Source organism: Pinus tabuliformis, chromosome 7 (assembly GCF_031772625.1).
Source record: "Pinus tabuliformis cultivar Carrire ecotype Pingquan chromosome 7, CPIR1, whole genome shotgun sequence".
Taxonomy (NCBI): domain Eukaryota; kingdom Viridiplantae; phylum Streptophyta; class Pinopsida; order Pinales; family Pinaceae; genus Pinus; species Pinus tabuliformis.
In genome coordinates, this window is record NC_142293.1 from 943,193,679 (window position 1) to 943,337,857 (window position 144,179).

A 144,179-nucleotide genomic window follows, 5' to 3' on the forward strand; every position below is an offset into this window, starting at 1 on the left:
GCAAGATATTTTGGGTGTTCATGGAGATGAACATCAGAATGGGGATTAACCACAAGCGCAGCTATCACCCACTATCTACAACAGCCTACAAAGTTTTGCATAGTTTAAAGCGGACTTCCACAACATATATATTAGAGCACACAAGGACCCGGCCAAGAAATGGAGTGAGCTACCCTTCATCACCATAGATGATGTAATTTTCGATGTACTGGAGACATGGCCGCCAGAGTGGCGTGCCCCAGACATTGCGACGGTGGAGAAGTCTGTTACGCAGAAGAAGAAAGAGGAGGCCAAGCTACGCATGGCACAGTTGGAAGAGAAGAGAAGGCAAGAAGCAGTGGTAGCAAAAGCGCAGGAGGCGCTAGATGCTGCGAAGATAGTAGCAACACAGAAAAAGGCCGCAACAGTAGCAACACAAGAGGCAGTCGAGAAAGCACGCAAGGGCTAGAAGTCGCCTTCGCATGGGCAGTAGAAAGAAATGGAAATAGAGGAAGAAGAGGGAGTTGTGGACCCACAAACAATGTCAACACTGCTGAAGCACCAACACCCAAGCGAGAAGACATGGCCGTGAAAAAAGGTGAAAGCATCCAAGATGGCGATCAACCAAATCACCCTTTTTGAGGGTGATCTACACGACATAGGTGAAACAGTGCGTGACGTCACCACAGAGGCCCTCTAGAACTTCATGAAGGAGAACCATATTGTGTTGGGGGCCCTCAAAGCACAGATTCAAGAGTTGCAGGTGCGCACTCCTCAGGCTGGTACCCTTTTGACTAGCCTCGCAGCAGGGACAGCTACAGCTAAGCAAATGATACGTGCTCGGACAACCAACACTGTAGTGCTGCTAGAGGGGGCACTGGTTGCAAAAAATGAGGCCGATGGACCTACAATTACTACACTAAAAGGGATATGGATCAACATGGTTGTGCTCTCGTGGGAGACGCTCTATGTGCTGCAGGATGGGATTACTGTAGAACTGTGGGCTAGGGAGAGTCACGTGTTGCAAGTGCTGAGCGAGCAAAAGATCAACATGGAGTAGTTGGGCTTGCAACGCGACGAAGTGGTGTTACAAAACAGGTAGATGGTACAGGTACTAGAAGAATCCTGTTAGATGGTCCATGAGCAGGCCATCCTAGTAGATGCACTAGCAGAGGCACACATCCACAGACTAGCAGCAGGGGTGCGCGAGGCTCGAGAATAAATGACTAAGGTTCAGCTGGATATGAACCTTCAGATAGCAGAGCTGCAGTTGAAGGCACAATTGTCCACCCCTCTAGAAGTAAGATCTAGAGATCAGTAGTGCAGTAAGGGACTGCACCAAAATGTTGGAGGAGTCATTCGAGGTCCTCACTAATCTGTAGGAGGACCCTAACATCCAATGCTTAGAGACAAAGGTGTGTGAGATCCAACAGCAGTACGACAACATCAAAGGGACCGGGCAGATAGTGGCCTTCACTCAGAGTCTTGCTTGAATGCAACAGGCCAAAGCGCTGAAAGACGTAGCACAACACAGAGAAGCAATCTTGAAGGCGCACTTTCATCCTTGGATCGATGAGGCCTTTTTCATTACAACAAGAATTGAAGGCAAGCTCATGCAAATGCAGGGGAAGCAGGAACAGATGCACGGAAGTAGTTTCGATACCCCAGTCTCGAAAAAATGGGTACGGGAGATTTAGTAGGTAGCTACTCAGTGCACTATCGACCTTGTAGTAGTTTGAGCAGAGTTGGAGGGACTCTGCACAAATATCTCCGCACCGATAGAGTGACTCGAGGGCGAGTCACAATGTTTGTGTTGGGGGCCTATTGGGTGTGGAATCCCCCAAGGCATTTTTTGGGGCTTAAAGCCCAAGTTTTTACCAAGTCTATTGTAAAGACTCCGTGATTTGTGGGCACGGATTATGAAGTCATAATAGAGTCACATGGTTGTTCGCCGTTGTTCTTGTAATGTAATTTCAGCTTGAAAGATCTACCCATGGTCCACGGACCATGGGATTGTATAAATGGAGTGAGGCTCTAAGTGTAGAAAGAAGATAGATCTAAGAATTATGAGTCTAAGTGATTGAGTCAAAGTGTAAGTTGTGTCTTTGGGTTGTAGAGTAGGAGAAGGCTCTGCAGCTGAGTGCGCAGAGGCCTAGTAGTTCGCAGCTGAGTGCACGGACCCCTGCAGCTGAGTGCGCAGGGCTGGTCGAGTCTGTAACTTTGGAAGCATCAATAAAGAGAAGTTTTATCATAATTTTGTGTATCTTTTCCTGTTTTATGTATTATTGGGTATGAATTGCAAGTTTATTGTTTATTTGTTGCACAAACTCATATGAATGTGTTGTATAAATAAATATAACATAAGGCATCCATTTACATGAAGATAACTAACTGGTGTAAGAAGATAAGTAAGATCTCGGGTGTGACTTAGGGAATTAGTACAGATCGCTGCTTCAGCAGCACGCAAGCCCCACAGTTCTGGTTAGGGCTGCGCGAAGGCGAATATGTCAGGGTGTGAAAGCCAGGGAAGTGTGCGAAGGGACTAACAGTTGGACCCAATCAAACCATCATACATCTCAAGGGTGTGGAAACTGGTTCTAGCACCCTCTCATACTAATTCCAGTGAGACCTCAGTCCGCGCTCCATGGAATATTGCTGAAAGGGCCAGTAGTACAGGGATTTGTTTAGCTAATTAACTCTGAACCTGGGTCAGGCCCCAACAAGCCAACAACAGTCTCTGTGTATCCTATATGAATTCCTATGCATGCTCCTATAGGAATTCTTGTGTAGTCCTGTAGGAATTCTTGTGCAGTGAGCCAATGGATCTTTGCTTTTGGTGGGTTGCTTGGGTATGAGAGAAACTTGAGTGAAGAAGTTTCAAGGAGGTGAAATGCATGAATGCATGGGAACGATGTTTTATTTCCTCTTATGGTGATTCGGGGTGAGGTGGTGTACTGGCAGCAAAGGTACGTTGCCATTTTTGGACCGTTGGTCCCCACTACCACCTCATCATTTCCCACTCCTCGTAATCAGCTCCTACCTTGTAGATTCGTAGTTTAAACACTTTTTGTCCTACTCCTTCTATGCCTTTGATTTGATTGCAACCACGTGTAAGAGGACACTCGGTTGTGCATGTGATGATTGAACGAATGTGGCCAAGTTAACTAGCCACCTTTTCACTTATAAACCAACTATCTCGTAACCCTTACAATTTTTTTTGACTACATGATGCATATGAGAGAGAAAGCAATATACTTACCTATGGTTTCAATGCTATGTTGCAATTGTCAAAGACCAAAGGTGTTGTTGTGTATATTTGCTTCATGCCATTCTTCTTCCTCCTCTTACTATCTGTTAATGGCTTCTATGTTTTTGCAGGTACATGTGGTTGAAGATATGATGTTGCTACTTTGGAGCTCCTGGATCATCATGGTGAAGACTTGTTGTTGGTGTGATTGGTATTCTGTGGGATAGGCTACTACAGGATGTCCTGTAGCTGCTTCTCCCTCAGAACTCTTTAATCATTTTGATTGTTGGGGCTGTGAGGATGGTGACATGGATGGAAAGAAGGAGCGGGAGTGTGGAGAGAAAAGAACACTCAGGTGATGTTATTTATTCCTCTTTGTTTTTTTTTTGTTTTTGTTTTTTGAAGGCTAAAGAAAAACTCTTCAAACTGATTTTTTTTTTTTTTGAATGGTGAGTGCAGGGATGATGATGGTGGACAAGGTGAGGTGCAAGATCATGAAGATGGTGAATTTTAGGACCTAAAAAGTCCATAATTTTCCTTTGGATTGCTTCCTGTAGGATTTTAGGGTCACTGTAATTCCTACAGGATCATCCTGTAGGTTTTCAGGGGATCCTGTAGGAATACAGGGGATCCTGTAGAAAACTCAATCTTTGTATGAACTGAAGCAATGGAGTGGAAAAATGACAAAAATGATGGAGGGATGCATGGGAATGAGTGAAAAAAAATAAATATGTGAGTGGCAGGGGTCTCCTTGGGATCTTCTTTTTCTCCTTGACTGTTCTTCTTGCCCACCTGCAAATGGAAATTTCATGATTAATTTTTTATTTTTTTGAAAAACAACTAGGCTACCTCAGAGAGGTTTTCACCCTAGCTATTTTCCCTGGATGCCTCAAGAAAGGTTTTCACCTAGGGAGCTTCTTATTCTCTTTTTGTTTTTGTTTTTCTTTCTCTTTTTTTTGTCATCACTGAGCCGCCTCAAGAGGTTTTCAACCCAATGATGGGATTCAAGCGCCTCATGGAGGTTTTCACCTGAGTCCTTATTATTTTTTCCTTTTCTCAGTGATTTGATGAGGGAGGAGCTGGAACTTGCTCCACTATAATCACTATTTTATTCATATCATCAACGAACTCTTGTTTTGATAAAGGTCTCTTGTAAATTTTCAATTGGTGTCCATTAACAAGTAAAGGAATGGCTTCTTCATCTATTGTTCTAATTTGCATTGAACCATTATCAAGGCAACTTTCCACAACATAAGGTCCAAGCCATCTTGTCCTTAACATTCCTTTGAAGTCTTTATGGCTAGAATCATATAACAATGCCCAATCGCCTTCCTAAAATTGCTTCTCCTTGATATTTTTATCATGCCAGATCTTCCTCTGAAGTTGAACTACCTCTGTATGTAGGAGGGCCTGCATTCTAAATTCATCCAAACCATTCAATTGGAACAATCTCTCTTTTTGTGCACTGCTGAGATCCAGATCTAGCTAGGTTGCCATCCTTAATGTGTTATATTCAAATTCAATGGATAGCAAGGCCTTTTTCCCATAGACTAGCTCATAGGGTGTGAATCCAGTGGTAGTCTTCCATGTGGTATTATAGGCCTAGGTGACCTCAACTAGTCATTTTTCCCAATCCTTCCTGATGTTGCTCACCAGCTTGGTTAGGATGCCCTCCAATGCTCTATTGGTCACCTCCACTTGCCCATTAGCTTGTGGATGATAGGGAGTAGAGGTCCTATGCTTGATCTTGTGATAGATGAGAAAATATTCAATCATGTTGGAGGTAAACTAGCTGCCTTGGTCTGTGACCAACTCTCTAGGGTATACGAATTTGTAGAATACATTCTCCCTTAGGAACTTAGCCACCTTCTCTTCTGTTTCTGCCTTAATTTCCTTGTTTTCAGCCCACTTAGTCAAATAATCAATGCACACAATAATGTACTATTTTTTCTTTGAAGGAGGGTCAATAGGCCCAATGACGTCTATGCCCCACTTGCCAAATGGCTCGAAAGTCACTTGAGGCTGTAGAGGCATTTCATCTTTTGGAGTAGGCCTTCCCATCCTCTGGCACCGAGCACACTGACCAGTGTATTTTTTCACATCATGATGAAGAGTGGGCCAATAATAGCCTGCTTGTAACACTTTGAATGTTGTCCTCTTTTCTGCAAAGTGACCTCCACAAGACCCACCATGATAGGTTAGAAGGATGTCAAAGACTTCCTCCTCCCTGACATACTTTCTCAAGATTTGATCTGGGCCAAGTTTGAAAATATTGCCCCCAATCCCAGTGAAGTGGGTGCTTTTCCTGACTATCTTGCTCTTTTCTTTGGAGGACAAGTTTGGTGGGAACTGTGCTGATACAAAATAGTTTTTTATATCAGCAAACCATGGAGAGAGAACTAAAATGGAAAATAAGTGCTCATCCGATAACTAGTCATCCACCATTCCTTCTTCACCTGTAGGAAAATTTACCCTAGACAAAAAGTCTGCAACAAAATTTTCCTTACTAGGCTTATCAACAATGGTTAGATCAAACTGCTGTAATAAAAGTAACCATCTTATAGTTCGAGCATTCACATGTAGTTTGTTCATTAAATATTTGATTACAGCATGGTTACTATGCACAAATGTTTGATAGCTTGTAATATAATGCCTGAATTTGTTTAATGAATTCACAACAACCAGGAGTTCCTTTTCGGTCACTGTATAATTTAGTTCAGCCTTTGATAAGTTCTTACTGATAAAATAGATAACATAAGGCAGTTTTTCATCTATCTGACCTAAGGTTGTTCCTATGGCATTGTGTGAGGCATCAACATGAATATGAAAGGGGAGGATGTTAATTTTTGGTATGTTCTATGTGAGAGCAATTTATTTAATTTCTTTTCCATATTAGCAATCACATCAGCATAAAGTAAACTGTATATAGAACATAAATATAAATCGCAGAAGGCAAGCCAAGACAGGAGGACACAAGATGTGGCGCTAGCGAGGGACAAACCCAATAATGTGTGGGAAACCCTTGATCAATACTTCTTTTATGTTCTTCAAAGTTCAGCAGAGAAAGAGAGAGAGAGATGGTACATTTACAATAGAAGTCAACACTTTGACTTGTCTAGATCTAAGTATAGATCATCTCCTATAACGATGAGATCAGTTGAAGACATTCTGCCTCAACTGATACCTATCATCGTGTTGCATCTGGTCCTCTAGTTGCACCACTACATACTTCACCATGCTGCACTAATCATGATTATCATCATGATGCCCATGTCCATGATCTTGTCCATCATAATGCTGATCAAACTAATGTGCATCATCATCATGCTACTGCCCATGCACATGATCTCATAGTGTTGCCCACCATGCTGCTGCCTCTGCCTTCTCGTTGCTTCATCATGCTGCTCATGATCTCATACATCACGCTGCTCATACATTATGATGTCCATGATCTACATCATACTGCCCATACATCATTGCGTCATCTAATTCAGGTATGCCGAGATATGTATTTAGTCTATGTCACATCTCCTTGAACCTTGTTGTTCCATCAATCTGGGATACCTTAATTCAATGCGAATCCATACGAATGCAAGTCCCCGTACCCGAGTTACACCTTACGTTTAGACTGCGGCTACTATATCTGAAATTTTAGAGAGTGAAGTTCTTCTGTGTTAACAGGTCTCCATTAACTGCGTTAACTGGTCTCCATTACAGCATTAACAGGTCTTCATTATAGTGTATAGGGTTTCACTATGAATAGCATATCAAGTTTCCTTGATTTCACCATGAAACAGCATATCATGTTGAACTACATGTATGACTCTTCATAACTGCGTATAAACCCTTTATTAATTGTGTGCTAATAAGTCTTTATCAAGACTGCAGCTCACCTTGGTTATGTGGCACCCTTGCACTTAACTACGGTCTTCCCTTAGCATCACTACGACTTTTTGTGGCTTGATTGTGGCTCTCTCCATATCACAGCAGCTACAGTTACCCTTTATGATAGCGGCTTCTTATATCACTGTGGCTACCATGTGGATAGTGGCTAAGTGCTCCAGTTGTGCATGTATAGACTACCTTCCATATGTGGCTGTTTCTTTTGACATGTGTTCTTCTACGTATACATGACATCGTTGAGTTTCCATGACCGTTATACTACATATACATAACAACGTTGACCATGGCTGCGCTATTCTTCGTATACATGACATCATATGAATGTTTCCGTGACTACACATAGGGTCTTACTGTGGCTTCATAAACTGTGTATAAAAGTTTCCATGGACAGCATATAAGGTCCAACGTATAAGATTTGTTTTCATCCTCATAAGCCTGTGGCTGGCTAGGGCATTACAGCAATTAGGGCATCATAGCAGTTAGGGCACCATAGGCCAGCGTAATCCATAGTGTATCTCCTTCTCCAAAAACCCAAGACGTGGAGAGGAGATCACTTGAAGTGAGTTGCCAAATGACTTAAAATCCTCTTCTATTTATATTAAAATGTGGATGATGAATAGACAAGTCTATTGGGCTTCTAGAGCCTACGTAAGAGTTGGGCGGCTTGAAATAATTACATAAACAAAATAAATTCATATCTCCATAAATACTTATCGGAATCAGATGATCTTTGGATCAATCCTACACCTCTCGACAAGAGGGATCCAATGAAAATATCAGTTGCCATAAATAAGCCGACCAACATGGAGTTTGGCCCTAATTGCCAATAAAAGAGGGCCCAATTTGGGCCTCACATAATTGGTGCAGTTGTTAACTTATCCTTTAGGATGTTTAAGCCTCTTTATAGCTTTTTGACCATATTAACTCAAAATCTTTGGCCAGCAAAACAAATAAAGGAGAGGCCAACTTGTTGAAGTCCTTTATGAACCTTTGGTAGTATCCAGCTAACCCTAGGAAACTTCTGACATCTCTTTGCTTTTAAGGAGGTAGGACCCTTTGGATGATAGTTATTTTGCTTGGGTCCACCTGCAGTGCTTGCTGAGATATTGAATGACCTAGCATGGTCCCTGCAGTCATTAAGAATTCACATTTGTCAGGACTGAGAGATAGGTTCATTTCAATGCATTTGTATAGTACTTTGCCTAGGTTAGATAGGGCTTCTTGAAAATCACAACCATAAGGTGTAAAATCATCCATATAAATCTCCACCGCATCATGTACCAATTCAGTGAAAATACTCAAGACTGCTCTCTGGAAAGTGGCAGGAGAAGTGCATAGGCCAAAAGGAAGGACCCTATAGTAAAAATTGCCCCAAGAACAAGTGAATGTGGTCTTATCCGGGTCTTCTGGGGAAATATGGATTTGCTTGTACCCACTGAGTCCATCTAGGAAAGAGAAAAACCTTTTCCCTACCAGGCCATCTAGCACTTGGTCAATGGAGGGTAGAGGAAAATGATCCTTCTTTGTGGCTTTGTTCAAATCCCTGTAATCAACACAAATTCTCGACTTACCATTTTTCTTGGGAACTAACACCAAAGGAGAGACCCACTCAATGTCAAAGATAGGGTAAATGAATCTTACGTCTAGCAGTTTTTGCAGTTCTTCTTTGACTATATCTTTAAGAGCTAGATTCATCCTCCTTTGTGTTTGTCGGACCGGCTTGCAACCTTCTTTGATGTATATGTGGTGAGTACACACTGAGGGGTGTACTCCCTTCATTTCCTTGTAACTCCAAGCAAAGGCTTCTAGATTTTCCTTTAACATGTTGCATAGCTTCTCCTCTTCGAGAGCATAAATATATGGATTGATTTTCAAGGTTCTCTCTGGGCTGAATTCTATGGTTTTGAAATGGAGTGAGTTGGAATTAGCCAAGCATAAGCCAATTGGATGATTGTCCTGGGTTTCCTTTACTGCTTCTTCTAAGGGTAATGAACCAAGAGTTGGACTTTGGAGTAGGTGTTCAATCAAGTCATCATCATCTTGTTGTCCTCCTCCCATGGTTTCTTCCAAAGCATACAGTTGGGCAGAATAAACTTCGTCTTCTTCCTACTCCTCCAGCCATAGAGGTAAGTCATGATCTAGAGAAGGTTGAGCAGAAGGGTATAGGACTAACTTCTTGGACACATGCCCATTCTTGATGGTCATATTCCCAGCTCTGCAGTTAATGTAAGCATCATTAGTGGCCAACCATGGCCTCCCAAGGATGAGAGGGTACCAGTAAGCTTAGACTTAGGCTGGATAACTAGGAAATCTACAGGGTACTCCCAGGAGTCAATGGAGACCATCACATCCTCCACAATTCCCTCAGGGGTTACTGTGGAGCTATCAAGTTGCAAAACTATTGTGGTCTTCCTCAATGAACCTTGGAGGTTGAGCTTCAGCATGGTGTCCTTGGTCATCACATTAATGGAAGCCCCAAGATTGATCAGAGTGTGTGGGACAATGGTGCAATTGATGTGCACATCTACTACAGGGATTCCAGGGTCCAAATATTTTGGACATATTAGCTACCCCAACATTAAGTCGGACAGCTTCCCAATAACATTAAGGGTAGGGGCATCCCTTTTTCGCCTCCCTGGATGCTTGAACCACTTCTCCTTAATCAACTTATTATAAATGGGAACATCTTTTATTTCCTGGAGAAGTGGGATCTTTACACATAGATATTTCAATTATCCAAGAAGTTCGGTCTCTTCTGGGGTAGGCTGGAGTGGTTGGGCTAATCTCTTAGGAAAGGGTGGATTTACTTTAAGGTTGCTTTCCTCTCTTTCTTCATCAACCTCCGTAAGTGGAGGTGGAGGTTGGTTATCCTTGAGAACTCTCCCATATCTCAAGTTAATCTCTTGGATTTCCATAACATAAGTTGGATATGATGTCTCTCCACTGTATACTTTCTACGCCTACTGTTGTTCGGGTTTGGATTTGGCTATGTAGGCATATGGGGTTGCTTGGGTGGAGCAAAGTGTAGGAGATGTGGTTGGTCAAGTGGTAGAGGCAATAGAGCTAGAGAATTGTTGTATTAGGGCCTCCACCCCTGGAGTGGTGTATTCCACTGAGGTTGTGGCAAAGAATAAGGTTGAAATGACTGGCTGGCTAGCTGGGAGTAATATTGAGATGCATAGGACCAAGGAGGGGGTGTAGACAAGGAAGGATGAGTAGGGGGTCCCCAAGAAGGTATAGTTGTGGTTTGGAAGGGGTTGTAATATGCATGGGATGACCCTTACATGCCCTGCTGGTATGGTCTAGGGCCAGGAGGTCTCCTTTAGTTAATGTAGCAAAGCTGCTCAGTGACCCCCTTAGCTCCTTGATATACAGCTTTGAGTTTGGGTAAAGAAGGGCACTTGTCTGTGTAGTGGTTTTCTTCATAGACAGAGAAAATTTCAATAGAGTTAAATGGATATTAATTCTTAGGATGCCTCATGGTGCATCTAGGGCAAAAGATGGCCACGGCTCTATCTGCTTCCTCCTGCTTCCTCTTAATGTTCATGGTGTCCAGTTGCAAGGCAAGGGTTTGCAGCATCTCACTTTTGAAATCTTCCAGCATGTTTTCAATTTCACCCTTGATGGATGAGTTGGAAGATGATGTAATGGCCATAGGTTGACTACCCCTACCCTTTTTCCTGGTTGCCCTAGAATGGTTTCTAAAGACAGTATTGATATCCTCATAAGGTAATTGGTAGATATCTCCTACTAACAAATGTAAGGTATCTAGAAGATCTTCTCTTACTCCCTTAAGCAGGACTAGCTTTAGTGACTCAGGGTCAAGTGTGCACCTCACCCTTTTGTAATTAAGTTGGAATCTTTCTTCGTAGTCTTCTAAGGATTCATCATTGCCTATGGTCATCCTAAAAATTTCTTCTTTAGTATCCTTTGATTGAGAGTAGTCCCAATACTTGTTGTTAAAGGCCTGCTGCATTTGAGCGCATGTTGTGATGCTATCTCCAGGTAAACCCATGAACCAGTGCAATGTTGCATCCTTGAGGGTAGATGGAAATGGTTTTAACTTTTTCTCAACATTTGTATAGTCATAGGTTTGGCATATAACAACAAACTAAAACAATAAAGTGTTGGGGTCTCTGTGGTCAGGCCATGGAAATGAGGTAGGGCAGAGGGTCTTATATGTTTCATCTTAGTGTCCCCATTGGTTTCCTTGATGGGGAAGGCACCCTCAACTCTCTCTCTATTCCCTCTGTCATTTCGGTTTTCAGCCATTGGTTCAGTAGGAATGGGTTCCTCTTCTTCTTCTTCCCCTGTAGGTTCTTCAAATATGTCAGGTTGCTCACATAAGGGTTCCTCCAGTTCATAGCCACCGAAGAAGAGAGAAGGTTGGCTATTGGATGCAGTGGGGGTATTTGGAAAAAATTTCCCTAAGTTGTCCCTATTCCTATGAGGCATGAAAGGAAATATTTTTGGGTTGGTTTTGTATATTTATTTTTTTTAAACTTGGAAAGTACTTGCAAAATTGAAATTGTTGATTGAATGAGAATTATTGACAGAATAAAAAACTACTTGGAGAATTGAAATTGTTGATTGAATGAGAATTACTTACACAATAAAAAAATACTTGCCGAATTGAAATCCTACTTGCAAAATGGGCAGGAAAGCAGACGATGCAAAATGAAAGAAAGGAAACAACTAGATTACTTTTGCAGAAATAAACTAATGGCAGAATATTGAAGACAAGAAATAGAAGAAAAGAAAGTAGTAATCACATTCTACTCAGACACCTCCCAGGCAATGGTGCCAAAAAGTGATGAGGGCCAGTATTGCATCAATGATGTTGCAACTCCTAGGCTACCATCTTTACTTATCAAGCCGGGGTTTGTACAAACTTGGAGGTGACAGTGTTGTATGCACAAGTAAAAGTGATGGTTATGCTTGTTGTCATTGTTCAGCTAGCACAAGACCATTGGGGTTCCAAGCCAGACTTCTATAGAGTTAGAAGAAGCTTGATTCTTTGATGGAAGGAAGGTAAATCTAATCTAAGATAGTTACTCTACTGCATTAATGGAGAAAGCAAACATGTAATGCTAAACCACACCATACCCTAATTAACCATTTAAAAAGCTATGATAAGAAAAAATGCTAAATAAACAATAAAAAATTGCTACTATCTAAGTTGCAAAAGTAAAAAGCATAAAAAAATACTAATGTGCAAGTATAGAAACTAAACTAAATATGTTTCACTTTTCTAGTCTTTTTGGGCAAAATCAAGTATGCAAACTAATTGTTCTTGTCGATGTGACAGGTGGATTGAAGGTGTTTGAGGATGGCTATAAGGTTTATGAAGTGGTTCGATGGTGTGGAGGGGTCCTATGAGGCTTTTTGTGATTTCCTAGAGGTTTCCCATCAATTCGGCCTCAAGACAGGCCGTTTCAGGAAAACCTACAGGATGTTCTAGAAACCTATAGGATGATTATGTAGGAATTACAGGAAACCTATAGGATACAACTAAGAGATAAATGTGAGGTGTTGGAGGTGATGGGAGGCTTAAGAAAGGCATGTGATGGGTGGAATTGGTTGTTATAAGGTCTAGGAGCACTCAGGAGTCAATATCTAAGGTAATAGATGGCTAGATCCACTAAATGTGTTTGGGAGAATTTTAATGAAAAATGATGAAAAACTAGTGAGGGTGATGGTGAAAGCAAGGGATGTCTAAGGTGGATGAAGTGGAAGGTGGCTACTGGCTATGAAGTCTTGGTCTCCTCCTGAAGCACCTACTCTACATAAAACATGTGTGTCTTACAAAAAGTTATGCAACAAGATACATTTTTATAAACTAGAAAAGCAGAACTAATGAATCAACTGCCTATATTATGCATGAAGAAAGTTGCTGAAGGGAATGAAAGCATGAGTGAGATCTATTGTGTAAATGGAGATGGAAAATATGATAATGAAATCTACCTTGCAACATTAACCAAATACTGAATTAAAGACAACAAACTCCAAAGCTCATAAAAGAACTAGAAATCTGTGTTTTTGGGGCTGCTTTAGGGTCCCTTCCTCAAGTCATGGTTCTAGAGGGAGGAAGTGAGGCCGAGACACCTGCTAATAACCTTGTGGTGATCCTTTTTCTCCTTGCTAACTTGTTACTTGAAATAAAGGTACAAATGGAAGCAAACTATCACACAACCAATCTAATCTACACTACTTGTAATGGAAATGCATCTATTAAGAAAATTAAAAATTAAGCTATGAATCTACACTAAACATACATGTACAATCAAGAGGAGGCTTGGCTACTAGGTTTGGGCCCTAACACAAGAGATTAAGCCCTTTGAGTTAACTCAACGCTGGCTCAAAACAAAACTCATTCTTATTACCAACAACAAATTACATCAAAAGAACTGTCACAAGTCTTGTAGCTTGAAAATAGAGTAGAGTTTTACAATAAAAAATCTGAATCATGTTGAGTTCCAAGGCCTCTCTACTTATACATCTGAAGTCCACAATGAGTTCCTTAAAATTAGGGAGACTTGGCTCCCAAACTCGAGATAAACTGGTGCTTTGTCTCTCACTTGCTCTGCTGCCTTCTAGTCCTCATGATTTGGTTGTTTTCACTCCGAGTTGATGGAGGCTTATTTGAATGGGGGGGTAGTAAATGGAGAGGATTTACCTCTTATAATCCCTCTCCCTTGTCCCATTCAATTTTTGACCCTCGTCTTTGCCAAAATTCCTTGATTTTTTCCTTTAATCCTCCATTAAATGCACATTAGACCACAAAGCATAATATCCAACTCTAACTCACCTCATAAACAAAATATAATCAAAAGCATGCAATAAGTTATGAGAATATTCGGTTTGACTAAGCTAGGAAGTGAATTAAGGCCCATATAATTAACCAATGATGAGGCTCATCACTAAGCCAACATGTAAAAATGTTTACAAACTTTCTTACATTACATCTACACATTACCCTTATATTGGGTTGTAGAGCGCCTCTTAGCAGAAAAATAACTTACATCATTTATTCTATATATCCACTATAAAATTCCACGTAACTTAGCAAAACTACATGCCATTCAGGAAATTTTAGTCTATCGAGCTACTCACTTCCAATCCCTCATGGTCATAAGGTGCATGCTTCATCACCGCCATGTTTAGTTGTGTAGTGAAGGGTCTTCCACAAGATGGGATTGAGAGATTCTATGGGGACTTCCTTCAGAAACACTTGTAGGAGTAGGGTACAATAGGAAAAACACATCGTTTAAAACTCCCACAGTTGCATCCTCCATCATGACCTCAATACTGTTAACCTGAAGGCACAAATTGTCCACTTTATTTGTAATATTTTCCATTGAGAATTGAGAGCACTCAGTATTTCCTCAAATAAACATATGTTGAGTGAGCAGGGAAAAATACGATCTAGCATCCATGGTAATATACCCTTTGAGCTTGGAAATCATGTCCATAATTACATCCATCATCAACAATAGATGAGACTGGCCTTCGTTGATGCTGCTAAATTGACTCGGGGTATCGTTAAATCATAAACACAACATATATAATTTTGAGTCGAGACCCATGGTATATAAATTTCAAAGGCTATCCTCCCACCCTCTTGCCTCCATTGCTTCATAGGTAATGACTCCAATTAATCTCTGCACTAACATTCCTCTATATCCTCGCTTAATGTCCTTCATCACATTTCCCATTACAGTTGTATTGTAGCCTATTAAATATGTAGACACTTTGTGTTGCTTATTCCTCTACCTCAATTTATTGGTTATTTTTGTTATCTTTTAACTATCTCATAACATGATGTTCCTTCTCATGCCTTCCCACCTAGATGGCTCCAACCTATTTGGAGTTTCACGTGAGACCTAATTCACCTATCCTATCGACGGTCTGAGATTTGTAATCTCCATAATTGTGTTGGTGACCTTAGAAGTCTTCCTAATCCAAATTTTAATGAACCTTAGTATGTATATTAAAAACAACATAATTATCATGTAATGGGGATTATCGACATATAACAATCATCCCAAACAAGGGCCCCGTCCTGAAGCCCCACTCCTTTATTGGCCTACTCATCGGCTAATGAGTTATTGTCCCTTTTAACATGACAGAAAGAAACAACATCAATTCTTTCTATCAATGATGACATCCTTGCAATTAATGGAGGTTGTGTTCCCTAGATGGATTTTAGCATTATGTAATTTTTGAATTGTTATCATGGAGCCCCTGAAAACAATGATCTGGCATATCCATTTGTCCATAGCAACCCTTAACCCTTGCCACAACGTTAGGGCTTCAACTTGATTATTGGTTGTCCTACCTAGTCCCCATGCAAATTTCAACACTATTTCTCCTTTGGGGTTGTAAATGACCCCTCCCGCTTCAGCCTACGCTAGATTTCCTTTTGATGCTCCATAAAAAAATAACTAATATTGATCTAAAGAGAGTCTTAATTCTGTAAATTGTTCTTTAACCATTCTAATTGAAAAATAAGGGGGTATGGAATGGTGAATGATGCTACCATCATGATGAGGAATTGTATTTAGATGAATCCAGTCCACCTCTTCTTTCGAGAGTTTCTCAATCTCCTCTTGATTGTTTCCATTGGAAGAAACAACTTTGACCAAAAGTTGAGTTGCTTTGACTGCAACATGGAATGGATCTGGTTTGATATTATTAATGATTGCATGGTTACGAGAGAGCCATATAGAGAAACAAATATATTTGTAGATCGCTACCCAATGTCTAACAGGAATCGAGTTATCCTTTCAAGGGACTAGAACTTTCTGCTTCCAAGATTCAAACATTTCTATCCAGTTTGGAGGAATAGATTAAATATGTTTGACTAGACTCACCACCAATCTCTGAACTTATATAGAAAATGGGAAATGAAAGAAGACGCGGTTAATTTTTTCTTCCTCCATTGCTTCATGTAGCACACATCTTGATGGGCCTTGTATCTCTCTTTTTCTCAAATTTTTCATCATTATAATATTTCCATGCACCATTTCGCAACAGAATATGTTGACTTTAGGGAGACCGTCCTTATGTGATATTTTCCCCCAGATGCTTGAGGAAGGTGGGTGTTGAAGATGGGATATTAAGGAATCATAGCCTTCCTTAATTGTATAACTGGTGTTTTTTCCTCAACTCCATATTCAAATATTGGATTTGTTGGTTGCAATTGGAGTGAATCCCCTAAGGGATTTGATCAGAGCTTCCATGTATAAAATATGGTGTATATTTGCAACTGCTCTTGAAGTTTTAATCAAAATCATAAGACACAAACACACTCTACTGCTCTACAGAATTAGATCCACAATTTAGAATATCAATCATAAACATGCAATGATAAATAACATAGATGTACAAATTATTTTTCCAAGGGAAAGAAATCTTCGAAAAAAACCCTATTCCTGCTTCCATTAATTTGATGAATTGAGATGTATTGCAATTTCTTTGCTCAGCTGAGCACAACCTGCAAGTGAATAACCTATCTCTCTTCTCACTGAGGAGCTTTTAGTCAATTTCTACCTCTTCTTTAGCCCCTATTTCCTTGCGTAATTCCCAAGGATATTAGACCCCTATTATTTATGAATTTCCTCCAAAATCATTTTGCAATTCCCAAGGTTGATTATTTGAATACATGCAACATCTGTACACTCAAGACTAGTCTACAATTGTTGTTACAATGCCTTTGAATCTCCACCACAACTTGGGAACTCAATTTCTCTACATGCACTAGTTATTTTGGGTTCATTATTCAATTCGCTCGATGATCACTGAGTTAGACTAAAGTCTCACAGCACAACTGACCTTCCACTAGTTCTTCCAATAGTTGGAACTAGTTTAACTTAAAACAACTTGAAATGACTAACCTTGATTTCTACAAATTACCAATCAAACATTCTTAATTGAACTCCAAGCCCTATAAATTGAATTTACTAAGTAAATTGGGTGACACAATCCATGTCACATGAGTTAACTACATCCAAGTTGTTTGCTAATTTGGAAATTCAAATTTTCTCAATTTAACCAAGGCAAAATCAAATTGAGACTTTATTGCTGCATTTTTGAACACTCCCTCTTAGTAAGAAAGGGATTATCAACCACCCCTATCCTGCACCTATGGAACTTGAACTTCCCTCTTGAAAAATCCTTTGTAAAAATGTATGCATCTTGTTCCTATGTCGGAATGTATTGTAGCAACATTATCTGCCTCTACACACAATCTCGTAAATGGTGATATTGGATATCTATATGCTTGGATTGATGATGAAATAATGGATTCTCAGAGAGCTTGATGAAACTTTGATTATCACAATAGATCACAATTGTATCCATCATTTGACCGAAAAATCCCACAAGTATCTTTCTCATCTAGATCGGATCATATGTTGCTTGACTTGTAGCAAAGAATTTTTCTTTTGTCGAAATGAGCACCATAGATATTTGCTTCCAGTTGTACCAAGAAATTATTGTGGACCCAATACTAAAAATTCCACCTAATGTACTCTTTTTGTCAAATGGAATTCCTACCCAATCCACATCTGTTAAGCCACACAACTTCACTCACTCTATCCATCTGTACCATAGTCCAAATTGGGTAGTGCCTCTGAGGTACCATAAAACATTCTTTACTTCCTTCCAAAATAATTTTGTTGGCCTAACCATAGCTTGGCTTAGTTGGTTGATTACATAGAAAATATCTGGTTGTGTGTTCACAAGCTACATTAATGAACCCATTAGCTACTGATAAATGGTAGCATCCACTTCTGCACCTGAAGTGGCATCCTCCTTCCTTCAGTTGGTCACTAGAGGTGTTAGTTGGTCACTAGAGGTGTCTCCATGGGTTTACAATTCTCCATGTGAAATCTTTGTAGAATCGCATTTGCATACTTTCCTTGAGACACAAATAGTTCCTCATCGCCTTTCCATACTTCCATCCCGAGGAAGTAGTGCATGAGATCCATGTCCTTCATTTCAAATTCCCTTGCAAGGTACTCCTTGTGAGATCTAATTAGCTGCTCATCTCCAGTCAAAATCAAATCATCAACATATAAGACAATAATAAGCAATTCACCTTTTACGAATATGTGATAGAGGTTTGCATCTGCTTCACTTTTGATGAAGCCCAAACTGGTGAGATAATTATCGATCTTGGTGTACCAAGCATCGGGTGCTTGTTTGAGACCGTACAATGCTTTCTTGAGTCTTCACCCATGACACTCTCAATAAAATGTCTCAAAACCTTATGTTTTATCGATTTACATCTCCTCCTCAATAACCCCATTGATAAATGTTGTTTTTACATCGATCTAGTGGATCTTCCACCCCATCTCTGCAACCAGTGAAAGAATTGATCTAATGGATGAGTACCTTTCTACAAGAGCAAATGTCTCCTCATAGTCAATTCCATCAACTTGAGAGTATCCCTTGGCCACAAATCCTACCTTATACTTATTTATGCTTTCATATGTTTCATGATTAACCTTGAACATCTATCTCAAACCCACAACTGATTTATTTGTTGGTCTTGGGACCACTTCCCAAACACTGTTTTTTACAATGGATTCGTATACCACCACCATTTCATCAACCCATACAGGTTTATCTACTTCTTCCCTAAAATATGATGGCTTAGTATCTACAATAGCAGTCATTAGATCCATGTATCTAGTGTACCATTCATGCGACCTTCTCTGCCTACACAAATTTGAAGGATTCCCTTGCATCCTGCAAAAGTCTATCAGCTTCCCTATTTCTTTTTTCGCCTTCTCTAGATGGTTATGTTTTAGTGGATGTCTCCACTCTTTGCTCCTCAAACTGTGGCTACTCCAAAAATTCCTGAGGCTCCTCCTTTGGAGCTAAAATCTCCTCTTCTGGTGGGATCTAAAGCTCCCTCTCAAGAGAGCATTGCATCGCTTTCTCCTTATCAAACTTTACATCCCTTCATACAACTATAATTCTAAGGGAAGGTAAGTACACACAGTAATTGTGAGGATTTTATGTGTAACTCACAAATACCCAGTGTCAACTCAAGCCTCTTCCTTCATTCTTTAGATACATGGGAGTAAACAGAGGCTCCAAAAATCCTAAAGTGTGACACATCTAGCTTTTGACCCAAGGACCCTTTCGGTATAATCATACCAAGAATCCGGTGAGGAATTTGGTTTTGCAAGTATATTGTTGTGTTGCGATCCTCAACCCAAAAATGCAGAGGTAGGCCTTGGTCATGTAACATATATCTTGCAACTCCCACAATTCTATGATTCTTTCTCTTAGCTACCCCATTCGTATGTGGTTTGTGTGGTGTTGTTACCTCTCTTCGAATGCCTTCTTTCACACTGTTGGGAGCGGGATCCCGCAAGGGTAGTTTTGGGGCTAAAAGCCCATGTTTGAGTTAAATTTTCTAATAAAATGGTAAAGTCTCTGCATTTTGTGGTCATGGAGCGTGAAGGTGTCATGTGTCATAAAGGGTAGTCCGCCCTTAGTTTTGTAAAGTAAAGTCAAATGTAAGGGTTCTACCCATGGTACACGGACCATGGAATTGTATAAAAAGAGCTAAGCTCTAAGTAGTTTTAGAGACATACAATGATGAATCATGTAAGAGATTCATAGCTCTGAAGTAAGAAATCTAAGTCTTGGGTCGTAGCGTAGGTAGAGGCTCTACAGATGAGTGCACAGAGGCCTAGGGTAGAAGTCCGCAACTGAGTGCGCGGACCCCTGCAGCTGTGTGCGCAGGGTGGACAGAGTTTGTAAACAGTTGGAAGATATTAATAGATAGATATTCTACAATTTCTATGTCTTGTTTATGTTGATGCATCTTGATATGTTATGTATGAATTTCCTTTATTCTGCTTATGTGATGCGCGAATGAATGCAATTACATTGAATAACTGAACACAATTACGAATATCTGTTTACACGGTGTTAACTATAACTATTTGATAAGATAAGCAAGTCACTTAGGTTAATTGGGGAATCTCCAAGGCACACTGCCATAGTAGTGTGGAAGTACCTGGGTAGCCGGTTAGGGCTGCGCGAAGGTCAATCGTACCCTTTGGCAAAGTTATTGAAGGATGGAATAGAGGGCTCATCTTGCAAGCCCTAGAGCAAAGCAACATGTGCGAAGGCACGTATAGAGGGAATCAAATGATCTAGAATTTATCCAGGACAAAGAATTAAAGTTATTACACACTCATGTGCATGGATGTGCCTATGTTACTTCATGCAACGGATCGATAAGATTGCGAAATACATAGACATTGAAGCAATTAGAGAAAACACAATAGGAAAACATGTAATACAACAAGTTTAATAAGGAGTTCACACAATGCTCCTGGGCTACGTCTCCTGGTCCAGCCTTCAGTGGTGGCCTCTCTATTATGTTTTCAAAGAAGATTTTTTACAACAGTGAGCTCAATTTGAGTCTCGCTCAATAGATATGAATCAGTATGATTGGAGTACATAGACTCTCCTTACTGAAACTTGACCTCTACTGGTCACAGTAGTATGAGCCCAATCTGATACTCATACATGACAGGCCTATGCCAAGGAGTTAGCTTGAACCTCTTAGGCCTTCTCTGGAGTGCACAAACTCTCTGACTCTCTCTGGCTCTGTCTCGATGCTGCCTTTGCTCTGCAGGTCTACTTGACTTACTTTCTCTATTCTCTACTCTTAGCTTTCTTACTCAATTTTCTCACTACTTTCTAGCTGCTTGCTTTGTCTTTGTCAGTTTGTGGCTTTAAAGCCAATCTACTTTACGATGGCTTGTTTCTGCTTCCCGATGTTCTGATTCTCCTACCTCTGTCCATTTGAATTCCTCTGTTCTGCATCATCATCACTGTGTAATGCTTCATAGGGAGGTGGCCACCTGTTTCAAAATGAACTGAGTGTCAGTTCTCTTGGAAATGTTTGAATGGTCATTATTTCCGTTTAACTCCCAAATTTCCCACGAACATGATTCCCCTGCCAACTCATCGTTCATGCCGGACTTCAAACTTTATATAACTCGGCCTGTTTTCCTCGTTGAATCCAGTCATCCGTTGGATAACATGTCCGTCGTCGATTTGGAGCCTCCAGATCCTACAGTCTCCATCCATATCAGGCGGGTAAGTTGCTTGACGTTTACCCGTCCAATGTGAGCAATTTTCTCTCTCTTCCGCAGGATGCGGGGCACCTAGTGTATGGCATCGGGGAAGACTCGGTTGAAACCGCTTACCGCTTGAAGCCCTTCCAATATCTTGTCAGTTTTCGTGTGGGACTTACCTCTGACAGAATCAACGAATTTCGTACGGTTATTAACTTTTCAGTTCCGGTCCCTTGGAGCTTTTCCTTCACTAAGGGGTTTCCCAATGATAAGCGATTAGCGACTTGTTGTTAATCGCATATCAGAAAATTCCCGTTTCTCCAAAAGACCTCCCATTTTGCTATTTTGTGGCAACATGCATTACCATGGGCCAATGGTCTGCACGCTTGACCGAGGGTCCTCGTTGATCCGCATTGCTCACAAATTACAACTATTCTGAGGGTATTCCTAATAAGCTCAACCTTTGTAAGTCTTTGAAACTTTGGGATGAATTTTACAAAGCTATGAAAACTTAGAGAGTGTTTTAGGATCCAATTCGGATCATGGCCTTCCCACTGAATAAGATTTTGGACCACCAAAAGTTGGTTTTTAAGCATCCATCAAGTGAGGGCACTGATTCCTCGGTTGCCCAATTTCTATCCATTTTGCACTACTTGGTTTTGAACCTTTGAGTCCAATCCTGAGGTACTCAACATCCCCTTTGCGAGTAGTTCTCACCTTCTGGTCCAGAACTGTATCTTCCTGCAATTCATTAAGATATTCAGGCAACAGATCATCAATAGAAGGCAATTGACTCTGCTTTTTGGGATCTTCAATTAATGAAGGTTCAAATAGTCTCAAGCTGTCTGCATTAACAACTGAGTAGACGTGCATGTAAGCTAGTAAATCAAGGTGAAAAGCATTCTCACCAATTTTCTCAAGTATCTTGAAAGGTCCATACCTTATTGGCTTTAGCTTCTTACCTTCACCTTTCATTTTTTCTTTGCTAATATATAGCCAAACTTGATCACCAACTTGGAAACTATGCTCAATCTAATGCTTATCATGCCTTGCCTTGTACTTGGCTTGGCTCTTTTCTAGCTATTCCTGTACTGCCTGGTGAATATGTTGGATTTGTTCGATGAACTTGGTTGCCTTGTCCACATCACTGTGTCCATCAACTGCTATGTCTTTACCAAAGACAAAATCCAAGGGAGACCTTGGTGTGAAACCAAAACAGGTCTCAAAAGGAGATCTCTGTGTAGAAGAATGTTTAGCTTGGTTGTAAGCATGCTGCACATAACATAAGTGTTCATACCAAAGCTTGGGATGCTTGCTACAATAGTCTGTGAGCAACTGGATCACTATCCTATTGACCACTTCTGTTTGGCCATCTGTTTGTGGATGAAAAGATGTGCTCTTTTTCAGTCTGGTGTCCATCAATTCCCACAAACTTGACCAAAATTTCCCAACAAATCAAGTATCTCGATCAGATATAATGGAAGTGGGTAATCCAAAATGAACCCATACATGCTGAAAGAACAACTTTGCAGTTTTTTCAGCTGTAATCTATTTATTACAAGGTATTAAAATACACATTTTGTTGAACCTATCCACAACAACATATAAATAGTCATGACCTTTCCTAGATTTAGGCAGTCCCCCAACGAAGTGCATGGAAACACTTTCCCAAAGATGAGAAGGAACTAGTAGTGGAGTGTACAAGCCTAGTTTTCTATTGTTGGGCTTGCTTTTAGCACACATGGTACACCCTCTTACATATCTAGAAACTGTCTCATTCATTTTTGGCCAATAACAAAATCTTTGTAGCTGTGCAACTATTTTACTTACACCAAAGTGACCTGATATTAAAGAAGTGTGTGCTTCTCGAATTATCTTTACTCTTTCAGTTTGTGGAATGCATAACTTTCCAAAATGACATAAGAGTTGGTCCTTAACACGATAATCCAATTCTTCTACTTGTTTTCCATTACTTAAAGTTGCTTATACATCTTTAAAATCTATATCTTGAGCATACTGTTCAATGTAGATTTCATGCAATACTGAATTATGCTTAAGTATAGTAGATGCATTTATGATTGGTCTAGACAACATATCTGCAACTTTATTGTGTATGCCCTTTTTATATTTGATGACTAGATGAAACTGTTGTATAAAACCCATCCATCTATAGTGTCTTGATCGATGCAACTTAGTTTGGGAGTGTAAATATTAAAGTGGTTGATGATCGGTATGTATAACTATCTCTTTGCCCATTAAATAATGTTTCCACTTTTTCACACTCTGTACTAATGCATATAATTCTTTATCATATGTGGGATAGTTAACTACTGTAGAATTAAATGTCTCAGAATGATAACATATGGGTTTACCGTGCTGCATCAACATTGCTCCCATGGCATAGTCATTGGCATCTGTTTCAATCTCAAATGGTCTTTGAAGATTGGGCAGTGTTAGTACTGGTGTTGTAATAATCTTTTCTTTTAAGGTGTCGAAGGCTTTTTGTTGTTTACCTCCCCACTGAAACACCTTGTTCAATCCTATTAAAGCATGTAAGGGAGCTACAATTAAGGAAAAGTTAGCAATAAACTTTCTCCAATACTATGTTGCTCCTAAGAAGTTTCTAAATTCTATAGTAGATTTGGGTTTAGGCCAGTTTACAATGCCTGCAACCTTAGAGGGATCTATCTTCAATTCACCACCCCCTACAATATGACCCAAATAATTGAAATATGTTTTGCCAAATTCATATTTTGAGAGCTTAACATAAAGATTTTCTTTTTTCAAAACGTCTAGAGTCTGCTTGACATGCTTTAAATGTTCTTCCCATGTTTTATTGAATATAAGAATGTCATCCAAATATACAATGACAAAATCATCAAGAAAAGGTCTGAGTACATCATTCATTACTCTCAAGAAAGTAGCAGGAGCATTAGTTAAGCCAAAAGGCATAACCAACCACTCATACAATCCCTGCTTTGTTTTGAAAGCAGTCTTCCATGCATCTTTCTCTGCAACTCTGAGCTGAGGATAGCCACTATGCAAGTCCAACTTGGAAAAATAAACAACTTATTTTAATTGATCTAATAGATCATCTATGCGAGGAAGGGGGTAACGATTTTTTATCGTTATCTTATTCAGTTCTCGGTAATCAATGCACATTCTCCATGAGCCATCTTTCTTTCTCACTAAGACAATAGCAGACACACATGGTGATGTGCTAGGTCTTATGAACCCTTTCTCAAGTAGCTCCTGTACCTGCTTCTTGATTTCTACATTCTCTAAAGCGGACAACCTGTACATTCCGATGTTAGGCAATGGAGGATCTTGCTGCAAATTAATATCATGTACTATTTCCTTTTGGGGTGGTAGACTTTTAGGTTCTTGAAATAGTATATCATATTCTGAAACAACTTTTTCTAAATTAGCTTGTTGTTTAGCATCATAGCTCTCAAATACATTGGTTTTATCATGTTTCTTTTGCTTTACAACCATCAGTAAAAATTGTTTGCATGAATTTACAATTCTTTTCATCTACCCTGAGTTTATGAGAGTATAATTATTCTTGAGTTTATGAGCTCTTACAATATATTTGATTCCATCTTTAACAAGTTGATACTTGTTCTCAGCTCTATAGAAAATAGCTTTCCTGTCATACAAGTAAGGACTTCTTGAAACAATTCCACATATATCCAAAGGAACTATATCTAACTCAACCTCATCTACAAATGTTGAAACAAAAGAAAACTTAAGTTTGCATTGTCTAATCACTTGTAGCTTTGCTTTATCACATAACCAACCTAATGGATATGGTTTCTTGCGAGGTTTGGTTAGTAATCCCAACTTCTTTACAATTTCTTTAGAAATTAAATTTACTTGTGAGCCACTATCAAACAAAGTATCAATCTTTTGATGCTTGGAAATAACTCGAATATGAAAAAGCTCATGTCTTTTCCTCTCATTTTCTTCATTATCATTAGATTGTGTAGAATTACTAGTAGATGCTTCAAAATTTTTACCTTTTATACCTGTGGCTGCGATTGTTGTTTCATCTCCTGAGTGTGACCCCAAATCCTTTTGAATAATTGCAGCACTCTTCTTCTTTTTTCCCTCGAATTTCTTGGGTCTTAGATCCAGATGCAAGATCCAGTAGTGTTCATCATCATGCCCATCCTTCTTACAGTGAGTGAATGAAGATTTGCTCTTTTGTACAGTATTTGTCTTCCTCTCTTTCCATTTCTGTTTTCTCTTTTCCTTACTTTTGCTTGCAATGGGTTTTGATGATCCCCCAACTTCTGGTTCACATTCTTGCCTCTAGCCTCTAGATGTGTAGCCTGAACAGATACCTCATCTATGCTAGTGGGATTAAACATGAGAATAGTGTTCCTTAAGTAGTTGTGTAGACCACCTATATACTTCAGCAGAGTTTCAGGTGAGTCTAAAGAAATTCCTAGAATCAAAGCTCTTTTCCTAAATTCTTGAGTGTAGCCTTGTACACTTTGCCCTTTTAATTTGCGAAGAGTTTGCCAGCTCATCATGGTTTACTGCATATAGGCTAGTGGATAGAATTTCTTCTTAATTGCAGAAACAAATTCACTCCAGACAGATTGGATTTTACCATGCTTCTTCATGTCAACTTGTGTCCTCCCTTCCCACCATACCAAGGCAGTGCCTCCAAGGCATAGGCTGGCCAGCTGAATCTTACTCTTGTCTGAATCAATGCTCTGCACCCTGCAATACACATCAATCTGTCTAATCCAATTATCCAGCTTCTCTGCATTCAACTCTCCATCATATATCGGCAAATTAAATTTAACATCTAATTTAATAAAAGATGTTTTCTTTTTTATTTTCAGGGCTACTAGGAGGTGTGGGAAGTTTTTCTTCTTTCCCTTTGCCTTTAGAGTGGTCATGGAGGAGAGATTCTTCTGCTCCTTTATCTCGTTTGGAGTTTGATGGATCTTCTTCTCTACCTTTCTTAAATTCTCTATACATTTCCTCTACCATGGCTTTCATGGTCATGAAACCATCCATGAACTGGGAGTCTGATTCCAAGGGACTTTCTTCTGACATTTTCCTCTTAGGATAGACTCTTCCATTTTCAGGGTTAGCTCCAACCAATTCTTCTTCTCCTAATTTAAGCTTTGATCTAGTTAGCATTCAAGAACAAAATCTAGCACAACCTTGTCTAGCCTTAGTAACCTAGAGGTATGATACCACTTGATCTGGAATTTATCCAGGACAAAGAATTAAAGGTATTACAGACTCATGTGCATGGATGTGCCTATGCTACATTATGCAACGGATCGATAATATTGCGACATACATAGACATTGAAGCAGTTAGAGAAAACAGAATAGGAAAACATGTAATACAACAAGTTTAATAAGGAGTTCACCTAATGTTCTTGGGCTACGTCTCCTAGTCCAGCCTTCAGTGGTGGCCTCTCTATTATGTTTTGAAAGTAGATTTTTTACAATAGTGAGCTCAATTTGAGTCTCGCTCAATAGATATGAATCAGTAGGACCGGAGTACACAGACTCTCCTTACTGAAACTTGACCTCTATTGGTCACAGTAGTATGAGCCCAATCTAAGACTCATACATGATAGGCCTATGCCGAGGAGTTCTCTTGAACCTCTCAAGCCTTCTCTGGAGTGCACAGAATCTCTGACTCTCTCTGGCTCTGTGTCGATGTTGCTTTTGCTCTGCAAGTCAGCTCGACTTACTTTCTCTGTTCTCTGCTCTTAGCTTTCTTACTCACTTTTCTCACTACTTTCTCGCTACTTGCTTTGTATCTGTCAGTTTGTGGCTTTAATGCTAATCTGCTTTCTAATGGTTCATTTCTGCTTCCCATATTTCTGGTTCTCCTGCCTCTGTCCATTTGAATTCCCCTGTTTTGCGTCATCATCACTGTGTAATGCTTCATAGGGAGATGGCCACTTGTTTCATAACGAACAGAGTGTCATTTATCTTGGAAATTTTTGAACTGTCGTTATTTCTATTTAACTCCCAGATTGCCTGCAAACATGATTCCCCTGCCAACTCATCGTTCATGCCAGACTTCAAACTTTATATAACTCGACCTGTTTACCTTGTTGAATCCGGTCATCCATCGGATCGCATGTCCGCTGTCAATCTGGAGCCTCCAGATCCTACGGTCTCCATCCATATCAGGCGGGTAAGTTGCATGACGTTTACCCATCCAATGTGAGTGGTTTTCTCTCTCTTCCACTGGACGTGTGGCACCCAGTGTATGGCATAGTGCGAGACTCGGTTGAAACCTCTTACCGCATCGAAGCCCTTCTGAAATCCTACCGGTTTTCGTGTGGGACCCGCCTCTGATAGAATCGGCGAATTCCGTACGATTTTTCACTTTTCGGTTCTGGTCGCTTGGGGCTTTTCCTTCACTGAGGGATTTTCCCAGTGACATACGATTAGCGACTTGTCGCTAATCACATATCAGAAACCTCTCAAATTTATCCAAAAGACCTCCCGGTTTGCTGTTTCGTGGCAGCGCGTGTTACCATGGGCCAACGGTCTGCGTGCTTGACCGAGGGTCCTCATTGCTCCATACTACTCACAAATTACAACTGTTCCAAGGGTATTCCTAATAAGCTCGACCTTTGTAAGTCTTTGAAAAATTGGCATGAATTTTACAGAGCTATGAAAACTTAGAGAGTGTTTTAGGATCCAATTCGGATCATCAAACGACATCACAACCATCTCAGGGTGTAGAATCTTGGTTCCAGTATCCCCCATACTGCTTCGGGTGAGACTTTGTTGTGCGCTTCGTGGGCTGATGACGAAAAGTCCAGTAGTGTAGGGATTTTTTTGGCTAATTAACGCTGAACTTTGGTCAGGGCCCCTCAATCCAACAAATGGTTCTATTTCTGGGACTTGAACCCGGGTCTCTCGGATGAGAGATGAGAATCCTAACCAACTAGACTTCTTACTTCATAGCGTAGGTAGAGGCTCTGTAGCTAAGTGCGCAGAGGCCTGCGGTAGAAGTTCGCAGCTGAGTGCATGGACCCTTGTAGCTATGTGCACAGGGTGGACAGAGTTTGTAAACACTTAGAAGATATTAATAAGGAGAGATATTCTAAAATTTCGGTGTCTTTGTTTTGTTGATGCATCTTGATATGTTATTTATGAATTTCCTTTATTATGCTTATGTGATGCGCAAATGAATGCAATTACATTGAATAACTAAACGCAATTACAAATATCTATTTACATGGTGTTAACTATAATTGTTTGATAAGTGGGTGGCCACCCACTTATCCCACTTGGACCCTCAGAACTATTTATTTCAGCTTTTTAGTTTCCTTAATTGTATCACAATTTACTATTTTTAGCAGTTTTTCAGGTCCTGAACTTCCGGAGCCATTTTGAGGCCCTAAACGACATTTTTTGGGAACACTAGGAGCAACATGGGTCCATGGACCGATATTTCTCTACCAAAAGTTGTAGTTCTCGAATAGATCTTTCTAACGAGATATTTCGCGCGTCAAACGAAGATCGTATGCCAAAGTTACGACCCTAGGAAGTTGATGTACCAATTTACCCAAACGGGGCCCACAGCTTGGCATTTCATGTCCTAGGGTTAGGTTTTTGGATGTTTAAGGATTTCCATTGTTTTTCAACAATAAATATGCTTTTGAGCCTCATTGTAACATAGTTCAGAGGCATGTAGCCACCACATCTCTTCTCAGAGATAAGCTACCATCGCCCTAACTGGTTTATTTCCATTTCTGTTTGTAAGCATATTTCAGTATTTTACGTTAACGAAATGAAGTATTATTTATGTTGCATCTCTGTATTTATGGTTATTTCTATAATTTTTTGCATTCATGTTTAAATCCGGATCAGTGGTATCAGATCGGTCTACTTTTTCTCTGTTTTTCTTTGCATGTCCCCAACGAGGTCACGATATAAGGAGCTAGGGCTCAACCTAGTTGAATCTTTGCAAGATCAGCCTCACAAATCCTGACGACCTCCCATGGCAGATGAAAAGAAATATGAGGGGGTAGGAGATCCTATCAAAATCTTGCTCGAAGATTCTCTCGAACGACAAAGGAATGCAATGATGGACAACTTTGCCCAGATCCTTTAGCGGCTACCCCGAGACGACGCATCAGCTTCCAACAGCTACTCTGGAAATTCCACACCCTTTAAGGTACAAGTTAATTTTGAAATCCCCATCTTTGAGGGTCAAATAGACACAGATGTCATAGATAAATGGTTAAATATGCTAGAAGGGTATTTTTCTGTTCATGACTTTTCCAGTCGAGAAAATATTATTTTCGCTCTTCTCAAAGAAATACCCCACATCAAGGACTGATGGGAAACCTACTGCGAGCATAAGGATGAAAGTAAGGGCTCACTATTTTCAGTCACACCCACTTGGAATTCATTCTGGGATGCCATCAAGGAGCATCACTACCCTATCAAAAGCTATGAGGACAAATACATAAAGTGGACCACGCTGTAGCAAGGAAGGGACCAAGATGTGTTGAAGTTCACAAACATTTTTCATACCCTTCGCACATAGTTGGGTATCAAGGTGTTATCACAAAATCAGGTACTAAGGGCTGCCACTTAGCAAGATCTTATGTAACTATTTCAAACCAGGCTTTAGACTAAGGCTTAGCCTCCTTAGTCAGAGAGGGCTCTCTCAAACAAACTATTGATTATGATTAACACTAAGAGGGCTAACTCTTGAAATGAAAACTTAATAAACATGCTGGTTGGACAGACAACATAAGATTTCTTCCATTGGGCTCATGGAGTCAAACACCATTTCAGTAAACCATAAAACTACTCATTCATGGAAGTCAGGGCATGTAATGTTTAAACATTCAAAACATTTCTCAAATGAACCTCAACTCATAAATACACACAGGAAGTCTGAGCAGCTAGGTGAATTCAGAGTGATTGTGTATCTATAAAGCTGTAAAACATAAAGGGTAAGACAAAGCCACATACATCTTGAGCATCTGAACAAAGTATGAATCCTGAGAAGAAAAAAGTAGTCTTTTATATTACTGTAACAATTCTTTACATAAGCCAATATAAACTCTGTTTTTTCAAAAACATCCAACCCCTATTACATAGATCGCTCCCCTATATATAAAAACATGACTCTAACTACTTGGAGCTTCCTCCTCCAGCATGAGGGGAGCTCGATGACTGCCTATGATGACACCTACTAACTTTTAACTAACTAATAATTACAGCTGCCTATTAATTGACAGCGCTGGAATCCTAAAACAATTAAAACTCTAATTCTACATCATGCTGGAAATAGCATTTATTACAACCAGGATGGTGCTCCTACGGAAAAAAGGACAAAACAGGCTCATTCTCTGACAAATGGCCTCTTTTAGTTTGGCTGTGATAGGTGTCTGTAGTTGCTTGCTGGCCTTTAATGTAACATGTTTTCCAATACCCTGAAATATAGGAAACTGTTCCTGTTTGTCGGTCCTTGGTTTGCCTTAAAATATTCGAATCCAAAGAAGTATGCTTTTATCCTTAAGAAAAAGAGCGGGCTGCCACGTCCTGGATGTGCTGTCCACCATTTCACGTACCTGTGTGATGACAAAATATTTCAAAAAAGATTTGCCGCTTGGTTAATCCTAATTGACCAACTGAACTGTAACATGCAGCTACAGCAGTTTCGTAGCGCGCTACGAAACTCCTGTGTAATTTCAAAAACACAGTCTTCTAATGGCCACCTGATTAGATAAGCCTATCTCTGTGTCTTCAAGATATTTTTTCTGCTTTTTGTTGGTTATGACATTCTTTGAGGTTAGGAATACCAAAACAGCTGGAGCCATCTTTTAAAGCCTCATCTAGAAACCTTAATCATACAGAAAGTTCACAGACTTCATTTTTCATGAGTCGGTAATGTTCATCAAACCAACCTCGAATTGGCTCCTCTTTACTTTCAGCAATAATCTCACGGATACTAAACTTAACAGTATCAACCTTTAGCAATCCCCTATTTGAATGCTTTGATCTTTTTGCTTGAGAAGGATAATGATTGTTTTCCTTTAGCAGCCATGACTAGTTTCAAGCCTTGGAGCATATCTTCAACGGCATCCTCTATTGCACATAATTGTAACTAGTCTTCATTTCCAAAATGTAGTGATAAGCATTTGTAAATGACTCTTTTAGCAACTGGAATGATATTTGTTCAATCTCCTTGGGCTTTGGATTCCCCTTCCTGAATGTTCTTTTAAAGGTCTATAGGATGCATTCATCTCTGCAATTATATGTCCAATATGATGGTAACAGCCTCTTGAGAATAATACGCATGCATATCAAGGCTGTGAGTACCAAAAAAATCCTTTGAATACCTGCCACACACAATGCAACTTAGAAAACCGAACTTCCCCTGCTTCTGGTCTTTTTAGTTTGACAGAGTCATCATGTTGATATGTGATGTCAACAGAGTCTGATGGGTCTAATCTCAAAGGAGATGTATGAAGAGGTCGAGTAATTGGATTTGGAACCTTGACTCCATGTTTTTCACACCAACTGACAATCAGACCTTTGCTACAGTTGAAACCATTGCTGGAATACTCTAAAATTTACGCTGAAAATTAACTCAGACGTGACATTGTTATACAAGATTCTTTACAGTATGTCTATTGTCAGAGAAAACAAATTGTTGTCGGTCTCTCCATGTTACTGAAGATCTCTGTTTGTGTTCCTTACCAACCTCCTTGCTTGAATTCTAAGGTAGCCTCTTGTATCTTTTGTTTCAATAATCTGAAACTCCTCTGCCCATCTGCGGGGAAATGGAATGAGGTAGTCCTCTTTGGAAGATCACTCACAGAAGAAGCACCCGCAAATGCTGAGAATGGAGAATCCTTGCTAGGCGCATTCTCATAACCTGCAGACTTTGGTAGTTTGTATTGTTCCTTGAGATACTTAGAAGCCTCTTTTGTGCCATCAAAAATAGTTGATAAACCATCTACTCATGTGCTAGAAGCAGAGGACGACTCTAAATCCTCTTCAATTGAGCTTCGCCTTGGTCTTGTTTGAACCCAACGTGCTCGACTGTTGTGAACACCATGAAGATGATTTTCCAACCTGATTTCACCAACTCCTCACGTTCTAGGAACTTCATAGCCAGTTGTCGTAGGGAACCCATTGCAAAAATAGCGATGGATAACTTTTCAGAACATCCAGTTGTAACGAAGAAATCAGAAAGCACACTCCAAATGTAAGACCACATTAGCCTAATGCGATTCATGTTTTAGTGCACAATATCAACAATTTTAGTAAGGCTAAGAACCCAAGGATCAGTTGGGGACCGTAGCTCCTTCATAGAAACTTTACAAAGTGCCTTTACAAAATCAACGATTGCCTCACTGTTCAACCTTTGGCTTCGTGTGAATATGCGATTCATTTCAGAGCTGCCAATCTGTTCAAGCACTTTTAAATTGGTAACCAAATTGTTCATCTGCTCAGTTGTAACCACTCCTGAAGCATGACCCCCAACACTAGCACTATCATATGATCCCCGTCGAGCAGCTGCAGCTGCATATTGCAACCGGCCGGGCCCCATAATTCCATCTGCATTATAAATTCCTCCATTTTATCTGGAAGGAAGTTTCCCTCACAGTATGGCAAACGAGCAGCTGTGGTGTTGCTCTTTCCCCAAAACTGGTTATAGATGTTTGTCAACTTCAAAACGATTCTTTCATTAATGGCCTTCATTCAATAAGATATATCTGTTGAGACCTGGATCCGTTGATATCACCGTCAGGCATCTTCAATTTAAAGTGCCATGTGTTCATTACCATGCTCTGATGCATGCCATGTGTGCACGTTGCTGTCGTTCAATCATCACTGCAGAAACTTGACTTTCCACCCTTTTCTATTTGAGTTTGATCACTAGGAAACCCTTTATTTCTTTTAGGTAATCGGATAAGTACTGGATGCAAAGTAAGAAATAAAAACGAGGCTATGCAGAACTTACATTAGCACCACTAATGATTTCGATCTGCGTTCCAAAGTCAATATGACAGGCAGGTGCTCCAGCAAGCATGACATGATCCTTAAATGAAAAAGCCTGTTTCCAACATGAACGAGTGTAACAGAATATGCCGACCTCAAATTTGCCTAGTCTTGAAAATAAAACAATTGAACTCCCAAGGCCTGATGCCGAGCTCTTGTCAAACGATACAATAATGCACCTTGGAGCCTGTCAAGGACATTTTTAGAGTTGATATCACTGAGCAGGCTTTCTTGACATGCATCCTTCAAATTACCGATGTCATATTTATCTGCTGTTGTATTAGGAATCCCTTCAATTACCTTTTGAGCATCCTGCAGATAAATAACTTGAACATCATTAACTGCCTCTCATATAGTTTGAGGGTTACATAGGAGTCCAGAACATCATCGGAATGTCTGAGTTGTTTATTTTCAAGCCTGTACTCATGCATAACCCAATGGATTTTGATAAACATGACAGCTGGGTGAAAATGGCTATGGATTCGAACAAATCCCCAATTTCGTAGCACACTACGAAATCACTAAAGCAGGTTGCGCTGCGAAACTGCTAAAGGATTTATGCGCTGCGAAAACACTTTGTCCTTAAGCTAGTCTGAGCAATTTTGGCAACAGAATTTTCAATGATAACAGTGGCTCCACTTGGGATAGTGTGCCCTTGTGGTACACTAAGAACCTGCAGTTCCAGTGCCTTATCCTCTATGAAAAACAGAAATTTGCTTGACAAGCATCCCTTTCCAGCTCCTTGGGCCTTCACCTCGGGCTTTAGCTGGATGATCACTGTAGGAGAAAGAAAACTACATCTACTAAAAAAAAATATGCTCAGTCGACCTTGAGCTTATTTGCATTTACCTACCTACCTACCCTAACAATTTCAACTTCTTCAGCTCAATCAATGTGAAATTTCCAATGTAGCCAATCATTTGTCTTATCTGATATTTGATTTCTTTGACTGCATCAGAGTTCAGAGCCAATATGATAGTGTGATGACCGCTGTCTCTGACTGCATCAGATTTCAGAGCCAATGCGATAGTGTGATGACCGCTGCCACTGAAATTGTCTCTGATCTTCATTGAAAAACTGAAACACTGGAGAGTAAAACTCTTCCATGTAGTCAGCTATAGGATCCCAGAATACTTGATCAGCTTGATGTTTCTTGTAACTTTCCGGCTGTGCAAACTGATCTTCAACAACAGTGTTCAGTTCCTCAATCGTGAAAGAGAAAGGAAACAGCATTCTCTCCTTGCGTTCTGCCATAGAAAACTTCTGAAAATAATGATCATGATTATGAAAACTATATGCCTGAATTTGACCTTCTAAACCTTCAATGTCTTTCTCAATGTCTTTGGCAAATTCATCCAAAAATCTCATCTTATCCTCTGCCTTGCAGTCAAAGGATTTTAGATACGAGGACAAGGATAAAGAAAAATTTTCATCTATTTCTCCATTACTATGATCATTATTCCATTGTTTGAAACCTTGAATTGAAGGAGAGTTTACCACCACCTCTGACCTATCTATCCATTCCTCCAAAAACATAAGCCATAAGTCTTGAAATGACTTAACGGATTTGATAGGAAAACTTTCAATCCATTGTTTGCATTTCCCTTGAAGTGAATCATAAAATAACATAATGCAAACATCCTCATGTTTGACTCTAAGAAGCTCAGCAAAATGGCAGAAATCTGAGATATGCTTCAGAGTTAAACTCAAATCTTCTCCATTAAATTTGGGACCATTCCTTAGAAAATATGCATCCTTGGGAAAATGATTTGGGAAACCATGAATTCCTGAAAAATCTATGCATGCATACCTTGAACTAAGAATGGTAGCTTCTGGGTCTTTCATAACTCCAGTGGAATCACCATGAATGTATGAATTTTGAATTACTCAACAATGGAGTCGCCAAGGTAGTTTTGCAGCCTCAAAAACCTTCTGAGCTCCTGCTACCTTCAGAAGTTCAGCTTCATAATTTCGGGAAAGAATAATCTTCAGACTCCCGGCAGACGCACCAAAATGTTATCACAAAATCAGGTACTAAGGGCTGCCACTTAGCAAGATCTTATGTAACTATTTCAAACCAGGCTTTAGACTAAGGCTTAGCCTCCTTAGTCAGAGAGGGCTCTCTCAAACAAACTATTGATTATGATTAACACTAAGAGGGCTAACTCTTGAAATGAAAACTTAATAAACATGCTGGTTGGACAGACAACATAAGATTTCTTCCATTGGGCTCATGGAGTCAAACACCATTTCAGTAAACCATAAAACTACTCATTCATGGAAGTCAGGGCATGTAATGTTTAAACACTCAAAACATTTCTCAAATGAACCTCAACTCATAAATACACACAGGAAGTCTGAGCAGCTAGGTGAATTCAGAGTGATTGTGTATCTATAAAGCTGTAAAACATAAAGGGTAAGACAAAGCCACATACATCTTGAGCATCTGAACAAAGTATGAATCCTGAGAAGAAAAACGTAGTCTTTTATATTACTATAACAAGTCTTTACATAAGCCAATATAAACTCTGTTTTTTCAAAAACATCCAACCCCTGTTACATAGATCGTTCCCCTATATATAAAAACATGACTCTAACTACTTGGAGCTTCCTCCTCCAGCATGCGGGGAGCTCGATTCTGCCTATGATGACACCTACTAACTTTTTAACTAACTAATAATTACAGCTGCCTATTAATTGACAGCCCTGGAATCCTAAAACAATTAAAACTCTAATTCTACATCATGCTGGAAATAGCATTTATTACAACCAGGATGGTGCTCCTACGGAAAAAAGGACAAAACAGGCTCATTCTCTGACAAATGGCCTCTTTTAGTTTGCCTGTGATAGGTGTCTGTAGTTGCTTGCTGGCCTTTAATGTAACATGTTTTCCAATACCCTGAAATATAGGAAACTGTTCTTGTTTGTCGGTCCTTGGTTTGCCTTAAAATATTCGAATCCAAAGAAGTATGCTTTTATCCTTAAGAAAAAGAGCGGGCTGCCACGTCCTGGATGTGCTGTCCACCATTTCACGTACCTGTGTGATGACAAAATATTTCAAAAAAGATTTGCCGCTTGGTTAATCCTAATTGACCAACTGAACTGTAACATGCAGCTACAGCAGTTTCGTAGCGCGCTACGAAACTGTTGTGTAATTTCAAAAACACAGTCTTCTAATGGCCACCTGATTAGATAAGCCTATCTCTGTGTCTTCAAGATATTTTTTCTGCTTTTTGTTGGTTATGACATTCTTTGAGGTTAGGAATACCATAACAGCTGGAGCCATCTTTTAAAGCCTCATCTAGAAACCTTAATCATACAGAAAGTTCACAGACTTCATTTTTCATGAGTCGGTAATGTTCATCAAACCAACCTCGAATTGGCTCCTCTTTACTTTCAGCAATAATCTCACGGATACTAAACTTAACAACATCAACCTTTAGCAATCCCCTATTTGAATGCTTTGATCTTTTTGCTTGAGAAGGATAATGATTGTTTTCCTTTAGCAGCCATGACTAGTTTCAAGCCTTGGAGCATATCTTCAACGGCATCCTCTATTGCACATAATTGTAACTAGTCTTCATTTCCGAAATGTAGTGATAAGAATTTGTAAATGACTCTTTTAGCAACCAGAATGATATTTGTTCAATCTCCTTGGGCTTTGGATTCCCCTTCCTGAATGTTCTTTTAAAGGTCTATAGGATGCATTCATCTCTGCAATTATATGTCCAATATGATGGTAACAGCCACTTGAGAATAATACGCATGCATATCAAGGCTGTGAGTACCAACAAAATCCTTTGAATACCTGCCACACACAATGCAACTTAGAAAACCGGACTTCCCCTGCTTCTGGTCTTTTTAGTTTGACAGAGTCATCATGTTGATATGTGATGTCAACAGAGTCTGATGGGTCTAATCTCAAAGGAGATGTATGAAGAGGTCGAGTAATTGGATCTGGAACCTTGACTCCATGTTTTTCACACCAACTGACAATCAGACCTTTCCTACAGTTGAAACCATTGCTGGAATACTCTAAAATTTATGCTGAAAATTAACTCAGACATGACATTGTTATACAAGATTCTTTACAGTATGTCTATTGTCAGAGAAAACAAATTGTTGTCGGTCTCTCCATGTTACTGAAGATCTCTGTTTGTGTTCCTTACCAACCTCCTTGCTTGAATTCTAAGGTAGCCTCTTGTATCTTTTGTTTCAATAATCTGAAACTCCTCTGCCCATCTGCGGGGAAATGGAATGAGGTAGTCCTCTTTGGAAGATCACTCACAGAAGAAGCACCCGCAAATGCTGAGAATGGAGAATCCTTGCTAGGCGCATTCTCATAACCTGCAGACTTTGGTAGTTTGTATTGTTCCTTGAGATACTTAGAAGCCTCTTTTGTGCCATCAAAAATAGTTGATAAACCATCTACTCGTGTGCTAGAAGCAGAGGACGACTCTAAATCCTCTTCAATTGAGCTTCGCCTTGGTCTTGTTTGAACCCAACGTGCTCGACTGTTGTGAACACCATGAAGATGATTTTCCAACCTGATTTCACCAACTCCTCACGTTCTAGGAACTTCATAGCCAGTTGTCGTAGGGAACCCATTGCAAAAATAGCGATGGATAACTTCTCAGAACATCCAGTTGTAACGAAGAAATCAGAAAGCACACTCCAAATGTCAGACCACATTAGCCTAATGCGATTCATGTTTTAGTGCGCAATCTCAACAATTTTAGTAAGGCTAAGAACCTGAGGATCAGTTGGGGACCGTAGCTCCTTCATAGAAACTTTACAAAGTGCCTTTACAAAATCAACGATTGCCTCACTGTTCAACCTTTGGCTTCGTGTGAATATGCGATTCATTTCAGAGCTGCCAATCTGTTCAAGCATTTTTAAATTGGTAACCAAATTGTTCATCTGCTCAGTTGTAACCACTCCTGAAGCATGACCCCCAACACCAGCACTATCATATGATCCCCGTCGAGCAGCTGCAGCTGCATATTGCAACCGGCCGGGCCCCATAATTCCATCTGCATTATAAATTCCTCCATTTTATCTGGAAGGAAGTTTCCCTCACAGTATGGCAAACGAGCAGCTGTGGTGTTGCTCTTTCCCCAAAACTGGTTATAGATGTTTGTCAACTTCAGAACGATTCTTTCATTAATGGCCTTCATTCAATAAGATATATCTATTGAGACCTGGATCCGTTGATATCACCGTCGGGCATCTTCAATTTAAAGTGCCATGTGTTCATTACCATGCTCTGATGCATGCCATGTGTGCACGTTGCTGTCGTTCAATCATCACTGCAGAAACTTGACTTTCCACCCTTTTCTATTTGAGTTTGATCACTAGGAAACCCTTTATTTTCTTTTAGGTAATCGGATAAGTACTGGATGCAAAGTAAGAAATAAAAACGAGGCTATGTAGAACTTACATTAGCACCACTAATGATTTCGATCTGCGTTCCAAAGTCAATATGACTAGCAGGTGATCCAGCAAGCATGACATGATCCTTAAATGAAAAAGCCTATTTCCAACATGAACCAGTGTAACAAAATATGCCGACCTCAAATTTGCCTAGTCTTGAAAATAAAACAATTGAACTCCCAAGGCCTGATGCCGAGCTCTTGTCAAACGATACAATAATGCACCTTGGAGCCTGTCAAGGACATTTTTAGAGTTGATATCACTAAGCAAGCTTTCTTCACATGCATCCTTCAAATTACCGATGTCATATTTATCTGCTGTTGTATTAGGAATCCCTTCAATTACCTTTTGAGCATCCTGCAGATAAATAACTTGAACATCATTAACTGCCTCTCATATAGTTTGAGGGTTACATAGGAGTCCAGAACATCATCGGAATGTCTGAGTTGTTTATTTTCAAGCCTGTACTCATGCATAACCCAATGGATTTTGATAAACATGACAGCTGGGTGAAAATGGCTATGGATTCGAACAAATCCCCAATTTCGTAGCACGCTACGAAATCACTAAAGCAGGTTGCGCTGCGAAACTGCTAAAGGATTTATGCGCTGCGAAAACACTTTGTCCTTAAGCTAGTCTGAGCAATTTTGGCAACAGAATTTTCAGTGATAACACAAGGACTCTGAGCTGCATTTAGTACTCAAATATCGTGGCTACCTACATAGATACATCCAGGAAGAGATGGAGTTCCTGAACATCTCCTCGCTCGGCATGGCATACCGATACGCTGTCAAAATCGAGCAGAAGTTCAAACAAAAGAAGCGAGACTTTGGATCTGTGAATCCGAAGCAAGGGAAAGGCTTCCCCAAATCGCAGAACCAAGGACAAAGCCAAGACAAGGCAACCCAAGAAAACCCATTGAAGCCACAAGAAAAGAAAAACACCACGAAGTCAAAGAAGGACACAGGAAAGTGGTGTGAGTTCCATAAGAGCCCCACTCACAACAGAAGTGAGTGTCGGACCAAGCAGTCACTGGTGGCCGAGTTGAAGGCTTCAGAATCAGATGCATGTTTTGACCCTGAGTCAGAACCCAACAAGGAGAATGACAAAGGGAAGTAGATCATTGACGCGGAGCCTAGCACCACTGTTGCCACTGCCAAGATCCTGAATAATGAGCCTGAAGATCTAGAGGAGGGGGAGCATCTTTTCCACTCGCAAATGTGGGTGAAGGGTTCACTGCTACAATTCATTGTCGACAATGGTAGCCAAAAGAACCTCATTTCAACAAAGGTCGTGAAGTGGTTAGGCCTACCGACTACACCACACCTGTAGCCATACAATATCAGGTGGCTTCACCAAGGACAAGATCTTTGAGTCCGCCAGCAGTGTTGCAATCCCTACAGCATCAAGCCCTTTACAGATGAGGTATTTTGTGATGTTGCAGCTCTTGATGTTTGTGATGTACTATTAGGCCAACCATACTTATGGAGGCGACATGTTGTGTATGAATCAATGCCTCGCATTGCTATTATCACTTTGGGTAATTCATTATACAAGATACCAGAGGTAGCCCCACCTATCACCAACTCTTTGATCACTGCTAAGAAAGGCAATGAGCTCATCTCCCAAACTAGGAAATTCATTTTCTGTCCGGTTCACTCCCAAAGTAAGGGGAAGATAGTCGCCACATCCATGACCCCCGCGAAGGGTTCCTCCACGCAACAATAGTAGCAGATGGATACAGTCATGAAAGAACACAGGAACAACTTTTCCTCACCCACAGGGGTACCACACAAGTTTCAGGTGGGTGACAAATTCTAGTTGCATATGCAGAAAGAACGCCTTACAAGAACCCATTAGAAGCTCAAACCACTCCAACATGGCCCTTACACCATTAAAAAGGTTGTGGGAAACAATGCTTTAGAGAACAACATTCTCTCATTCCTTCGCCTGCACCAAGTGTTCAATGTGTACAGCCCTCGAACATGCTTCCCACCATTACTGGGCACATCATAGATTGCAGAACAGCTCACCAGGGACCCAACTCAACAGAAGTTTCCTCATCTCAGGGAGGAACTCAACACAATGGGGACCATTGCTTCTTAAGGGGGGAGTAATGATCTAGATGGATGTTGGTGGCCACCCACCTATTCCATTTGGACCCCCACAACTGTTTCTTTCAACTTTTCAGTTTCTTTAATTGTAGAATAGTTTACTATTTTTAGCAGTTTTTCGGGGCCCTTAATAGATTCTTACTGAGAAAGTAAATGGAAAAAGGAAATTTTTCATCTATCTGGCCTAGGTATGTTCCTGTGGCTTTGTGTGAGGCATCAGCATGAATGTGAAAAGGAAGGACCCAATTTGGGCCTCGGAGAATTGGTTCAGTGGGTAACTTGTCCTTTAGGGTGTCTAGGACCTCTTGATAGCTTCTTGACCATAAAAACTCAGAGTCTTTGGCCAATAACCCAAATAAAGGAGAAGACAACTTCTGGAAGTCTTTTATAAACCTTTGGTAGTATCCAACTAACCCTAGGAAACTTCTGACATCTATCTGCTTTTGTGGAGGTGGGGCCCTTCAGATGATAGCTATTTTGTTTGCGTCCACCTGCAGTCCTTGTTGAGATATTGAATGACCTAGCATGGTCCCTGCAGTCATTAAGAATTCACATTTCTCGGGACTGAGAGACAAGTTCATCTCAATGCATTTGTGTATAACCTTACCTAAGTTGGACAAAGGCTCCTCAAAATCACCCCCATAAGGTGTGAAATCATCCATGTAGATTTCTACCGCATCATGGACTGACTCAGGAAAGATACTCAGGATTGCTCTCTGAAAAGAGGAAGGAGAATTGCATAGGCCAAAAGGAAGGACACTATAGGCGAAAGTACCCCAAGGAGAAGTGAAGGTGGTTTTATCATGGTCTTCTGAGCTGATCTGGATTTGATTTTACCCACTGAATCCATCTAGGAAAGAGAAAAACTTTTTCCCTACCAGGCCATCTAGCACTTGGTCGATGAAAAGCAGAGGGATATGGTCCTTCTTTGTGGCTTTGTTTAACTCCCTATAATCGACACAAATCCTCCACTTACCATTTTTCTTTGGAACCAACACCAAAGGAGAGACCCACTCACTATGTGAGATAGGGTAAATGAATTTTGCGTCTAACAGTTTTTGTAGTTCTTCTTTGACTATATCTTTAAGAGCTAGACTCATCCTCCTTTAGGGTTGCTAGACTGGCTTGCAACCTTCCTTGATATAAATATGGTAAGTACACATCGATGAGTGCACTCCCTTCATTTCTCGATAACTCCAAGCTAAGGCATCTAGGTGTTCCTTTAGCATGTTGCACAACTTTTCTTCTTGGAGAACAGAAAGAGATGGATTGATTTTCAAAGTTCTCTCAGGATCGAATTCTATGGTTTTGACATGGATAGGGTTGGAATCGGCTAAGCATAGATCTAATTGATGGTTTTTTTGGGTTTCCTTTACTACTTCCTCTAAGGACAATGTACTGGGGGTTGGACTTTGGAGTATGTGTTCGATTAAATCATCTTCATCCTGTTTTCCCCCTCCCATGGTTGTTTCTAAGGTACAGAGTTGGGTGGAATAAACTTCATCTTCCTCCTCCTCTTCCAGCCACAAAGGTAAGTCATGTTCTAGAGATGGTTGAGCAGGAGGGTATAGGACTAATTGCTTGGACATATGCCCATTCCTGATGGTCATATTTCCAGCTCTGCAACTAATGTAAGCATCGACAGTGGCTAACCAGGGCTTCCCAAGGATAAGAGGGTAACCAATAAGTTTAGCCTTAGGGTGGAGAACTAGTAAATCTGTAGGTTATTCCAAAGAATCAATGAAGACCATCACATTCTCCAAAATCCCTTCAAGGGTCAATGTGGAGTGATCTGCAAGTTACAGAACTGTTGTGGTCTTCCTCAATGAACCTTGGAGGTTGAGTTTGAGCATGGTGTCCTTGGTCATCACATTAATGGTAGCCCCAAGTTCGATCAAAGTGTGTGGGACAATGGTGCCATTAATATGCACATCTACTACAGGGCTTCCAGGGTCCAAATATTTTGTACAGATTACCTGCCCTAGCATTAAGTTGGACAATTGTCCAATGACATTAATGGTAGGGGCATCTCTTTTTCGCCTCCTCGGATGCTTGAAGCACTTCTCCTTAATCAACGTGTTGTAAATAGGTACATCCTTGATAGCTTGGAGAAGTGGAATTTTGACACATAGGTTTTTCAATTCTCCCAAAAGTTCAATCTCTTCTAGGGTAGTCTAGGGTGATTGCGTTAATCTCTTAGGAAAGGGTGGTGGATTTACTTTAAGCACACTTTCCTCTCTTTCATTCTCAACCTCCCTGGGTGGCGGTAGAGGTTGGTTGTCCAGGAGTACTCTCCCAGATCTCAAGTTGATATCATGAATCTCCACAACATAAGTTGGATATGATGTCTCTCCACTATATACTTGTTGTGTCTGTCTATTGTTTGGGTTCGAATTTGGCTTGGCAGGAATTTGGGGTTGTTTAGGTGGAGCAGAGTGTACAAGTTGTGGTTGGGTAGGTGGTGAAGGCAATAAATATGGGATACTATTATATTGGGGCCTCCACCCTTGGGGCAATGCATTCAACTGAGGTTGTTGTGGAGCATATGGTTGAAATGACTGGCTGGTTGGCTAGGAATGATACTAAGGTGCAAAGGACCAAGGAGGAGGTGTAGACTAGGAAGGATGAGCAGGGGGTCCCTAAGAATGTATGGATATGGTCTAGTTGGGGTTGTAATATGCATGGGATGACCCTTGCATGCCCTGCTGGTATGGCCTAGGCCCATGAGGTCTCCTTTGGTTTATGTAGTAGAGATACTCAGTGACCCCTTCAACTCCTTGATATATAGCTTTGAGTCCAGGTAACGAGTGGCACTTGTCTATGGAGTAGTTTTCTTCATAGACTAAGAAAACTTCAATAAAATTCAATGGACATTCTTTCCTAGGATGCCTCCTGGTGCATCTAGGACATAAAATGGCCAAGGATCTCTCTGCTTCCTCATGCTTTCTCTTAATGTGCATAGTGTCCATATGTAGGGAAAGGGCTTGAAACATCTCACTTTTGAAATCCTCCAGCATATTTCCAATTTCACCCTTGATGGATGAATTGGAAGAGGATGGACTAACCATAGGTTGACTACCCCTACCCTTTTTCATGTCTGCCCTAGAATGGTTTCTAAAGACAGTCTTGATATCCTCATAGGATAACTGGTAGATATCCCCTCCTGCTAACAAGTGTAGGGTATCCAGAAGGTCTTCCATTACTCCTCTAAGTAGGACCAGCTTCAGTGACTCAGGGTCAAGTGTGCACCTGGCCCTTTTGTAGCTAAGCTGGAATCTTTCTTCATAATCCTTTAGGGATTCATCATTGCCTAAGGTCATCCTAAAAATTTCCTCTTTAGTGCCTTTAGACCTATAGTAGTCTCGATACTTGTTTTTGAAGGCTTTTTGCATTTGAGACCAAGTTGTAATGCTATCTCCAGGTAAACCCATGAACCAGTGCAAAGATGCATCCTTGAGAGTGGATGGAAATAGTTTCAACTTCTGCTCATCATTTGTATAGTCATAGGTTTGACATATGACAACAAACTCAAATAAGAAAGTGTCTAGGTCTTCTGTGGTCAGGCCATGGAAATGAGAAAGGGTAGAAGGGCTTATGTTTTCCATCTTAGTACCCCCATTGGTCTCCCTAATGGGGAAGGCACCCTCAACTATTTCTCTATTTCCCCTTTCATTTATGTGTTCATCCATAGGTTTAGTAGGAGTGGATTCTCCTTCTTCTTCTTGCCTTGTAGGTTCTTCAAATATGTATGGTTTCTCACCTAAGGGTTCCTCCAGTTCGTAGCCACCGAAGAAGAGGGAAGGTTGGCTATTGGAATCAGTGGGGGTATCTGGAAAAAATTAACCTAAGTTATCCCTATTCCTACGAGGCATGAAAAGAAATGTTCTTGTTTGGTTTTGTGATTTTTTCAAAATTTGAAAGTGATTGCAGAATTGAAATTGCAGACTGAATGAAAAGATTAACTACTTGATTGAAATCTAACTTGTAGAACGAAAATGAAATCAAAGAATGCAGAATGAAAAGGAAGCAAACTAAATTACTTTTGTAGAAATGAAACTAAGAGCATAATATTAGAAACAAGAAATAGAAGAAAGAAAGTAGTAATCACATAGTACTCAGACACCTCACCAGCAATGACGTCAAAATGTGTTGAGCACCAGTATTGCAGTAAGAATGTTGCAACTCTTGGAGCTACCAGCTTTACTTTATCAACTCGGGGTTCGTACAAACTTGGAGGTGACAGTGTTGTTTATATAAGTAGAAGTGATGGTTCTACCTTTTGTCACTATTCAGCTGGCTAGAGACCACTAGGGTTTTCAAGCCAAACTTCCATGGATTCAGAAGAAGCTTGATTGCTAATGAAAGAAAGAGAGATCCACTCTAGGAGAAAGCTTATCTACTACAAATAAGGAAGAAGACTAAAATCCTATGCTAAAAACATACCCTTCTCTAACTAACCACTGGGAAACTATGCTTTACAAAAATTCCAAACCAACATGTATGAAATGCTACTATCTAAAGCATGGAAGTTGAAGACATCAAACATCACTACTGTTCATGCAAAGGATTGAAATAAATATATTTTGTTCTTTTTATTCTTTTTGTAGAAAGTCAAGTGTAAACCCTAATCTCTTTTGGTGAAGTGGTAGGTGGTTTAGCGATGATGGTGGATGGTTGGGAGGTTTAGGAGATGATTGGAAGGATTGGAAGACCCTTGGGTGACCTCATATGGATTCCTAGAGGTTTTCCCTCAATTCGGCCTCAAAACAGGCCACTATAGGAAAACCTACAAGATGTACTAGAAACCTACAGGATTCCTTGTATTTCTACAGGATATAGCCAAGAGAAAAACGATGGTTGTTGGAGGTGATGGAAGGCTTAGGGAAGGTGGTGGATGGGTGGAATGGAGTGAGAAAATGCCCAAGATCACTCATAACTCAATACCAAGGTTAGGAGATGGTTGGATTCACTCAACATGCTTGGAGGAATTTCTATGTAAAATAATGAGGTTGGTGAAGATCTTGGTGAAAGCAAGGGATGATTATGAATGGATGAAGTTGGGAGGTGGTTTCCTGGTATGAGATGCCTTTATATTTCTGCTAGGGTTCAGCGCTAACCCAAGAGATTCATCCCTCTGAGTCAACTCAGTGTTGGATCAAGGAAAAACTCATTTTCATTATCAAAACAAAAAATTACATCAATGTCTTCCACAAGTCCGGAGCTCGAAAATAACTAGTGTTTTTGCAACAAAAATTCGAAACCTAATGAGGCTCTATGCCTCTCTACTTATACAACTGAAGTCTCCAATGACTTCCTTAAATCTAGGGAGGCTCAGCTCCCAAACTCATGATGAACTAACTCTTTGTCTATCACTTGCTCGGTTTCCTTTTGATCTTCATGACGTCGTTGCTTCCACTTCGATCTGGTGTGATTAATGGAGGAATATTCGAGTGGGGGAGGGTTAAATAAGGAGGATTTACCTCCTACAATCTCTCTCCCTTGTCCCATTCAAGTTTCAAACCTTAGTATTTCCAAAATTCCTTGCTTTTCTCTTCCAAACCTGCATTCAATGCATATTATTCCACTAGGCATAATATCTCACTTTAATTCATCTCATTAGAAAAATATAGTCAAAACATGTAATAAGTTGTGAGAAGAGTTGATTTGACTAAGCTAGGAGGTGAGTTAAGGCCCATATAATTACTCAATGATGAGGCTCATCAATAATCTCTCATATTCCATGTTGTGTGTACACATTTATTTTTAAATTGAATTTTCAACCTCTCTCTTTTTCAAATATTTACATGACTAGCGTTATCACTCCTTAGTTTCCCAAGGCTGAGAAAGGAAACCAAAGAGGTAAACTCAGACCAACTTTGGACTTGGTAGCTAGCGCTACCAAATCAGAGAGGGCTCTCTCTAAACCAACCTCACAACCAATGAAAGTGACTAGAGAATATGTAGATTTTAGGTTAGGTATCAACTCAGTAGGGTTTGATTAGGGTTTGTTGGATAAAGAAAACTAGGTCTAAGAACTAGGTCAAGTATTCCTAAAGGTCAGTTGCAGTCATAAGATGGGGCAAGGTAGATGCAATCAATGACTCAAAACTATTTCTCATTGTAGTGTAGTGATGATGATATAGTAGGAGTTAAGTGAGAAAAAGCATGAATTCACTTATCTATAAAGAAAACATTGAAATGCTAATCCCAAACAAAACAGAGCATTCAGATGATGATTTTGGTTTAAAACTCATGAAACAATGTAAAATTTAAAACAGAAACTAATACCGTTACCCATTTCGTAGAGATAGCAAAAAAGTGACCCGATTTTGAAAAGGGGTGATGCAGAACACACATGTTTTTTTTAGAGCATAGTTTTTGGCGCTTTAATTTTTTTTTATGTACATTACGTTTTAGAATGTTAGTGATTTGCACGCTGATTTTAAAAAGTGGTGATTTTGTATGAGCCCCTTTTTTAAAAGACCTATTTTTTGAGTTTAAATTTTCTAATGTTTGAAATGTAAATAATTATTTTCTAAATTTAACAATATTTCAAGTGGTCTTCTTCTTCAAATTTTTTTTTTTAAGTGAGGTTTTTATTGTTTTGCATATTTAAAGAAGAAGGTCAATATTTCGAAGTTTCGATATTCTACATATTTATACATCGTTAATTGATTTTTCAATGCACATGAAATAATTTTCTCTAAAAAACAATAATTTTTAACAATTGACATAAAAATAACCATTTTCAACATAAATATAACTAAAAAATTACACATTTTGATCATTTTTTGTAATTTTTTGCTAGAAATGACATGTCAAAATCACAATTTTTATAGGAAAATTTTAACTAAAAATGGTTAAATAATAGTTTCTTTTATGAATTTCATGTCAAAAAAATAATAATAATCACTGTTTTTTCAAAAAATAATGATTAACATAAAAATTAATGCAAAAATCACATAATAAAAATATTGAACACATTACAACATTAATTGAATGTTTATTCTTATCATAAAATTTAAAAGTCGAAAGATTACATGTCTAACTAATTAATAGTTACAAAAATTGAGCTTGATTTCCAAGCATAACTTAAATTTAATCAACAATATCACGTAATCCAAACACTTCATCCTCTAGAGTTTCATCATTGTCTTCTTCCACAATATTTTCTGCTTCGTTTTGCTCATTTTCCTCTTCTAATGGATCTTTGATGTCTGCGAATCTCCCAATGTATGCCCTTCCAATCATTCCATGTAATGGTGGTTGGGGTTCCTTTGCCTTTTTTGCCACACGTGATTCACTAAATTCTCGTTTCTTCAACCCAATTTCTTACATTACATCTAGAAGAAATTGAAGAGCATTAATTATTTGCTGAATAAAATTGCACTGTATTGGATCTTTTTCAATGGGAGTGAAATTTCTTCCTTTTTGAAGGAAACATGTTAGTGTTGTACCTAATTATCAAGCACAAAAGAAATAATGAAGTAAATTAGTACAATGACATATAAATTAAGAAATAAGATATTGAAATTCAATTCCATATAATAAAACTTACCTGAGCTAGAAAATAAATGAAGAACCCAATATCCTTCATTTGAACATATGTCTATAAGATAGTTAATCAATAACTGTGATTTTTTATAAATGTTAACTATCTCTCCTTTTGCTTCTTTGTCTTCATATGTTAGTTTCTCACAACAGCATCATAAGCCAGTACTTGGCTATGACTCTTTCCATCTACCCGATTAAAAATCATAGACATATAGCTATCATCTCTTGCCCAACTATCAATATGGATGAACTCACAATCATTTATAAATGGTTGATCTTCATGATTTAGAAGATTTGTCTTTTGCCTGTAACATGAAATAGTAAAAGTTCAGTTAACTTGTACATAAATGAATTTTTTAACATTAATCAAATGTACGTTTTCAATGTCTTATCATGTAAGCTGCATCCTTGAGTTTGTTTTCCCCTTGAAGCTTGACAATAACATTGCCAATTGTGTGTCTGAATGAAATGTCACAAATCTCCATAATGGTGATGATGTGACTTCTAGAAATCTCATAACTAGTTTACTAAGAGCTTGATAAGTATAAGGGTCACTACCATAGTCAATGTTTGGAATATTGAAACCATGGGGAATATCTCCAATAAATAGGGCATAATCCCTTTTAGGTATGAGTTTAGAAATGTCTTCACATTCGCCTTGTATTACTTGATATTGAATAGTGTCAAGCCCATTCCAAATGAAATGGGTAAGAGTTGGATCAAGTTCAAAATTCTTAAGATGTTGCTTCTTCAGTCTTTCGATCTTAATTTTTTCAATAAAGGTTCTGAAACTATCTGGTGCTCCATTTGCATCCTTCTTCATCTTTAATAAAATAAACAAATATATATGTAAGCTATAAAATAAAAATAGTATACCTATGAATAAAAATTAATGTATAAATCAACATACCTTTTTAAATGCAAGATGAAAAAAATTAATGTTTATGTAGAACTTGAATTTGGATAGTTGCATACAACATCATCCCAACTATCTTCATTCAACAATTTAACCATTTGTTTTTGTGTTTTCATGTAAACTTTGTGACTACATAGATAAAGAAAAAAAAGTTAATATAACGATATGTATAACAAATACTACCAAGAACAATATGTTATATTTAAAAGAAAATTATAATCTAGAAATAAGTAAAAATAATTCAACTTACTTTTGAAATTCCTCGGACATTTCCTTCAATGATAATTCCCCTGACCTCACACGAGATAATATTTCTTTAAGCTTTTCATCCAAGATGTGATAGTCATATCTTTTGGAAGCTACTTCATTTCAAGACCTGATTTACTGTTGCTACATATCAATGGTTTGGACATTTTGATATTCTAGTTTTTAATGCCAATGTTCTCCCACATGCTAAAAATATCATTAATCAATTCCCATATCTCTCAAGTTTTAAATGCCAACTGGAAAATCTTATCAGTGCCTCTGAATAAATCAGTATTTACTCTGTTGCCTTTTGAATTGATTTTCTCCTCAATTGGATAGCCTATTCCCATACAACATTCCTTTCAGAAATCTACAGTAACATTTAGCTTATCCCCACCACATTTTTTTTCAAATTCAATATGAATAAATCTAACCCTTTGGATGAAAGTCATAGACATCCTATATTCATTATCTAAATTATGATCCCATGCCACTAAATTTTCTTTTGTATCTGATAAACAAGCATAAATGATACATTTCATTGTTTCAAAATGTGGGTTATTGGGATATTCCTCCATCAATTGTCTTTGAGCTTCTATAGAATGGTTTCCCCCCAAGTACATAATAATTGTATTCAAAACATTTTGACTTATCGAATGCTTCTTTGTTGGGAACTTGATCTAGATCAACAAGAAGCACATAATTAACCACATGAGCATATGAATTGTACTTCATCAATGTCTTCAAGTTGTGAACATGCAGGTGGCGTGGCTTTCTGACTTGATATTTACATTGTCCTTCACTTGCCTTATAGATTTGTCTCACATTAAGCTGAAATGTACAACCACCCTTAATTAAGTTTCTATTTGTCAAGTTTTGTCAAATGGCATTTTGTTTTGTTTTATAATGCCATCCTCTAAATCAGCTCATGGTGTAATGATTTCTCTACTTTGTCTTGAAGTTTCACTAGGATCTTGACTGTTGGTAATGACTACTTCAGAATGTTCAACTTTACTTTTCTTCCTCATAACAATCTCATCATTAACTAGAACATATTTATTCTTAGGCATTGTTACTTTTGGTCTTTTACAACTCTTCTCCTTTCTAGCATTAGTTCCAATGTCATCTTCAGTAACGACAACATATTCTTCAGTGTTAGTTTCAACTTCCTCATCTTCAAAAGTAACTTGTCTACCTTTGCTAGATTTATCCACTAGAGGCATTTTTTTCTAATCCCTTCGATGTAGTTTTGTAGCATCATAAATTACTACATTTTGCTTGTTTGCCACATCTTCTTCTGACACTGAGTAGAAACTATTGACAACTTTCATAATATCATGCTCTATGAAATGAATGTCTCCCAACATAATTGAACAACTTTCAACAAAATTCTACCAAACAAAATATCATATGTCAATAAAAAAAAAGTTATAAAAATATAATGAGACAGTTACAAGAACACAAAACACAAATATAAATAACAATACTTACGATATTTTGTTTAATTTCATTTACGATTTGTTTACCCAACTTTGTAGATACCTCTCTTGTGTCATACAATGAATATGATAACTGGTATTTAATCCTTTCATGTGACTTGGGCAGTTTCGTAATTATGTAAACAACTTCACTATCTGGTACCAAACACATGTTTATGACCTTTCCCAGCACCTCATAAATTCTAGTATCGTTAGGTGTATAAACATATTGATATATCTGCACATCTTGGCTTTCTCTTTCTTTCACATACCAGACATTTGTTGGAAGTTTCACTTCTTTTGATTTCTTCTAGTATGAAATCATATTCTTATCATTTGAGGCACTTGAAATATTTGTAGCTATCAGCTCAGGTTTGGTTCGTTCAATAGTGTTTTTTGAAGATCCACCTTTAACAGTCTTTGGTCCAGAAAGATTCACAGAAATCTTGTTTGATGCCATTTTCCTAAAAAAAACATATATAAATCAGTAAATTACAAAAAAATAATAGCTTAAATTAATAAATAAAATGATAAATGATAATTAATTTTTTGAAAACATAACAATTTAAAAAATAATAAGAAGAAATTTAAAAATACAGCACCTTGACGCCCCACCCCGAAAATCGGTTAGAAATTGGGTCTAGCCCCCCTACCCCACCCTAGAGGCCCAACAATCGCCCCCCTACCCCACCTTGGTGGCCCAACAACCCCACCCCACCCAACCCCGATAGTGCTAGCCCCTCCGCCCCACCCGGGCGGCGGGCCGTCAGGTCGCCCGGGTGGGGTAGAGATTGGCCGCCCAGTACCCCACCCTACCCCAACAGCCTAACAGCTCGCCGCCCTGACTGACCATTGCGCCATCGAGATGGGGCAAAGGGCCAGGCGCCAGCCCCCCTTCCCCACCCTAGTGACCCGACGGCCTATGCCCCGGGGTGGGGCGAGGGGCTGGTCACCCGCCACCCCGGCAGTCAGGCGGAGGGCTGGCCGACAGCCTCCACCCCACCCCAGCAGCCCACCTACCACCACGGCGAGCTGTTGGGCCACCGAGGTGGGGCGAAGGCTGGCCGCTAGCCCCTCCACCTCACCCGGACGGACCAACAACCTACCACCTTGTTTGGCCGTTGGGCCGCCAGGGTGGGGTGAGGGGCTGGCCGCTATCCCCTCTGCCCCACCCTGGCGGGTTGTTGGGCCAACGCAGTGGGGCGGGGGGCTGGCGACCCGCCTCCGCCCCACCTGAGCGCCCCAATGGCCTGCCAGGGTGGTGCGGGGGGTTAGCCGCCAAGCTCCTCGCCCCTCCCCGGGGGCCCAACGGCCCACTGTCCAGGTTGGCCGTTGGACTGCCGGGTTGGGGCGGGGTGTTGGGAAGCCAGGCCCCCCACCCCTCACTCACAGGCCCATTGGGCCGCCAGGAGCATTATCGGGCCCACCACGTCCATTGCGAACATAGTGGGTAAATCTGTCCTACAAAATTTTTTAACTATTAAAAAATTTTAAATTTCATTAAAGTTATTTAATTTTAAAATTTGCACAACAGAAAAATTCACTAACCTTTCAAATGCGATATTCCTTCGTTGAATTTGTTGTTGATAGCAATGTAGCTGCTCCACAAATTCGCTCCAAGTCTTTTAACGAACTTCGAAAAACCTTGATGTGATGTGAGGAATAGTGATAATGAAATTTATTATATAGGGGAAATTACGGAATTGTTTTACTGTACGGTTAATGTGGGATTAATTTGTTTTTATAAATTTTAACATGTTAATTTTGTTATGGTGATATAGGAAACTATGATAAAGCGAACATTACAGAATTTTTTTACAGCATGGTGAATGTGGGATTAATTTGTTTTAGAAGGTATAATAAAAATTTAAAAAAACATTCAATTGTTTAGTAAATATTATATAGTTTAAGTAATAAATTAATTTAGGTAAAAGATTTAGTTTACAGTTTTAATTTTAAAGATTTATTTCATAAAAAAAATTAGTTAAAAATTTTCAATAAATTGTAGAAGAAAATAATGGAGGGAAATACATGAAACGAAATTTTTGGAGGGAAAAATTTTGGCGAAAATTTTTGGAGGGAAATTTTCATTCTTTAAGCTATATATTGTCATTAGGAGAGTTTGCATTTGTATCATTCAACCTCTTCTATTTGAGAGGCATGGATTCTTCTGATAGTGAATTTTCGCTTTGTGAAGCATCAACATCTTCGTCACATAACAACTCTATTCATATTGATGAATATAACAGAAATTCTTCCACTATGAATAGAGAGTCAATTCTTCCACTTAGTCCTAATCCTAAGGACTATGAGAGTAGCACTGATGAAATATGGGATGAAGAATTTCAAATAAATAAAGAGTCATGGTTTCCACTTAGTCCTAATCCTATGGATTATGAGAGCAACAATGATGAAGAGCATGATGAAGAATTTCAAAATAATGGAGTGTCACGGTGTCCACTTAATCCTAATCCTATGGACTATGACAGCGGCAGTGATGAAGAGCATGATGATGAATTTCAAAAGAATGGAGTGTCACGGTGTCCACTTAGTCCTAATCCTATGGACTATGAGAGAAACAGTGATGAAGAGTATGATGATGAATTTCAAAAGAATGGAGTGTCACAGTGTCCACTTAGTCATAATCCTATGGAATATGAGAGTAGCAGTGATGAACAACATGATGAAGAATTTCAAAAGAATGGAGTGTCACGACGTCCACTTAGTCCTAATCCTATGGACTATGAGAGCAATAATGATGAAGAGCATGATGAAGAATTTCAACTGAATAGAGTGTCACAATGTCCACTTAGTCCTAATCCTATGGACTATGAAAGAAAAAGTGATGAAGAACATGATGAAGAATTTCAAAAGAATGAAGTGTCACGGTGTCCACTTAGTCCTAATCCTATGGACTATGAGAGAAATAGTGATGAAGAGCATGATGAAGACTTTCAAATGAATAGAATGTCACAATGTCCACTTAGTCCTAATCCTATGGACTATGAAAGTAGAAGTGATGAAGAACATGATGAAGAATTTCAAAAGAATGAATTTTCATAGTGTCCACTTAGTCCTAATCCTATGGACTATGAGAGAAGCAGTGATGAAGAACATGATGAAGACTTTCAAATGAATAGAGTGTCATAGTGTCCACTTAGTCCTAATCCTAAGGACTATGAGAGCAGTAGTGACGAAGGACAGGATGAAGCACTTAGTCCTAATCCTAAGGACTATGAGAGTAGCAGTGACAAAGAACATGATGTAGAATTTTCAGTAAGTAAACAGTCACATTTTCGACGTAGTCCTAATTCTATGGACTATGAGAGTAGCATTGACAATGCACATGAGGAAGAATATCCAATAAACATCGAGTCAAATTTTCCATTTAGTCCTAATTCTAAGGACTATGATAGTAGCACTGAAGAAGGGGAAGATGAAGAATATCCTCCAAGTCAGTATTTCAAAAGCACAACTGATCATAGTGAGGGTAACATTCCTTAAAATCATGATGAAAATGCTTATACAAATGATGATCCTGATGGATATGCTGCTAGGAAATATTGTGTCGAGGAGTAGGAGCAGACCTTTTCATATCAATCCAAGATGTTCTAGTTATACAATGGGTAGAGCATAATATCTGATGAGAAGAAGTTCTATCAGTGCTCTCATTTCAAGTGAATGTTGTCAAAAAGATTGCTTGAAACATATGGATTTCAAATTTGCATTAGAGAAAAGGAAGAGATATTTTCCAATGAATAAAAGCATGAAAAAATCATATTTAGTTGGGTGCATGCAATCTACATTGTCAGGTTATGATTATCATATTGGGTCTTTATTTATCTGTATAAAGGCTTTCAAAAAATTTCATTCGATGGGTAATTTTCGTCTCTCAAGAATCCAAGGAAATTTGGAAAGGATCCCACATTTTATTCAGAAGTATGTCATAAATGACAGTTTGGGCCATTATCAAATATTGCAATGTCATGGATGAAAGATTTCTTTTCAAAGCATGGAGAGTGTATGCCAAATAGAGAGACAATACTTATTCCAGATAATTTTTCAAGACAAGAAATCTACAACTTGTATAAAGAATATGCAGAAGGTTTTGAGGGACATGCTCGGTTTATTACATATCAATTTTTTGTGAAGGTATGTAAGAATTCAACAATATCCGTATTCCTAAGAAGACAAGGATGGGTATTTGCAGTACATGTGATTCTCTTAAATAAAAAATGGATAAATGTGAAGGGTCAGAAAGAGGTAAACATTCATAACTTTAACTTTTAAAATTGTATATTCATCAACTATGAAAATGTATTTCTGAATGATTCTTTTATGTTGTGTAGATTCCATTGTTAAATAACTTCAAGAGCATCGTGAACAACAAACAAGTGAAAGGAAAAAGTTGTACAAGCATCGAAATAAGTTTTATGATAATCCGAATAAATATTTGGGTTTGATAATTGATGGTATGGACCAGAAGAAAACACTTTTACCACATTTTGTTTGCACACCCAAAAATTTACAAGAGGAAAATTTTATTCAGTATCACTTGGTCGATTGTATGGTATTCAATGGGAAAATGTTGCCAAGGGTGTACTTCATAGCTCCAAATATTCATAATGATTAAAATCTAACAATAATCATAATTCATGATGTGCTTTCTCATTGGTCTGGTAATCTTCCTAAAGTTTTTTATCTACAATTGGATAACACTTGTTGTGAAAACAAAAATCAGGTTGTTTTTGGATATCTAAACATGCTTGTTGAATTGAGAATTTTTCAGAATGTAAAGGTTGGTTTCCTTATTGTTGGGCACACTCATGACCATATTCATCAGATGTTCAGTTGTTTTTTAGCCACATTGAGGAGGAAGGAAGTTGGGAGCTTTCCATCATTAATTGAATGTATTAAAAAATCATACATGTTAGAGGCTACTTTTGATGTGTTGGAAGAAACTATTGACAAGAAAAGGTTTATTCTGGGATCACATGGTGAGGAGAAATGCATTGAACAACTTAATGACATTAGCTTCCAACATTAATTTTGTATCAAAAGAATTGATGGGAAAACACTAATATGAGCCAAGAAGTATTCAACTACCGCAGAATGGGCACCATCATCATGTTTGGAATTTTTAAATTTCATTCGAGATCATCCAATATTTGCATCAAAAATATTATCAATACAATCAGTTGGTGAAGTTCACAATGCACACAAACATAATAGAGATATAAATTATTTTGATTGCCTAGAAGAAATTAAAAAATGTATTAGGTATACATATGAGTACTTTGACATTGTTGATATAGTTTGGTGGGAGTCATTTTTCAATAATCAAAGTGATATCATTTCAATAACAACAAATGAAGATATACCTTTGAAAAATCCATTTAGTTGGCCACAAAATGTATCAAATGAACACAAGGAAAGAAAAATTGTTGAACTGCAACAATCTCAAGGTATTATTAATTTCTTCATAGGTAGAGGAAAGAGAGATGTATATTGGTTCTAGAAGATCTCATGCACAATGTGAAGCCATGGAATACCTTTACAGTGGTTCAGTACATGATATAAGGAGGGTTGCATGATCACAGTGCTAGCAGATGGAGATCCCAATGGCTATCCATTATGGGTTGCTAAGGTTATAAAGGTCTTTACAGAAAATAAAGATGTTACAGGTGTTGAAGTACATTAGTATGCCACAAATCACACCCATTCAATGGTGTGTATAAGCCAGATATGGTAGTTGATAAAAAAATTGGTGGAAAGAGAAAAATAAAGGGTACAAATGCAAATCATCGCCGCACAGACCTCTTAAAATTGGAGGATGTTGACATGTATATGACTTCAATTTAACTAAGAGAGGAACTCTTCGCTTCAAGATGATAGAGATTCTAAAAAGTTTGTTACCAGAAGGAACAATGTTGAGATGGGAGTCTACTGAAACCAGTCGTAGATCCAGAAGAATTTTGAAACCTGAAATGGTGGGCATTCATGTGGACTCAGATGGGGCACTAGTTGATGAAAGAGAATAATATGGAACATCTTCATCTGCATCCAGGCATTCATGTGAAGATGTGAATTCTGATGGTGTGCAAGAAAATATGAGTGGTTTTGAATAATTGTCTAAGATAGTTTATATAACTGATGTTTGCATCTTATCTTGAAATAAAAATTTTCATTTCCATATGGTGTTAAATCAAAAGTTATGAGTCATTTTTATGTTGTTGGATTATATGTTTTAATTATGATGATTTTTGTTGTTTAGAATATCTACAGTGCAACAATAAATTAGAGATTTAATGTATGTTTCATTCAATGTACAAATAATGACATTTTGATTAATTTAATTATGTAATTTGTTCATAATGTCATGGTTTTTTAATTATATGGTTGAAAATTTTCCAAATATTTTTGTATCTTTAATTTTATGGTTGAAAACAATTAGAATTTTAGCGATCTCTAATGTGATGTTATTATATGTTTAACAACATGGATGAAAACTAATAGAATTTTAATTTGTTTCAGATCCCGTTATTTTATCTTTATTAGCATTACTAAAACATGTTGAATTTATACTTAGAAAAGAAAAATGTTATTCTACCAAAAACATTAGTGTGTTTTTCATCAAAAACAACTGTTTTTTTGCACATAAAAATTTGGTTTTACTAGCATTTTTTAAAAATGTTGAAAATTGACCCTAAAAAAAAACCATCGTTCCAACATCAACACTTTTCATTTTCAGGGTGTTTTTTGTACAATTTTTGCATGAAAAATTCATTTTCACTGCCATTTTTAAAACATGTTCAAAATTGAGCGTAAAAAAAAACATCGTTCCAGTATACACACTTTTCCTTTTTAGCATTGTTTTTGATGTTTTTACAAGGCTTTTTGGCCAGAGTTCCCGTTTAAACACTAATTGCATCAAGAAAAGTCAACTCTACACCACGAAAATGCAAAAACAGTCTTCCTCCACAGAAGCGCATCAAATGCTTCAGAAGTGCAGCAAGTGTTAGCAGAAGCACAACAAGTCTTTGGGCTGATGTTTTGATGACCTTGAAGTGGTTTTGAACTTTTCTAATGACCTAGGAAGATAGTTTAGGATGTCTACTACACCCTAGGACCTTTAATTCACTCAAATTCCATCATTAAGACTCCTCAAAATGGATTTGAAAATAAGTACTCCATAAGAACAACGATTCCTCTAAAATAGTTGTAGAAAGGAGGAAAATAGGCAGTTTTTTGTGTTTTTCTGACAATCTATGTTAGGTCCCTATAATACTAGTGATTCCCCCATTAATATTTTCATTGTAGCCATTATTGTTATTATTGTGCTCTTATTGTCCCCCTATTGTTATTAGAGTGCCCCACAGAAGCCCACTATTGTTATTGTTGTGCCCTTATATTATTATTATTATGTCGACTTTGATTAGATTGTGACCCCTTAGACTCCTATATATAGAAAGGAGGTTTAGTCATTTGTATCATCTAAGAATTTTTCATTTGTGTAATGTAAAGGAGTTTTCCCCCTCGAAGAGGCTAATTTATAAGGCGTTGATCTATCTTTTCTCTCCTTTTGTGAGCTGGTTTCATAACATTTGGTATTAGAGGTTTGGATTCTAGGGTTTTACTGCTCCAAACCGGTCATTGTGGCATTTTCACTATAACTATTTTTTTTGCAACGTTTCAAAAGCTAACATAAACACCCATTTGAGCCGAAATATCGATGATCATCGGGTCGGAATTTTAGATGTTTTCTCGTTATATTCTCATACATATGATATAATGAAGTTAGTGTTTTTGCAGGCTCTCGAATTACATTGCAAACAGGTGACCTTGGGAAAATGTCATTTCTCTCTAAGTATCCGATTGAAATTTTGTAAGAAGTTATAGAAATAAGACGAACTATAGTTTTCTATGCATCATTTTCAGGTCCAAATATTGAAACAGTGACACATGGAACTTCTTACAAGTTCACTCTACTGAAAATGTGTATAATCTGGTCAGCTTGGGATATTGGGCATAAATCTTTCTTGGAGAATCAAATTTTGATCATACTGGTGGTGTTAGAAAGAGGACTCATAGGGCTACCACATTTTTCAATTTCAGACCTTGGAGATCTGAAATATCAGAGATACATCAAATTCAATATCGCACTCCTACAAAGTGAAAAAAGGTGTGTAGTTTTTTTTTAATTTTTCATAAGTTTGGTTTGAAAAAATAGTTTGAAGGAATTCAAAGGGCATATTGAAGCATAATCATCATTAATTGATGCCTTGAAAAAATAAAATGGAAACACCAAGTAAGAAGCCTGAAAGCTCTAGCATGACTCATGAAGAAGAGGAAGAAATGCAACATGATATATCAAAATTAAGAGACCAAGTCCAACAAAATTCACTCTCACATAACGTAACAGAAGCTAAGATGGATGTCTTAAAGAAAAGCGTGGAAGCTAAGATGGATTGCATGGAAGATAATATGGATGGTTTAAAGAAATTCATGGAATCTAATATGGATGGTTTAAAGAAAGGCGTGGAAAAGATGAATGACATGGAAGCTAAGATGGAAGGAAAAATGTAAGATTTGAAGATAGATTTGACAAAGTTGCTAGAAGAAATGTTTACTAATGGTGAAAGGGTAGTAAAGGAAACTCGGGATGAGAACAAAACAAATGCTAATCATGATTTCATAGACTCTAACATTGGATTGAAGACCCACCATGTTCCAAATATCGATATGAGGATGTTTGATGGGAAGGATCCCATAACATGGATACTACAGATGGAGCAATAATTCGATCTCCATAATGTGTAAAACACACAAAAAGTACACATTCCAACTTTATATTTGGAACCAAATTAGTTTTTATGGTATCCATGGCTTTTCTCTCATAAACAAATTGTCACTTGGGCAATTTTTATGGAAGAAATGATAGCACATTATGAGGATACAAAAAGCAACACTTTTTTTAGCCAATTGATAAATATCAAACAAAAGGGTTCAATGATGGAGCACATTGAGGACTTCAAAAAATTGAATATAAGGGTAAGAGATATTCTAGAGGAGCATAGGATTGATGTGTTCATAGGGACTTTAAAGGATAACATCCAACATAAGGTTCATCTTTGGGAACCTGATTCATTAGAGAAGGCATTCAGGTTGGCAAGAAAAATGGAAAGTAAAATTATGGCAACCAAGAAGCCTACTACTCACAACTATAAATATCGAAGTGTTGTTGCCCTTAGTCTTCCACAACCTACAAGGTTGACATCACAACACTTGGAAGAAAAAAGAGAAAAAAGGATTTGTTACAGTTGTGATAGCAAATACACTAAAGGTCATAAGTGTGCTGAGAAGAAATTATTTTACATAGATTGTGAAGAGGAGGAAGAAAAGGAACAAGAAACCTCAAAAGAAGAGGATATACACGTGTTGTTGTTCTATATTTTTAAGGTTTAGGGAGTAAACACATAGGACAACATCAAAACCACTTTGGAAGCTGGGATCTAGCTCTGCCAACTTCAGAGAGGGATCTCTCTATAAAATTTATCTTTGTTTTATGTGAATTTTAGGCTAGTTATGATTGTACTAATTTTTTTGATTGGTTTGGTTGATTTAACTTCTATAATTCCATTGGGTTATGGAGTCTATAGATTAAACTGGATTTGACATCAAATTTTAGAGGAGTTTCATGGGGCAAGCTAGGTTGCAGTATTTGGATTTTTTTCAGAAATTAAATGGATTGTGAAATAGCATAAGTTTAAGGTTTAGTAGAAATTAAGGAGCAATTAAGAATTCCTTAATTTGACTTCAATGGAAAACAACTTCAAGAAAAAACCCTACAGAAAGAAGAAATGAATCCGACCATATCTTGTAATGCATTGACTGGAATTACCACTCCTCAAACTATCAAGATAGAAGGACATATCAAGAAGAAAAAGGTAATAGTGTTGATTGATTCGGGCAGTACCCATAATTTTATTCATTGTAAGATAGCCAATGAATTGAATTGCTTCCTATATCCAGCACCAGGGTATCAAGTGATGGTTGCAAGTGGAGGAACCATAAATTTCTCTAGAAAGTGCCATAATATCAAGTTATCCATGGGACAATTTGTATTGAATATCCCAATGCTTGCCATTCCAATGGGTGGTGTTGATGTTGTACGAGGAGTCCAATGTATACAATCCTTTGGTACAATAGCTTTCAATTTTCAAGAACTTTTCATGAAATTTTGTTCAGAAGGAAAGGAAGTTGAATTAAGGGGTATCGCAAGGAGCCGAGAATTATAATCAACTCTAACGGAATGACAAAGCTTCTAAATAAAGAACAACGAGGTGTAATTTCACAATTATGTTCACTAGATGTTCCCACATTGAAATCATCTATTTCTCCAGATCTCCAAAAAGTCTTGGACAATCATTCCAAGGCATTTGAGACTCCCAAATTCCTACCAGCTATTCGTGATCATGATCATGTTATTCATTTGATTCCAGGAAGGGTTCCTCCAAACATTAGGCCTTACAAATATCCCTATGCCCAAAATAGTGAAATTGAACGTATGGTTGCAGAAATGCTAGAGGTTGGTATAATTCAACCTTGTCAAAATTCTTTCTCTGCTCCAGTAGTATTGGTGCACAAGAAGGATGGATCATGGTGCATGTGTCTAGATTACAGGGAGCTCAACAAGCTCACTATTAAAGAAAAATTTCCCATTCCTGTCATTGATGAATTATTGGATGAATTGCATGGATCAATTTACTTCACCAAGTTGGATCTTCATTCAGGATATCATCAAATCAGAATGAACACTAAAGACATTCTGAAAAAAACATTTAGAACTCATGAGGGTCATTATGATTTTTTTGTCATGCCTTTTGGCCTTACCAATGCACCTTCTACATTTCAAAGTTTGATGAATTCCATTTTCAAACCCTTCCTTAGAAAATTTGTGTTAGTATTTTTTGATGATATACTAATCTACAACAAGTCTTGGAAGGATCATGTTAAACATGTTGACAGGGTGCTCAAACTATTGGAGGAGAAACAATTATATGCAAAAAGCTCCAAATGTTTCTTTGGAGTACAAGAGGTGGAATATCTGGGTCATATTGTATCTCATGAGGTGTTAAGGTAGACCCTAGAAAAATTAAAGCCATTAAGGAATGGAAAATCCCCACATCCATAAAGCATCTACCAGGATTTCTCAGGTTGACAGGGTATTATCGCAAGTTTGTTAATAATTATGGGAGAATAGCAAAACCTCTAACAAAATTATTGAAGAAAGATGCATTTTCATGGACTCCAAAAGCAATAAAGGCCTTTGAACATATTAAAGAGGCAATGTGCCAAGCACCGGTCTTAGCTACGCCAGACTTCACAAAAACCTTTATTTTGGAATGTGATGCCTCAAGAAATGGAATTGGTGTTGTTTTAATGCAAGAAGAAAGACACATTGATTTCAAAAGTTGTCCAATCAAAGGAAAATATTTACACAAAGCTATTTATGAGAAGGAAATGTTGGCAATACTACATGCACTTAAGAAATGGCAACCCTACCTAATGGGAATACATTTCAAGGTAAAAAGAGATCATGATATTCTTAAATAGTTTTAGAACAAAGGTTATCTTTAGAAGATCAACAAAAATGGGTCACAAAGATGTTGGGTTATGACTTTGAAATCATCTACAAAAAAGGGAAGCAAAATGTTGTGGCAGATGCACACTCAAGAAAGGATGAGGATGTGGAATAATTGCTTTGTGCCATTTCCATTATACAACCATATTGGATAAACGAAGCAAGAGATGAATGGAAGAATGATGAATAAGTGTGGGCACTCATTCAAAAGATACAAAAAGATCCCAGTACATCTGATACATTTAGCTGGAAAAATGATTCGTTATGGTACAAAGATCATGTATACCTATGTAAGATTTCCCAACTCAAACAAAAGATTCTTATGGAATTGCACACTTCTCCCTTAGGAGGGCACTTAGGTTTTTAAAAAGTTACCACAAGGTTAAGATTTTTTTTTTTTTTTGGGATGGCCTTAAATCAGATATTCAAAAGTTTGTGGTGGAATGTTTGGTTTGCCAACAAAACAAAGTTGAAAAAATTAAGACCCCAACTCTATTACAACCTTTATCCATTCCAAGCCAACGTTGGGAGGAAGTTTTAATGGATTTTATCACAGGTTTACCCAAGTCGGAAGAAAATATTGTGATCATGGTGGTAGTTGACAGACTTACCAAGTATGCACACTTTTGTGCATTATCTCATTTATTTAAAGCTAGTACAGTTTCTATTGCGTTTATGGAAACAATTCAAAAACTACATGGAAACCCAAAGATTATTGTAAGCGACAGAGATCCCATTTTCACTGGAACTTTTTGGCAGAATTATTTTCTTATCTCGGTACTCAGTTAGATCATAGCTCATCTTATCATCCTCAATCTGATGGGAAAATTGAGATAGTAAACAAATGTTTGAAATGATATCTTTGTTGCTTTGTCTCTGATAAACAGACACAATGGGTAAAATGGTTGCCTCTCGCTGAATGGTGGTATAACACTTCCTTCCATACTGCAGCAAAAATGACCCCATTTATGGAACTTTATGGATGTCATCCACCATCCATCACATCATATTTAAGAGAAAATTCTAAGGTTGAAGCAATGGAATATCACATTGAGCATCAACAACAAGTTCTCCATATCTTAAAGGATAACCTCACTTTGGTGCAAAATAGAATGAAACAACAGGCAAATCAACATCACAGCGAAAGAAGTTTTGATGTAGGTGACTGGGTATTCCTACGGCTACAACCATATAAACAAATGTCCCTCAAGAAAGCTAAGAAGGATAATAAATTATCACCAAAGTATTATTGTCCATATAAGGTGTTGCAAAAGATTGGTACTATGGCATACAAATTAGAGCTTCCTACAGCTTCCCAAGTGCACCCTGTTTTCCATGTTTCATGTTTAAAGAAGGTTATAGGTGACAAGCTCCCAGTTCAAACAATATTGCTAGAACTTGAGGAGGAAGGAAAAATCATATTAGAACCTGAAGCAGTCACAGAAACAAGAACTCGACAACTACGAAATCGATCAATTTTGGAGTATCTCATCGAGTGCAAGAACTTACCTGCTGAATATTCCACATGGGAGGATGAGAATTTTATAAAGAACCATCCAGAACTACTCAAACTGTTGAGGATTTCGTTAGGAGAGGGGCATGTTAGGTCCCTATAATACTAGTGATTCCCCTATTACTATTGTCATTGTAGCCCTTATTATTATTATTATGCCCCTATTGTCCCCGTATTGTTATTAGTGTGCCCCATAGAATCCCACTATTGTTATTGTTGTGCCCTTATATTATTATTGTTATGTCTTTGATTATATTGTGACCCCTTAGACTCCTATAGATAGCAAGGAGGTTTAGTCATTTGTATCATCGAATAATTTTTCATTTGTGTAATGTAAAGGAGGTTGAACCTAATTAGTTTTCCAACATGTACAGGTCCAGAGCTATCTCCACGAGCTTTCCATTCTTCATTTTGAGCCTCTGGGAAAAAGCACAGCGAGTACTCGACGCATTTCTATAGGGTACACTTCAAATATGTGCAGGAAAACTTCAAAATCTCAAAAGTGTGCAAACTTTTATCTCCTTACCTTGCTTTCTGTCATGCCTTCAGACAAATAGTGATGCCTCTACCAAAATATCAAGATTATATTTCTTCTTAAGCTTCCTTAGGGTCTTCTTAAGTTTTTTCTTCATGTTTTTTACCTTAACCCTAGAAATCATGTTTCTTGCATAATAGTGCCTTGCCATATGCCTTTGCATGGTGGTATCCCTGTTTACCTTTTTCAATAGCTTCTCCAAGTGCACATTTACCTTCTCAAGCCAATATTCCTTGTTCTCTTCAAAATCAACAGTTAAGGTGTCATTTGTGTCTTTGTGGGCTTGAGGAGGAGATGGCTCTTTCACAAGATTTTCCTTTCTTATCATGGCTCTAGTTTTGGGTCTCCTTTGTTGTACCTAGATGTCTTTGTCTTCAAACTTCTCCACATCAATGATAGCCTTACCTTTGTCTTTAGCTACCAAAACATCTGCCTTGTTGGATGATGGATGATCTTCTTGTGGTTTGCTTTGCTACACTAGGCTTAGTTTCAACTATCTATTCTCTTGCTTCAAGAAATCCACCATGAAATTTTCTTTGGCAAGGTCATCTTTTAAATCCCCAATCTCTGCCTCTTTCTCTTTGATTATGTCCTCTGCTACCTTGTCTCCATCTTGTTCTCCTAGGTCAGCCATCCCTATTTCCGGAGGTACCTCTTCATCATGTTGGAAAGGTGAATCACCTCTATGTCGAGGTGATTCTATCACGACTTCAATATGCACTTATTTTTCACTGACAGCCTCCTTAGGTAGTCTTTTAGCCTGAGACCTAGTTCTAGGTTTAGGACTAGGCATCTCCTTTTCTATCTCAGGGGAAAAAACTAACCTCTTACCTCTGTTGTATGTTTTTGAAATTTCTGCTCTAGGCTGAGTTCTTGTCACTGATGGTATGCTTGATGGTTCAGGTCTCTATGGCCCAGATGATGCAGGAGTATTTAGGCTCTTTGACTGGTGGGAGACAGGTAAGAGAGTAGTTGCCTTCAAGAATGCTTCCCATGACATGTTGACATGTGCCAGCTGGTGGAGAACTATGACTTTGATTAGAGCATGATGAAATAAACTTGCTTGATGATCTCTTCCCTTGGTTTGAACCTTCTCAGTCATTTTCACCAAGATTCTAAACAAGTAATTAGGTAGGTTTAAGGGCTTTTGAGAAGTGAAATGCATCAACAACCTGATGTGATACTGATATAACCTGCTAAACCTACCCTCACAAGTGAAGTAATTCATGATCATCCTCATCAAGGGGTTGTACTTGTCCAACAATTGTCTGCTAGGAAAAATATGAGAAGGGGACTCCTTGTACTGTGGTTTCAAAAACACTTTGTAGTTCTCTATGTCTAAATCCATCCCCTTGAACCAAATCTCACCTTGGTTAGGGATACTAGTTGCTGAAGCTATGATCTCTACTGACACCATAAAGTTCACCCCTGCAATTGTGACATGATCTCTTTTGAAATTGATGGCAAATAAACTTGTTAGGTCATGATTATAACCCACCTCCTGCACTTTCTTACAAAACCCTAGGAAGCTTGCGTACTCAAATGATATTTTGATGAATTATGATGCATTGATCTCTTGCATATGAGTTGGCTCATATCTTGATATCTATCCCCCCTTGAACTTCTTACTTTCATTGACCATGCTTTTGGCTTTACTCAATATAAAACCTTGGTTTGAAAAGAGAGGGGATAAGGGATTTAAACTACAAAACAAGGAAACAATGCAGCAAGTTTAGGGAAGGGGATGAAGGGGAAGGAAGTTAGGGAAAATTTTAGGAAATTTTAGGGGGTAGAAGTAGATGTTGGGGACACATTAGTCGTGGAATTTCTCAGAATGGATGAGAAATAAAGGGTAAAAAGTGGAAAACAAAGTCACAACCTAGAAACACAGCAAAACCTTGGGTTTTTGGGGAAAATGGTGGAATGAGGGAAATTGGTGTGGGAAATGATTAGGGAATGATCAAACGAGGGTTTTTATGGATGTATAAGCATGAAAACAAAATTATTCCTTGTCAAGTAAAGAAAAAACCCATAAAATTAAAAGCACACCACACGCACAACAAAACCCTACGAGAGGGATTTAATCACTTTTTGAATGAAATAACTGCATCAGCGAGTTGGTGAAGGCTTTAATTACTTTTTCAAGAGTATTTGAAGCTTTTAGAGTGAGAAATGAGCCATTTATTTGCTTCCTTCGACCTTTAAACCAAAAGTGTAGCAACCCTACCAAAAACACAACAGAAATGCAACAGACTGACTAACTAAGCAATTGGTGATGGAATTCAAACTTCTAATGGTTATGGAAAGTGCTACAATGGAAGAGATGAGCTCTTGAAGCTTTGGAAGGATATAATGAAGTCTTGAAATTCTTTATTGCTCCTTTATAACTCAAAAAATCGATTTTGGCTCATGACATCATATGTACTTTTGAAAGAATGACTATTGACTGATGTGACTACAATATAACTTCTTCAAAAGGAAATGTTATCTTGTTTCATTTTATTCCCTAATTTTCTAACTCCCATGATGGTGATCAAAATGATGACAAACTCCCTTGTTTACTTTTGATGACTGATATAATGATGACAATAAAAGGTGAATCTAAGACCATGACCTATATGATGACACATTAACTCTTTTGATGACCTAGGACAGGGGATGATGACATGAGCATGATGTGTGATGGTGACCTTGAGTAAGTGGAGGGAGTAGAAATGACCTAGGCAGTAACCAATGACCATTTGACAACCAAGAGGTATTAACTTTTATTTGAAAATATAACAATTTGACCTAATTACCCTATCAACCACATGGAAAGTGTACATTTGATCACTATGACTATTAGACACTAACAACTAGTATCATAATTCCAAGCATATTATATGCACACTGATTATGGTATTTAACAATAACATGTCATTTTTGAAAACTTACCTAATGGGCATTCCACATGACACGGAATTATTGTAATATACCAAACACAATAAGTATTGGTTTTTATTTACATGACATTTACACAGTCATACTATTTTAAAAATTAAATCACTTGTCTTACTACTTTGATTGTTCTCAACAAATTCCCTTTTAAAGGGAATGGCATCATTATACCTTTATCTCAGTTTCTCATTTGTCACATATTCATAAAATATAAAATATATATCATCCAAGCACAATTTGAATTAAGGGAACTTCCTTCTTATGGTATTTTTACAATTGTGGCATGACCATCCAATTGGTTCATGTGAACCCAACCAAGCCCCTTGGTTGATCCATTATCCTCATCTTCCCTCTAATGCGGCTTATTGTATGCATAGAATTTAATAAAGTATTGAACTTCAAGTTTGGTTTTATTCAACTCTTCTCAATGATCTTCTTTCTTCTCCCATATCCAACAAGTAAAACCAAGACCAAACCACAAAAGAAATGAAAAGAAAAATGAAAAAAGAGGAAAAACAACAACAACATGTGATAGACAACATAAAGTGTCGCCATGCTCAAAGTCAATCGAAACAAAAACGTGTAGCCAAAAAATCAAGGAATTGCAAAACATATGGATTCAAGACACATCCAACATTCTATATATACTTACAGAAGAGAACTTAGTACATGGAAAAAAATTTAAGCAAATTCTTCCCCGACAACTTCAAGATCCAAAAACTCTTTCTAAATAGTTCAAGAGGAATTTTCAATATTTTAGAGAGCTCATGGGAATTCTTACTCCCCTCTCTTCTACATTATTGTTTTGTTGGTTCATGTGTCATGGGTTTACATGAACTATTCTTCTTTTGTTGTTTCTTTACGCACTCATGGATCAGGTATTCTTCTCTGTATCCCCGACATATTAATGGTTTTCTCTTATTCCAAAATTTATGAGTTTTATCTATAATTCTTCATTATGACACTATTCTACATCTCCATAGGTTGATGCATGTTGCAACAACCCTTGCATGTAGGATAGGTTTTGTAGCAACATTTTGTTTAGATTTTCATGTTCTTCTTGTTTTTTAATGATTCTTTCATTCTCATATTTGCAACTCTTCAAATTTTCTCTCAAGCTCCTAAGGGTATCCGTTCCATTAGGGGAACCTTCCTCTTCTTTCTCGGGATGGATTTGGTGCATATCATGCTATAATATATTTTCATCCATTCATTTATTTCTTGTTGTAATAGTGTCTTCTTGAGTTGTCACACACACATATGTGTTAATTACGTCAAGCATAAGCATATTAATTCATTACCTTATCATCCCAAAACTAAGCATGTTGACTTGATGTTTTCCACACATTTAACACCCATGTTAGTTACATAAATGAAATACATGTAATAACTCTATCAAGATCAGTGATCTGATTAGTTGTAAATCCAAGGAAAATTAGAATATCCAATAATTAGGGTGTTGTATTAAAATTGCACATGAACTTCTTAAGGTCCAATATTAATCCTAAGTTCTAACAATACCACTTTGTATTAGAGCTTCTAACTTTCCCTTTCAAGGCCCATCTATTCCAAGCATTTAACATTTTCTTCATATGTTGTATTTCTAGCCCTCGAGTCCCAACATTTGAATCAATTCTCTGATACCACTTTGTAACACTCCCTCCCACCCCCTTGTACTATCTCAGGTTATGGGAGGTGTTACTTATTGAGTTGACCTAAAATTTATTATGAATATGGGGTTACAAAATTCCTCTTCTTCCAACTTCATCAAAACCCAAAATAATTACCATCGCGTTCAGATTGTCAAGACCTTTCTGGCGATATAAATTTGATCTCAATTTGACTTTCATACATAAAGTTATAACCATTTGAAGTTTCACCTATTATATAGAGCCAAATTAGCATTACGAAACCACGTGGCTCTTTTCTAGCCCATGTGGCATTTCCATGTCAACACAATGCATGGTCCACATCATCATGGTACTTCCATGTGGCATCTACGTGTAGACCACATGGCACTGCCATGTCATCATGGTGAGGGTATATATGCTGATGGGTCCCTATGTGTCATCCATGTGGCAACTTTCACATCCAAATGGTATTTCTCACGTCAACTTGAGCATGGGGCCCCACCAGGCCTTATCCCTTTTCATTTTGCAGTTTTTTCCTTGTTATATGAATTTTGTATCAAATTCTAATATAGGTGGGGTATATAAGCCATGTCACATCAGATCGTCCATCCCCTCATCGACCTCCAATTTTTTTTGTAATGCCACAATGGCCATGGCAGTGAGTGCTGGTTTGACAATAGATTTCCACCTTGGAATTGTTGTTAGGTCAGCTTGCTCCATATCAACTTCCCACCTTCACTAGAGTATCTCGTGCTAATTTTCTGGAGATGAACAGTCGATGACATTAAGATTCCGTGTGTCCCTTTCCATTTCTATTTGGTGTGGGTCCCACTTAGTCCTCCCTTTTGGAGTTTTTTGGCACTCCTTCATTATATACATTTCTATTTAGGATTTGATCCCAATGGGGTACACAAAACCACATCATGCTTCTCTAAAGTCATACTTCCCTTAGTGTATAAATCCCAAGACCGAGAGATGGGTGGTGAGTGATGGTTCCCATATCATCCTGCTCTAAAGTCATACTTCCCTCAATGTATAAATCCTAATACCAAGCGATGGGCAGTGAGTGATGGTTCCCACACCATGCTACTCGAATGTAATACCGCCTACAGTGTACAATAACAACATGAAGTGGATAGTCAGTGGTGGTAAGGTTTTTCTATTATAGTTACACCCCCATTGGTCTCCCATATACACAAGAGATATTTGGTGCTAACTCCTAGTAGTGGTTAGCAGTGGGCAGTGGTCAAGGTTTCAACCCCTAAGGTTCCACTCCAACTGCACTCTCTACTCCTTAAGTCATTTGGAAATACTTTTGCATCAATTTTAGTTTGTGGCTTATCTAGTGTTATGATATTGCATTATAATTTTGACCTCCCAAACCACCATATCGATGGATCCACCTATTTATCTAAAGGATATATAGTTTGGAACCCATTTGGGCCTCCATCAAGGTGCACACTCTTTTCCACCCCCTAAATATGGGATCACCATATCCAACCAAGTTTCAAAGAAATAAGGTTTCACAATGATCCAACCTCCACATGGAGAAATGACTCTTGTGACCCCTAGATCATTAGATTTATTCAAACAAGGACATCTTCCCAAAATACCAAATCTTTGAAGATAGAGCCTAGTGTCTAAGAAAAGACTCGCACAAGTATTATACCATTTCAAAAGAAGATAAAGGGGCCCAATTTAGGTCGAGTTACACCAAAATTAGGATCCAAAAGAAAGGCATGGCTCTAATCCCAAGTCAACCAACTTCAATGTTATATATGATCTGATTCTTGTCATGAGTATATCAAGGAACCTTACAACTCTAGCATTCAACACTTTGATAAAGACTCAGAAGTTTGCACCATGCACAAGATATAAATTGAACTCATAACATGTAAGATGGTCTACAATTAGGAATATGGTAATGGGCTTCCCCATTCATAAACATATAAGATATTGGAGAACTTATAGATAATAGGTTGATCCTGAGTAATTCTTAGACCAACAATCATAAACATATCAGACAACCTGCAATTCATTAAGATGAAGTAAGCACATAGTTCAAGGAGTCGCTAACACCATGGATTGATAATATATCTTGTAAACCATGCATATATAGTGATTTAGACATTATTTCATGAAATAAATAGGACCATACATCGACCAACAACATAACAAGCATAATCATCATCCATAATTCAAATATTCATAAACCATTATACTTATCTAAGTGTGTTAGATTAGCATGAACTAAAGGGGAAGACTTCCACTCTCCACCCAACCATAGACTAGCTACACTACAATATTTCTTGTACCTGATCACCCCTGAGCCAAATCCAAAGTCTAAGGGGGTGCTTATTTTGGGAAACTAGAATAAAGGCTTGATCACACACTTAGGAGTTGGAGTCAACTTTCTAAGAGGCATATCAACTTCCCCTAAATATAAGAGGTTTAATATGCTAACCTTCTCATTAGCCATTTTTGCTTAAAGATTATCCAATTCAACTTCTAATTTAACTCCAACACCCCTTTTCTCTTTCTCTACAATGCTTCTCCCATATTGCTCCTCTATTACCGCTCTAAATCTCCAAGAGCTACCTGATGGAGTTTTCCTATCCCACTTACATTCACACAAAACTTCGGTCTTATCTCCCTAAAGGCTCGATGCCCACTTTTCCTTTGTTTCTTCTCTCCTTTTGTTCCTCGAATATTTAATTCTTCCCTTCCATCATATTACAGAATCAAGAAAATGTAGGTGTTTTCCCTCATCCAAACACGTCTTTGCAATGTGTCAGGTGGTGGCTTCGTGTGTTATACCACCTTAACTATCTTTGAAGGTGACAACTCCAATATTACTTTTCCACACTCCTTCTTTAATGTTTTCCAATGTTGGTAGGTCACTAGTCAAGATAATTTTAAGGAGATTAAATGTTTCCAATATGGGTTTACCTAGTAGGAACACAACGGGATCATTAATGAAAATTTTACATCTTTGGTAAAGTTTTGTAAACACTTGTAATATCAAGAGCTTTAATTTGAATTTGAAAAATAGTGTCAACAATGATTGCATGCATGTGTTAATTAGGTGTAGGTCAGGTAGTTGGGAAGGAATTTGTTATCCTCCCCACCTGGGTCCAATTCTCACGAGTGAAATGTTTGAGCTCATAATGAGTATATCATTATAATATATTTCAGCCTTACTATTCATTTTGATTGTGCCCTCAAGGTAATTTTGAGATAAAACTAACAAAGGTTTAACAATTAAAAAAACCTAGCATAGCCATATTACCCTAAATTTTGGTTTCAAGAAATGTCATTACCAAAATGTGAAACATCTAAATATACAAGGTGAACCACCTAAGCATGTTCCAAACATTTTTTCAAACATGGGTTCATGGTTTTTATAAGATATTACATACTAGAAACAATCATATAGAATGGAATAACATCCATTTTCATTCATATCATATAAGTAAGAACCATTCAGGGTTTAAGTCAACATAGCGTTGGAAAACATGTCAAGGGAGTACATTTTTATTATGCAAGAGTGCATTTGTCATTAACAAGGTGTGGATATTCCTCATTTCTATCTAAGCACGTAATCCCATGTACTTAACATGCATTTTCAGCTTGAGGCATGCATTTTTCCCAAGCAAGGTGTGCATTTTACTCAATACCTTTTTTCATGTAATTTCATAATCTCAACATACAATTACCAACACAAGGAAAACATTTTTGCTTCTAGGGAATGTATTTGCTAGGGATGAAAAACATGTTAAGGGTATGCATTTTTATTGTGAAGACATGTATTTTTCATTAACAACATGTGGATTTTCCTCTTTACTATGTAAAAATGCAATTTGATGTACTCATTATGTATTCTCAACTTGAGGCATGCATTTTTACCAAACATTGTGTGCATTTTTTTCAATATCCTATTTCATTTAATTTCGTAATGTCCACATACAATTACCAAGACAAAGCATGTGTTGTTCTTCTTAGGGAATGGATTTCCTAGGACTATAAAATATATCAAGGGAATGCATTTTTATTGTGTGTGCATGCATTTTTCATTAAAAATGTGTGGATATTCCTCCTTACTATGTAAAGATGCAATCTGATGTACTCATCATGCATTCTCAAATTGAGCCATGCTTTTTTTTCAAACAAGGAATGCAGTTTCATCAATATATTATTTTCATGTAATTTCATAATGTAACAGACATGTTTTTATAACACCCCATGTATGTAAACCCAACTATGTAATTATAGATGTAAGTATGTGTGTGTGTGGAAATAAATTGATGATTGGATGAAGGGAGGGACAGAAAAATCAAAATATTTGAGGGGACGGCCATAGTGTACATGTTGTGGTGCATGTGGCATGCTTGTTGGTTGCTTGTGGCATGTTGATAATAGGACCATATGGCCACATTGAAATCACTTCATTTGAACATGATCGGTGACCAACCAACACTGTCATGAATTGAAGAAGATTGAATGGGAGGGGGATGATTCCCATACCTATCCCCTCCTTGGGGATGAACACAACCGAACAAGTGACTTAGGAAGAAAACAAAAGACAAGACAAATGCTAGCAAAGAAGGCATGTCTAAGAGAGAATGATAGAAATCACAAAATAGAGTGTACATGAGGAAGCCTTACAAAAAGAGAGAGCAAGTTGTTTTTGGAGCTGAGTTAAACAATTAAGCTAGACTGGAATGACTAAGAGCCATTGTTTAAAATTATGGGGTGTTATTCCTCACATCTCTTGTATTAAGGCCACTAGATCGTGATTCTAAGCTTGAATGGTGAGAGATAATCTCAAGATTCTCTAACTACTTGGTGCTTATTGTTTGGTGATGAAACACTTGACAGGGAAAAATAATCACTACGGTGCTTAATGAGAGAGTTGTAAAACACCTGTTCACTAGACTACACACCCATGTGGGTCTTGCTAAGAAATAACATTTGAGTAACCACCTATATAGTATATTATGCCTCCTCCAGTTGAGCAATGGCCATCTAGATTCTTGGGTGAAGCCCTATGTTTTCGACTCAAGGAGAGAGTGAGCCTCTATGGTTCTTACTATTGGAGAGTAGCTATAAAACCACCATGATAGTGTCCTCCTTCTCCAAGGTATGTGACTAAGCCTTGGGTGTGAAATTCGCTGAAAAATCATCCCCTCAAACATTCGATTTGTCTCAGGGGTGGCCAACAGCAAGAAAGATTGCAATGCATCTGGCCTATGGTTGAGTGGAGAGTTGAAATCCCTCCTTTCGTTATCATCCATATTTAAATACACATATATTAAGTGTAAATTGCTTGTGTATATTATCTTATGGATTGTGTTGATTATTGTTATATGTGAAAGAAGAAATAATTTATGTGTGTTATAAATATAAATGATTGTTTGGGCTATGAAGCTCGTTGATATGGCATGATGGAATGTTGTCTTGTAAATTCATGGTTTATTGTATGTGTGGATTATGTTATTGATTTTCATGATCATGAAAAACTATAGGCATGCATTATGGTTACAACAATGCACTCCGATAGTTTGTAAATAAACATGCATATTACAATTACAGCAATGTGATGACTAAATTTAGTTATTTTTATATTGGTTTGGCTAACATTTATCTATGTGCAACAACATAGAGAGAGAGAGAGAGAGAGAGAGAGAGATACAAACTTCTAGAATTCTAGCAATAAATAAAGAAAGGAGTGGTAGCATGGTATAATACAACATTCCCAATCATATCATCTTTAGGAAGAGGATTCAATGAGAAAGAGGTCAAACAGGGATTCCAATGATTTAATGGAAACCCTCACGAGTTTGAGAACTAAGCTGAGAAGTTGCAATGAAAACAATGATTGGAATGTTAGAGAAAAATAAATGCACACAGAGGTGAATGCAATGATCTTTTAGAGCTTTTCATATTTGTAAAGGAAAAAGAAACATGAGTTTGGTACTAGCTATCCATGCAGGAAAAAATCTAAGAAAATTGCTTCCAAAATTTGGAAGCAAGGACTGGAAGCCAATAGAGAAGAAGTATGTCAAGGAAGAGGAATAGGCAAGATAGCAAAGACACAAGCACTAGTACAAAATGGCTAATTAGTTACTAAAAAAATGACTAAAATTTACATATAAACGACTATTTTTCGATCGGTGACCAATAGTATCTAATTTACAGTATCTTATAACGTGACCAACTTTTAGTTGTTTTTAGCTTAATCATTAATTGGTTGTCTCAATTATGTTGTCTAGTAGTATATTTGGTCATTAATTTATTCATTGATTTGATCATCAATTTAGTCATTGATTTGATCATTAATTTAGTCACTGATTTGATCATTAATTTAGTCATTAATGTCGTCATTGATTTAGATATTAATGTAGTCATTGATTTATTCATTGATTTGGTCATTAATGTAGTCATTGATTTGGTCATTGATTGCCACAATTATTGACCAAATATACAACAAAATATATTACTAAATAATCACCCAAGAAAACCAATTAATGACCAAAGAAATATGACCAAAATGTTGGTCATGTTATAAGATACTATAAATTAGCTACTAATAGTCATATATATGCAAATTTTAGTCATCGTTTGAAACCAATTAATGACCAAAGAAATATGACTAAATTTTGGTCGTGTTATAAGATACTGTAAATTAGCTACTAATAGTCGTATATATGCAAAAATTAGTCGTCATTTGTAATCACAAATTTATAATTTGCAGTAGTCATTTATCTTTTTCTGGTAGTTTCATATTCATTATATAAATGACTAATTTAGTAGTTTATATTCATTTCATTTACTTTCATTAATGATCGTTATAAACAACTAATTTAGTCGTATATTCATTTTATTTGTGTTCATTATTAATAAACAAACTACTAATTTAGTAGTTTTAGATTGATTTTATGTGTTCATTATTAATCAACATAAATTAATTAGTATGATTTTGCAACTAAATTTTTTAAAAAATGGCATATAATGTACATGTTCAACGAATATGAAAACACAAAGTTACATATGTTAATTACAAGGCTAAGTAATATCAAATGCAACTATAAATAATTCCAAGGACAAATTACATTATATAAAATGTCAATTATTACAATATGGTTTTCCAACTTAATATTTGTTGGAGTACAATTTACACATGAAATATTGTTTCATCACTTCAAAACATAATCATTATTTTGCCAAGGCATTGCAAGTGAATTCACCAACTCTGAACACTTGACCATCAGTCTTTATGTTTATGTCTTATGAGGGATATTAACTCTATGGGTACCACTAGATTAGTTCTCTTCTCTCTCTTTAATTTGCATTTTGTCGCTCTAGTGTTATTTTTCTACACTTTCTTCAATTCCTGCTTCTTACCATCAATATTGAGTCATTTTCTAGAAAGAAAAAAAGAAGATACAATGCAAAGTATAAGACATGAAATTCAATTAACGTTGGAATATAAACTAAAGTAGATTATAAAATATTTATACGATCTATACCACAACATCAGCGATATTGTTAATGTTATTTTTCCCCATAAAAGAAAGAAACTTGAACAATTTTTCTTCAGTTGGGCAATAGTGGCCACTGTGTGCCTAGATGGCATGTATAAACAAAGAAAATAAACACAACAGAACTAGAAATTTCTATTAAGAATGCCTCATGCTTCACTTTTGTAGTTGTATTGTTTCCTATAGTTATCTCTAAGAAGTAGTAACACTTCAACAATAAAATTGGTTAGTAGAAATCTAATGGGTGGAGCAAAGTATTGCTAACACAAGATTACAAGAAACTAAAAAAAATAAGACAAGACTTTGTAAATTGTGATACTAACCAGGAATATAGCGTCAATATAGTAATCTTCAATTGTTAGCATACTATTCCATGGAAAAGGAATCCAATTCCCATAAACCAACAAATTATGTATGCCCCTTCTTTTCCCTGTAATTAATTGAGAAATATTAGCACATGCAATTTCCATTTAGAATCTCTGGCATGATTCTATAAATATTCAAAACAAACTTAATGTTACTCATTCATTTTTCTCTAATGCATACAAAACTGAATATGTTAACTTGTTTTGAGCTAGAGAGTTTTGTAATTCATCATGTCCAAAATCATTTTTTATTGTCATGAATGTTTTTTTTAATGATCAGGAAATAGACCTATATTTGATCAGAAAACATATTTTTCAGAATATATTCCATTTTTCTAATTCAAAGTTAAATTTCCTTTCCATTTATGGCGTTCAAACAAACTAGAATCATTTTCATTTAATAAATCACTGTTGTAATATACTACTAAACAAATAGCTCCATAATGAAGTTAATTAGTGGTGGAATACTAATAAATCACAAATACATGCAAGAAATAACACCACTATATGTCCTAGGCATGCCAAGTCTTTATCCTCTTGGTTGGAAATATTACTTCATGAAAACAACATATTTGAAAAAGAGAAATTTTCTAAAACTAACCAATGCCAGTGTATCCAACAACATTGACATTTCTATTGGCATGCCCTCAAAATATGTGGAAGTATCAAACAAGTGTAGTGCACTTCCCTATAAGGTTAAAGTTTGGCAATGGAAAATGTTGTCCCTTAGTCTAATGAGGCTTTAACTTGCCTTTTATAACTTAGAGAGAATGGTAATTCAATGTAGAACAATGACGTAAATCTTTTATTCATTCACAGTTACCTATACCCTAAACAAGCATTGAAGCATTATACAAATCCAAGCATGTCTCACATTCCACCAGGAAATAGAATTTCTAGATTTTGACTGTAAACCTTGAGCCTTTCTCAAATTTGTAAACAAGTAACATCATAAATATTCTTTCTTAGTTATCAAACCTTCTCCTATGTGGAGCTTGAGAAAATATGTGCATAAACATATCACATTATAGCATGTTGTGGAGTACATTTACAAGAAATCAATCACTCAAAATTTTATATTCTGGCAAAATTGAGGCATGTGTTTAATGCCCATTATCTACATCTCTGCACAATGGTGTCATTAATAATTTGAATGTTCTTGTCTTGATAGTATGATCTAGTTATTTCTTTGTGCAAGATTTTTTTCCCTAACATTATTAAAATTTTGATGTTTATGAACAACATATAGATTCAATGGATGCTTTGAATAATAAAAATGGCAATTATTTTTCCATTAAGAGTGTTTACTATTTTCATATGGTTTAAATTCAATATTTCTATTGGTGGTACTTAAGGTTAACCTAAACAATTCTTTCACGTGCATCAAAAGAAGTAAAATGTGATAATAGGAAGGACTCATGCGAACTTTTCTAGTCATACATGTTGAATCAACAAATGTTTTTGTTGTGCTCAATTTCTTATTGGAGTAAGGTCCTATAATCTGACAAAGTTTGTACAAATGTTGAAATGATACTAAATAAGTTGGACCTAGGGGATTGAAGAACAAAAGTACAAGATAATACTTGACTGAGATCTATAGATGGCTAGAACAGAATCAACTTAAACACCCATCAATGTTTGACCCTTACAAAGGCGACATCCCACGTATTATTGGTTAGCATTTTCGACATTGAAACTTGTACTACGCCTTTTTTTCAACTTGGAAATATCATTAGTTCAATGAAATTAATGCATGATCTCTCTTTTAGATAAACAAATGTCATCCACAATGCCTACGCAGAACATGAGTACATGCTCAAATAGACCTAACTTCATTGATATTGGTAATCATCTTCACTAACTAGTGGGTAGATAAAGGATCACAATCATTGTATCAACACTCACCCTAAGGGGATATCATGTGATTTTGGCTAACACTCTTCCCACTAGGTTATTTTATAATATGGGCTCAACACTCTCCCCATAAGGCTATTATGGTCTCAACTTCACCAACTAAAGCAAGTCTTTGCACTCTTCCAACATGGATATTATGTTTTCTCCCTCCATTAATTCACCATTCTAGAACAACGATGGCACCCCATGGCATGTATTGAACTATTGTGGAAAAGTTAATGCACCCAAAACTCTTACACGAATAATGCAAAATAATGATTAGTTGTGAGCACAATTCCTATATCCCCACCTCAAAAATTAAAATATCTCCATATCTAAAAAGGATTTTCCATAAATACAATTTTAGGTAGTTAGGGTCTCTTTCTATGGTAAACCCTCCACTAGTTGACATCACTAACCCCATGGATAAAATCCCTAAAATGAAATTTCAATTAAATAAGTCAATTTTCCAAAGTAAAACCCACCTAAGGTTCTCACTTATATGGTGACCTGGGGTATACATAAGTTTTGATAACAACATTTGAGCATGTGTTTCCTTTTTTGAATATTGATATGCATAACAACGATATCACTTGTGTTGCTTCTGACACTTGATTACTATTAGTTTGGGTACTAAGAATATATTACTCAAACGTAATTTACTATACATGGATCTCATTATTAGCATCAACATAAATAAACTTCCCAATATAAAAATTTGAGTTATTCTCATTCATCTAACTAGTACTAGTGTAGGTCCTAAATGTTTGAATTTGAAATGATACTAAATAAGGTGGACCCGACAGACTGAAGAATGAAAGCACAAGAAAATACTTGTTTGAGATCTATAGGTGGCTGGAATAAAACGACCTTGAACACCCATCAATGTTTGATTCTTACAAAGGCAACATCCCGCGTATTATTGCTTACACTAGCAAAAAAGGTCATTGGTGAGGGTCAAAAAATTCCATCATAAGCTCATTGGTGATGGTCAAAAGAGCCTTCGTCACCAAAGGTGGTGTCACCAAAAGTATAGGTGTTATGGTGACATTCAAGGTTTGTCACCAATAAAGATTTATAATGAAGGATAGTGACTGTCACCATTTCATATGAACAACGGTGACAAACCTTAGCCTTCATCACCAAAAAATTGAACATCACCAATGGTGGCGTTGCCAAAAGTATAGGTGTTGTGGTGACATTCAAGATCCGTCACCAATAATGATTATAATGACGGATAGTGACCATCACCATTTCATATGAACAACAATGATTTATTTTGATGGACCTTTCATGACCATCACTATTAATGCATATATACGTGGTGATGTTCATTGACCGTCACCATTTCATATGAACATCAGTGATTTATGGTGATGGACCTTTCATGGTCATCACTATTGATGCATATATATGGTGGTGTTCATTGACCGTCACCATTTCATATTTTGGTGAGGGTAGAAAATGTCACCATAAGCTCATTGGTGATAGTCAAAAGAACCTTCATCACCAAAAACTAATCATCATCATTCCATCTAAATAATAAGGCACAATGGAATCAAACCACAGACCTCCAACTTGTAAAGAAGATGCTCTTCCATTGAGCTAACACCCTTTAAAGAATTAGACTTGCAAGAATAGATCTAGGGGAATAACAAAAAAATCCATAGAGAATAGGATTAGAGTGGGAAAAATAAATATGATAATAAAAATAATAACCAGCAACAGAATCTACTAATTTGAACATGTTTAAAGTACATTAAACAAAGATGGCATCCATAGTACATTAAAGTGACATTGGTTAATGTTGGGATTCGTCAATTTCCGACTATCCGTAGTGCCACCAATCTAATGAACTATGACAAGAGATGTTCAAGTTAATGGAGAAGCGTGTTTAAAGCTCACATTTTCTTGACAACCACTATCTCTAACTAACAACCATGCGTAGTTCTAACCATTGCAAAACATGGACACAAAAGTGAGCATAAAGACCAAAATCATAGTACCACCAATCTAATGAACTGTGACAGAAGATGTTCCCATTAATGGAGCCGCATGTTTAAAGCTCACATTGTTTCTTGATAACCATTGGCTCCAACTAACAACCATGCATAATTCTAGCAAATCACTGCAAAACATGGACCCAAAGTGAACATAAAGACCAAAATCCCAATCTACCTTAATGGAAAAGAACAAGAAATCAAGACTTACTTACAATTTACCAACCATTGAAAGGATAAAAACGTGAAAGAAAAACATCTTTATACTTCTCATCAAGGAAAAACAAAATCATATCACCTTAAATGATGAATTTAGAAACCTTTTGAGTCCAAGAAATGGTTTTAATACACTTAACTTTAGTTGGTTGGAAAAAATAAGTCAAGGAGGCATTTTAAAATCAAGAAGAATTATTTATTCATGGCATAAAACAAGTTCAATATTAGAGCATTGAAGATAATTGGACTAGCAAATGAAAGACAATATTCAACTAGAAGATATTATCAGAAGAAGTAAAAAGGAAAAGAAAAAGAATATGGGCACATTTTACTTCATCTGATAGCTAGATCCGCATGAGGAACTTAAAATGAGCTTCTCCTAACCCTTCAAATCAAGGGAACCGACGACCTATTCACATAAATCATGGTCACAAACAATGAAATATTTGACTGCAAATACTCATTGCTTGGTCCTATCATAAAAGTGCAATATCAAGAGAATATATCTCTGGTAAAGAATTCTCAGTTTTTCAATTGTAATATCGTCACAATCATTAGGCTATCATCATTAGGCAACTTCGTTTCATAAAAAACATCATAGCAAGAAATGTTGGCTTTATCACCAATGTAAACTAAACTTCATGTATTGAAATTTGAAACAAAGAAAAAGAAAAAAAGTTAGTGTGTTCATCTTTGAAATGTTGATAGATACATGCTCTAACCCCAGCAACTGAAATTATTGGTAATGTTACCTAAAATGGAAAATCAAATATGAGAAAATATATTTCAAAGAAAATGTATGAGTGTATTTTACCGAAACTGAGCATTGTATGAGTCTATTATTACCTAAACCATCTCACAACACTCTTCATCAACTCCAACAAGTAATGAATAATCCATGACATCAATTGACTACAAACACACATTGCACACAATCATGATAATTTACTAGCTTAACAAAAATTTGAAACTAAGATTACAATTATAGTTCATTAAGGAAAATGAAAACTATATTTACCACGAGAAAGGAAGTATCATTCCAGACTGCTCTCTCCAAAAGGCGCTTGGCTTTATTCCCAAGAAATATTGGAGCAGTTGGCATGGTCTCTAAGAGATTCTAGTCCATAGGAACTTTGTTGTTGCTTGATGAATCTGCATTGTAACAGGAGCAACCAGAAACTTTGAGGTCATAAACCCATGTTACATTTCTTACAAACAACGAATTTTCCATTACCATCAATTCATCCTGATATCTTTGCCACCTTGCATTATTTATAGTGACCTAAAAAATAAGCACATTATGTAACATGCACACACACAATGAAGGAAACAAAGCATGGTAAACTCTCTAAAAGTCTTCAAAAGGTAATTGTCAAATATAGAATCAGGTACCTTGTCATATAGGCAAACTTGATATTCTTCTGAGCTTAGTGCATAAGTTATTATGCTTGTTGGCTCGTCATTATTAACAGCAATAACTATATCGTTGACACCAATTGGTAAATGAAAATTACCCACTCCATTACCACCCAAATGACTGACAGATGAAACAAACATAGGACTATAGCTTCTCTGAGAGTCAACTATAATAGACCCCGATAAATTTTCTTGTAAACTCTTGCTACAACTTTTTGGTAAGTTTGATATAGGAGCCCCAATGCAACTTCCAAACCCTTCCGATAGATTTAATTATTTTACGAGTGAGGGAGGGATTATTTTCTTAGGCACCTCTATTCCACTTTTATCATGCATGATTTCGGCATATTTGGAAATCATCCTGTCTCCTATTGCAATTTTTTGAACTGGATTAAAATAATTTTTGTCTGCAGATTCATTGCCACTAGCACTAGTAGCCAAAGTGGCAGAACCAACTTCTCTCCCTTGTGATGTCACAGATACATCCTAAGATTTTACTAATTGGCATTCACCTGTCCATGTTGCATCTAATGTATTTGAAAAATCATCAAAGATAGGAGAATCATGCTCTGACAGTTTCCGACCGGTTGCCATATCTTCATCCAAACTGTTTGTATTGACCCTACTATCAACTGCTTCAAAAATTATTGTCTCAGAAACATTGATGTTGGTATTAAATCCACCATTCTCCATGTCAAAATAATGAAACATGGTACCATTAGTTATATTGGATCAATCTCTAATGTTTGGATCTCCTTCCATGTCATCCAGATATTCTGGGTTGTTTTACCTTTTGCCAATTTAATAATTTCCATGTCGTAATTTAATTTTCCATTCACCGTCCCAATTCCCTCTAAATGGTCACACAAGTAGGAATTTCCCACATTACTAATCATGGAAAGTTTCCCAAATCCATTATTTAAGACATGCTTGTTGCCAACTTGGATATCTTTGAACTGAATATTCTCAAAACAGATAGCTCTGTCCAAACAATTTCCATCAACCATGGAGCATGTGTCCTTTGTCATCATAATGCCAAAACCACCACTAGCATTGTTACTATCTTTGACTGTACCCTGACGGTCTCCAACCTTTTCATTTATGCTAGAATCATATTCCTTATATGGAGTCTTAAAATCATCCAGTGGACTAGATTCCAATTTGGGAAGACAAATTTTCACTGTAAGAGATGAATCTAAATGGAAAAGATGGTGATCCTATTCATAGGCTTCATAAAGAAGAATAAACCTTATATTGTTTAGCTTTGAAAAATCAGCAACAAGTCTTTCAAGTTCCAACGTGCCCAAAACTAATTATGGCCTCTTGCAAAAAACCTGTTTGAATTTGATAGGTTTCATCAAAAGAATGAACCCTATGAAGAAATTATTTCCAAATAAGAAATTTCTATAAGAAAATATGGAAATATTAGACAAACTAAAGTACACTAAACAACCTTTATATACATCTATAATATCACCTCAAATTCAACTCTCTCTTTATACAACATTCCTTCAAGCTCTCCAATTTTCCTCCTTGATTCAAGAACCTTAATAATGGAATAAACGGATCGAGATGTGGCGATTTTATGTCTAAGAAAATTAAAAACCTCTCTAAACAACATTCCAACTTTATCTGCAACCTGTTCAGTTGCATCAAAATGCACATTAGTTTGGATCTAGGGGCTTCTACTTCATTTATTTTTTTGCTATTCCTTGCTTCTCCCATGCCACCTTCTCAGATAGCTCCTCGATTGTTATTTGATAATTAATATTAACCTTGGATGAAACAGAAACAATGAAACCATTTTCCAAATATGAATCTTTTCATTCCTTATCTTGAAGTTCCAAATATGTTATGACTGTCCCATATGAACCTGGACCCATAGGAGATATAATTTCAATTGGATATGCCTTTATTGAAGCTGACATCCAAATAAATCACTTGAAGGAGTAGTTGGAAATAAAAGTCTCTCTCCAGATGGATATATATCCCACTATACCCCTATAACTTGAGCATATGTATCTCCTATGGAGGATTTCTTAAAAACAGTTTATGTTTAAATAAGATTGGTTCCATCAACACTAGATTTACTAGTAACATGTGTTATAGGTGGCCCCATCCCTCCACTAGTAAGAGGTGGTTTGGAATCTCCCTTATTCTTATCAATCAGAGGGTCATCTGCTAAGGCAGAGACAATTGACATTGTGTTATACATTTTCATGTTTTGTATTTCTTCTGTCTGGTTTTGTTATGGAATAGGAACAACAGAACTGGGTATCATAGAAATAGATCTATCTAAACATAATTGTTGTCTGAAAATGCAATAGTTATTGCTGATTTCAAGGGAAGTTCAGGCAAGTTGGCACCTTCATTTGCAAGGAAATGGGTCTCAAGGGATAAATGGTAAGTTGCAAACCCTGCATATTGAACAACATGTTTATATTTCTTCAATTGATCATGACTTGCACGCATAAGCAGAACTTGTAAACACAAAAGAAAAGTGAGTCCCATAAATTACGACTTTAAGAAAATATCATATAACTTAAGATCAAGATGTCACCTAATTTGGAGATAGTCAAAAATATGAGATACTTTCAAGAACGAAATTTTGAGAACCTCTTTACTTTGTTGGAAATATTTCAAAGAAAATATTAGATTGGTTTTGAGGCTCCAGTCTCCATCTGTGAATTAGATTATCATAGCATACATAATAGAAGTACCATTTCTACTAGATAGATTAGAATTTCAAGGCATATTAAGTATAAATATAATACTTATTTTAATGAAAATAAAATATTAAAAATACACAATGAATCCTAGACAATTTTCCACCCTTGCAATCACCATCCTAGACTAGCAAACGGATTTCCAATTTGAATTTGAAATGAAAATTTTCACGTCAAAATTTGTAGGACAACACTGATCAGCATGAGAAACATTTCTACATAAAATAAAAAATGAAGTTGTAAAATACCTTGCTAATTTTGGAGGGAACAGGCAGAGTGGTCCACGTGGCCTCCCCACACCAACTCGCATTTGAGGAGGGATGGGTGCCCTATTTATCAAATTTTCCCCCTTTGATCTCTACAAAAGTACTTGAAACCCCAATTCATCTCATTTTTCAGTTTCATACTTTGGAGAGCAGATTTGGACAACATAAATGAGAACAACTTAGGGTGGGAAAGTTTGGTAGAACAACACTGAAAACAACTTTGGCAAGCAGATTTGAAGGGAGGAACGAAGTTTTTTCCAGCAAAACAACACTCAAAACTCTTACTTGTTCTTCTGTTTCTTACTCTCATATATTCTTTTGATGGAATCTCATTCATCATCTTGGGGAGGGTATGATCATAGAAATCATGGTGGAAGAAGTGGAAAAGGGAGAGGAGATGGTGAAAAAAATAACATAAATTTCCCATTGATTCCCCTCTGTGGAACTATGTAATAGAAAGATAGAGAAAAAGGAGAAAAATAAGGTGGAAAGTTGAAACTACTTATGGAATTTCATAGGTTCAAGGAAAATTTTGGATTCATACTCAAGGGGTAAAGCCCTTTTTCTTTGGATTCCTAACAATGGGGTTCAGTTTTGTAATCTTTCACCCCAAAGATGGAGGCACAATTTCAAAAGGAGCATGATGATGCACAGTTAGCCAGGGAAGAAAGGAGGGGCCACAAGCATGTTCTCATAGGTTAAAAAATGGGCAGCCAGTTTCCTCAACAATTGAAGAAGCCTGGAAGAGATTGAACACCAAAATCTTGGAAATAATGTTTGATTGATTGGAGGAGGGAAGAAACAAATAGTGGAGTTTTACCTGTCATACATGCATGTGGTATTCCCTTTATAGATTATTACATCTCTATATTGTCAATTCATGTTTAGAGTGGTGAATGAAACACCCATTGGTTACAAGAGACAAATTTTGAAAAAGTATGCCCCACCATTATACAAAAGGAGAAGTTGTTGTGGACTAATACAACAAACCAACCATCTATAAATTTGATAGTATGTCTCTTTCAAGCCCATACTTTTTCAGAGCAATAAATGCTTCAAATGAAGAGAAGAGCATTGAATGCATGGTTGAGACCTACAAAAGTAATTGATATTTCAAATCATGGCTACAACAAAAATGTGTTCTTAAACAAATCCTATACAACCAAGATGTTGGTGTCTACAACTCACAAAATGAAAAACATGTAAATTTTCCAAAATGCTAGAAAATTTAAAAAATAAGTAGACAAAATTAAAGATGTGGATGTGCTATAAACTTATACAGAGGTTATGCCATAAAGACCTTTTAAATCAAGAATTTTGAGGCCTTTTAATTTTTTAACAATGATTTTAGGGGAGATTTTCTGGAAACTTGTATAGGGCATATGTTTGTTGTACCTTTCAATACAAAGACAGATACAATACAAACAATCATATGTTGACCATTTGTATATGTACAATACAGAAAATGTGCAAAAAAATAAATACCCCAAGCCCAAACTAGGTTGTATGGTGACTATGATTCAAATGTCATGCAAGTTATCACAAGCAATGCAAGATCACGCAAAACAATTGATGCAATCATTGAGAAGGCATGACCATATGTTCAGGACACCATGTGTAGTTCATAGTTTGAATCTTTCTTTCAAAACTATTATTGTTGAAGTTGCACAAACGAAAAAATATTTTGATGAAGCAAAAGAAATATAATTTTTTATTACAAACGACTGGTGGGCTCCAATATTGCAGCAATAATGCTACAACTCCTAGAGCTTCCTATCTCTAATTTTATCAACCCGGTAGTTCGTAAAAAACTTGGAAGCGACGGTGCTGTATGCACAAGTACTAGCTCTTGTCGCAGCTGTCACTTGGTCAGCTGGCACAAGTCCGCTAGGGCTCAAGCCAACTTCTATATGCTCTCAGAAGAAGCTTTCTAAATGATGAATGAAGACTATCTCAAAGGAAATTAACCTACTTTGCAAGAATGAACCGAAAGCCAACCAAACATGGAAACCCTAGTAAACCCTAATCTGACTAGTTTAATCTCTATGATGCAATGGTGGGAGTGCAAACTTCTAGAAATGATGCCATTACTTCTAGTGAGATGAGATGCATGAATTTAAACTACTTTCATTGAAGAGAACACATTTTTGTATTTTTTCTTAAGTGGTTGGAGTTATTATGACTTTGTTTCTTATTAGGTTTTCACTGTGCAGGGGTAGTTCGGAGGGAAGGAAGGCTGGAAAAAGGTCATGAAGGCTAGGAGAGGTTCCAGGGGATCTCTAACATCATTCCACGGAAGTCCACAACATTCAGGTGCTTGGCAACCGAGTTTGCAGGCTTCTACAGGATGTCTGCAGGGGATCCTACAGGAAGCTTGGGATTTCTACAGGAAGTCTGCTAACTTCTACAGGATGTTCTACCGTTGGAGTTTTGGGTGATGGAGGAGTCGAGGAGTTGTATGGGTGGATAGGTAGGATGAAAAGGGAGCTTGTGATGGCTCAGGGACAGAGAGATCAGATGGAGAAAGAGTGGGTAAAGTTGGTTGGTGGATAGAAGGGTGGAAGCAATGAAAAGCCAAAAAGATGGAGCTACGTGAAAAGTAGAAGGGTTGGAAGGCAAACGAGCTGAACAGAGGATGAGTAGGTGACTTGGGCACGGTTGAGAAGAAGAAGAAGATAATAGAACAATGTTGCGCATTGTAAATGAAACAAATCCTCTATGTCTTGCACAAAACCGAGAATTCATCCACCTATTCTAACTGTGTTATTAAACCAACGAACAGCAATGTAAACTTTGGAGAGAAATCGTGCATGGTGTTGGAACGAAGAAGTATTGCTCAAGATCAGAATGCATGGATGGATCTACAATTGAAATGACTGAAACGATGGTGTTGCAGCTTGCATGAACATATACGACTTCGTTTTTTGGTGGTTGGTACGGTCTACACCCCCAATCTCTAAACAGAGATGGCAGTGAGTGCACTATCAACCTTTTCTTGGAGCTCTAATGAATACTAATCCTCCTATTCTAATCTAAGCTACTGAAAGCACTTTAACCATAAACTAATCCTACTCAATCACATCAAAGAAATCGAATCAGCAGACTGTGTTCTCCAAATGCATGTCAAAACAAAGAAATGAAGTGCTGAAAGGAAAGACAAGTAACAATACAAGGAAAAGGAGGTCTATCGCTCTCAGGTTGGGCCCTAACCTGAGAGCTATAGCTCCCTTAAGAACTCAGAATTGAATCCAAAGCTACCTGCCTTTATTAAATAATCATGAGTCTAGCAACATGCCAAAACTGGCTTACAAAAAAGCAAAAACCGAGCTGTAGCTCGTGCTTAGAAATTGCAACAGTAGTTCAAAAGTTCAAAAAGCTCCTATCAAAGGCTACGGCCTCAATATTTATACATGATGAGGATCAAGCTGGCTTCCTCAATTAGTGGAGCTCGGTTGTCCAACTAAAATTAAACTGTTGTTCCTGTAGAATCCGTTGGCTGCCTTTTAGCTCGGTGGGGATAGTTGTTGGAGCTCGGAGTTGGGGTGGAGATCACGAGGGAGGTCATTCAAGACTGTGGAAAATCTCCCTATAAACCCGCAATGCCACCTTTGTTGTCTCCTTGTCCCCATTTGCGTGGTCTTTGCTCCATTTAATGCCAAAAAACCTGAAATCATCATGTATTAGTCACATAGGAATAATGCCTGCCCTTCTTCCTACAAATAACACGAATATACTAAGAAATGATGCATAAGTGATAAAAGATGAAGGGTTGAGCAAGGTAAGTAGGCCAAATGAGCCCAAATTGTTACCAAAAATTGGGGCTCATCATCACCCCCCAGCTAAAATATTTGCTCATCCTTGAGCAACTTAGTCCAACTCTTCATCCTTCATTGCTTTTACTGCTACCCTTATATCCCAAGCCTCTGTAGTAGTGTCCTCCTTGCTGATATGAAACCCAGCTTTCCTGTTCACCTCTTCACATTGTTCACTGTCATCTTTTTCTGTGCTGCCTTCAGTCAATCCTAGCAGCAGTGGTGGGCTGAGTTTAAGGCCAATCCAGATGGCCTGGAGGTTTTGCATGGATTTCTTGTAAAGGGCTACCCTTACCAGAGCTTCCCTCATCCGAGTTGGGGTATGGTACTCTCGGATTTTCAAACTGTGTTCCAATGTATTCCATCTGCGTGTGCATGCTTGGACAACATTTTCTCCTAACAGTCTTTCCATGTCTTCAAAATGAGCTATGGCTTGGGCCTGTTGATCTATAAATCTTAATGAAGCTGTAGGATCAGTAGACAAGTGTTGGTGTGTTGAGATGAGTGCAACTGGATCCTCTGGTTCTGCTCGAATGAGCAATGGCTCGTTTAATTCTCGGTTCATGACCGATTTTGTTTCTGCTGCTCTTTGATCCTCATGGTTCAACCATGAAGCGAACGCCATTAATTGCATATCACCCAAGGCAGTATTGGGATCCCAGGAAACTACATTAGGCAAGGCCAAATTATGGAGGTAAAACTCTGCTAATTTGGCTTTATCCTCTGACGAACTAGTACTGCACAACTTAGAAAATTGTTGTGGGTCTTGGATCTGAGAAATACCTCTTTGTGCCAAGGTATTTATTTGGAACTGCAGCCATTGGTATTTCAAGTACAAACCATAGGACTTGGCAGGTTGTCTGCACTGTATTGCCTCCATGGCCCAACTAGCCATGCAGGCCAATTGTGCCTCTTTTTGCTGCAGATGTTCTTTTAGAGCTTGCACTTCAATTTGTGCTTGCTGTTCTGCTTCCTGTAGAAGTGTCATTGGCTCGCCAAGACCGGTGGTCAGTTCCTTTTTGCCTTGCTGTTCTTCTGTGGTGTCCTTGGAGGATGTACCTGTCCCTGCCCTCAGCTCCTGTAGCTGCAATCTTAGCTTCTGGTTTTCTTCCTGTAGGTACACTCTTTGACAATTGCCCACATGCTTAGCCATGGCTAATTCGCTCCTGACCTCCTTGAGTTGCTCTTGTAAAGGGCCTATGTCCGCCACACCCTTTGACTTGGAAATATTCATCCACGTGTGTGTACGGACTCTTTCTTCCTCTAATGCAAAAAACAGTGGCACAGTAAATTTCTGAGGTATGATTTTGCCCGCCTCTAAAAAGGTGTAGTATGAACTCAGACTAGGCTGAGGGCTGGGCTCTGGTATATGTTCTTTTTCTACTTCTTTAGGTGGCTCTACCTCGCCCTCCCTTGGTGGTGATGAGGGTCCTTCTCCTTCCCTCCTCTCTGTTTCCTGTAGCCGGGACAAAGTTTCCTGTAGACCATTTTCAGCCTCGTGTAGCCGAGCCTTTTCAGTCAACAGGTCTAACTTTTCTTGCCACGTAGTTTTATTTGGGCTCCCCCTCTCATAGGTGACTGATATCCTCGAGGGGGACGTTTCCTTAGGTGATGTAGGGGCATCTTCAATAATAATCGGGCTGCTGGACGGAGGCTGTGGCTTGCCCGTCTTTATCCTAACACTTCTTCGAGCTTTAAAGTATAGAGGGGTCTCCCTCTTTCTCTTCTCTTTTGGCTTAGGTGGCATGCTGAGGGCGGCCAGCACAGCTGCTGCCTCCCTTTCACGAATATCAGCTTTCTTCTCCTTGGGTTTCACTTTTTCAGGGCTTTCCGTAGAAGACCCTGTTTTAGTCAATTTCGGGCTTCCTGTAGAAGACCCTTTTTCAATAATTTTCGGGCTTCCTGTAGAAGCCGGTTTCAGTTTTCTTGTAGAAACAGGTGTTGCCGCCTTGGTTTGCTTTTCTGCATGGGTTTTTCTTTTTGACATGTTTGCGGTCGCTGATGAGGTACTTTTGCTGATGTGGACCTTCTCAGCTTTGTCCGTTCTGCCTTGCAACCTTTTCTCTCTTGCTGTCAAGATGGGTGTGTCATCTTTCTCCTTGGCATCCTTTTTCTCGTGCTTTTTCCTTTGCTCTTTCTTCTGCACTGTGGTCGGGGTCTTTTGGCCTGTTTCTTTCTTTCCCGCGGCCACTGATTCTTTTTCCTCACTGCTGGAGGAACCACTTTCTTCGGTCAACATCCTTATGTCTCCATCTCTTGTCAAGTTTCTGAATGCTTCCCATGAGAGAGGAACCTTATATGAATGAAGCGCATCCTCCACGAGAAGTTTGATCAATCCATGGTGGGCTACCTAGTCTGGTATGCCTTCTTTTACTTTGTGGCACACTCAATTAGAGACTGTAGCAGGAAATAAGGGATGCTCAGTTTATTTTCTATAGGAAGATCAATCTGGTGCCTCAATTCAGTGAGCAACCTAAAGTGATACCCGTACACAATGCTAAAACGGCCTCCGCAGGTTATATACTTCATGATCTGCAGGCTAACTTCATTCCATGGTGCCAGCAAACTGGTTCTACGCACCCCATTCTTGTCTTCCGAGAATTCCTCCTCTGGGGGAAAGAATTCTTTCTTGGCCTGTTGGCTCAACTTCCTTTCTTCCTTATCCCATGGAAAACCCATTGGAAGTTTAGTAATTCGACTGATATATTGCGGGGTGAGCTTGAGGCTTAGGCCCCTGAAGTTCACGGTGGCCAATGTTTTGGATTTCGGCCTCAGAGCCTGCAAAAACTCTTCTGCCATTTCGTCGTCATAACCCTGCAATTTTTCACAGAAGGATATCCATTGTGCTCGTGTGAAGAGCTCCACCACCTCAAGATTGTCCCTTAACTTTGTTGGATCAGTGGGTTCCCTTCTAATGAACCCACCCGCATGATAAAAACAGTTGCTTTAACTAGAGGTGGCGAACGCGGAAGAAATTTGGTCTACTGAGACAGAGCGTAGAATTACGCTTCTGTCATGCATATAATCCACGAAGCTTATCTCTGAGGACACAACTTAATTACACTGACATCCTGTAGAACGACAGTTTATGCACAGCAGACAACAATTGCAACAATTTCCTACGACCAGACTGTAGACGAAGATTCTGCCACCTTCAAAAGCCAATTGCATGGGGAGTTCAGGTTTACCTTTTTATCTGCCACCTTTTGACGTGAGGAACCCGCCTTCCTGTAGAAACAGCTTTCCTGTAGGAGCAGCGCGCGATTTCTGGGAAAGACTGCAGTTGTTCTGCGCTCTTGGTGTTGCTTCACAGGCGTTCTGATAGCCAAAGGCTCGGCGTATCGAACTGCAGAGGGATCCAGATGATCACTCGAGTTCCAAACGGTGAATGATAAATGCATGGGGCGATCTAGCCAATTAGATTTGAATCGACGGAATCCGTGGCGCGGGGGTGAGTTGTCCCCGCCAGACCGTTGGATGACGTCGTCCCATCATTTGCCTGCGAGTTCACTTACTGCCGCATCATTCCCCGCAGATCCACCGCCATCTCTTTTGTTAAACTCATTTTTCCCGACGGGATTGCTCTCACGTGTGTGCTGCCCATTCCTTTTTCCATGGCCACCACCAAACATCCGACTAGACCATTAACTGGTCGACGTGGCCAGTCAAATGGCCATACAACCGCTCAACCCATTCACTTAACACTTTGCAAACAATTTCAAAGTAAAATTCATGCAATCTGACAGAAGAAAGGGTCGAGACACTTACCTGTGCGGCCGCAACACGATTTTTTGGTTCTTGGACGATGATGAGTGGATTCGTTTGCCGCTGATGAATTTGCATAGGCCCGGAGGTTCATGTTTACAGGCTGTCGACGATGGATTGGATGTTGTGGTTGCATGCACCCGCGTTTTCATTGCATATGGACAGCGCTGTGATTGGTGTACACACTAGCGGGCTTAACTGTTACAAGACTCCCGCAGGATGTCTTGTAACAGTTCTTCCTCCTCGGGTGCATGCTGCACGACGAAGGATTTGGCCTCACGATCACGCTCCCTGAGCTCATGGGTGGCTGGGATGGATATGGTATGACATCTCAACATTTTTTTATCTTAAAAATTGCTTTCTCTTTGATAACTCAATGATCTGCTTTGCTGGTGCAGGTAACTTCGTTGCATGTCGACAAGGATGGTAGAACGAGGTGACAGCAGTGTGCAAGGGTGACAACAGTAGCTTGCATGCGTCCAAACCGATCCTTAGTCGTTAGATCTCCTCATAAAGTGAATTCTGGATCGTCCCGAACTTCTACAGGAATTTTCCTGTAGAAATACAGAGCTTCCTGTAGAAAGTTTGTGTTTCCTGTAGAAAGTCTGCATCTTCCTGTAGAAAATCTGCATCTTCCTGTAGAAGACTCAAGACGTGATGAAATTGTGCACATACCTTGGAGAAAGGAGTATTCTTGGAGGAGGTGCTGGTGAGGTCTCCTGACAGCATGATAAGGATCGTTGGCTCTGAGTTGAGAGGCTTCCTCTCTTCCATAGAACACCTGCAACCTGCATGCAATTTTACATTATGAACTTGTTGTCCTTGTCTTTTTTCTTATTGTTTTTTTTTTCCTTTTTTTTTTTGAAAGATAACAGGGGCGCCTCGATGAGGTTTTCACCCTTGCCATCTGCCTTAAGCGCCTCAGAGAGGTTTTCACTCAAGGATCTTTTTCAAATCTCTTTTTTTTTTTTTTTGAAAGACAATAGGGGCGCCTCAATGAGGTTTTCACCCCTACCACCTGCCTTGGGCGCCTCAGAAAGCTTTTCACCCAAGGATCTTTATTATTATTATTTTTTTTTATTTTTTATTTTTTTTTTAAATCTTTCAGGGTATGCCCAAAGCAGAGGCAGAACCCTTCTCTATGACCATCACTGATTTCTCCATAGTTTTGATGAACTCTTGTCTTGAGAGAGGCTTCCTGTAGATCTTCAATCGATGCCCATTGACAAGCATGGGGATGGCTTCCTCATCAATGGTCCGGATAAGAACAGATCCATTGTCATGACATTTCTCCACTGCATATGGTCCCAGCCATCTGGTTCTCAGCTTCCCCTTGAAATCTTTGTACCTAGAGTCATACAACAGTGCCCAATCTCCTGGCTGGAATTGCTTGTCATTGAGGTGTTGGTCATGCCACACCTTTCTCTGAAGTTGAACCACTTCCGAGTGAAGGAGGGCCTGCATTCGGTGCTCGTCCAGTCCATTCAGCTGCAATAATCTTTCTTGTTGTGCATGGCTGAGATCTAGGTCCAGCTGAGCTGCCATCCTCAAAGTGTTGTATTCAAATTCAATGGACAGCAAAGCTTTCTTCCCATAGACCAGCTCATAAGGTGTGAAGCCGGTGGTGGTCTTCCAGGTTGTGTTGTAAGCCCATGTGGCCTCAACCAGGCGATCTGCCCAGTCCTTTCTACTGCTGCTCACCACCTTAGTCAAGATCCCTTCTAATGCTCTATTGGTGACTTCCACCTGCCCATTTGCTTGAGGGTGATAGGGGGTGGAAGTCCTGTGCTTGATCTTGTGATGAGCTAGTAGGTCTTCAACCAGGTTGGATGTGAACTGGCTCCCTTGATCGGTGACCAGCTCTCTTGGGTAGCCAAACTTGTAGAAGATGTTTTCTCTTAAGAACTCGGCCACCTTCTCTTCTGTTGCTGCTTTGATTGCTTTAGTCTCTGCCCACTTTGTCAGGTAGTCAGTACACACAATGATGTAAGACCTTTGCCTCGAAGGAGGGTTGATTGGACCCACAAACTCCATACCCCACTTCTCAAATGGCTCAAGAGTCACTTGAGGTTGTAGAGGCATCTCATCCCTTTGAGTCGGTTTCCCCATTCTTTGGCATTGGTCACATTGGCTGATATATCTTCTGACATCTTGATGAAGTGTGGGCCAATAGTAGCCTGCCTGCAGGATTTTGAAGGTATTCCTCTTTGCTGCAAAATGTCCTCCACAAGGCCCATCATGACATGTGAGGAGGATATCAAAGACTTCCTCCTCCCTTACACAACGCCTTAAGATTTGATCGGGGCCAAGCTTGAACAGATTGCCCCCGATCCAAGTAAATGAGGCACTTTTTCTGATGATTCTGCTCTTCTCTCTTGAAGATAGGTGCAGAGGGAACTGTTCTAAAACAAGGTAGTTTTCTATATCAGCAAACCATGGAGAGAGTGCTGAGATAGCAGACAGATGTTCATCGGGCAGCTGGTCATCCACTGTTCCATCCTCATCTGCAGACAAATCCAATCTAGATAAAAAGTCAGCAACAACATTTTCTTTACCTGGTTTGTCAACAATGGTCAAGTCAAACTGCTGCAACAAAAGTAACCATCTAATAATACGAGCATTCACATCTGGTTTATTCATTAAATATCTAATTGCAGCATGGTCTGTATGTACAAATGTTTGGTAGCGAGTGATATAATGTCGGAACTTGTTCAGTGCATGGACCACAGCCAAAAACTCTTTCTCAGTTACAGTGTAATTCAGCTCGGCTTTGGACAAGTTTTTGCTAACAAAGTAAATGGCATATGGAAGTTTTTGTTCAACTTGTCCTAAAGTTGCACCTATGGCTTTGTTCGAGGCATCAGTATGGATGTGGAAAGGTAGGGCCCAGTTTGGACCTCTCAAGATTGGGGCTGACACCAACTTGTCCTTCAATTCATTCAAAGCCCTCTGACAATCGTCAGTCCATTTAAACTCCACATCTTTTGCCAACAGACCAAACAGTGGCGAGGCTAGCTTGCTGAAGTCTTTAATGAATCTCCGGTAATACCCTGCTAATCCTAAGAAACTCCGAACATCCCTTACCTTTTGAGGAGGTGGAACCTTCTTGATGAGAGCAATTTTGTTAGGATCCACCTGTAACCCTTGGCAAGAAATGGTATGGCCTAGCACGGTCCCTTCAGTCATCAAGAATTCACATTTTTCAGGACTAAGGGACAGTTTCATCTCAATGCATTTGGTTAGGACTTTTCCCAGATTGGACAATGCTTCCTGGAAGTTGGCCCCATAAGGAGTGAAGTCATCCATATAGATTTCCACTGCATCATGGACCAGCTCCGAGAAGATGCTTAAGATAGCTCTCTGGAAGGTAGCAAGAGCATTGCATAGCCCAAAGGGAAGAACTCAGTAGGCAAAGGTACCCCAAGGACAAGTGAAGGTGGTCTTATCTTGGTCTTCCGGGCTGATTTGGATCTGGTTGTACCCGCTAAACCCATCCAGGAAAGAGAAGAACTTCTTTCCTGCCAGTCCGTCCAACACTTGATCTATGAAAGGTAGAGGGAAATGGTCTTTCTTGGTAGCTTTGTTCAGTTCTCGGTAGTCCACACAAATTCTCCACTTCCCATTCTTCTTGGGAACCAACACCAGAGGGGACACCCATTCACTATCTGAGATGGGGTAAATGAATCCGACGTCCAGCAGTTTTTGCAATTCTTCCTTGACAATGTCCTTAAGGGCTGGATTCATTCTCCTCTGAGGTTTCCTAACCGGCTTACAATCCTCTTTGATGTATATGTGATGGGTACAGACCGAAGGATGGACTCCTTTCATCTCCTTATAGCTCCAAGCAAAAGCATCTAGATGGCTGGCCAACAGGCTACACAGCTCCTTTTCCTGGGAAGGAGATAGGGAGGAGCTGATCTTTAACATTCTCTCAGGGCCGAACTCCACATTCTTGACTCTGGGAGTGACAGGGTTGGTTGTACAAAGATCCACTACGGTGCTGGCTTGGGCATCCTCCACCAATATCTCTAAGGATAGTGCACTGGAAGGTGGATTCTGGATCAAGGTCTCAATCAAGTCATCCTCGGTTGGGGGGTCTCTTCTAGTGGTATCTAGGGTGCACAGAGGTGCTGAGTACACTTCATCCTCTTCTCCTTCCTCCAACCAAAGTGGTAAGTCATGCTCTAAGGAAGGTTGGGTAGGAGGTTATAGGACTAGTTGCTTGGACATAGGACCGTTTTTTATGGTCATATTTCCTACACGAAAAATTATGTAAGCATCTGCAGTGGCTAACCAAGGCCTTCCCAAAATAAGAGGATATCCAGTAAGATTTGCCTTGGGTTGCAGAACCAAGAAATCTGCAGGGTATTCCCAAGAGTCGACAGAGACCAAGACATCCTCCACAATCCCTTCGGGAGTCACAGTGGAGCGATCTGCTAGTTACAGTACTGTCGAGGTCTTCCTCAAGTAACCCTGAAGATTGAGTTTGAGCATGGTATCCCTGGTCATCACATTAATGGGAGCCCCCAAATCAATCAAGGTGTGAGGTATGATGGTGCCATTGATGTGGACATCTACTACAGGACTCCCAGGATCTAGATACTTTGGGCAGATGACTTGTCCTAACATAAGGTCAGACAGTTGTCCTAAGACATTGATGGTTGAAGCATCTCTCTTTCACCTGCCTGGGTGTTTGAAACACTTTCCTTTAACCAGTTTGTTGTATATTGGCACATCCTTGATGGCTTGGAGAAGTGGAATTTTCACACACAACTGCTTGAGCTCACCCAAAAGCTCATCCTCCTCTGGGTTGGGTTGTGTGGTGGCTGTTAGTCTCTCAGGAAAGGGTGGAATAGCCTTTGGTTCACTTTCATGTTTATCTTCCTCATCCTCTGGGGGAGGAGGTTGGCGATCCGGAAGAGTCTTTCCAGATAGAAGATTGATCTCCTGGATCTCCACAGCATAAGTAGGGCATGATGTTTCCCCAGTGTATACCTGTTGGGCCTGTCTATTGTTGGCATTCGGGTTCGGTTGAGCAGGTATTTGAGGTTGCCTTGGAGGAGCAGGAGGTAATGGTTGAGATTGAACTGGTGGTGGAGGCAAAATGGCAGGAGGAGTGTTGTACTGGGGCCTCCACCCCGACTAAGGTGCATTCCACTGAGCCTGTGGCTGGGCATTTGAGTGATATGAATGAGTAGTGGGTTGAGTAGGGTACTGAGGTGGGTAAGACCATGGAGGAGGCATAGACCAAGAAGGATGAGCAGGGGGACCCCAGGAAGGCATAGGAGTCGATTGGTTGGGGCTGTAATAAGCTTGAGGTGCCCCTTGCATCCCCTGCTGGTAAGGTCTGGGTCCTTGTGGCCTCCTTTGGTTGAGGAAATAGAGAGGTTCAGTGGGAGCTTCTGTCCCTTGGTACATGGCTTTAAGTCTAGGTAAGGTTGGACATTGGTTTGTGGGATGGTCCTCCTCACAAACGAAACACACTTCAACCGAATGCAATGGGCATTCGTTCTTAGGGTGTCTCCTTGTACATCTAGGGCAAAAGACAGCCAAGGCTCTCTCAGCTTCTTCCTTCTTCTGCTGGATCCTGAATGTGTCCAGTTGCATGGCAATGGTCTGTCTCACCTCACTCTTAAGATCTTCTAATTGATTTGCAAACTCATGTTTGGAGAAAGGGACACCAGTTGAGAGGAGGTTTCCTCTACCTCGTTTCTGAGCTGCCCTGGAGTGGTTTCTAAACACAGTCTTGATGTCCTCATAAGGAAGTTGGTAAATATCCCCCCCAGCTAACATGTGAAGGGTATCTAAGAGGTCTTCAGGGACTCCTCGGAGCAGGACCAACTTGAGGGATTCAGGGTCAAGTGTGCACCTGGCCCGCTTATAGCTAAGTTGGAACCTCTCCTCATAATCCTCTAAGGACTCATCATTTCCCATAGTCATCCGAAAGATTTCTCCCTTGGTTTCCTTGGACCTACAGTAGTCACGGTACTTGGTATTGAAAGCTTGCTGCATCTGAGCCCAAGTAGTGATACTATTCCCAGGTAAGCCCATGAACCAGCGTAATGCTGCATCCTTAAGAGTGGAAGGGAAGAGTTTCAGCTTCTGCTCATCTTCAGTATAATCATAGGTTCTACAAAGGACAGCAAACTCAAACAGGAAGGTATCAGGATCTTCAGTAGTCAGTCCATGGAAGTGAGGTAAAGCGGAGGGGCTAATGTTCTTCATTTTCATCTCTCCATTGGTCTCTCGGATGGGGAAGGCACCTTCTATTCTCTCATCTTCTCCTCTATTGTCAGCCATAGCTTCAGATGGGATGGTCTCTAATTCTTCTTCTGCTATAGGATCTTCGTATATCTCAGGAGGTTCACCTATAGGTTCTTCTGGATCACTGTCACCGAAGAAGAGAGAAGGGTGACTCAGTGATGTGGTGGGGGTGTTGGGTAAGAATTTGCCTGTTTTATCTCGATTCCTACGAGGCATGAAATGGAAAGACTTTTTTGATTGCTTTTGTTTTTCTTTGGTACCTGCAAAACTGAAACAGATTGATCTACAACTAACTATCTTACTGAAATGAAAATGCGGAATTGAAATGAAAGCAGGAAAAGACTAATCTATTTTGCTAAAATGAAATTGCAGGAATGGAAATGCTAGTCTACGCTTGCAAAATTGAAATACTAATCTACGCTTGCAAAATTGAAATTGCGGAATTGAAATGCTAATCTATGAAAGCAGGAAATGTCTATGCTACTTTTGCAGAATGGAAATGAAATAAACTACTTAGCAGAAGGCAAGAGTAAGAAAGTAGAAGAAAAGCAACAATTACTAATACTCTGACGCTTCCCCGGCAACGGAGCCAAAAAGATGGTGGGCTACAGTATTGTAGCAATAATGCTACAACTCCTGGAGCTTCCTATCTCTAATTTTATCAACCCAGTAGTTCGTAACAAACTTGGAAGCGACGGTGCTGTATGCACAAGTACTAGCTCTTGTCGCAGCTGTCACTTGGTCAGCTGGCACAAGTCCGCTAGGGCTCAAGCCAACTTCTATATGCTCTCAGAAGAATCTTTCTAAATGATGAACGAAGACTATCTCAAAGGAAATTAACCTACTTTTCAAGAATGAACCGAAAGCCAACCAAACATGGAAACCCTAGTAAACCCTAATCTGACTAGTTTAATCTCTATGATGCAATGGTGGGAGTGCAAACTTCTAGAAATGATGCCATTACTTCTAGTGAGATGAGATGCATGAATTTAAACTACTTTCATTGAAGAGAACACATTTTTGTATTTTTGCTTAAGTGGTTGGAGTTATTATGACTTTGTTTCTTATTAGGTTTTGACTGTGCAGGGGTAGTTCGGAGGGAAGGAAGGCTGGAAAAAGGTCATGAAGGCTAGGAGAGGTTCCAGGGGATCTCTAACATCATTCCACGGAAGTCCACAACGTTCAGGTGCTTGGCAACCGAGTTTGCAGGCTTCTACAGGATGTCTGCAGGGGATCCTACAGGAAGCTCGGGATTTCTACAGGAAGTCTGCTAACTTCTACAGGATGTTCTACCGTTGGAGTTTTGGGTGATGGAGGAGTCGAGGAGCTGTATGGGTGGATAGGTAGGATGAAAAGGGAGCTTGTGATGGCTCAGGGACAGAGAGATCAGATGGAGAAAGAGTGGGTAAAGTTGGTTGGTGGATAGAAGGGTGGAAGCAATGAAAAGCCAAAAAGATGGAGCTACGTGAAAAGTAGAAGGGTTGGAAGGCAAACAAGCTGAATAGAGGATGAGTAGGCGACTTGGGCACGGTTGAGAAGAAGAATAAGATAATAGAACAATGCTGCGCAATCCTCTATGTCTTGCACAAAACCGAGAATTCATCCACCTATTCTAACTGTGTTATTAAACCAATGAACAACAATGTAAACTTTGGAGAGAAATCATGCATGGTGTTGGAACGAAGAAGTATTGCTCAAGATCAGAATGCATGGATGGATCTACAATTGAAATGACTGAAATGATGGTGTTGCAGCTTGCATGAACATATAAGACTGCGTTTTTTGGTGGTTGGTACAGTCTACACCCCCAATCTCTAAACAAAGATGGCAGTGAGTGCACTATCAACCTTTTCTTGGAGCTCTAATGAATACTAATCCTCCTATTCTAATCTAAGCTACTGAAAGCACTTTAACCATAAACTAATCCTACTCAATCACATCAAAGAAATCGAATCAGCAGACTGTGTTCTCCAAATGCATGTCAAAACAAAGAAATGAAGTGCTGAAAGGAAAGACAAGTAACAATACAAGGAAAAGGAGGTCTATCGCTCTCAGGTTGGGCCCTAACCTGAGAGCTATAGCTCCCTTAAGAACTCAGAATTGAATCCAAAGCTACCTGCCTTTATTAAATAATCATGAGTCTAGCAACATGCCAAAACTGGCTTACAAAAAAGCAAAAACCGAGCTGTAGCTCGTGCTTAGAAATTGCAACAGTAGTTCAAAAGTTCAAAAAGCTCCTATCAAAGGCTACGGCCTCAATATTTATACATGATGAGGATCAAGCTGGCTTCCTCAATTAGTGGAGCTCGGCTGTCCAACTAAAAGTAAACTGTTGTTCCTGTAGAATCCGTTGGCTGCCTTTTAGCTCGGTGGGGATAGCTGTTGGAGCTCGGAGTTGGGGTGGAGATCACGAGGGAGGTCATTCAAGACTGTGGACAACCTCCCTATAAACCCGCAATGCCACCTTTGCTGTCTCCTTGTCCCCATTTGCATGGTCTTTGCTCCATTTAATGCCAAAAAACCTGAAATCATCATGTATTAGTCACATAGGAATAATGCCTGCCCTTCTTCCTACAAATAACACGAATATACTAAGAAATGATGCATAAGTGATAAAAGATGAAGGGTTGAGAAAGGTAAGTAGGCCAAATGAGCCCAAATTGTTACCAAAAATTGGGGCTCGTCAAGGACCAACATGTATAAACAATGTGTAGACAATTTCCCAAGCTCCAACTTCTTAAGATTGGATAAAATAGATATTCATCACACCATGTCTTGATTTGCCTTCCGACACTTGGGGTTGCTTTGTCTTTTATGGCAGTTTGTCCCAAGTGGAAAACATGGATATCACCCAACACTGAAAAAAAACCATGCACATCGGAACTATCATTCTCGATTAGGCTTGTTGGGGTTAGATTGAGTAGTTTCTTTCCATATTGAAGCCATAGTTGATCTATTACAAACTTTGTGATATAGATAATGCAGATTAAGACAAAGATTGGTTCATATATGCATTTATTTTGGATACGAGAGAATGAGCTACAAGAATAGCAGGGATCAAATTGTCAAAACAACTGCAACAGAATTCAATCATATGACCCAATCAATACAATATTGTGTAGCTACAATGTAACATTGTATGATGAACACTATGATTGCATAATGTTTTACAAATGGAGTGTAAATATTCTTGGATGTCAAACCTCCATGACAAGCTATGTATATGTTTAGTTCTTGGACAAATTGGTTGGACATGCAATAATATCAAACCTGAGAATGAATGTTGGTGTAATTATTTGGATATAGGCCACTAAGTGAATAGATCCATGTGAAATTCTTGCCATTTTCCTTTCAAATTGACTATCATAGAGTATATTCTTATTTGTTGTTGGAAATGAAGTTGTCTTCCATATATCAAATGGAACAACATTAGCCTTTCTATAACAAATTTCTAACAAAGAACGTCACAGTAATGAGCCTAATAACATATTTATTATCAGAAATTCTAGTTTGATTTTAAAAGCCAACACATGAGCAGTTTGGTCATATTTTAGCCTTTTCTATCTTTTCCAGTCATAATGATGAGCTCGGAACTTCTAGACTATGTCCATTTGTGGTCCCTTTACTGCTGCCAATAATATCAGCATGTGTGCAAGTGCTAAGTCATTTTTCCTTTGGGACTGTGGACATGTTTCAAAACACTAAGACAGATTTTGCGAGCACATCATCCTCATAATTTCGCACATATTGATTCATGTGTCCAAGATCATGTTACTATAATCCATAAAACCTTGAGTGGAAATAAAATGTGCATCAAGACAAACTATCTACATCAAAATCAAAGTTACATGCATCACCATGATCAACCTAGAACAAGAAGCATGAGATCACCAAGAATCAAACTATCAAACAAAATATGGAATAGAGCATTTGTTACCATCATCAACAAATTGTTGTACATCTACATGAACAATATCGCTACATTTAGTAAGGAGAAGCATCGCTAGGTTGTACACCTCAAGATTAAGTGCCGACAATGATGACCTCATCTAGCAAGGGGATGTTGGAAGAAACATCCAAAGGAGAGGATGGACTAGATGATGAAGTAATCCCTTTAGTCTTGACCCCCCATAGACTATTCGATAACTACAAAGAATGAACTCGGAGGAGTTTGTATAGGTGGACCAACACAAGATGGAGATGCAGAAAGGTTCACTATAACCAGTTGGGAGTCATCAACAAGCAACCCAACAAGAGAGGAAGATCCATGTTCCTTGGATACATGCTGTGACTCATCACCAGAAAGGAGCTATAGAAGAGATCTTAGTAGTCATCATGAAAAGGCTCACCAAAGATAGCATCATGATGCTTAGTCACTTGGTAAGAGGTAGGGTCATAGAGATGATACCCCCGAGAAATTTCATAGTATCCAACCAAAGTCCTATGAGGGTTCTAATGGACAGGAGATATATCATGTCTTTCATGATATAAGTGGGTCCATGCACTTGATCCAAAGAACCTAAAATGTGAGATAAAGGACTTCAAGCCATGCAACCAATAAGTTTCTGACCTTGCATCAAGGAAGAATTATTAGGCTTACTAATAGTGTAACCCCTTATTGTTATTAGTACAACCCACTTGTTATATTGATGTACCCATGTAGTGTCCATATTGTTACTATTGTGCCCCATAGAAGCCCACTATTATTATTATTGTGCCCTTACATTATTGTTGTTATGTCATCTTTGATTATGTTATGACCCCTTAGACTCCTATATATAGAAAGGAGGTCTTTTCATTTGTATCATCCAAGAATTGTTCATTTGTGTAATGTAAAGGAGGTTGCCCCCTCGAAGAGGTGAATTCTAAGGCGTTGATCTCTCTTTTCTATCCTTTTGTGAGCTGGTTTCATAGTATTTGGTATCAGAGCTTCAGATTCTAGGGTTTCATTGCTCCAAACATGTCATCGTGGAATTTTTGCTATAACTTTTTTCTGCGACGTTTCAGAAGCTAAAAAAAACCATTTGAGAAGATATCGTGATAAATCTCGGGTTTGAATTTCAGAGCTTTTCATGCTATATTTACGGAGATATGATCTGAGGAAGTTGGTCTTTTTGCAGACTCTTGAATTACATTCCAAACAGGTGATTTGGGGAAAATTGTCATAACTTTCTCTTTGAGCATCGGATTGAAATTTCATAAGAAGGTACAAAAAGAGGACAGACTATAGTTTCTTGTATATATTTTTCAGAGCCAAAGGTTGAAACAGTGACTCGTGGCACGTCGTACAAGTTCACTCTACTGAACTAGTCTATAATCAAGTCACCGTGGGAGATTTCACATAACTCTTCCTTGGAGAATCCAATTTGGATCAAACTAGTGGCATTGGAAAGAGGACACAGAGGGCTACTATAGGTTGAAATTTCAGAATTTAAAGATCCGAAAGTACAAAGTTATAGTCATTTCAAGATCAAGCTCCTAAAATCAAGAAAAAGCAAGATGAGGAAGTTTGATGGCAAGGATCCGGTAAATTCGATACTTCAGATGGAGCAATATTTTGATCTACATGGTGTACCACTATTACAAAAGGTATGTATTGCATCTTCGTATTTAGACCCGGATCAACTTTTATGGTATGAAGGGCTTTGTTCTCGTAAACAACTTGTTACGTGGTCAATTTTCACGAAGGAAATGATAGCACATTATGAGGATACAAAGAGCAACACCTTCTTTAGAGCAACACCACAACAATTGGAAAGAGTAAAAGGGCTTTGTGACATAGTGGAAAGAAAAATTATGAAAACCAGGAAGCATACCCCTCACAACTATAAATATGGAAGTGTTATTTCTCCTAGCCTTCCACAACCTACAAGGGTTACACCACAACAATTGGAAGAAAAAAGAGAAAAATGCCTTTGTTACAATTGTGATAGCAAATGCACTAAAGGTCATAAGTGTGCTGAGAAGAAATTATTTTACATAGAATATGAAGAGGAGGAAGAAAAAGATCAAGAAACATCGAAAGAAGAAGATATATGCTAGGACCCCACCCCAGAGAAAGAAGAAATGAATCAGACCATATCTTGTAAAGCATTGGCAAGAATTACTACTCCGCAAACTCTCAAGATAGAAGGACATATCAAGAAGAAAAAGGTGCAAGAAGTGAAATATCACATCGAGAAAGAAGAAATGAATCCAACTATATCTTGTAATTCATTGGTCGAAATTACCACTCCTCAAACTATCAAGATAGAAGGACATATCAAGAAGAAAAATGTTCAAGAAGTGAAAGATCACATCGAGCATCAAGAAATGAATCCGACCATATCTTGTAAAGGATTGGAAGAAATTATCACTCCTCAAATTCTAGAGATAGAAGGACATATCAAGAAGAAAAAGGTTCAAGCAGTGAAAGATCACATCAAGCATGAACAACAAGTTCTCAAACTTTTAAAGGATAACACCACTTCAGTGCAAAATCAAATGAAACAACATGTAGATCAACATCGTAGTGAAAAATGTTTTGATGTAGGTGATTGGGTATTTTTACTACTACATCTCAAGCAAGCTATTTATGAGAAGGAAATGTTGGCAATACTACATGCACTTAAAAAATGGCAACCTTACCGAATGGGAAGACTCTTCAAGGATGAGGATGTGGAAGCACCGTTTTGTGCTATTTCTATTATCCAACTAGATTGGATAAACGAAGCAAGGGATGAACGGAAGAATGGCAAAGAAGTATGGCCACTTATTCAAAAGTTGCAAAAGATCCCAATTCAAAAAATAATGCCAGAAATTGAAGACGAAGGAAAAATCATATTGGAACCTGGAGCAGTCACAGAAACAAGAACTCGACAGCTACGAAATTGATCAATTTCAGAGTATCTCATCAAGTGGAAGAACTTACCCGCTAAAGATTCCACATGGGAGGACAAGAATTTTATACAGAAGCATCAAGAACTACTCAAGCATTGAAGACAACGCTTTTTGACGGAGAGGGGCATGTTAGGCCTCTATACTACTAGTGGAACCCCTTATTGTTATTAGTACAACCCACTTGTTATATTGATGTACCCATGTAGTGCCCATATTGTTACTATTGTGCCCCATAGAAGCCCACTATTGTTATTATTGTGCCCTTACATTATTATTGTTATGTCATCTCTTATTATGTTATGACCCATTAGACTCCTATATATAGAAAGGAGGTCTTTTCATTTGTATCATCCAAGAATTGTTCATTTGTGTAATGTAAAGGAGGTTGTCCCCTCGAAGAGGCTGAATTCTAAGGCGTTGATCTCTCTTTTCTATCTTTTTGTGAGCTGGTTTCATAACAGAGGAAGATCCATGTTCCATGGATACATGCTGCAACTCATCACCAGAAAGGAGCTATAGAAGAGATCTTAGCAGTCATCATGAAAAGGCTCACCAAAGATAGCATCATGATGCTTAGTCACTTGGTAAGAGGTAGGGTCATAGAGATGATACCCCCGAAAAATTTCATAGTATCCAACCAAAGTCCTATGAGGGTTCTAATGGACAGGAGATATATCATGTCTTTCATGATACAAGTGGGTCCATGCACTTGATCCAAAGAAACTAAAATGTGAGATAAAGGACTTCAAGCCATGCAACCAATAAGTTTCTGACCTTGCATCAAGGAAGAATTATCAGGGTGAAAATAATGCTAGTCTTTTGTTCCTAATCAATGGATTATTCCGTCCCAGAACGCCAACTAAAATACGAATGTAACCTTCTTCTCCTATCTATTTTATGTGCTTTTATTTATCCTCACTTAACCTTAGTAATTCATTAAGAGCATACATCACAGTCTTCTCCTCATCAGAATCCAGATTAGGTTCAATGAAGCTATTGTGACCATTGTATTTCTATCCTTCCACTCTTCTATAGACCTTCGGAGTATGATATTTGGTCTCAACTCTTTACTAATTAGCGCCTGATTAGTCATGGGACAAGTAGTGTGCCCCTCTACAAAACATATTTCAATAGAACTTCTATCAAATGTTTGACAAGAAGAAATCTCAACAGGATCTTCCATTACCTCTCAAGAAATTGGATAGTAAAAGGATTGTAAGGGAGGCAAAGAATGACTTCCCAAAGAGAACCTTTTCTCGTAATATACCTTATCCCTCTCTTTGGCAGAAGATGACACATCTGCACAATGAAGTAATCCAATGATTTGTTCCATTTGCAAAGCCTCTGCTTCATTTTTTTTTCTCAATATGGTATCTTCCATATCCCTTCTAAACTCTTTGTATTCTTGTTTCAAAGTCGATGTATCAGTGGAAACTCCCACTACTTTGGCAATCTGCAAAAGTAATTTATTTGCGTAAACACTATCAGTATGCCTTTCTCTGATCTGAGATTCAATTTTATCAACAATTTCCTCTTCTGCCACTACTGCCTTGAACTCGGCATTCTGCATATCCTTACAAAGCTTATCAGTTTTGTCTAATAGCCAGTGACACATCCAATGCTGAGAGAGGAAGAAAACTCAGAGCATGTCCAATTTCTTTCGTAATATCTTGCAATTGTTTCACAATATTCCTACAATTGAGAAGAAGATAAAACTTGCTCTTTTGTGAACAAGTATCAATAACATTCTTTGTGGCCTTGAGTACCCTTTCAAAAATCCCAAGAGATTGTCTAATAGTCTAAGTTTCCCTTACATTCTTATTATTAAGCTCTGTTAAAATGGGCCTTATATTTTCCAGATACTTGGAAATTTCCTTGAGGATTTCTTGGTCATAAATCACATCTTTTGCAGCATGAATGGTGTCTCTAACTAGCACTAAAACTTTGGTTATCAACTCAGACAGTGGCGCAAGTGCTGCATTACCAATTACTCCATCAAAAGCGACTTGACTAATTACTCCAAGAGAAGACACCATTGTTCATCCAAGGCAAAACAAGAAGAAATTTCCGGGGCGACAAAGGTCTCCTTTCTAGAAATTTGATCAGTGGAAAGCCACATGCAACCTTCTAACCCTTTTACAAAATTTCATTCACTTGAATGATGGCCATTCGATTTGTTGCAAGTAAGCTCCAAGGAGTCTCCTAAACCACACCCATCTTCTCCAAAATTGCTTCCTTTGAGAGTTTTGGAACTAAGTGGGCTTTGTTCATGTTGATTCTATTTTGTGGATTATCCAATTATATAACATAAGCTTATTTTTTAAATCTTGGAAATGATGACCATTATGCATTCGTCTAATTGATTTCTACCTATGTGGAAGAATTTTTCTCTTGTCTGTTTGGCAAGTATTCTTATGGTCATATCTCTTCTTCTGGATTGTAACCTTCGGATCTGTAGGGTTGTGTGTACTGGGGTTTTCCATTGTTTTTCTCTTAAGATGTCATTGTTAAGAGTCACTTTCATAGCAACCATACCAATTTCTAGAATCTTGTTGTTCAACTTGGTAATCCCAATCGAAGCTAGTGAGCCATTCTGTCATTGAGCATGCATTGGAAACATCATTGCAGTCTCCCGCTCTCATTCGGGCAAACGTCGTCATCATGCCTCTCAGCGACACAATGATACCTAATCACCTCTGTTGTCCTCCTGGAAATGGGTCTACCGATTCTCATTTTTTTGTCTCAAACCTTCGATTTTATCTACTCGTGGCCGGGGTGGAATCTACGTGAGCAGACACATTTGACTCGTGAATTTTATCTGAGCGGGTTTGATAGAATGAAGAACAAATCCAAGGAAAAACAGGAATAAATAGATAAACTATACAAGATCTTATCCAAATTTGTGGTGATTTCTTCAGTTTAGCCACTGAAAGATGTCTAAATTTCTTAAAGAAATCTGTTTCAATCAAAACATTAACCAAATCGTTTACGTTAATAAAGTATTAAGACACATGGTTTGCCTGAATTCTGAGCTCTAGATCTTAGTTCTTTTCCCATTCTCCCAATTTCTCACCAGAATTCACCCCAAGCAAATTCTCCACAATGGGAAATCACCCAAATTCCATTCGTGATGCTTCGTCGAACTTTCTGAGCCTCAAATTCGGTAATCTTGGGCAGTTCGGAGTCATTTGATTCCAGAAAATTCCCAAAGCTCTGAGCTATTTCAAAAAGACCCAGATGGCTGATGGAAGGACCTAAATGGCTAAAAAGACTTGTTTTTCACGCTAAAAGGATTCTTTGCAGATCGCATGCCTACGCCCGCCCTTCTCTTCCTTACCCGATAAACCATGCAACTGGAGGGAAATAAATCAGGGAAAAAACAATTTTGATTTAAACCTTGAAATTGGAGGGAAATAAATGAGGGAAAAAACAATTTTGATTTAAACCTCAACTAGAAGAAAGAAATAAATGAGGGAAAAAACAATTTTGATTTTTGAAAGACAAAAATCCCATGAAACCTTAAATGAAATGCATGTGTTTTTCCGGTGGAATGAAATTTAAATGAAATGTGTAAGTCTTTTCTTTTGGTTAATAGGGTTTTATTAATTGTAAAAATCGGTTGGGTTTTTATGTCACCAAACATTAAATCAAATGCATGTGTTTTTCAGGGGGAATGAAATTTAAATGAAATGTGTACATCTTTTCTTTTGACTAATAGGGTTTTTTTAAATCATAAAAAACTGGTTGGTTCTTTATGTCACCAAACATTATTTGAGGGGATTTTGATTGATTGATATCAAAAATATGATTTATCGTGAAATCAAAATAACCTTTGTCTAGCTAAAAAGTGTATCAATGTAGTAATGTTAGGGTAATAATTAATTTCAATTAAATGTTTGGTTTAGTAAAGATAAATAATTTTTAGAGATTTTTCATGATGTAAGGAGTCAATTTGGGAAAGGTGATAGCTTGGCTTCCACATGCTTTAGAATATCAATATCTTTTTCTCTATAAACATTAGGGGTTGAAAAATAACATAGGCTCTATAGCTAAGTTTGTTCCAACTTAGCTATATTTTGAACCAAAAATTATTGTTGACCTCATGGATATGATAGAAATTTTGTGGCTTGTAGGGTAGTCTTGTCATGAAATAAATGGAGGTACTATGTAGGTAGGAAGAATCATTTTGGTGGAACTTGGCCATAAAAGGGAAATCTATCTTTGAATAGTTTTAAGAGAAACTACACCTGGTGGATTATGATTGTAAGGACATCACTTTAAAATCTAGGCTAGTGTGTACACACTAACCAAAGGGTGATTAGTCAAACCCACAAAAGTATTATAGGTGCCTCTAGAGAAGTAGGTGTTCTTGTGCTTTCATTGTCTAGGTGTGGGCAATGAAGATAGAGTAAGATAAGGATTTAGCCACTAGTATTTCCTGTTAGCCCTGAGGTACAGCGTTGTTATTTTGAAGGCCAAAGGAGGGAAATGGTCCTTTGTGCTGTCATAGAGAATTTCCCACGGGCCATCATCACCCCATTTACCTACTCTTATACTTACATTCTATTCCGCTCATATCCTAACCTGACCCTCACATCATAATGAAACCCTCTTTCGCTTTAGCCTTAGGTAAATTAACCCAAAAACCTCGAAAACCTTACCTTTCTACCCATATGCACCCTCTGCACATTTCTTGACATCCCATACCTCCGCGTCCCTCCGCCTTCGATTCCCGCCCCCCCCCCCCCCCACACTAATCTGACGGCCCACATTTCACCTGATCAACGAGACATGCTCGATCGATCTTCACCATTAGATCACTCCCTCCAAATCTAATGTTGTCACTCATATTGCACAGGCAACTAGCAAGAGGAATACCCACCCGATAAAGGTGGTTTCCTCTCTCCTCCGCCACTACGTGGCATGCAGTGAGTGGCATCGGGCGGACTCCGCCCTTTACCACTTACAGTTTGATAAGTGCCTGATAAAAACCATAACCACCCAATCAAAACCACCCCCGAGCGCTATCATCCGAGCACCTCCTCCGCTCGATAGCCGTCCGATCTGCTCATCTGAGATCTAATAGCTCGAACTTATCCCGTTCCCTCCACAACTTCGTGCCTTTTGCGTTTAATCTTCATTGTCCATTGCCCCCTCGATCCAGCGGCCCTCACCCATGGTCACCTTGGTTCACCCTCCGCCGCCTGACCACCATCCTGATCATCGATTCATCTCTTCCAGCGACCCGTATGCCTCGTACCCTCCTCTCCATTAATCACCCAGAGAGGAAAGTTGTTGGTTCTATCAGTGTCTGTGGCAGTTGGACAGTTGAACTAAATAACAAAAAGCATGGCTGAGAATGGAAAAAGGCAGCAGCACGATGCAGCTGAATTAACAGAAAAGGATCGTGGAACATCCTAGCACGTTTGAGCCACCTGACAGAGCGGCGAAGTGACCACGATTGGTTACTAAGGTGGTTAGAAATGGTGCCCTTGTACTCATGCCTGTCTAATTATGGCATCAAACAGTCAACAAGACAGAGGGATTGATTAAGACATCTGGGGCCCTAGAGAGCCCAAGAGCATTGTAAAAGCCTATAAATGGCTGGAAGTTAGATGGATCAAAGGTTCAACTTCTGGAGACTGTAGATACTTTGTTCCTTGCAGCTTCTCATCTTCATTCCAGTAATACAACCTTATTTTGTTGTTACATGCTCAATCTCCATTTCTCTTCTATTCTAAGCTTGCACTTGGATAAGTCTATTCATGATTTCTTCTGTGTCTAATGCCAGATAATTGTCATCTTATCTCTGCATTGATAAATTGGATTTTCAATTGAATAGGTTATCCATGTTTCTTCTGTGTCTAATGCCAGATAATTGTCATCTTATCTCTGCGTTGATAAATTAGATTTGCAAGTTTCATTTACTTCCTGTAGTTATCCATTCATATATGTTTATGTATGCATCTGTTGGTACAGTCAATATTCTCCATCTACCCTTTGAAACTATAAACTAGTGAGCATTAGTGGTCTAAAGCCTTGTCAAGCTGAGGGGGTTCATGCATGTCTAGAGTGAAAACATAGTTGAATTGGTTATCTCGCTTGATCCAAACCTTCATCCATTCCAATAGTTCCTAGAACAACATTGAAGATTATATGTTACCAGGCATCTTCGAGCCACAACCTATGAGAGTTTCATGGATCGATAAAAAAATTGGCACCGTTGTCGGGGAGAGGAGACTGAAGCCCAGCTTCCCTGGGAGATGACACAGATCCAGCTTTGATGATAGGCAAAGTCTGGACACTATTCTGGTTGTAATCATTTATCTGGCGACTCTACTAGAGGACGAAGCTCTTGGTGACTCCACTCCATAATTCTGGCTCAGTTTGGAAGGCATACACGGAGAAATCCTCTGAAGCCACAAGCTGACCCAGTACCTGACCCTGAAAAGATCATCAAAGAAAGAAAGGAATTTCAGAAAGGAGCATCAGGTTCAGGTAAACCTAAACAATATTCTATATCTCCTCAAGAAAATCCTTCAATAGAACAAATACACTTTGAGAGTATAGCATCTAATACCAGCAGTGAAGAAAAGATCTCAGAGATTCATAAAGCTCCTTATTCTTTAGGTTCTCCTTTTATTTTAATCCCAAAGGAAACCTCACCTCCTATCCATCATACTCCTTTAGTTTTATTCGCTGCTCCTTAGCCCTCTATCATTCAAACTGCCAGTACTCTTATAGCAACCACAGCTATGGTAGGTCCACAAGCACCTACCAAAATGGAAAGAATCATAGATGCTAGGTATGGACCTCTAATACTGTCCACTCCTTTGAATGCCATGCCTACTAGAGAATATCAAAAATATACGCGTAAGTTCATTGGGACCGAAGGTGTTACAACTGAGGATCATCTTCAATCATTCTATAGCTATGTTGATAACCTGGACATTAGTGAAGATGATGTGTGGATGAGAGACTTTGTCCGGAGGCTAGAATATGGTTTGGAGAACTGACCCCAAGATCTATAGCAGATATTGAGGCTTTAGAAGATGCATTCATAAAGCATTAGGGGGATAAGAAGAATCTCCTCTACTACCACACTGAGTTTGGGAACTTAAAGAGGGAACATGGTGAGTTGTTGTCTGATTTTAATAAGAGGTTTAACCAAATGTATAGCAAGATACCAGCTGAAGTAAAACCCACCGCTACCTCTGCTAAACTCACTTATGCTAGTGCTTTTTATTCTGACTTCTGTCTACTATTGAGGGAGAGGCGATGTGCTACTTTGGTTGATATGCAAGATGCAGCCTTGGAAGTAGAATCAAACATCATGGCTACAGAGACGCTTAGAGGTAATGTTGATAGAAGGAGACAGAGGGGCGAGTCTTCATCATCTTCAGACCCCAAGATAGATAAAACGACCAAGATGATAGATTCACTAGCATTTGAAATCTCCAAATTAAGGGTTGAGCAGCACCCAAGGAAAGGAAGAGTTCCTAATACCTTTTCTCCTAGAAATCTAAATCCATATAGAAGAGCTAATGAACAATTGTAGATTCTACAAAGAAGAAAAGATGCCAATGAAGACCAAAGGGTGAAGACCCCTTTCCAGAATGTAGTCATGGAAGAGGAGCAGTTTGAAGAAGATGGTGAGATCCATTGTATGGAAGACAAAGGCAGTGCCTCCTTTTTGACCTTAGCTGCCTATGAAAAGTCATTATCCAATGGCTAGATCAGCCAAGAGTGGGACGGTGAAGCTGTTCTACAAACTGAGGGTCAGCAAAGATATAATCTGAGGTCGAAGATGAAAAATGCCAAGGAAACCCCTGTTCAAAGATCTGTTGTCCCTATAGAACTGTAAGCTAGTAAGCAGAAGCGACCAACAGTTGATCCTATCATCCTCAAAGCTCCAGCTCATGAGGTAAGAGGCCTTGACAAGTCTCCTTCGCCTTTCAGTTTTCAATCAAAAATTTAGAAGCTAAGGATACCTATACCTCTGATTGAAATAGTAAAGAACGAGTCCTTCAAGATATCTATCCTTGAGGCCCTTGAGCCCAATGCCATCCAAGCCCCCACTGAATATGTAAATATACAAGATGACAAACCAGTTTTTGTTCTCAGCCCAATAATTGAAAATTATGATGACATCTCCCCATCATTTTATGACTCTTTGACTATTCATGACAAAATCCTTCAAAACTACCTTCTGGGCACAGGAGCCAGCCATAATCTTATGCCCAAGGCTGTCATGGATGAGTTGGGTCTTGACATTACCAAGCCTTATCATGACCTGTTTTCTTTTGACTCTAGAAAAGTGAAATGTTTGGGATTAATCAAAGACCTAGCCATCACCTTGTCCCAGTTGCCTATGAAGAGCATGATGATGGATATTGTGGTAGCAGATGTGTCCCCCAAGTTTGGCATGTTACTATCTAGAGGTTGGATTAAGAGATTAGGTGGGACATTGCAAAATGATCTCTCCTATGCTACTGTCCCAATTTTTGGAGGTGAAAGTAGGAGAGTATACAGAGAAGCTCAGTTGGCTTATATCATCAGTGATGAGAAGAATCCCACTAATCATCCCATCTATGCTGTTAACACTAATTTTGGAGCTTGTATTCTCCAAATTGAAGAATCCCAGTTGGCCTCCATGCAACTTAGGAAGCCAGTTTGCCAGATCACAGAGGAAGAAGGCCCACAGATTTGGGACATGTTCTTTGATGGAGCTTGCTCTAAGGAAGCTGTAGGGGTGGGTGTAGTCCTTATATCCCCCACACAAGAATGCATTCATTTATCTTTCAAGTTAACTTTTCAGGTCACAAATAACATAGCAGAGTATGAAGCCTTGATATTGGGCTTAAACGCTGCTAAAGAACTGGGTATCAAAGGTCTGAAGGTGTTTGGAGATGCAAACCTTATCATTCAGCAGGTGAAAAAATTTTTCCAAGCAAACCATCCAAGGCTAAAAGCATACAGAGATGAGGTATGGAAGCTCAAGGGTTGTTTTGATAGTTTCAACATTTCTTATATCCCTAGAATGAAGAACCAGATTGTTCATTCCTTTGCTATGTCTGCTAGCATGTTTATGCCTCCTTTGCCTCCTAAATTGATTTATGAAGTTCAGGTGAAATATAAACCATCTCTGCCTGACAATGTCAAATACTGGAAATTTTTTGAAGATGATGATGAAATTAATAGGTTTTTACAAGTCATTGATGAATTTTCTGAAATGCACATTGACTAAGAAAACGAAACCATTGAAGAATGTGATCAGTCCAAGCTAAAGGACGAGATCATTTAGGGTAGCATTTTTCAGCTACCTAGGAACCATATACCCAAAGGATTGGTGCCTCTACAGAAGCTGTTTGATCATAATGATGTACCTTATAAGCCTGCCCAAAAAGAAAATGAGTCTACAGTTCATAAACATAATATAGGGAACCCAAATCATCCAAAGTGCATAAATTTGTCCACCCACTTGTCTGCTGCCCAAAGTTCTGAGTATTGCACCCTAATGAAGTAGTTTGTTGATATATTTTCCTGGGAGTATAGTGATCTTAAGACCTATGACACAAACATCATTCAACATCAGATTCCACTGGAGAAGAACACCATCCCTTTTAAGCAGAAGTTAAGGCCTATCAACCCTCTCTTATTTCCTTTGATTGAGAAAGAAATCAAGAAGCTATTGGATGCCAAAATCATAGTTCCCCTAAAGTATTCAAAGTGGATAGCTAACCTTGTGGTAGTAAGAAAGAAAAATGGAGAAATCAGGCTTTGTGTTGACTTCATAAATCTGAACAAGTGCTCTAAAAAAGATAACTACCCCTTACCTAAGATGGAACACTTGTTACAAAAGGTTTTAGGAGCTAGAGTCATGTCCTTCTTAGATGGATTTTTAGGTTACAATCAGGTTGTTGTACATCCAGAAGATCAGGAAAAGACTACCTTCACTACTCCTTGGGGCACTTTCATGTACTCCAAGATGCCTTTTGGACTGATGAATGCTGGAGCTCCTTTCCAGAGGGCCATGGACATAGCCTTTGTGGGAGAGAAGGATGAGTTTGTCCTTATTTACCTTGATGACATAATCATTTTTTCCAGCAGTCATAAAGACCATTTGTAGCATTTGAAGAAGGTGTTTATAAAGTGCAGATAATTTGGAATCTCTGTGAACCCAAAGAAATCACAGTTTTCTCTAGAAGAAGGCAAACTTTTGGGACATATTGTTTCTACTGAAGGTGTGAAGATTGATCCAACCAGAGTTCAAGAAATTTAGACATTGTCCATCCTAAGGTCAAAAAGGGACATTCAATCTTTCCTGGGTAAGATTAACTTTCTCAGAAGGTTCATTCCAAACTTTGTAGAGTTAGTGAAGCACATCACCTCCATGCTAAAGAAAGGGTCAGAAATAAAATGGACAGGTGCTACAAAAAGCTCTTTTGAAGCCATTAAACAAGCTATCATGGAAGCTCCCACTCTAATTAGTCCAGATTACACCAAGGAGTTTTATATCTTCTCTTTTGCCTCTTATGATACACTTGCAGCAGTTCTATTGCAGAAAAATGATGAAGGTGTAGAACACCCTGTGGCCTTTTTTAGCAAAACGTTGAGGGATGTTGAACTAAGGTATGAACTTATTGAAAAACAAGCATATGCTCTCATAAAATCTTTGAAGGCATTCAGAATTTATATTCTACATTCCAAAGTAGTTTCATAAGTACCTTCAGCCTTAGTAAATGATGTCTTAACTCAGCCAGATATTGATGGAAAAAGAGCTAAATGGATTGCAAAATTCATAGAGTTTAACATAGAGGTGAAGCCCACTGAGCTGGTCAAAGGCCATGGCTTGGCTAAACTTATGGCTAAGGAAAATTGCATCTTGCTAGACATAAATTGCATGGGTCCAAATTCAGATGATGAGCAGACGGAGGTAGTAGCAGAAAAACAAAAGAAGAATCAGTCTTTGGCTGAAAATCTAGCCACCTGTGAATGGTATTCTAGCATAGTTCATTTTTTGTAGAAGCTAGAAGTCCCTCCAGGGCTTAGCTCAAGTCAAGCCTGAGCCATTAAACTTAGATCAACCAAATTTTGTATTAATGAAAATCTTCTTTACTGAAAAGACCCATCAGAAATCTTCTTGAGATGTCTAGATAAAAGATAATCTGTGGAAGTCATACACCAGTTCCATTCTAACATCTGTGGAGGGCAGCATTATTAGAAAACCACAGCTCACAAGATCCTGAGAGTTGGGTATTATTGGCCTACTATGTTCTCTGATGTGTGTTCTTTTGTGAAATCTTGTGACAAATGTCAGAGGTTTGCAGGAAGACAGTAGCTAAAATCTATGCCCTTGAAGCCAGTACATGTCAATGGTCCCTTCCAACAGTTGGGCTTTGAATTCATAGGTGAGATTAATCCACATTCCAGTGGCCAACATAAATGGATCTTGGTAGCCACCAATTATTTCACCAAGTGGATTGAAGTTATACCCACTAAGAGTGCTAATCACCAGGTTGTCATAAAGTTTTTGAATGAGAGTATTTTCACTAGATTTGGTTGCCCAACCAAACTAGTCACTAATAATGCAGCAGCTTTCAGGGCAAAAGAATCAGTAGACATGTGTGAATCCATGGGCATCCAATTGGTGCATTCTACCTCATATTATCCTCAAGGAAATCGCCTGACAGAATCATCTAACAAGAGTCTTGTAAGGATAATCAAAAAACTATTAGAAGACAACAAAAAGAGCTGGTATTCCAAGTTGAAGTTTGCACTATGGGCTAACAGGGTTACCAACAAGAATTCCATAGGAAATTCTCCATTCAAGCTAGTTTATGGCACTAATGCTATTTTTCCTATCCATCTAATTCTCCCTATGGCCAAATTCTTGCAAGAAGAGCAAGATGAAAAGAATGACATGGTAAGAATAATGAATAACTTGGTTTAACTACAGCAGATCAGAGAGCAGCTGGTTGAGAAGTCAAAAGCTCATTAGAAGCAAATCAAAGAAACCTTTGACAGGAAGGCAAAAGTGGACAATTTCAAAGTTGGTGACTGGATTCTCAAATGGGATTCATTTAAGGAAAAGAAAGGTAATCATGGTAAGTTTGACTCATTATGGACGGGTCTGTTTGTCATCGCTCAAATTTAGCAAAACAATACCTTTATTCTGCGCGATCTGGAAGGAGGAGATGTTTTTAGTAGCCAAGTCAATGGGCGGTTTTTGAAACTTTATTTCATTTAAGGCTTTAAAACCTTGGTATTGTAAATATGTTTCAGTTTTTATTTTTATGCAAAATAGACTCCATGTCTAATGGAACACTAGGAGGAAGATTTGATTTTGGTTTTACTGGAAAGGTAGTGGTCTACAGTTCTTGAAACCTCACAGGGAGGCTTTCATCCCCACAAGGAGCCAGTGTTAGCCCTGAGGTATTGCACTGCTAGTTTGAAGGCCAAAGGAGGGAAATGGCCCTTTGTGCTATCATAGAGAAGTTCCCACAGGCCATCATCACCCCATTTAACTACTCTTCTACTTACATTATATTCCACTCATATCCTAACCCGACCCTCACATCATAATGAAACCCTATTTCACCTTAGCATTAAGTAAATTAACCCAAAAAACCCAAAAACCTTACCTTTCCACCCATACGCGCCCTCCACACATTTCTCAAGGACATTTCTCCCTTGGTTTCCTTGGACCTACAGTAGTCACGGTACTTGGTATTGAAAGCTTGCTGCATCTGAGCCCAAGTAGTGATACTATTCCCAGGTAAGCCCATGAACCAGCGTAATGCTGCATCCTTAAGAGTGGAAGGGAAGAGTTTCAGCTTCTGCTCATCTTCAGTATAATCATAGGTTCTACAAAGGACAGCAAACTCAAACAGGAAGGTATCAGGATCTTCAGTAGTCAGTCCATGGAAGTGAGGTAAAGCGGAGGGGCTAATGTTCTTCATTTTCATCTCTCCATTGGTCTCTCGGATGGGGAAGGCACCTTCTATTCTCTCATCTTCTCCTCTATTGTCAGCCATAGCTTCAGATGGGATGGTCTCTAATTCTTCTTCTGCTATAGGATCTTCGTATATCTCAGGAGGTTCACCTATAGGTTCTTCTGGATCACTGTCACCGAAGAAGAGAGAAGGGTGACTCAGTGATGTGGTGGGGGTGTTGGGTAAGAATTTGCCTGTTTTATCTCGATTCCTACGAGGCATGAAATGGAAAGACTTTTTTGATTGCTTTTGTTTTTCTTTGGTACCTGCAAAACTGAAACAGATTGATCTACAACTAACTATCTTACTGAAATGAAAATGCGGAATTGAAATGAAAGCAGGAAAAGACTAATCTATTTTGCTAAAATGAAATTGCAGGAATGGAAATGCTAGTCTACGCTTGCAAAATTGAAATACTAATCTACGCTTGCAAAATTGAAATTGCGGAATTGAAATGCTAATCTATGAAAGCAGGAAATGTCTATGCTACTTTTGCAGAATGGAAATGAAATAAACTACTTAGCAGAAGGCAAGAGTAAGAAAGTAGAAGAAAAGCAACAATTACTAATACTCTGACGCTTCCCCGGCAACGGAGCCAAAAAGATGGTGGGCTACAGTATTGTAGCAATAATGCTACAACTCCTGGAGCTTCCTATCTCTAATTTTATCAACCCAGTAGTTCGTAACAAACTTGGAAGCGACGGTGCTGTATGCACAAGTACTAGCTCTTGTCGCAGCTGTCACTTGGTCAGCTGGCACAAGTCCGCTAGGGCTCAAGCCAACTTCTATATGCTCTCAGAAGAATCTTTCTAAATGATGAACGAAGACTATCTCAAAGGAAATTAACCTACTTTTCAAGAATGAACCGAAAGCCAACCAAACATGGAAACCCTAGTAAACCCTAATCTGACTAGTTTAATCTCTATGATGCAATGGTGGGAGTGCAAACTTCTAGAAATGATGCCATTACTTCTAGTGAGATGAGATGCATGAATTTAAACTACTTTCATTGAAGAGAACACATTTTTGTATTTTTGCTTAAGTGGTTGGAGTTATTATGACTTTGTTTCTTATTAGGTTTTGACTGTGCAGGGGTAGTTCGGAGGGAAGGAAGGCTGGAAAAAGGTCATGAAGGCTAGGAGAGGTTCCAGGGGATCTCTAACATCATTCCACGGAAGTCCACAACGTTCAGGTGCTTGGCAACCGAGTTTGCAGGCTTCTACAGGATGTCTGCAGGGGATCCTACAGGAAGCTCGGGATTTCTACAGGAAGTCTGCTAACTTCTACAGGATGTTCTACCGTTGGAGTTTTGGGTGATGGAGGAGTCGAGGAGTTGTATGGGTGGATAGGTAGGATGAAAAGGGAGCTTGTGATGGCTCAGGGACAGAGAGATCAGATGGAGAAAGAGTGGGTAAAGTTGGTTGGTGGATAGAAGGGTGGAAGCAATGAAAAGCCAAAAAGATGGAGCTACGTGAAAAGTAGAAGGGTTGGAAGGCAAACAAGCTGAATAGAGGATGAGTAGGCGACTTGGGCACGGTTGAGAAGAAGAATAAGATAATAGAACAATGCTGCGCAATCCTCTATGTCTTGCACAAAACCGAGAATTCATCCACCTATTCTAACTGTGTTATTAAACCAATGAACAACAATGTAAACTTTGGAGAGAAATCATGCATGGTGTTGGAACGAAGAAGTATTGCTCAAGATCAGAATGCATGGATGGATCTACAATTGAAATGACTGAAATGATGGTGTTGCAGCTTGCATGAACATATAAGACTGCGTTTTTTGGTGGTTGGTACAGTCTACACCCCCAATCTCTAAACAAAGATGGCAGTGAGTGCACTATCAACCTTTTCTTGGAGCTCTAATGAATACTAATCCTCCTATTCTAATCTAAGCTACTGAAAGCACTTTAACCATAAACTAATCCTACTCAATCACATCAAAGAAATCGAATCAGCAGACTGTGTTCTCCAAATGCATGTCAAAACAAAGAAATGAAGTGCTGAAAGGAAAGACAAGTAACAATACAAGGAAAAGGAGGTCTATCGCTCTCAGGTTGGGCCCTAACCTGAGAGCTATAGCTCCCTTAAGAACTCAGAATTGAATCCAAAGCTACCTGCCTTTATTAAATAATCATGAGTCTAGCAACATGCCAAAACTGGCTTACAAAAAAGCAAAAACCGAGCTGTAGCTCGTGCTTAGAAATTGCAACAGTAGTTCAAAAGTTCAAAAAGCTCCTATCAAAGGCTACGGCCTCAATATTTATACATGATGAGGATCAAGCTGGCTTCCTCAATTAGTGGAGCTCGGCTGTCCAACTAAAAGTAAACTGTTGTTCCTGTAGAATCCATTGGCTGCCTTTTAGCTCGGTGGGGATAGCTGTTGGAGCTCGGAGTTGGGGTGGAGATCACGAGGGAGGTCATTCAAGACTGTGGACAATCTCCCTATAAACCCGCAATGCCACCTTTGCTGTCTCCTTGTCCCCATTTGCATGGTCTTTGCTCCATTTAATGCCAAAAAACCTGAAATCATCATGTATTAGTCACATAGGAAAAATGCCTGCCCTTCTTCCTACAAATAACACGAATATACTAAGAAATGATGCATAAGTGATAAAAGATGAAGGGTTGAGAAAGGTAAGTAGGCCAAATGAGCCCAAATTGTTACCAAAAATTGGGGCTCGTCAAGGACCAACATGTATAAACAATGTGTAGACAATTTCCCAAGCTCCAACTTCTTAAGATTGGATGAAATAGATATTCATCACACCATGTCTTGATTTGCCTTCCGACACTTGGGGTTGCTTTGTCTTTTCTGGCAGTTTGTCCCAAGTGTAAAACATGGATATCACCCAACACTGAAAAAAATCCATGCGCATCGGAACTATCATTCTCGATTAGGCTTGTTGGGGTTAGATTGAGTAGTTTCTTTCCATATTGAAGCCATAGTTGATCTATTACAAACTTTGTGATATAGATAATGCAGATTAAGACAAAGATTCGTTCATATATGCATTCATTTTGGATACGAGAGAATGAGGTACAAGAATAGCAGGGATCAAATTGTCAAAAGAACTGCAACAGAATTCAATCATATGACCCAATCAATACAATATTGTGTAGCTACAATGTAACATTGTATGATGAACACTATGATTGCATAATGTTTTACAAATGGAGTGTAAATATTATTGGATGTCAAACCTCCATGACAAGCTATGTATATGTTTAGTTCTTGGACAAATTGGTTGGACATGCAATAATATCAAACCTGAGAATGAATGTTGGTGTAATTATTTGGATATAGGCCACTAAGTGAATAGATCCATGTGAAATTCTTGCCATTTTCCTTTCAAATTGACTATCATAGAGTATATTCTTATTTGTTGTTGGAAATGAAGTTGTCTTCCATATATCAAATGGAACAACATTAGCCATTCTATAACAAATTTCTAACAAAGAACATCACAGTAATGAGCCTAATAACATATTTATTATCAGAAATTCTAGTTTGATTTTAAAAGCCAACACATGAGCAGTTTGGTCATATTTTAGCCTTTTCTATCTTTTCCAGCCATCATGATGAGCTCGGAACTTCTAGACTATGTCCATTTGTGGTCCCTTTACTGCTGCCAATAATATCAGCATGTGTGCAAGTGCTAAGTCATTTTTCCTTTGGGACTGTGGACATGTTTCAAAACACTAAGACAGATTTTGCGAGCACATCATCCTCATAATTCCGCACATATTGATTCATGTGTCCAAGATCATGTTACTATAATCCATAAAACCTTGAGTGGAAATAAAATGTGCATCAAGACAAACTATCTACATCAAAATCAAAGTTACATGCATCACCATGATCAACCTAGAACAAGAAGCATGAGATCACCAAGAATCAAACTATCAAACAAAATATGGAATAGAGCATTTGTTACCATCATCAACAAACTGTTGTACATCTACATGAACAATATCGCTACATTTAGTAAGGAGAAGCATCGCTAGGTTGTACACCTCAAGATTAAGTGCCGACAATGATGACCTCATCTAGCAAGGGGATGTTGGAAGAAACATCCAAAGGAGAGGATGGACTAGATGATGAAGTAATCCCTTTAGTCTTGACCCCCCATAGACTATTCGATAACTACAAAGAATGAACTCGGAGGAGTTTGTATAGGTGGACCAACACAAGATGGAGATGCAGAAAGGTTCACTATAACCAGTTGGGAGTCATCAACAAGCAACCCAACAAGAGAGGAAGATCCATGTTCCTTGGATACATGCTGTGACTCATCACCAGAAAGGAGCTATAGAAGAGATCTTAGTAGTCATCATGAAAAGGCTCACCAAAGATAGCATCATGATGCTTAGTCACTTGGTAAGAGGTAGGGTCATAGAGATGATACCCCCGAGAAATTTCATAGTATCCAACCAAAGTCCTATGAGGGTTCTAATGGACAGGAGATATATCATGTCTTTCATGATATAAGTGGGTCCATGCACTTGATCCAAAGAACCTAAAATGTGAGATAAAGGACTTCAAGCCATGCAACCAATAAGTTTCTGACCTTGCATCAAGGAAGAATTATTAGGCTTACTAATAGTGTAACCCCTTATTGTTATTAGTACAACCCACTTGTTATATTGATGTACCCATGTAGTGTCCATATTGTTACTATTGTGCCCCATAGAAGCCCACTATTATTATTATTGTGCCCTTACATTATTGTTGTTATGTCATCTTTGATTATGTTATGACCCCTTAGACTCCTATATATAGAAAGGAGGTCTTTTCATTTGTATCATCCAAGAATTGTTCATTTGTGTAATGTAAAGGAGGTTGCCCCCTCGAAGAGGTGAATTCTAAGGCGTTGATCTCTCTTTTCTATCCTTTTGTGAGCTGGTTTCATAGTATTTGGTATCAGAGCTTCAGATTCTAGGGTTTCATTGCTCCAAACATGTCATCGTGGAATTTTTGCTATAACTTTTTTCTGCGACGTTTCAGAAGCTAAAAAAAACCATTTGAGAAGATATCGTGATAAATCTCGGGTTTGAATTTCAGAGCTTTTCATGCTATATTTACGGAGATATGATCTGAGGAAGTTGGTCTTTTTGCAGACTCTTGAATTACATTCCAAACAGGTGATTTGGGGAAAATTGTCATAACTTTCTCTTTGAGCATCGGATTGAAATTTCATAAGAAGGTACAAAAAGAGGACAGACTATAGTTTCTTGTATATATTTTTCAGAGCCAAAGGTTGAAACAGTGACTCGTGGCACGTCGTACAAGTTCACTCTACTGAACTAGTCTATAATCAAGTCACCGTGGGAGATTTCACATAACTCTTCCTTGGAGAATCCAATTTGGATCAAACTAGTGGCATTGGAAAGAGGACACAGAGGGCTACTATAGGTTGAAATTTCAGAATTTAAAGATCCGAAAGTACAAAGTTATAGTCATTTCAAGATCAAGCTCCTAAAATCAAGAAAAAGCAAGATGAGGAAGTTTGATGGCAAGGATCCGGTAAATTCGATACTTCAGATGGAGCAATATTTTGATCTACATGGTGTACCACTATTACAAAAGGTATGTATTGCATCTTCGTATTTAGACCCGGATCAACTTTTATGGTATGAAGGGCTTTGTTCTCGTAAACAACTTGTTACGTGGTCAATTTTCACGAAGGAAATGATAGCACATTATGAGGATACAAAGAGCAACACCTTCTTTAGAGCAACACCACAACAATTGGAAAGAGTAAAAGGGCTTTGTGACATAGTGGAAAGAAAAATTATGAAAACCAGGAAGCATACCCCTCACAACTATAAATATGGAAGTGTTATTTCTCCTAGCCTTCCACAACCTACAAGGGTTACACCACAACAATTGGAAGAAAAAAGAGAAAAATGCCTTTGTTACAATTGTGATAGCAAATGCACTAAAGGTCATAAGTGTGCTGAGAAGAAATTATTTTACATAGAATATGAAGAGGAGGAAGAAAAAGATCAAGAAACATCGAAAGAAGAAGATATATGCTAGGACCCCACCCCAGAGAAAGAAGAAATGAATCAGACCATATCTTGTAAAGCATTGGCAAGAATTACTACTCCGCAAACTCTCAAGATAGAAGGACATATCAAGAAGAAAAAGGTGCAAGAAGTGAAATATCACATCGAGAAAGAAGAAATGAATCCAACTATATCTTGTAATTCATTGGTCGAAATTACCACTCCTCAAACTATCAAGATAGAAGGACATATCAAGAAGAAAAATGTTCAAGAAGTGAAAGATCACATCGAGCATCAAGAAATGAATCCGACCATATCTTGTAAAGGATTGGAAGAAATTATCACTCCTCAAATTCTAGAGATAGAAGGACATATCAAGAAGAAAAAGGTTCAAGCAGTGAAAGATCACATCAAGCATGAACAACAAGTTCTCAAACTTTTAAAGGATAACACCACTTCAGTGCAAAATCAAATGAAACAACATGTAGATCAACATCGTAGTGAAAAATGTTTTGATGTAGGTGATTGGGTATTTTTACTACTACATCTCAAGCAAGCTATTTATGAGAAGGAAATGTTGGCAATACTACATGCACTTAAAAAATGGCAACCTTACCGAATGGGAAGACTCTTCAAGGATGAGGATGTGGAAGCACCGTTTTGTGCTATTTCTATTATCCAACTAGATTGGATAAACGAAGCAAGGGATGAACGGAAGAATGGCAAAGAAGTATGGCCACTTATTCAAAAGTTGCAAAAGATCCCAATTCAAAAAATAATGCCAGAAATTGAAGACGAAGGAAAAATCATATTGGAACCTGGAGCAGTCACAGAAACAAGAACTCGACAGCTACGAAATTGATCAATTTCAGAGTATCTCATCAAGTGGAAGAACTTACCCGCTAAAGATTCCACATGGAAGGACAAGAATTTTATACAGAAGCATCAAGAACTACTCAAGCATTGAAGACAACGCTTTTTGACGGAGAGGGGCATGTTAGGCCTCTATACTACTAGTGGAACCCCTTATTGTTATTAGTACAACCCACTTGTTATATTGATGTACCCATGTAGTGCCCATATTGTTACTATTGTGCCCCATAGAAGCCCACTATTGTTATTATTGTGCCCTTACATTATTATTGTTATGTCATCTCTTATTATGTTATGACCCATTAGACTCCTATATATAGAAAGGAGGTCTTTTCATTTGTATCATCCAAGAATTGTTCATTTGTGTAATGTAAAGGAGGTTGTCCCCTCGAAGAGGCTGAATTCTAAGGCGTTGATCTCTCTTTTCTATCTTTTTGTGAGCTGGTTTCATAACAGAGGAAGATCCATGTTCCATGGATACATGCTGCAACTCATCACCAGAAAGGAGCTATAGAAGAGATCTTAGCAGTCATCATGAAAAGGCTCACCAAAGATAGCATCATGATGCTTAGTCACTTGGTAAGAGGTAGGGTCATAGAGATGATACCCCCGAAAAATTTCATAGTATCCAACCAAAGTCCTATGAGGGTTCTAATGGACAGGAGATATATCATGTCTTTCATGATACAAGTGGGTCCATGCACTTGATCCAAAGAAACTAAAATGTGAGATAAAGGACTTCAAGCCATGCAACCAATAAGTTTCTGACCTTGCATCAAGGAAGAATTATCAGGGTGAAAATAATGCTAGTCTTTTGTTCCTAATCAATGGATTATTCCGTCCCAGAACGCCAACTAAAATACGAATGTAACCTTCTTCTCCTATCTATTTTATGTGCTTTTATTTATCCTCACTTAACCTTAGTAATTCATTAAGAGCATACATCACAGTCTTCTCCTCATCAGAATCCAAATTAGGTTCAATGAAGCTATTGTGACCATTGTATTTCTATCCTTCCACTCTTCTATAGACCTTCGGAGTATGATATTTGGTCTCAACTCTTTACTAATTAGCGCCTGATTAGTCATGGGACAAGTAATGTGCCCCTCTACAAAACATATTTCAATAGAACTTCTATCAAATGTTTGACAAGAAGAAATCTCAACAGGATCTTCCATTACCTCTCAAGAAATTGGATAGTAAAAGGATTGTAAGGGAGGCAAAGAATGACTTCCCAAAGAGAACCTTTTCTCGTAATATACCTTATCCCTCTCTTTGGCAGAAGATGACACATCTACACAATGAAGCAATCCAATGATTTGTTCCATTTGCAAAGCCTCTGCTTCATTTTTTTTTCTCAATATGGTATCTTCCATATCCCTTCTAAACTCTTTGTATTCTTGTTTCAAAGTCGATGTATCAGTGGAAACTCCCACTACTTTGGCAATCTGCAAAAGTAATTTATTTGCGTAAACACTATCAGTATGCCTTTCTCTGATCTGAGATTCAATTTTATCAACAATTTCCTCTTCTGCCACTACTTCCTTGAACTCGGCATTCTGCATATCCTTACAAAGCTTATCAGTTTTGTCTAATAGCCAGTGACACATCCAATGCTGAGAGAGGAAGAAAACTCAGAGCATGTCCAATTTCTTTCGTAATATCTTGCAATTGTTTCACAATATTCCTACAATTGAGAAGAAGATAAAACTTGCTCTTTTGTGAACAAGTATCAATAAAATTCTTTGTGGCCTTGAGTACCCTTTCAAAAATCCCAAGAGATTGTCTAATAGTCTAAGTTTCCCTTACATTCTTATTATTAAGCTCTGTTAAAATGGGCCTTATATTTTCCAGATACTTGGAAATTTCCTTGAGGATTTCTTGGTCATAAATCACATCTTTTGCAGCATGAATGGTGTCTCTAACTAGCACTAAAACTTTGGTTATCAACTCAGACAGTGGCGCAAGTGCTGCATTACCAATTACTCCATCAAAAGCGACTTGACTAATTACTCCAAGAGAAGACACCATTGTTCATCCAAGGCAAAACAAGAAGAAACTTCTGGGGCGACGAAGGTCTCCTTTCTAGAAATTTGATCAGTGGAGAGCCACATGCAACCTTCTAACCCTTTTACAAAATTTCATTCACTTGAATGATGGCCATTCGATTTGTTGCAAGCAAGCTCCAAGGAGTCTCCTAAACCACGCCCATGTTCTCCAAAATTGCTTCCTTCTGAGAGTTTTGGAACTGAGTGGGCTTTGTTCATGTTGATTCTATTTTGTGAATTATCCAATTATAGAACATAAGCTTATTTTTTAAATCTTGGAAATGATGACCATTATGCATTCGTCTAATTGATTTCTACCTAGGTGGAAGAATTTTTCTCTTGTCTGTTTGGCAAGTATTCTTATGGTCATATCTCTTCTTCTGGATTGTAACCTTCGGATCTGTAGGGTTGTGTGTACTGGGGTTTTCCATTGTTTTTCTCTTAAGATGTCATTGTTAAGAGTCACTTTCATAGCAACCATACCAATTTCTAGAATCTTGTTGTTCAACTTGGTAATCCCAATCGAAGCTAGTGAGCCATTCTGTCATTGAGCATGCATTGGAAACATCATTGCAGTCTCCCGCTCTCATTCGGGCAAACGTCGTCATCATGCCTCTCAGCGACACAATGATACCTAATCACCTCTGTTGTCCTCCTGGAAATGGGTCTACCGATTCTCATTTTTTTGTCTCAAACCTTCGATTTTATCTACTCGTGGCCGGGGTGGAATCTACGTGAGCAGACACATTTGACTCGTGAATTTTATCTGAGCGGGTTTGATAGAATGAAGAACAAATCCAAGGAAAAACAGGAATAAATAGATAAACTATACAAGATCTTATCCAAATTTGTGGTGATTTCTTCAGTTTAGCCACTGAAAGATGTCTAAATTTCTTAAAGAAATCTGTTTCAATCAAAACATTAACCAAATCGTTTACGTTAATAAAGTATTAAGACACATGGTTTGCCTGAATTCTGAGCTCTAGATCTTAGTTCTTTTCCCATTCTCCCAATTTCTCACCAGAATTCACCCCAAGCAAATTCTCCACAATGGGAAATCACCCAAATTCCATTCGTGATGCTTCGTCGAACTTTCTGAGCCTCAAATTCGGTAATCTTGGGCAGTTCGGAGTCATTTGATTCCAGAAAATTCCCAAAGCTCTGAGCTATTTCAAAAAGACCCAGATGGCTGATGGAAGGACCTAAATGGCTAAAAAGACTTGTTTTTCACGCTAAAAGGATTCTTTGCAGATCGCATGCCTACGCCCGCCCTTCTCTTCCTTACCCGATAAACCATGCAACTGGAGGGAAATAAATCAGGGAAAAAACAATTTTGATTTAAACCTTGAAATTGGAGGGAAATAAATGAGGGAAAAAACAATTTTGATTTAAACCTCAACTAGAAGAAAGAAATAAATGAGGGAAAAAACAATTTTGATTTTTGAAAGACAAAAATCCCATGAAACCTTAAATGAAATGCATGTGTTTTTCCGGTGGAATGAAATTTAAATGAAATGTGTAAGTCTTTTCTTTTGGTTAATAGGGTTTTATTAATTGTAAAAATCGGTTGGGTTTTTATGTCACCAAACATTAAATCAAATGCATGTGTTTTTCAGGGGGAATGAAATTTAAATGAAATGTGTACATCTTTTCTTTTGACTAATAGGGTTTTTTTAAATCATAAAAAACTGGTTGGTTCTTTATGTCACCAAACATTATTTGAGGGGATTTTGATTGATTGATATCAAAAATATGATTTATCGTGAAATCAAAATAACCTTTGTCTAGCTAAAAAGTGTATCAATGTAGTAATGTTAGGGTAATAATTAATTTCAATTAAATGTTTGGTTTAGTAAAGATAAATAATTTTTAGAGATTTTTCATGATGTAAGGAGTCAATTTGGGAAAGGTGATAGCTTGGCTTCCACATGCTTTAGAATATCAATATCTTTTTGTCTATAAACATTAGGGGTTGAAAAATAACATAGGCTCTATAGCTAAGTTTGTTCCAACTTAGCTATATTTTGAACCAAAAATTATTGTTGACCTCATGGATATGATAGAAATTTTGTGGCTTGTAGGGTAGTCTTGTCATGAAATAAATGGAGGTACTAGGTAGGTAGGAAGAATCATTTTGGTGGAACTTGGCCATAAAAGGGACATCTATCTTTGAATAGTTTTAAGAGAAACTACACCTGGTGGATTATGATTGTAAGGACATCACTTTAAAATCTAGGCTAGTGTGTACACACTAACCAAAGGGTGATTAGTCAAACCCACAAAAGTATTATAGGTGCCTCTAGAGAAGTAGGTGTTCTTGTGCTTTCATTGTCTAGGTGTGGGCAATGAAGATAGAGTAAGATAAGGATTTAGCCACTAGTATTTCCTGTTAGCCCTGAGGTACAGCGTTGTTATTTTGAAGGCCAAAGGAGGGAAATGGTCCTTTGTGCTGTCATAGAGAATTTCCCACGGGCCATCATCACCCCATTTACCTACTCTTCTACTTACATTCTATTCCGCTCATATCCTAACCTGACCCTCACATCATAATGAAACCCTCTTTCGCTTTAGCCTTAGGTAAATTAACCCAAAAACCTCGAAAACCTTACCTTTCTACCCATATGCACCCTCTGCACATTTCTTGAGGACATCCCATACCTCCGCGTCCCTCCGCCTTCGATTCCCGCCCCCCCCCCCCCCCACACTAATCTGACGGCCCACATTTCACCTGATCAACGAGACATGCTCGATCGATCTTCACCATTAGATCACTCCCTCCAAATCTAATGTTGTCACTCATATTGCACAGGCAACTAGCAAGAGGAATACCCACCCGATAAAGGTGGTTTCCTCTCTCCTCCGCCACTACGTGGCATGCAGTGAGTGGCATCGGGCGGACTCCGCCCTTTACCACTTACAGTTTGATAAGTGCCTGATAAAAACCATAACCACCCAATCAAAACCACCCCCGAGCGCTATCATCCGAGCACCTCCTCCGCTCGATAGCCGTCCGATCTGCTCATCTGAGATCTAATAGCTCGAACTTATCCCGTTCCCTCCACAACTTCGTGCCTTTTGCGTTTAATCTTCATTGTCCATTGCCCCCTCGATCCAGCGGCCCTCACCCATGGTCACCTTGGTTCACCCTCCGCCGCCTGACCACCATCCTGATCATCGATTCATCTCTTCCAGCGACCCGTATGCCTCGTACCCTCCTCTCCATTAATCACCCAGAGAGGAAAGTTGTTGGTTCTATCAGTGTCTGTGGCAGTTGGACAGTTGAACTAAATAACAAAAAGCATGGCTGAGAATGGAAAAAGGCAGCAGCACGATGCAGCTGAATTAACAGAAAAGGATCGTGGAACATCCTAGCACGTTTGAGCCACCTGACAGAGCGGCGAAGTGACCACGATTGGTTACTAAGGTGGTTAGAAATGGTGCCCTTGTACTCATGCCTGTCTAATTATGGCATCAAACAGTCAACAAGACAGAGGGATTGATTAAGACATCTGGGGCCCTAGAGAGCCCAAGAGCATTGTAAAAGCCTATAAATGGCTGGAAGTTAGATGGATCAAAGGTTCAACTTCTGGAGACTGTAGATACTTTGTTCCTTGCAGCTTCTCATCTTCATTCCAGTAATACAACCTTATTTTGTTGTTACATGCTCAATCTCCATTTCTCTTCTATTCTAAGCTTGCACTTGGATAAGTCTATTCATGATTTCTTCTGTGTCTAATGCCAGATAATTGTCATCTTATCTCTGCATTGATAAATTGGATTTTCAATTGAATAGGTTATCCATGTTTCTTCTGTGTCTAATGCCAGATAATTGTCATCTTATCTCTGCGTTGATAAATTAGATTTGCAAGTTTCATTTACTTCCTGTAGTTATCCATTCATATATGTTTATGTATGCATCTGTTGGTACAGTCAATATTCTCCATCTACCCTTTGAAACTATAAACTAGTGAGCATTAGTGGTCTAAAGCCTTGTCAAGCTGAGGGGGTTCATGCATGTCTAGAGTGAAAACATAGTTGAATTGGTTATCTCGCTTGATCCAAACCTTCATCCATTCCAATAGTTCCTAGAACAACATTGAAGATTATATGTTACCAGGCATCTTCGAGCCACAACCTATGAGAGTTTCATGGATCGATAAAAAAATTGGCACCGTTGTCGGGGAGAGGAGACTGAAGCCCAGCTTCCCTGGGAGATGACACAGATCCAGCTTTGATGATAGGCAAAGTCTGGACACTATTCTGGTTGTAATCATTTATCTGGCGACTCTACTAGAGGACGAAGCTCTTGGTGACTCCACTCCATAATTCTGGCTCAGTTTGGAAGGCATACACGGAGAAATCCTCTGAAGCCACAAGCTGACCCAGTACCTGACCCTGAAAAGATCATCAAAGAAAGAAAGGAATTTCAGAAAGGAGCATCAGGTTCAGGTAAACCTAAACAATATTCTATATCTCCTCAAGAAAATCCTTCAATAGAACAAATACACTTTGAGAGTATAGCATCTAATACCAGCAGTGAAGAAAAGATCTCAGAGATTCATAAAGCTCCTTATTCTTTAGGTTCTCCTTTTATTTTAATCCCAAAGGAAACCTCACCTCCTATCCATCATACTCCTTTAGTTTTATTCGCTGCTCCTTAGCCCTCTATCATTCAAACTGCCAGTACTCTTATAGCAACCACAGCTATGGTAGGTCCACAAGCACCTACCAAAATGGAAAGAATCATAGATGCTAGGTATGGACCTCTAATACTGTCCACTCCTTTGAATGCCATGCCTACTAGAGAATATCAAAAATATACGCGTAAGTTCATTGGGACCGAAGGTGTTACAACTGAGGATCATCTTCAATCATTCTATAGCTATGTTGATAACCTGGACATTAGTGAAGATGATGTGTGGATGAGAGACTTTGTCCAAAGCCTAGATGGGGAGGCTAGAATATGGTTTGGAGAACTGACCCCAAGATCTATAGCAGATATTGAGGCTTTAGAAGATGCATTCATAAAGCATTAGGGGGATAAGAAGAATCTCCTCTACTACCACACTGAGTTTGGGAACTTAAAGAGGGAACATGGTGAGTTGTTGTCTGATTTTAATAAGAGGTTTAACCAAATGTATAGCAAGATACCAGCTGAAGTAAAACCCACCGCTACCTCTGCTAAACTCACTTATGCTAGTGCTTTTTATTCTGACTTCTGTCTACTATTGAGGGAGAGGCGATGTGCTACTTTGGTTGATATGCAAGATGCAGCCTTGGAAGTAGAATCAAACATCATGGCTACAGAGACGCTTAGAGGTAATGTTGATAGAAGGAGACAGAGGGGCGAGTCTTCATCATCTTCAGACCCCAAGATAGATAAAACGACCAAGATGATAGATTCACTAGCATTTGAAATCTCCAAATTAAGGGTTGAGCAGCACCCAAGGAAAGGAAGAGTTCCTAATACCTTTTCTCCTAGAAATCTAAATCCATATAGAAGAGCTAATGAACAATTGTAGATTCTACAAAGAAGAAAAGATGCCAATGAAGACCAAAGGGTGAAGACCCCTTTCCAGAATGTAGTCATGGAAGAGGAGCAGTTTGAAGAAGATGGTGAGATCCATTGTATGGAAGACAAAGGCAGTGCCTCCTTTTTGACCTTAGCTGCCTATGAAAAGTCATTATCCAATGGCTAGATCAGCCAAGAGTGGGACGGTGAAGCTGTTCTACAAACTGAGGGTCAGCAAAGATATAATCTGAGGTCGAAGATGAAAAATGCCAAGGAAACCCCTGTTCAAAGATCTGTTGTCCCTATAGAACTGTAAGCTAGTAAGCAGAAGCGACCAACAGTTGATCCTATCATCCTCAAAGCTCCAGCTCATGAGGTAAGAGGCCTTGACAAGTCTCCTTCGCCTTTCAGTTTTCAATCAAAAATTTAGAAGCTAAGGATACCTATACCTCTGATTGAAATAGTAAAGAACGAGTCCTTCAAGATATCTATCCTTGAGGCCCTTGAGCCCAATGCCATCCAAGCCCCCACTGAATATGTAAATATACAAGATGACAAACCAGTTTTTGTTCTCAGCCCAATAATTGAAAATTATGATGACATCTCCCCATCATTTTATGACTCTTTGACTATTCATGACAAAATCCTTCATAACTACCTTCTGGACACAGGAGCCAGCCATAATCTAATGCCCAAGGCTGTCATGGATGAGTTGGGTCTTGACATTACCAAGCCTTATCATGACCTGTTTTCTTTTGACTCTAGAAAAGTGAAATGTTTGGGATTAATCAAAGACCTAGCCATCACCTTGTCCCAGTTGCCTATGAAGAGCATGATGATGGATATTGTGGTAGCAGATGTGTCCCCCAAGTTTGGCATGTTACTATCTAGAGGTTGGATCAAGAGATTAGGTGGGACATTGCAAAATGATCTCTCCTATGCTACTGTCCCAATTTTTGGAGGTGAAAGTAGGAGATTATACAGAGAAGCTCAGTTGGCTTATATCATCAGTGATGAGAAGAATCCCACTAATCATCCCATCTATGCTGTTGACACTAATTTTGGAGCTTGTATTCTCCAAATTGAAGAATCCCAGTTGGCCTCCATGCAACTTAGGAAACCAGTTTGCCAGATCACAGAGGAAGAAGGCCCACAGATTTGGGACATGTTCTTTGATGGAGCTTGCTCTAAGGAAGCTGTAGGGGTGGGTGTAGTCCTTGTATCCCCCACACAAGAATGCATTCATTTATCTTTCAAGTTAACTTTTCAGGTCACAAATAACATAGCAGAGTATGAAGCCTTGATATTGGGCTTAAACGCTGCTAAAGAACTGGGTATCAAAGGTCTGAAGGTGTTTGGAGATGCAAACCTTATCATTCAGCAGGTGAAAAAATTTTTCCAAGCAAACCATCCAAGGCTAAAAGCATACAGAGATGAGGTATGGAAGCTCAAGGGTTGTTTTGATAGTTTCAACATTTCTTATATCCCTAGAATGAAGAACCAGATTGTTGATTCCTTTGCTATGTCTGCTAGCATGTTTATGCCTCCTTTGCCTCCTAAATTGATTTATGAAGTTCAGGTGAAATATAAACCATCTCTGCCTGACAATGTCAAATACTGGAAATTTTTTGAAGATGATGATGAAATTAATAGGTTTTTACAAGTCATTGATGAATTTTCTGAAATGCACATTGACTAAGAAAACGAAACCATTGAAGAATGTGATCAGTCCAAGCTAAAGGACGAGATCATTTAGGGTAGCATTTTTCAGCTACCTAGGAACCATATACCCAAAGGATTGGTGCCTCTACAGAAGCTGTTTGATCATAATGATGTACCTTATAAGCCTGCCCAAAAAGAAAATGAGTCTACAGTTCATAAACATAATATAGGGAACCCAAATCATCCAAAGTGCATAAATTTGTCCACCCACTTGTCTGCTGCCCAAAGTTCTGAGTATTGCACCCTAATGAAGTAGTTTGTTGATATATTTTCCTGGGAGTATAGTGATCTTAAGACCTATGACACAAACATCATTCAGCATCAGATTCCACTGGAGAAGAACACCATCCCTTTTAAGCAGAAGTTAAGGCCTATCAACCCTCTCTTATTTCCTTTGATTGAGAAAGAAATCAAGAAGCTATTGGATGCCAAAATCATAGTTCCCCTAAAGTATTCAAAGTGGATAGCTAACCTTGTGGTAGTAAGAAAGAAAAATGGAGAAATCAGGCTTTGTGTTGACTTCATAAATCTGAACAAGTGCTCTAAAAAAGATAACTACCCCTTACCTAAGATGGAACACTTGTTACAAAAGGTTTTAGGAGCTAGAGTCATGTCCTTCTTAGATGGATTTTTAGGTTACAATCAGGTTGTTGTACATCCAGAAGATCAGGAAAAGACTGCCTTCACTACTCCTTGGGGCACTTTCATGTACTCCAAGATGCCTTTTGGACTGATGAATGATGGAGCTCCTTTCCAGAGGGCCATGGACATAGCCTTTGTGGGAGAGAAGGATGAGTTTGTCCTTATTTACCTTGATGACATAATCATTTTTTCAGCAGTCATAAAGACCATTTGTAGCATTTGAAGAAGGTGTTTATAAAGTGCAGATAGTTTGGAATCTCTGTGAACCCAAAGAAATCACAGTTTTCTCTAGAAGAAGGCAAACTTTTGGGACATATTGTTTCTACTGAAGGTGTGAAGATTGATCCAACCAGAGTTCAAGAAATTTAGACATTGTCCATCCTAAGGTCAAAAAGGGACATTCAATCTTTCCTGGGTAAGATTAACTTTCTCAGAAGGTTCATTCCAAACTTTGTAGAGTTAGTGAAGCACATCACCTCCATGCTAAAGAAAGGGTCAGAAATAAAATGGACAGGTGCTACAAAAAGCTCTTTTGAAGCCATTAAACAAGCTATCATGGAAGCTCCCACTCTAATCAGTCCAGATTACACCAAGGAGTTTTATATCTTCTCTTTTGCCTCTTATGATACACTTGCAGCAGTTCTATTGCAGAAAAATGATGAAGGTGTAGAACACCCTGTGGCCTTTTTTAGCAAAACGTTGAGGGATGTTGAACTAAGGTATGAACTTATTGAAAAACAAGCATATGCTCTCATAAAATCTTTGAAGGCATTCAGAATTTATATTCTACATTCCAAAGTAGTTTCATAAGTACCTTCAGCCTTAGTAAATGATGTCTTAACTCAGCCAGATATTGATGGAAAAAGAGCTAAATGGATTGCAAAATTCATAGAGTTTAACATAGAGGTGAAGCCCACAGAGCTGGTCAAAGGCCATGGCTTGGCTAAACTTATGGCTAAGGAAAATTGCATCTTGCTAGACATAAATTGCATGGGTCCAAATTCAGATGATGAGCAGACGGAGGTAGTAGCAGAAAAAGAAAAGAAGAATCAGTCTTTGGCTGAAAATCTAGCCACCTGTGAATGGTATTCTAGCATAGTTCATTTTTTGTAGAAGCTAGAAGTCCCTCTAGGGCTTAGCTCAAGTCAAGCCTGAGCCATTAAACTTAGATCAACCAAATTTTGTATTAATGAAAATCTTCTTTACTGAAAAGACCCATCAGAAATCCTCTTGAGATGTCTAGATAAAAGATAATCTGTGGAAGTCATACACCAGTTCCATTCTAACATCTGTGGAGGGCAGCATTATTAGAAAACCACAGCTCACAAGATCCTGAGAGTTGGGTATTATTGGCCTACTATGTTCTCTGATGTGTGTTCTTTTGTGAAATCTTGTGACAAATGTCAGAGGTTTGCAGGAAGACAGTAGCTAAAATCTATGCCCTTGAAGCCAGTACATGTCAATGGTCCCTTCCAACAGTTGGGCTTTGAATTCATAGGTGAGATTAATCCACATTCCAGTGGCCAACATAAATGGATCTTGGTAGCCACCAATTATTTCACCAAGTGGATTGAAGTTATACCCACTAAGAGTGCTAATCACCAGGTTGTCATAAAGTTTTTGAATGAGAGTATTTTCACTAGATTTGGTTGCCCAACCAAACTAGTCACTAATAATGCAGCAGCTTTCAGGGCAAAAGAATCAGTAGACATGTGTGAATCCATGGGCATCCAATTGGTGCATTCTACCTCATATTATCCTCAAGGAAATCGCCTGGCAGAATCATCTAACAAGAGTCTTGTAAGGATAATCAAAAAACTATTAGAAGACAACAAAAAGAGCTGGTATTCCAAGTTGAAGTTTGCACTATGGGCTAACAGGGTTACCAACAAGAATTCCATAGGAAATTCTCCATTCAAGCTAGTTTATGGCACTAATGCTATTTTTCCTATCCATCTAATTCTCCCTATGGCCAAATTCTTGCAAGAAGAGCAAGATGAAAAGAATGACATGGTAAGAATAATGAATAACTTGGTTTAACTACAGCAGATCAGAGAGAAGCTGGTTGAGAAGTCAAAAGCTCATTAGAAGCAAATCAAAGAAACCTTTGACAGGAAGGCAAAAGTGGACAATTTCAAAGTTGGTGACTGGATTCTCAAATGGGATTCATTTAAGGAAAAGAAAGGTAATCATGGTAAGTTTGACTCATTATGGACGGGTCTGTTTGTCATCGCTCAAATTTAGCAAAACAATACCTTTATTCTGCGCGATCTGGAAGGAGGAGATGTTTTTAGTAGCCAAGTCAATGGGCGGTTTTTGAAACTTTATTTCATTTAAGGCTTTAAAACCTTGGTATTGTAAATATGTTTCAGTTTTTATTTTTATGCAAAATAGACTCCATGTCTAATGGAACACTAGGAGGAAGATTTGATTTTGGTTTTACTGGAAAGGTAGTGGTCTACAGTTCTTGAAACCTCACAGGGAGGCTTTCATCCCCACAAGGAGCCAGTGTTAGCCCTGAGGTATTGCACTGCTAGTTTGAAGGCCAAAGGAGGGAAATGGCCCTTTGTGCTATCATAGAGAAGTTCCCACAGGCCATCATCACCCCATTTAACTACTCTTCTACTTACATTATATTCCACTCATATCCTAACCCGACCCTCACATCATAATGAAACCCTATTTCACCTTAGCATTAAGTAAATTAACCCAAAAAACCCAAAAACCTTACCTTTCCACCCATACGCGCCCTCCACACATTTCTCAAGGACATCCCGTACCTCCGCATCCCTCCATCGTCGATTCCCCCCCCCACCAATCTGACGGCCCACGTTTCACATGATCGACAAGACATGCTCGATTGATCTTCAATGTTAGATCACTCCCGCCAAATCTAACGGCTGTCACTCATATCGCACAGGTAACTAGCAAGAGGAATACCCACCCAATAAATGCGGTTTTATCTCTCCTCCACCGCTACGTGGCATGCAGTGAGTGGCATCGGGTAGACTCCACCCTTTACCGCTTACCGTCCGATAAGTGCCCAATAAAAACCATAACCACCCAAACAAAACCACCCCTAGGTACTATAGTCCAAGCACCTCCTCTGCCAGAAATTCGTTCGATCTGTTCATCTGAGATCTGACGGCTCGGACTTATTCTGTTTCCTTCATAACTTCGAGCCTTCTGCATTTAATCTTCACTGTCCATTTCCCCCCCAATCCAGCGGCCCTCACCCATGATCACCTTGGTTCACCCTCCGCCGCCTGACCACCATCCTAACCATCGATTCATCTCATCCAGTGACCCGTATGCCTCGTACCCTGCTCTCCATCAGTCACCCAGAGAGGAATGTTGTTGGTTTTGTCAATTTCTGTGGCAACTGGACAGTTGAACTAAATAACAGAAAGCATGGCTAAGAATGGAAAAAGGCAGCAGCATGATGCAACCGAATTAACAGAAAAGGATCGTGGAACATCCTAGCACATTTGAGCCACCTGATAGAGTGGCGAAGTGACCAGGATCGCTTACTGAGGTGGTTAGAAATGGTGCCCCTGTACTCATGATTGTATAATTATGGCATCAAATAGTCAACAGGACAAAGGGATAGATTAAGACAACTGGGGCCCTAGAGAGCCCGAGAGCATTGTAAAATCCTATAAATGGCTGGAAGTTAGATGGATCAAAGGTTCAACTTCTGGAGACTGCAGATACTCTGTTCCTTGTAGCTTCTCATCTTCATTCCAGCAATACAACCTTCTTTTGTTGTTACATGCTCAATTTCCATTTCTCTTTTGTTCTAAGCTTGCACTTGGATAAGTCTATTCATGATTTCTTCTGTGTCTAATGCCAGATAACTGTCATCTTATCTCTCCATTGATAAATTAGATTTGCAATTGAATAGGTTATCCATGTTTCTTCTGTTCCTGATGCTAGATAACTGTCATCTTATCTTTGTGTTGATAAATTAGATTTGCAAGTTTCATTTACTTCTTGTAGCTATCCATTCATATATGTTTATGTATGCATCTGCTGGTACAATCAGTATTCTCCATCTGTCCTTTGAAACTATAAACTATTGAGCATTAGTGGTATAAAGCCTTGTCAAGCTGAGGGGGTTCATGCATATCTGGAGTGAAAACAAAGTTGAAGTGGCTATCTGGCTTGATCCAAACCTTCATCTATTCCAATAGTTCCTAGAACAACATTGAAGATTATATGTTACCAGGCATCTCTGAGCCACAACCTAGGAGCGTTTCCTGGATCGATAACATTTCCTATGCTTTTGATCCCTTTTTCTAGCATTTCCCTTCTTAAGGTAGTTGTACATTTAGATTAATTGAGAAGAAAAACATGAAATTAAGATATCATTTGATGGATCCTTTTAGTTAAGAATTACTATTGGAAGGAGATATCAAACATATTTTGTGAAAAGTATCTAGTACTGTGGCTAAGATGAGGGTTATGAGTGCCTTAAATTTGTATGCTACTCCTCATGTATATTATTTTCTCATGGTTATTCTAGTTATTATCATTTGAAATTTCAATACAAAACCAAGGGAATATTGGAGGTCTACCTAGGTATGCTAGTCTTACCATAATAAAGTTACATATCTAAAGCCTACATAAAAAAATTTATCTACTTGGAATCATCATAACCCAATATCTAGACAAGGGGAGCTATCATAGATAACAAGCCATACTTAGTAGGTGCAAGTTTGATATGTGCCACCTATAATTGGGTTAACATGGAAATCCTTAAAAATGGGAAATCTAATTTATTAATTGTATTTAATGAGAAAATACCATGCACTAGAAATTTTTCATTAAGATTCAATAAGTTACAATTTCAAACTAAAATGGCATAAATGGAAGTAAACCTGAAAGCATATCTTGGTTCATAATCTAAGATCTTTTTCATTGGCTTAATATTGAATGCTTGTAGTAAGCTTGAGTTCAATATAAAACTTCATCATTATTGATAAGGGATTCATCTCCCAAAGGCATAACTCCCTTCCACTTCATCGATTAATGCAAAGTTTAGAAGGAACTATATACACTAGAATACACATTACCAATGACATGGAAAATATCGAAGAGGATAAATTGTTTATTAGGATGACTCATCTTACTTATGTTGAAACTCAAATGGATGTAAATCCTGAGTGAATCCTAGCAGCGCATAGAATTTCAATAAAACTATTATTTCAAATGGAAAATCCATACAATGGTAGTATTCTTGAAATATTATCTCTTTCCATGTTATGGTTTCATCATCTTAAGAAGCCTCTAAATCCCCTAGGCCCTAAACCCCCTAAACCTACCTTTATCCCTAACCTATTAACCCCTAACGCCTTAACCATTGAGCCCTAGACTAGTCTTATTATCCCTTAAGCTGCTAAACTTTAAACTTCTAACCCCTTACACCCTATACCCCTAAACCCTAATTAAAATATACATCTTATGTCTACTTCTTCTCTTCTTAACTTACTCTAAATTTGTTGTGTACATAGAATACATCTATAACGAAAAAAAGAATATGTTATTTTATTAATATTTTACAGTTGAGTTGTTAAATTTATATATACTTAATATTTTGATTTTTTTTTTAATTTTTGAATCTATTTATATATTTAATAACATAAAAACTTAAAATAGATAAATTTAATCATTATTATTAATGAATTTCTAAAAACAATTTCTATAAGTAGTTAATAGTCAATAAATATTGTTCAATGATTATATATAATAATAATTTTAAAATGACTTAAGGGAATTGTTTAATTTGTTATTGTCAATATTGTTGGGTATTTGGTTACTTCTCTTTTAATAAGTATATCATTATGACCCATGAGGTGTAGACTACTTGGTTTGCATGGGGTTTTATCCCCCTAGGTCACAGTTTCAAACCTCATGGGGAGGGGTTTAGGATGGAAGCCACCTTGGGGGAAATAACTAGCCTAATGGGCATCTAAACTTGACTTAGCCTCACACAATCATGGTGAATAACATCCTATTGTGGGTATATTAGTCTTCCTCTATCCAATAAAAGTGCTAGCACTAGCTTAGGCTCAGCTTAATCACACAAAAAAACAAGTATATCATTATGATCTTCTTGAATTAAGGATGGTACTATGTTATGTTATTAATGAAGAGTCACTCGCAAGTAACAACATCGAAAAACTAAGCTTAGAGATTATAGCCAAAGCATCAAGAGTTAGAATAGAATTCTTAATTGATTACATTAAAAATAATACACATCAGAGATATCATATACACATGGATCATACATATTAGGCTAAATGTGGTAGCTAAAACAACCTCTTCCTACACCTAGTTCCGTAGACAGACAAGGAAAGTTTTCATCAAACCAATGATACATCCATGAATTACATATAGATCCATATATCTCAGTTGGGAAATGATCGATGTGAAAATAATCACAAGGGTTGAGATGACAATAAAAAATTAAAAATATCCTCTAAAAAATCATATAGAAAGTGGGGTAACATATCCTATGACATCCAACTTGCAATCTATGATGGGAAATCCTCAAAATTCAATGACAACGATGATAATTATCATCATATGATGATGACTTGGATGATGATGTTAAAGATAATGATTATGATTTTGACAATGATAACATTTAAAAAGGGAGAAGATTGGCCAAGGTCATTAGCATCATCATCATCATCATCATCATCATCATCATAATCATCATAATCATTGTTATCATCATCATTGTCATTGTAACCACCATAATATTTATCATCGTCATCATCCTATTTTTGGAAGTTGGGATTGATGCCTTATGGTTTTATTAAGACTTAGAACAAACTAATTTCAAGTGCTCTAATCTAGGTTTTGATGTTTTAATGGTAGTCATATGTACTCCATTAGGATGTGTATATGCATTATAATGGTGGTGAAAATTAGTGAAGAAAGGAAAGTTGTTTCACCAATGTGGACAACCACCTCTATGGTTTTGACCAAGTTTCTTAATTATATAAAACCTTAACCAAAATCAACGTTATTTTAATCACAGAGTGACCTTAGCTTTTGTGTATGGGTCAACTATAAGATTATCTTAGAAAATAAACCTCAATAGTGTTTAACTATTTGTAATGCAATTAGAAAAATAAAATATTTTTGTATTATGACAAAAAATAGCCATTCTATTGAACTTTCGATGGATTTTGACTAGAGAGATGTTGTCCAACTGGAAAAATATTGACTTTGTCAATCATCAATATTCCAATAAATAGATAATTGATGTTGTGGGGAAAAATGCCTATGCAGGACGATCCTATCCACCTAAGGTGTGACAGTGCCTTAGCAACAAACGAATACAGCTATTATGATTTCTTCCTTTATGAAATGTGAAAGAGGGGAGATTGGTAGACTTACCGTTGTATTCTGGTTGTCCCTCGATCTAGATCCTCTTCTCTTTGGGTGTCCACAACTACTTGCCTCCTCGCTTGCTCAAGAGAACAGCTACTTGAATCCCACGAGATCACAAGAGAACAGCTACCTGTGACAAGAGAACAACTACTTGCGACAAGAGAAGAACACAACACAAAGGCAAATATACATATTCATAAATGATTCAGGATTAGAAATAAATCAAATACACTAATGCAATCATACAAAATACACCAGCATATAGGAAAGAATCAAGATAGCTTTATTGATTGATAACAAGGTTCAGGAAGAGATACAACCCATAGGGCTCCAATCCAGCATCTCCTTCCCAGCAGAATGGAATTCCTTCTTCAGCTCCCTTCAAAGCATTAAGCACCCAATGTTCCCAGTCACAAACCAACAACAATTCTTTGCAATAACAAAATTCCAGCCTTTAGATCTCATGGAGGAGAGATCTATATATAGATGTTTTGGAGAGAGGATGAGTCAGCTTGAGATCTGACTAGTGTCCTCTCCCTCTCTTAGTTCTTGA